Source organism: Osmerus eperlanus, chromosome 7 (genome assembly GCF_963692335.1).
Source record: "Osmerus eperlanus chromosome 7, fOsmEpe2.1, whole genome shotgun sequence".
NCBI classification, from domain to species: domain Eukaryota; kingdom Metazoa; phylum Chordata; class Actinopteri; order Osmeriformes; family Osmeridae; genus Osmerus; species Osmerus eperlanus.
The window spans coordinates 4,760,229-4,866,843 of NC_085024.1; the positions used below are offsets into that span (position 1 = coordinate 4,760,229).

At 44.9% G+C, this 106,615-nt stretch overlaps 13 protein-coding genes and 1 pseudogene across 22 annotated transcripts; 7 read left to right on the top strand and 7 right to left on the bottom strand.

Annotated features, from left to right (window-relative positions):
• Nucleotides 1-2,937: 2,937 nt before the first annotated feature.
• On the bottom strand, nt 2,938-7,552 carry LOC134023880 (uncharacterized). Its single transcript, XM_062466236.1, has 10 exons — nt 7,440-7,552; nt 7,133-7,184; nt 6,654-7,034; nt 6,520-6,552; nt 6,402-6,431; nt 6,086-6,206; nt 4,209-4,277; nt 3,957-4,065; nt 3,545-3,826; nt 2,938-3,192 (listed from the first exon to the last, which is right to left on the bottom strand). The coding sequence occupies exons 1-9, from the start codon at nt 7,503-7,505 to the stop codon at nt 3,749-3,751; spliced, it is 939 nt and encodes a 312-aa protein (XP_062322220.1). The 5' UTR covers nt 7,506-7,552; the 3' UTR covers nt 2,938-3,192; nt 3,545-3,748.
• Nucleotides 7,553-10,198: 2,646 nt separating this feature from the next.
• Nucleotides 10,199-18,484, top strand: si:dkey-238d18.4 (TBC1 domain family member 15). The gene is made up of 10 exons (XM_062466649.1): nt 10,199-10,685; nt 12,144-12,329; nt 12,468-12,580; nt 12,896-12,999; nt 13,505-13,572; nt 14,658-14,804; nt 14,999-15,089; nt 15,306-15,454; nt 15,969-16,116; nt 16,391-18,484. The coding sequence occupies exons 1-10, from the start codon at nt 10,505-10,507 to the stop codon at nt 16,551-16,553; spliced, it is 1,350 nt and encodes a 449-aa protein (XP_062322633.1). The 5' UTR covers nt 10,199-10,504; the 3' UTR covers nt 16,554-18,484.
• Nucleotides 18,385-24,726, top strand: hsc70 (heat shock cognate 70). The gene is made up of 9 exons (XM_062466648.1): nt 18,385-18,520; nt 19,684-19,889; nt 21,023-21,228; nt 21,314-21,466; nt 21,924-22,479; nt 22,670-22,872; nt 23,538-23,736; nt 24,009-24,241; nt 24,381-24,726. Exons 2-9 carry the CDS (start codon nt 19,685-19,687, stop codon nt 24,579-24,581), a joined length of 1,956 nt encoding a protein of 651 aa, XP_062322632.1. The 5' UTR covers nt 18,385-18,520; nt 19,684; the 3' UTR covers nt 24,582-24,726.
• A 927-nt stretch (nt 24,727-25,653) lies between these two features.
• LOC134024177 (chymotrypsin-like protease CTRL-1) lies at nt 25,654-27,889 on the top strand. Its single transcript, XM_062466667.1, has 7 exons — nt 25,654-25,813; nt 26,039-26,142; nt 26,242-26,321; nt 26,681-26,762; nt 26,964-27,138; nt 27,354-27,484; nt 27,637-27,889. The coding sequence occupies exons 1-7, from the start codon at nt 25,768-25,770 to the stop codon at nt 27,796-27,798; spliced, it is 780 nt and encodes a 259-aa protein (XP_062322651.1). The 5' UTR covers nt 25,654-25,767; the 3' UTR covers nt 27,799-27,889.
• A 580-nt stretch (nt 27,890-28,469) lies between these two features.
• LOC134023799 (chemerin-like receptor 1) lies at nt 28,470-30,149 on the top strand. Its single transcript, XM_062466161.1, has 2 exons — nt 28,470-28,563; nt 29,074-30,149. The coding sequence occupies exons 1-2, from the start codon at nt 28,470-28,472 to the stop codon at nt 30,138-30,140; spliced, it is 1,161 nt and encodes a 386-aa protein (XP_062322145.1). The 3' UTR covers nt 30,141-30,149.
• Nucleotides 30,150-31,109: 960 nt separating this feature from the next.
• lin37 (lin-37 DREAM MuvB core complex component) lies at nt 31,110-40,012 on the bottom strand. 5 transcript variants are annotated; one of them, XM_062466670.1, is made up of 11 exons: nt 35,184-35,282; nt 34,263-34,357; nt 33,656-33,696; nt 33,494-33,569; nt 33,012-33,062; nt 32,897-32,926; nt 32,725-32,819; nt 32,454-32,608; nt 32,182-32,319; nt 32,002-32,075; nt 31,110-31,836 (listed from the first exon to the last, which is right to left on the bottom strand). In XM_062466670.1, exons 3-11 carry the CDS (start codon nt 33,687-33,689, stop codon nt 31,749-31,751), a joined length of 741 nt encoding a protein of 246 aa, XP_062322654.1. In that variant the 5' UTR covers nt 33,690-33,696; nt 34,263-34,357; nt 35,184-35,282; the 3' UTR covers nt 31,110-31,748. The 5 variants fall into 5 exon arrangements, with proteins under 5 accessions (XP_062322654.1, XP_062322655.1, XP_062322656.1 ...); XM_062466671.1 differs by lacking the exons at nt 34,263-34,357; nt 35,184-35,282 and adding an exon at nt 39,872-40,012; XM_062466672.1 differs by lacking the exon at nt 34,263-34,357 and having other exon boundaries at nt 35,184-35,319.
• On the top strand, nt 34,446-40,023 carry proser3 (proline and serine rich 3). Of its 2 annotated transcripts, none has more exons than XM_062466659.1 (13): nt 34,446-34,806; nt 34,937-35,048; nt 35,161-35,456; nt 35,554-35,705; nt 35,828-35,943; nt 36,639-36,724; nt 37,109-37,242; nt 37,643-37,830; nt 37,942-38,465; nt 38,547-38,757; nt 38,931-39,090; nt 39,573-39,662; nt 39,858-39,979. In XM_062466659.1, exons 1-13 carry the CDS (start codon nt 34,796-34,798, stop codon nt 39,863-39,865), a joined length of 2,088 nt encoding a protein of 695 aa, XP_062322643.1. In that variant the 5' UTR covers nt 34,446-34,795; the 3' UTR covers nt 39,866-39,979. The 2 variants fall into 2 exon arrangements, with proteins under 2 accessions (XP_062322643.1, XP_062322642.1); XM_062466658.1 differs by having other exon boundaries at nt 34,447-34,806; nt 39,573-39,658; nt 39,862-40,023.
• Nucleotides 39,935-41,594, bottom strand: hspb6 (heat shock protein, alpha-crystallin-related, b6). The gene is made up of 3 exons (XM_062466674.1): nt 41,195-41,594; nt 40,748-40,870; nt 39,935-40,571 (listed from the first exon to the last, which is right to left on the bottom strand). The coding sequence occupies exons 1-3, from the start codon at nt 41,393-41,395 to the stop codon at nt 40,404-40,406; spliced, it is 492 nt and encodes a 163-aa protein (XP_062322658.1). The 5' UTR covers nt 41,396-41,594; the 3' UTR covers nt 39,935-40,403.
• A 1,326-nt stretch (nt 41,595-42,920) lies between these two features.
• On the bottom strand, nt 42,921-44,683 carry psenen (presenilin enhancer, gamma-secretase subunit). Its single transcript, XM_062466675.1, has 4 exons — nt 44,526-44,683; nt 43,924-44,044; nt 43,602-43,706; nt 42,921-43,421 (listed from the first exon to the last, which is right to left on the bottom strand). The coding sequence occupies exons 2-4, from the start codon at nt 43,982-43,984 to the stop codon at nt 43,282-43,284; spliced, it is 306 nt and encodes a 101-aa protein (XP_062322659.1). The 5' UTR covers nt 43,985-44,044; nt 44,526-44,683; the 3' UTR covers nt 42,921-43,281.
• Nucleotides 44,684-45,358: 675 nt separating this feature from the next.
• Nucleotides 45,359-68,518, top strand: kmt2bb (lysine (K)-specific methyltransferase 2Bb). Its single transcript, XM_062466676.1, has 35 exons — nt 45,359-45,712; nt 47,122-47,200; nt 47,428-50,955; nt 51,057-51,226; nt 51,414-51,533; nt 51,782-51,965; nt 52,134-52,365; nt 52,460-52,524; nt 52,611-52,865; nt 53,007-53,113; nt 53,320-53,430; nt 53,781-53,894; nt 54,005-54,151; nt 54,329-54,421; nt 54,656-54,773; nt 54,917-55,030; nt 56,074-56,258; nt 56,427-56,528; nt 57,017-57,127; nt 57,481-57,557; nt 57,949-58,285; nt 58,527-58,664; nt 58,771-58,929; nt 59,046-59,163; nt 59,282-59,360; nt 59,454-59,614; nt 59,728-59,892; nt 60,021-63,168; nt 63,844-63,956; nt 64,103-64,243; nt 64,466-64,718; nt 64,881-64,988; nt 65,187-65,270; nt 65,578-65,707; nt 65,889-68,518. The coding sequence occupies exons 1-35, from the start codon at nt 45,383-45,385 to the stop codon at nt 66,162-66,164; spliced, it is 11,652 nt and encodes a 3,883-aa protein (XP_062322660.1). The 5' UTR covers nt 45,359-45,382; the 3' UTR covers nt 66,165-68,518.
• A 177-nt stretch (nt 68,519-68,695) lies between these two features.
• Nucleotides 68,696-71,565, bottom strand: igflr1 (IGF-like family receptor 1). Of its 5 annotated transcripts, none has more exons than XM_062466664.1 (7): nt 71,418-71,565; nt 71,038-71,221; nt 70,708-70,747; nt 69,989-70,070; nt 69,712-69,804; nt 69,515-69,631; nt 68,696-69,256 (listed from the first exon to the last, which is right to left on the bottom strand). In XM_062466664.1, the coding sequence occupies exons 1-7, from the start codon at nt 71,515-71,517 to the stop codon at nt 68,934-68,936; spliced, it is 939 nt and encodes a 312-aa protein (XP_062322648.1). In that variant the 5' UTR covers nt 71,518-71,565; the 3' UTR covers nt 68,696-68,933. The 5 variants fall into 5 exon arrangements, with proteins under 5 accessions (XP_062322648.1, XP_062322646.1, XP_062322645.1 ...); XM_062466662.1 differs by having other exon boundaries at nt 69,956-70,070; XM_062466661.1 differs by having other exon boundaries at nt 69,953-70,070.
• Nucleotides 71,566-76,204: 4,639 nt separating this feature from the next.
• On the top strand, nt 76,205-79,030 carry LOC134023800 (G protein-activated inward rectifier potassium channel 4-like; annotated as a pseudogene).
• Nucleotides 79,031-79,167: 137 nt separating this feature from the next.
• Nucleotides 79,168-86,147, bottom strand: zbtb32 (zinc finger and BTB domain containing 32). The gene is made up of 4 exons (XM_062466660.1): nt 84,780-86,147; nt 82,907-83,016; nt 80,735-80,899; nt 79,168-80,196 (listed from the first exon to the last, which is right to left on the bottom strand). The coding sequence occupies exons 1-4, from the start codon at nt 85,796-85,798 to the stop codon at nt 79,967-79,969; spliced, it is 1,524 nt and encodes a 507-aa protein (XP_062322644.1). The 5' UTR covers nt 85,799-86,147; the 3' UTR covers nt 79,168-79,966.
• A 7,780-nt stretch (nt 86,148-93,927) lies between these two features.
• On the bottom strand, nt 93,928-105,586 carry aplp1 (amyloid beta (A4) precursor-like protein 1). The gene is given in 17 exon segments (XM_062466677.1): nt 93,928-97,149; nt 97,318-97,461; nt 97,644-97,709; nt 97,898-97,965; nt 98,087-98,110; nt 98,376-98,543; nt 98,864-98,963; nt 99,359-99,487; nt 99,760-99,918; nt 100,083-100,157; nt 100,533-100,660; nt 101,512-101,861; nt 102,205-102,389; nt 103,276-103,388; nt 104,107-104,239; nt 105,415-105,485; nt 105,488-105,586. Coding segments are annotated over 17 exon segments (2,106 nt in total). The 5' UTR covers nt 105,582-105,586; the 3' UTR covers nt 93,928-97,050.
• Between the last annotated feature and the right edge of the window lie 1,029 nt (nt 105,587-106,615).

The following is a 106,615-nucleotide window of genomic DNA, read 5'->3' on the forward strand; positions in this document are numbered from 1 at the left end:
AAAAAAACTACAACTCTCAATTATGAGGCCTGGCATTAACTGGGTCTGTTTTTGACAAACATGGTTTAAGCAGCATATACAGTGAAACCCTTGTTGGCAATCACAGAGGTCAGACGTTTCTTGTAGTTGGCCACCAGGTTTGCACACATCTTAGGAGGGATTTTGTCCCACTCCTCTTTACAGATCTTCTCCAAGTCATTCAGGTTTCGAGGCTGACGTTTGGTAACACGAACCTTCATCTCCCTCCACAGATTCTCTATGGGATTAAGGTCTGGAGACTGGCAGGCCACTCCAGGACCTTAATGTGCTTCTTCTTGAGCCACTCCTTTGTTGCCTTGGCCGTGTGTTTTGGGTCATTGTCATGCTGGAATACCCATCCTTTGGTCTTGGCCATGGTGGAGAGTTTGGAATCTGAAAAGATTAATTGCTTCTGTGGACAGGTGTCTTTTATACAGGTAACAAACTGAGATTAGGAGCCCAAATCAGCAGGGGACCAAATATGTTTTCCCCTCACTGTGCAGACAATGCTAATTAGGTCACTGTTCAAATAAACCTACCATTAAAATTATAGACCATGATCATTTCTTTGTCAGTGGGCAAACGTACAAAATCAGCAGGGGACCAAATATTTTTTCCCCTCACTGTTCAGACAATGCTAATTAGGGCGACTGTGGCATTGGTTTATCAAAATGTATTTGGATATTGTGGTGGTCTCAATCACTTTACACTTTACATCATGGTTACATTAACTACCGTTTAACTACATGGCAATCATTGTGGCCCCACCATTGTAGTTTCACAGAAATTCCCTATGTTACCCTATGTGACACTGGATGATTTGGGATGAGACACTGCTTTGCTTCTCAGAAATTGTTAAAGAAAAATTCAGCTTTCAACAGACCTTCCTCTATTACAGAGATCCACAGGAAGGAATCTTACATCATCAGAAAAGGTCCTGGTATTTAAGCAAGAGGCATGAAGTAAAATTTTTGTCCAAAGTAAAAGAACATTTGAAAGTGCACTGAATAATATGTGTTCCTGTAACTGAAGTGATAATTAAGTGATAATAATGCAACAAAACAATTTTTGAAATTGTATTGAGACAGCTAAATGTTACCGTGGCTGTATTTAAAGTGAATATGTTCATATAATAGGTGGTAGAGTTACATACAGATCACGTTGCGCTTCACTTGACTGGAGCGTCCTTGTCCCTCTGTGTTGATGGCGGTGCAGTAGAGGGCACCAGTGTGTCTGGACACCCTCTCCAGCCTGTAGGTCTGTCCCTGGGACAGCAGAGCCCCACTGGGGCTATGCCACTGGTAGCTGTGGGCCGCTGGGTTACCATCACTGGAACACCTCAGCTCAACAGAGTCTCCCTCCTGCAATGTGGACTCCCTCTCCACCCTCACATCCAGTGGGGCGTCTGCAGAGACAGAGGAATTTTCAACAGCAACACATAAAGCTACTCGCATTCTCTATAGGTGAAAACTGCTCAAAAAGCATTCTCTATAGGGTCAACTGAGTTTTGTAAGAGTTTAAGCACAACACACAGGATGTAGTTAGCCCTGAATTTCAAACAGCAACTTTTGCCTTTTTATATGCTGTGTACTTATGAGAGTTTATTAATTCTACTGTAAGATTAAACTCTTCAGCTGTACAAAAACAAAACTGTAATCAACTTCAGTTGAGTCTTTGTGCTCTCCACTGTTTCTCTCCTGTAGGCTGCTGTGCAGCTAAGAGGCTTGTTGTGGTCATCCACCATGGGGGCAAAGGTCAAGGATGATGTCACTTCCCACTGGCCATGGGCTAGTTGATGGGGGACTTCTCTGAAGCTGAAAGGTACACTGCATCACCTGCGCCGGAACGTCTTGCGTCCAGACCCGGGAGAACACTGGACTGAGGACAGGATGGGTGAGGAAAGGACGGGCCATGAGAAAACAGATCTTTTTCATTGTCACACTGTATCTGAGTTTAAATGACGTCGTTTTATTTTTATATATATTTTATTTTATATTTCAATTGTTTTATTCTTAGATTGTTTAGTTCTTAGGAATAGTTAAACTTCTGTACCTTTACTTAATTTAAGATTCGTATATGTTTAGTGTTTGCACCTCCCTGCCACAGTAAATTCCGTGTTTGTATAACATACATGGCGAATAAACCTCATTCTGATTCTGATTCTGAAAAAAGCTATCAGAGTCAGTTATCTGATGTTTGTGAAATACCTCAAGTGGCTGATGTAATATTGACAGGATATGAAGAACATATCGTACATACCAGACCATGGGATGGTAAAATACAGATTTGGATCCATTACACACAACTAGAAGATAAAGAGAACTAAGACTAACCACAGATGTGTGACTCAATGCAGTTTACACAAAACTGTACAAACTCAAGGCTTAGCACCTCAATACAGTGGTCATAACATATGAGTTTGTGGAAATGCCCTGTGATGTCCCCGGGACATTACCACATTCCTATTGTGCTGGAGAGTATGGAAGACTCAAGATACAGTATATAGTCACGGTCCTTGAGTCAAAAACAACAAAACGCAAGTACTAGTAGTGGCAGGATCCGAACAGTTCCTGACAAGTTCTTTTCAAGCACTCTCTGTTGACATTTTGCAACAAAGAAAGACAGCATATAACCCCAAACGTGACAAATTTGACATGCATTTCACAGTATATGTTTTATTCAATGGCTCTGAACATATAGTAGACATAGAATTTAAACAGGTAGACATTGGCCTCTTCCAAACCTTAAACGACTTCCTCCAAAGGAAAGAACCTTTTCGAAATTCAAATGTTTGTGTGCATATTGAGGTGTTGAGTCAAGGTATGAAAAAGTAAAATAATTGGTTTATTATAAAATTGTGTAATATGAACTAAACATAGTATCAGATGGTGCAACATGGCAATTATGGTTTGTAAAATGTTGCATTTTATTTAAGGCATTATTTAATTGGTAGAACTGGTATACAACGGGTGATACAAGACTAGGTTAGGTTTAGTAGGAGTTACACACTTGCACACATGTCAACACACTTACACACACACTCATTAGAGATGTCCCTATCACCCTGTTGTACTGTAACTCTATTTGACATTTTGAGCATTGAATGGCAAAAACTAATAAAAAAGGTTTGGTGGTGCTGTGGTCATTCCTTGATGTAGTCTTTCTATTACTTGTCTTCCCAAGAAAACCACTGAAAGACTACAGCTCATTCAAAATTCTGCAGCTAGATTATTAACCAAAACTAAAAGGAGAGAACACATTAGTCCTGTCCTAGCTACTTTACACTGGCTCCCTGTTACCTTCAGAATTGACTTTAAGGTCCTTTTAAAGTTGTTTTCTCTCTTGAACAGAGATCTTATTGGGATTTTTATTTTTGTTTGAATTGTTTATCACTTGTATTATTGTTTTTATTGATTTTATGTAAAGCACCTTGAGCTACAATTCTTGTATGAAATGTGCTATATAAATAAAGTCTTACTTACTTACTTACTTACTTACTTACTTACTTACTTACTTACTTACTTACAATGCAAGAAACATTATGGTAAAAATACAAGGAATTATAAACTAACCTTGCCAACGGAACCATTACACCAGAAGCAAATCACAGCTGGAAACAAATGTACACTTACAAACATAACTATGAAAAGATAAAATGAACACCTTAAATCATTAATAGTGTAATACTAGAAATGTAAATGTATTTTTTTTAATGTAAATCTTTGCCTTGTCATGGTTTTGAACAGTCCACATTTGCATAAACATTGTCTGTTTCATCCACAGAGAGATCCATGAATTCAATATGATGCTGCAAAAAGAAAAAAGAAAGTCAATTGCATATTTTATCAGGAAAAAAAATATACCTAACTAAACATTAACTGAGCTGAAATCTCAACTGCATTTCTTTTCAAGATGCTGATCTGTTCATGGTGTTTTACCAGAACATTGCCATAGACAGGCTCGTCAATGGTTGTTTTTGGTGGTCCAGACTGTGTGGTCTTCAGGGGAGGAAGTGGAATGGGTTCCTTTTTCTGTGATATTTCAGTTCTGTAAAAACCAGAAGAAGATAATCGTTGAAAGTACAGGATATTTTAGAGACATGATGAATTCATCAAGGATGCATACAGTAGGTAACATACAGCAGGTAACATACAGTAGGTAGCATACAGTAGGTAAAGTTTAAAACTTACTTTTCAACGTTGGCCCGACTAAAATTGACATAATGACCGGATGGCTCCCTGGTGATTGTTGTAACATGTCTGCAACATAATATTTTTGTTTTTTTAATGAATAGTAATAACATCTTCAGACACATCATGAAATTTGACCCTTTTTACAAAGAAAAATACAGTCTTCTTAAACACTTCTTTTTGTTTGATGAAAGTCTTGATTCCCTTGATTACCTCTAAACAGAGATGTACTGTAGGAAGATTTATGCTACTAACAGCAGGCAGAGCCCTATTGAGGGCCGTTTGTAAAATGTTGCACGTTCTATAATCATGTTCAGTTTTTGCACATTTCGAAAAAACTGAATATTACAGAACGCAGTCTGTAAGTGTATAACGTCAGTCTTTCGCATGGAGAATGGTGGCAGGAGCCTTCTCAGCCACATTAACCAATAAAAATACACTTTTTATTATATAAATTGAACATCCCAACAGTATGTATAAGTAAATAGTTCAAATTATTTGATAATCATTGTTCCTTTTTCTGTTTTTTAAGATAGAACCTTATCATTCCAAGGCGGCTGTTAGTTTTTAGAACTTTAAGGTTCTATCTACAATTGACCTGTTTCAAAATCGCTAATTTACAATTCATGTAGAATTTTGGTATCTCAGATGTAGAATACATTTAACCCTTGTGTTATCTTCGGGTCATTCTGACCCATCAGTCATTGTGACCCACTGTCGTATTGCGACAACTTTACCGCATACAAAAACAAAGTGCAGCATTTTCTTTTAACCGTCGGGCTGTCTCAGACCCCCCACATCATGAAGGTTATAAGAAAATGCTTTTTATTTACATTTAGCAGACGCTCTTATCCAGAGCGACTAACAGTAAGTATAGGGACATTCCCCCCGAGGCAAGTAGGGTGAAGTGCAACCTTTGACACAATGTCAATTGGCATGACCAGGAATCGAACTGGCAACCTTCGGATTACTAGCCCCCTTCCCTCACCGCTCAGCCACCTGACTCCTATTTGTTTTTGTATTGGGTAAAGTTGTCGCAACACAACGATGGTTCGTTGTGAACCTTCGGGTCATGTGACCCGAAGGCAGCACAAGGGGGTATGTAACTCTGGTGCTATAAGAAATGTGCTCCATTTGTCAGCTTTGCTATTTGTAATGCTAAAACTTTAAACCTCATAACCTAATTCGTCTTGCCATTTTGTCCACTTGGCAACTAGTATCGTGTAGTTACCCGCTAACTGGTAATTAGTAGTTGCCAACTAGTATCGTGGTCGGTTTTAGCTGCTATTGGCTAGCTAATGTTCAAGACACAACATAGTAGTTAGCATAGTTTGTAAAAGGGTTGGAGATCTTGATCATAATGTAAGACTCCTCAATCTTTTTATACTCAACATTTCAGAACTTGCTGCCTTGTAGCTGAGAAGGCCCCTGCTGCCCTTCTCTATGGGAAATACTGACGCAACTAGTACACAGGGTTAGGGTTAGAGGGGGGGGGGAGCGTCCAAGGACCGTATTTTCCTGTCCAACATTTAGAATAAATATTTAACTTTTAGCTAAAAAAAAAATAGATTTGTATTCAGCATTAATATTTAACATTAATATGTTACATTAATATGTTACATTAATATTTTACATTAATATGTTACATTATTATTATTATTAACATATACATTATAAAATATATGTATTACTGCATAAATTTATAAAACGTTCTCTCTAAATGTTGAAAATGTCACCGTTTTATTTTACATTTGTTAATGCTAAATGTGCAAAAACTGAGCAGGACAGAACATGTAACATTTTACAAACGGCACCCCATAGGGGCAATCCTATCAGATTCTTACATCATTTAATTTACATTTTAAATCATACAAAACCTTTTATGATTCTTGAAGAAAATATAGCCAAGTGTGACCGCAATCAGAACTACCACAAAAGGAATAATGGAGGCCACGTATACGACTGTTGATTGGCCAGTGTCTTCAGTTGTCATCATCGCTGTATGTAAAGAATCCTCAATTAAGGTCAACATCTTTATGTTCTAATCTATACTCTCTCAAATACTGTACTCTGTATCACTTGTAATCCATAAAGTCCATGATTAATGACGTCCACCACATGATAGATGTGTGAATAGAGCTACAATAGAAAATATTTGATGTTTTGGCTATAATTGGTGATGTAATTATTTACCAGTCGTGGATGTAAACTGAAGTGTGCTATCTGTGAAGGAAAAAACTATTATTTTTGCATTTCTTTTTCTAAATAGTTTCACCATGACATTTGAAATTGGAACATGTGAAAAGTTCACCTGTAAATGGGAGTTCACGAGTTAAATTGACCCCTGGAACCAAAAAGGGGAGATTAGTGTCCTTCAAACTAATTCTGAATTCAAATGCTTGAAATTACAGTTCAGTTTTACTGAGACAGTCCTACCATTCTTACCTTTTATCTTGATTGTGACCAGGTCCTTATTGAAACTATAGCTGTCGATTCCGGTTGCAAGTCTCATATACAAGAAAGAGTTTGCGTCACTCTCTTGGATATTTTGTATCTTGAGGGAACAGTCTTTTTTACGGACATTTCCAGTAAATGTGGTCCTATTTTGGAAGCTTTTTTTTACCCAGTTGTTATTGGGGTGATAGATAAATTCATGTTGATCCTTTTCATTGATTTCTGGGTTTATTTTTCCCCGTATTTTCCAAAAAACCTTGACAGAGTCTTCACTTTTTGCAGGGGGGTGGGTGAAATGGCATTGTATAGTAACATCAGAGAACAACGCAGCATTTAATTCTTTAGGAACAGTGATGTTCCATTCCTTCTCACCTGTCCAAATAAACCATGGTCAACATTAAACTTTAAACACATCATTAGTTACAGTACTTAGTAACTTGTTCAAAAAGGTTTGATGGAAAGCCACATACCATCAGCCTCAGTTGCCAAAGTCAAGATGATAATCAACGTCAATGTTTTCATCTAGTCCAATGAAGAGACAATAGGAAGGGTTTAAACTACTGATGGGATACATGTCCAACTTTAAACCACATCAGAAACATCTACACCAGAGCCTATGGCAAACACAAGTCTAATAAATATTCCTATTAGATATGTCTAGTATAACACATATGCACTATTTGTTTGTCACTTTTGAGAAAAATGGAAATAACACAATTCAACTCACAAACACACACACAGATGTGATTCTGGGCAAAGCTCTGGAATGGTACCTACTGAGTGGTGAAGAGAAAGGACCCTATAGAATGACATGATTCCAAGGACGGTGTCAGCAGTGTCCATTGTGCCTCATATCCTGGTCAATGGCCATAGCACAAACTGTCAAACTGTTTAAAAGACTTGTCAGATGCTTTGGGTGTATATTTCCTGTTACTTAAGAATGGTGTTTTAAGGAAGTTCCAGCTTGGTCATGGTATCAGTTGAAAGTGTTTCAACTCATAATATGGCTAAATCTGGACCATATCTATGATAGACTATCATTGGTTTTTCATTGTAAAAAAAATAAAAAACTATTCTGGAAAATTCTACAATGTAAGATTTAAGTTATACTTGACACCAATATCTGAGAACCTGTAAACACTGATGTGCACATTCACACTGTGAGACCAAGGCGGAAGAGCCCCCCGGTAGAAGAGAGATGTTACCACTAACCATAGGATGTGTGTACAAGTAAAATGATGACAAGTGCAGGAAGTGTGTTACGGAACAAAACCAAATTGTTCTACACATCACATTTAAATGGTAAGATTGATTACATGTTTTCTGTCATTCTTATCTGATGTAGACTCATTTAGTCAAAAAGAAAAGCACCAGAAGTATTTTTTTTTAAATTAGAAATAATATATTGAAATATTGTAATACGTTTACTGAGACATAGGGTAATATGCTTATATGTGATACCGAATGACAACAGGATCAACAATGGCTCTGTTTATTTTAGAGAGATGCTTCAACACTGTCTTCTAATCCATGCCATTATCCATACACAGGGTATGTAAATGGTCTTTTTTAGTTTTTAAATAACTTTTTAACAACTGGGGCGTCAGGTGGCTGAGCGGTGAGGGAAGCGGGCTAGTAATCTGAAGGTTGCCAGTTCGATTCCCGGCCGTGCAAAATGACGTTGTGTCCTTGGGAAAGGCACTTCACCCTACTTACACTTCTATTCTAGTTTAAAATAAAAAGTTAAATCAAGTGAAATGTGTGCTTAAGCTATTAAGTGTGCCAGGATATGCCATGTAAGAAAAATGACTTGTGGTGACACTGGTGTTGTGGAGGTTGAACAAGTAGTACTGTGCCTGTTCTGCAGCTGCAGGCACAACAATTATGAGCACTGCACTATTTGTATTTCCAGGAATTTGTTTGTGTGTCATTGATCTTCATCATTGACTGCATCACGGGCACTGTGCACTAGTTGCCCTTTTTGTAGATACAGACATTTTCAAGTGAATAGAATTTTTATTGTCATTCCTTGACCTGAATTAATCTAAACACACTATTCCCTCATTTAATTTGTATGTTCTCTTATCATTCCCATGTTGATGTATGAATAATGGAATGTTGCCTCTGTGTCACCTCATATTTATACCCCCTGTGAAACAGGAAGTCGTGTATTATTAGTTCCTAAACACTGATAAATAAGTAAAACATTATGGGAAAATACTTCTGTTAAATTGTATTTATTGAAATTTCTTGGGGTGGCAATAATTGAGGCACAAGGTTTTGTAAAAAAAGAAAAGAAAAGTGTGATAAGCTAATTCACCATAAGGTGTCTTTTTTGTTCATAACTCATCTTTACTAGGGGCACCAATGATTATTGAGGGCACTGTACAAGTCAGACACAGCACAGTGTTTTTGTCTTATTGTTCTGTCCAGTCTATGGAAACATATGGGTGGAGCATAACCCTCCGGAAGTGACCAGCGTTTTGGGCCAGAACATCTCCATCAGCTGTCGTACGCTCTCCGACCAGGGAGACAAGATCTTAAACTGTGTGACCAGCTGGTTCATCAAGAGGAACGGCTGGAAGGAAGTAAGCAAATGGGTCCCGTTTCAGGAGAGGTTTCTGAAGACAAAAAGTACCTTAGTGCTAAACCATCTCGAGCTAAACGACACTGACACCTACTACTGCAGCATGCAGTGTCACATCAATGACAGGCGCCGGCAGTACCATGGAAACGGAACAAGAGTGAATGTGTTTGCTCTGAGGCCCACACTTAAACCAGCCACAGGTAGGCTATTCTATTTTAAAAAGCTTTTATATTAAAACTTCTATCCTCTTTGTATATGCATTGCAAAATCCGAGTTGCTATTGCAATCCTTGCTAGCATAAATATTGAGTAAAAGGACATATAAATAATCCCTGACTGACCAGTTTCACTCTCATTAATCATTTATATTGTTCGGGGAAAACTATGTTGAGGTTTGGCTGTGGCTTAAATATAATTTTGGCTGTATTTTCTTTCAGATCTGGAGGACACACCCATTCCTTTGTATGCAGCACTGTCAGTAAAGTGTCTAGTCACCCTAATGATAGGGATAATACATTGTTGTTTGTTTACAATGGCAAAATAGAATTCACAAATAAAATAACAGACCTACTGTTTCAATAAAAAAGAAATAGCCTGCCAGTTGCACATTTTTTTATTACAAATACTGTCTACTGTATGGGGCAACGGCATTACTCGCTGTAGCCTATACGATATCGAGTGTCATGAATGACGGGACCAGACCATAGACCACCAGACACATATTAGGCTTACTGCAATTTTACTCTTTCCATGGCATGTGCATTTGAGTGTGCAACAATCTTGTAACCTTTTTCAGAATAATTCAGTGAACCACTAGGTGGAGTTCAATACTCTGAACTCCTTTGCTGCAAATTGAAGCTTTGAACCCGGTAGCCTATGCTAAATGTAGGCCGCACAAAAAAAGTTTCAGTCATATGACCCGCAGGAAAGAGAAGTGGGCGGTTCACACAGATAAATATCACAAAACGAATTTCTGAGCTGGAGTATCCTTGGATCACCAGTGGATTCTATAGAAAGTTTCATACGAGTAAGATAGGCTGCTCGTCCTTTTGGTTCTTTATAACATAATGATCTAGGCTGGTCCGACTTCATTGTAAAAGGATGCGCTGTCCAAGTCGGTGTCTCCACTAAATAGATGTCTCCATATGTGTGACATGAATACACTACTGTCGTCACCTGTGTAAGCAGTAGAAGTACACACAAAAGCTTCGGGTAATGTAACAGCAATCCCGCAACTAAAATAAACATTTAGCCTAATGAACGGAACGATGCCCAGGAGTTCGTTAGCGACGACCGCGGACGTAGCTGTCCGGCGGACAGTTGGATCGGTAACAACTCCTCCTGCACCAACCACAACACCGCTCCGGTTACCTGGGGTGATGGACGCAGAAGGGAGAGTGGACGAATCAAGGTTGCGAATGCACATTTTCAAAAACGGTAAATGAAAAATCATGTTATTTCTTTGATAATGAAGCTCTTGAATGTCCATCGACCGTATAAATCCCTAATGACAATTTCATTCTCTCAAACCACTGAGGAATTTCCGGATTAAGTTTATTCTTCATGGTGCAGTAAACACTTTGGGAGCAATTTTAACTACATTGAATATGCTTTTATTTATTTTTGTTTATTAGGTTTCAAAAGCTCATTCAAAATGATGTCCTGATTTGTTTATTAGCTAGCCTACTCGACCGCAGCAGTCAAGAGTCAAGTGACGCTTTGCCTGAGGAGCAAGCTCTGTGGAATAGGCAAACTATTCACAAGGAGTCCGAAGTCTAACATTCAGAAAACCCTAAAGCAAAGGGTTCCCAGCATGACTATTTTAGTCTCTCAATGACTTTACAGTTATAGGACAGGCAGTTGATGTTCTCTGCCAGAAGGTTTGCATGTCCCCATGCAGTGAACATCAACTGCCTGTCTCATAACTGTAAAGCCATTGTCAGATACAAATAGTCATGTGTGAGTGAGACCTTCTTATCCAACCAGAAAGTCTTATGTGTAGAGAATCAATAAATCATGAAATTCCTGTCAAAATCTTGATGCTGTCCACATTGCACACACACAGTGGCCGTGAGGTCCCAAACAGATTGTGTGAGGGTGGGCAGTAGGTACTGTACAAAACAGGAATGTAGGAATGCTCATTGGCAACCAGTCTGTCAGCAGGATGGAGGAGATGTTTGTGTAAAAACAGCTGCATCTTTCTCATCCATTGTGGTCCATAGAGGAGAGACAACAAGCCTCATAAACTGTAACTTTGGTCTTCCAGTAACCCGACATGTCTGAGTAGGTCGCTTTTGTCATGCTGAAAGGCTGTGGCAGAGTCATGAAGCTTTCTTCGCACGCAGGGTACAAGACAGACACTCCAAGGGACCATAGGGGCTACTCCCGCCTCCTTTCAGAAGTCCCTAATCAGGGGACACATCACAGTGAATCTATCACGAGCATGATCCGGATTCAGGAATGTGGAAAATCTTTCTCTCTCTCACTCAGGCTCTCTTTCTCCCTCCACTTGTTCCTCCCCTCTCTCTCTCCTTCTATGTCTTCCTCTTTGTAAACCTCCCTCCAGCTTTACTAGCGGGTTATGTTGCAGAGCATAGCCTAATGTTCCCTTTGAATGATAGAATGACAGAATGAAAGAAAAGAAGGTTGAGGTTTACCTTGGATCAAGGGTTGTTTTTCTCTCAGATTCCTAAAGGTTATTTAAGCCTATAGGTTGGTTAAAAGTAATATACCAAGATACCATTGATCCAGTCCATTACAGTACAGTAGCCTGTCAATTGCCTTAGTGATGGAAGAAGCAACAACATTTCTCTGTGCCAGCACAGTGGGCATGATAATAACAGTACTGTTTTTGGTACCAGAGGCCATTTTACGTTGTTGGCTCTGTCTGTCCAGGTGGTGTGTCTCCCACAGAGCGTGGCCTGGTGTGGCGTTTCCTGTTTGGGATGTACCCCTGCAGCTCCACCGCTCTAGAGCGCCCCCTGCTGCAGGAGCAGCTAGCCGTCCGCTACCAGGTCATGAAGAGGAAGTGGAAGCAGATGCTTCCTGATTCCATCCGGCTGAGACTCAACGGCACTGATGGTATCGTTCTCAATCTTGGACGTTTCGCTTTCCCTGAAAAGCGGTGTTTTTGGATCTGTGCTCTCTCTCTCACGCTCTCCTCTCTCTATTTTCGACTTCTGACTCCCTTTCTCCTTTGTTCCCTGTTCTACGTTTCAGCTGAGTTGGTGGAAGCGGTGCGCTACTTCGACCAGAGGCAGGCCCACGCCCAGCAGCAGGACCAGCAGGAGGAAGTCAGAGACAAGCTAGCCTTCCTGGAGCTCCAGGCACAGGTCCAGACAGGATGTCTTTACCTTGGCCCAATTTGCTGCTTGTGGTTAGGGTTCTTCAACTGTTGGCTGAACTTACACATGAGCTTTAACTAGCTCTAACTGAACCAGGACATAGACGGTTCAGTAAGTCAATAAAGGTTGTTTGTCATTCCCACGCCTGTTGTGTGTAAGACTATGTCACATAATTTTTCTGACAGGTAACACTACTTTTATTGCCCCTCTATAAACACCAGCATCGATGGTGTTGAAGTGTGTTTGGTGAGTGTGTGTCCTTGATGGCTGACGCCTGTCTCTCTTTCTGCTTTCTGTCCTCAGGTGTTGTTTGAGCGGGTAACCTTTGACCTTGAGGAGCTCCAAGAGGCTATTCGGATCATTGACAAGGATGTGCCTCGAACTGACAGAGACCTGGACTACTACTTGTGAGTAGCAGTTAAGTTATCGTCCTCTTGTTTCAGAACTGACCAGCTTCACGTGACCCCCTCTCTTCAGCTGTGTCAGGAATGCTTCTGTTCTCGGTCAGAGATCTTTAGCAGAATCTGCTGTGTCAGGCTTTGGTCACTTGCTACAAACAACCAGAAATACTTCCAAAGCTTATTGTGTAACACAGTATGTTTCTGTTGTTTACTACTGAACTGAGCTCCAACTTCTTCCCGCTCCAGATAAAGTAGTCCAGCAGCCTGTTTAGAGCGGATTAATCTGTGCATCTTTTTTAACAGTCTATGCAAACAGTTTAAGATTCTGTTCAAACTGTCTCATACAGCCAGGAATGAACTCAGTGAGGGATTTCAGAGCAGAAACAGGGCCCTCTGTTTACTCTGGGATAAGGAGGCCCTGTTGGTAGAGATTAGCCTTTTCAGGCATTTGGTGTGACATGCCTTCTTAACATACAGTTAAGTGTGTTGACGGTGTGCATTTTCCATTTAGGGGTGAAGGATCAGGAAATCTCTTGGTGTTGAGGAACATTCTCATCACCTATGCTGCTTTTCACCCAGGTAGGAGGCAGGACACGGCTGTCACATTTGATCAAGAGTAACCTGTGGTAAAGCCTATCTTCCCTTCTGCCTCCACCCACACAAACACCTACCAACACACAAACACTATCTCTCTCTATCCTCTCTCTGTTTTCACACTTTGACCACTTGTTCTAACAATTTCTTCTCTCTTTTTTGTCTTGATCACACTTTTTTCACTTTGTGTCTCGTTTGTGTCTCACTTTCACACCTCTTTGTGTCTTTCTCTAGTTTCAGTTTTGATGCGGATTGTAATGATGCATGTAGTTAGCGACATTGTTCGAGTGTTAGAGAGCCCTCTAGTGGCGTAATGTCTAAAAGCAAGTTTCAAGAATTTTATTTGTCAGGTGCACAGAACAACACAAGGTCAGACTGGGCACTGAAATTCTTGGGACAAGACAACGCAAAGCAAAGCACTGTGGTAAAGCAGTGTTTCTCAACTGGTCTAACTTCGGGATCCATATTGCTCCTTGGTCATTAAGTCACGACCGGGGGGGCAAGGGGGTTGGGGGGTTCCTGGTGGTGTTTATGATTGGCTGGTAGTTGGCATGTAACTCGGTATAACACGGCTATCAAAATAAAAGCGCACAATCGGAAGTTCAGCAACTTCCGAAAAGTACACATCTTTTTTGACGGAGCTGAAACACATGTCTACGATCCTCTCCACACCAGCTCGCGACCCACCAGTTGAGAAACACTGGTTTAACCCTTGTGTTATCTTCGGGTCATTCTGACCCATCAGTCATTGTGACCCACCGTCGTATTGCGACAAATTTACCTCATACAAAAACAAAGTGAAGCATTTTCTTTTAACTGTCGGGCTGTCTCAGACCCCCGACATTGGAATGGTTAAAAGAAAATTATTTGTATTTGTTTTTGTATTGGGTAAAATTGGGTAAACACAACGATGGTTCGTTATGAACCTTTGGGTCATGTGACCCGAAGGCAGCACGAGGGTTAAAGCCACACAATACCAGAGATGTATCCATCTATGTGGACGAGACCCAAAAGAGAATCCTGAACTGATTTGCATGTCACGTGATCACATGCTTGTATTCTGGACTCAGAGGTCAGCTACGCCCAGGGGATGAACGACTTGTGCAGCCGGTTCCTGGAGGTCATGGACTCTGAGGTGGACACGTTCTGGAGCTTCTCCTGCTACATGGAGAAGTTCTCTAAGGACTTCACGGCGGATGGACTACACAGGAAGATCGGTTTGTTTACTATCTAGTTCTTTACAGAAAAGCGACTTATTGGTGATTAAGTTTGATTGAACTGCGTGCAGTTAATAGGTGGAGTTTGCTCTGTATGACTGTGATTTGTGTGTCTGTCTTCTGATGTAATCTCCTGTGTTCTGGTGATGATGCCGGAATGACTGTGTTGATTGGCTCTCTGTGCTGTCTCTCAGAGCTGGAGGCGGCGCTGCTTAAGGAACTAGACCCCCAGCTCTACGCCCACTTGGTCACAGACAACATGGAGAGTTTCACATTCTGTCATAGGTGTGGAACACACACGCATGCACAAACATACACACACACCACACTCATAAACACATACATTAACTCAACAACCCTTTTTAGACATTATGCACAGTTCTCTTAGTAACTGTTATTTACTTTTGTATAAGTATTTTGCATGTGTGTGTCTGTAAGTAGGCCTGCATCTGACCTATGCTGTGTGTGCGTGTGTGTGTGTGTGTGCGTGTGTGTGTGCAGGTGGCTGCTGCTGGGCTTCCAGAGGGAGTTTGAACACAGTGATGCTCTGCGTTTGTTTGAGATCCTGAGTTGTGACCACCTGGAACTCATCTCACAGCAGGTGGAGCGTGCCCGCTACCAGGAGAGGCTGGCAAGCAAACACAGCATAGGTGAGGTGCAGGCCCACACGCACGCACGTACACACAAGCTCACACACCCACACACACAGCATAGGTAAGGTGCAGCCCCACGCACACACACACGCGCATGTACACACACGCTCACACAAACACAGCATGGGTGAGGTACAGGCCCACATACACACATGCACGTACACACACGCTGACACACACAACGTAGGTGGGGTGCAGGCCATACACACACGCTCACACACACACACAGCATGGGTGAGGTACAGGCCCACATACACACATGCACGTACACACACGCTGACACACACAACGTAGGTGGGGTGCAGGCCACACACACATACACATACACACACCCTCACACACACACAGCATAGGTGGGGTGCAGGCCACACACACATACACATACGCTCACACACAGCATAGGTGGGGTGCAGGCCCACACACACACAGAGCACTGAAGATGTGGTGTCATACCTAGTGAAGGCTGTATATGCGGGTGCCTCATTTCTATGTTGTCGGTCTCCTGGTCTAGTTCCAGAGGATAATCTGCTGACGGAGCCCCAGGCCATTAACACAGACTTCACCTTTGAACTCTTCATCTGCGCCACCATCCTGTTGGAGAACAGAGAATCTTTGCTAAGATGCAGGAACGATGTACAGCTCATCCAGTTCACAAGCAGGTTTGTGCATGAAGCATCTCAGCATCTTGCAAGCAAGCTAGATATAGATTGACACACACACACACACACACACACTCACAGGTTTGTCTCATTCACAGTATAACATGTATGCATCATTTACACCAGCAGTTTTTTATAAAAGGAAGCATGGGCAAACTAGATATATATATTTATACAGACATACTAAAACACATTATGTGTCTGTCTCATCGAAAGTATACAATATACTGTGTACTACTTTGTTTGATGGGTGTCATGCTGTTTTTCCTTGCAGCCTTCAGGGGACTCTCGATCTGAACTTCACCCTGAAGAAGGCCGAGGAACATTTCTACAACTACTGCAAGCGCTCCGCCTGGGACTACATGAACATACACTGCCGGACTCGCAAGAACAAAGATGAACACTTCTTGTACCAGCTCCGTAGCTTCTTCTCCTGAGTCGAGGCGGGTCCAGCAGAACCCAGAAGTTTCAGCTTGAACCTGGAGAAACTGTGGTCTGGACTCACAACAAGAGAGACAGAACGAGAGACTTATCGCATATAAGACTAGAACCCTCTTAATAGGATTTTAGGTGCACATACCCTGCCAAAAAGTGTTGGCATTTGTAATCCTTGGAAGTCTATGCTCAGGGAATTATGCTGCTTAACCCCCAATTCCTTCTACATTTTTTTCATATATATTTTGAGACATATTTGATTGAAAGTGTTCTATGGATGAGTAAGTATCAGACACGAAAATGGTTACGTTGAATGCTAACTTGAATACTCACGTAGTGGGTGCAGGGTTTGAGTTTGATGTTAAATCCATCCTAGAGAATTTACTTCATCATCTGGGTGGCATATTGGCAAGGATGGATGAATGTTTTGACCCTAATCTGGGATTAAAAACCCTGGAAGAAAACAAATCTCCCAGAAAAACGTGGACCAGAGTATGACCTGTACGACTGCAACAGGTGTAATGTGTAATGTACTATAAATGACTTGAGGTGTGCTATCTCATGTCTTAGTGGGCCTGTGTAACAGGAGGAGCCGTCCACTGGTGCAGTTCTGTGAAAGAGCAGAGGGGGGGGGGGGGGGGTGTACAGGAGGAGGAAGAGGAGAAGGTGCCGTGAGAGTGGTTGAAGAGCACCCAGTACTCTGTATATTAGAGAGTGTCACAGCTTCCAGGAATAGCTTGAGGCATGGACATCTCTTTGGAGCCATGGAAACGCTGACAGGATCTTGCTTCTTTAAGTATGCACCAGCTGTGTTGCAGGGTATACGTTTGGTGGTTTGTCTGAGGGATCAGTTGGATCACTGTAAATTGATGGAATGGTTTTCCCAGACATGGAAAGCTTATTTTTTCAAAACCGGCATCGACTTTTGATGGAATGTGTGTGAGAATCAGAGGTTTTGTCAGTGAATGCAGAATCGGTTTTCGATGACCTCAAAAATATCTATCCTATTGTTATTACAGTACTGCACATGAATGAATAGCGTCAGAAATGTTATGTGTGAGACATTCCTATCCAAGCAGAGACTTTTGTGTAGAAGCCAGTGGGGCCAGGGAAGTGAGAGAATACTGAAAGAGGTTTTAGGTCAGACAGAAAGAAGGGGTGTATTTTAAGTTAGTAACTTGACATTTTATCTTAAGTTTGACAGTGTAGAATTTGCCTAGTCACATTGATATCCCAAAAGGGTTTTTATTGTAGGGATTGTTTATGGTGGTCAAAAGTAAACCGTTTTTAATGTAAAAAAATTAAGTTGTGTAAATGTGTTAACTTTATAGGAACACTGTGTCTTTGTGCACTTCATGTACACAGCTTTCCTGCTTTGTCATGCTTCACACAGACCAATGGATTGATTTCATGTTGTCTCCACAGTGTGAAATGTACCATGTGAGTCGGTATAATACGTTTGCTCTGCATTTCTGGTGGATTTCCTGCTGTGAAAAGCCAGTGGTGTTCCTAACTGCATATCTCACAAACCAGCCCAGAGATCATGTGAATCCCATTAAGCGTGCCCCAAACTCACCCCTCATTCATTCTCAGATAGAAGGTATGGTTCAAGTTAGTTCAATAAAAGTATAAAATAATAGGAAGTGTTCAAGGTGAATTCAAAGTGCCTCATTGTTGTTTTTTATCATTCCCTTGCCCAAGGGAGTTAACAGTATTACTTAACGGGTACAGAGTGACACAAGCCTGGAACTTTCTCTGGGAGAGTCACCTGACCTTTGAAGGAATCTCTCCCGACTGTGTTCAGTGGCTATATATGCTGAAGATTCGAGACACTCATCCTCTTGGTCTGCCTGTCTACGAGAGGGAGAGGAGCGTTGCAGTGGAACATAGCTGCCGGGGTAGTGTTGAGGGTGAAAATAAAGTTGTAAACTCAGTAATCTCTCAAGTCTTTTCCATCTGACAGAGCAAGGTAAATCCGTTTCTAATAAGCCATGCACTCGGTCTGCTTTGCTTGCTGGTTGAGGAACTAGACAGGTCAAGCTGGAGGTTTGGCTCCACAGGTCTAGACAGAAAGAGAAAAGCTTGCACGCTTCATGTCAAACAGCTGTTTGATTTTGACCGAGGGGTGGAACGTGTTGTATCAGCCTAACCCGAGGAAGCCCGTGTCTGTATCAAAAGCTACTTAATGTTCGTCCTGTCGCTCCGCATGATCCTGTGTTTCTGGTCACACGGGTGGCTCAGTGCCAGGCAGAACCGAAAAAGGCTGTGCTTGTGTCTGCTTGTGTCATTTCTGGTTAGATATGTGGAAGAACACACGGTCTGCCGAACACTGCGACACATCCATTTCCTCCATTCTTGATCGTAAAGTGATTCGTCAGAAAAGATACATTTTTGCAAATACACACATTGTATAAGTGTAGATTCTGTAAATGTAATTGTCCTAATCGTTTGAGAGTTTGAATATGTCAAAAAGGGAAAGGTGACCACTTGCAACACACTTGGCAACTTTGTTAATCACGCTCCAAATCAAAGAATCTGGGCCTCACTAAAACCACATGATTTGGTTCTTCTATGCTGACACATGAGGCAAGCTTGTATGATTTGGGTTGGTTTTACACAACAGTCCATGGAAATCCTGCTATCTTAAAACAATGTTGCCAAGAAGGTCACAGTCAAGTGTCAGAGAAATTAAATGATTAAATAATGCTGGATTCCCATAGGTTCAATGTTTCCTATTAATAGGATGGGTTTCTGTGACTCACAGAATCCAGCTGTCGTAAAATAATACTGGTGACTCTTGTGAGATCAATGTGTCACTTTTCATTGGTCCAGTTCTAACACCGGGTTGTAATGGGGGAAGTGCTGCATGGTGGCACCTTGGTGGTGTTGCTGTGTTGAGTGTCATGATTTGGTATCGTTGGCATGGATGGCAGTGCGCCATGATGCACCCTTCTAGAACAGCTGATCCCTGAGGATCACTGCTAGCGTGACATAGGACTGTGACACTCTGTAAATGGCGGAGACAAACATGCACACACACCACACACACAAGAATTGTTTTCAATGCAGTTATAGAACGTTTACTGGCTCATTCTGTCGTCGTCATTGATTGCTACTGTATTCTTGATGCAGGATGTCGAAAGGACCCGCAGTAGGCATTGACCTGGGCACCACATACTCCTGTGTGGGCATCTTCCAGCATGGCAAAGTGGAAATCATTGCCAACGACCAGGGCAACAGGACCACTCCCAGCTATGTGGCCTTCACTGACTCAGAAAGGCTGATTGGAGATGCTGCCAAGAACCAAGTGGCCATGAACCCCACCAACACTGTGTTTGGTAAGGCCATCCTCAACAAACATTGTGTATTTCTCAGAAGCTTAACACCACCCCTAAAACTGGAAGGGAGCCATCTTGATAAGGGGAATGACCAGTGTGGTCTGAGAACGGCCGTTCCCACGAAGCCTCTAGAGGTCGAGTGGGGAACTTGACAGGAGAGGTTAAGAGGAAAGCGAGATGGGGGAGCCTGCGGACTTGCTTTAGCACTGACAGTTTTTCAGTCCTGACAGTTTTTTGGTCCTGACAGTTTTATGGCCCTGACAGTTTTATGGCCCTGACAGTTTTATGGCCCTGCTGTTCCTGATACGTCCTATAGTGGGAAGCTGTACAGTTACAGGTATGAGCCAGTATAGCAGGCTGAGCAGAGTTCAGGAGGGACACGAGAAACAGTAACTACAGTAGCAGATCATGTAATTGCATTGTCCATCTGATCCAACTATGTGTGTAATGTTTCAATTCACCTAAACACTTAATTGTCTCCTCTAGGCTATGTATGAAGACAAACAGCGAACATCTACAGATGTTTTAATCCGTAGTGATTAAAACACTACACTGTTTTATATCTTAATGTAATGTTTTTATTTGAATTCACAAAACCACTCAATTAGTTCCCGTTTATGGAAAGGGCGGTTATAAATGTCGATTTCGAGAATCGATTTAAGCGGAAACCAGGTAAATAGGCAAACAACAGTCCTGTCATATCAGAATGAAAGATTACTAGAATCAAATATATGATTTTTTCACGTTGTTAATTTTAGTTTCCCCCGATTAATAACTATATAAAGGTAAGTAGATAATATGCATTAAGTTGTTATACTTTATTAACTAATCGGTTCTCCGAATAACCCAACTTGTGTCCCTCATAAACTGTCCTATAGGTCTGCTAAGTGTACAGCCTCGCCCTATAGGACGCATCAGGAACGGCAGGGCCGTAAAACTGTCAGCGCTCCAGGGGTGCAGGCTTCCCATATAGGGTAAAGCTGCCTCTTTTCTGCAGTTACCGGTTTCATCCACTTGAGGGTGTACTAGATCAGAATAATCTCATTCTGAGGGTTGTCATCATGCCAGGTTATCTAGAAATGTATATCTATCCTGTCCATACAATGCTTTTCCCACTCTTCTCACTGCCCCAGATGCCAAGCGTTTGATTGGTCGTAAGTTTGACGACGCTGTGGTGCAGTCGGACATGAAGCACTGGCCCTTCAATGTGGTGAACGACGGCGGCAAGCCCAAGATGGAAGTGGAGTACAAGGGTGAGGTGAAGACCTTCTTCCCAGAGGAGGTGTCCTCCATGGTCCTCACAAAGATGAAGGAAATCTCTGAGGCCTACCTGGGCAAGGTAGGTCACAACCGTCAGCTCTGTTGCAACAATCATCTATAACTGTAAAAACAGAGCCATCTAACGGATACAATTGTCTCCTCAGCCAGTAACAAATGCCGTCATCACAGTTCCTGCTTACTTCAATGATTCCCAACGCCAAGCCACCAAAGATTCAGGGCTCATCGCCGGACTCAACGTGCTGCGTATTATCAATGAGCCCACTGCAGCCGCCATCGCCTATGGTCTGGACAAAAAAGTAATATCCAGAAAAAGTCTGAATCCTTGCTCCTGTAAGATAATGAAAAATGTCTATATCTCTGTGAAAGACGGGGGGAAAGTAAACAAACAAAAAAACTGTCTACATAAGTGTTTGGCTCATGGATTTATTTGAAGGAAACACAGTTTGACACAATGTCACACAGTTACAAAACACAGTTTTCGTATTTGTTATAGTTATGTATCTACAACTTCATTAACTAATTCTAATTACAGTGCTATTTCTGAGGTTGTTTACATTTGTGACATCATTAGATAGGCCAAGATGTCCTCTCTAACGGACAAAAGAAATAAACATAAAATGGCAGTTTGGAGGCTAAATTACATTCCCAAAACCAATGACCACTACAGTTTTTTGCTACTTTCGTTCTATTCTAGAACGGGTTCTATTCTATTCTATACCTACTATATCTGTGCTGTATTGTTTTTCGTTCCAGGTTGGCAGTGAGCGCAATGTCCTGATCTTCGATCTGGGTGGCGGTACCTTTGATGTGTCCATTCTGACCATCGAGGATGGCATCTTTGAGGTCAAGTCCACAGCCGGTGACACCCACCTGGGGGGTGAGGACTTTGACAACCGCATGGTCAACCACTTCATTGCTGAGTTCAAGCGCAAGTTCAAGAAGGACATTGTCAACAACAAACGCGCCGTCCGTCGTCTGCGCACGGCCTGCGAGCGCGCCAAGCGCACCCTCTCTTCCAGCACCCAGGCCAGCATCGAGATCGACTCCCTGTACGAGGGAGCCGACTTCTACACCTCCATCACCAGGGCCCGCTTTGAGGAGCTGAACGCAGACCTGTTCAGAGGCACCCTGGAGCCAGTGGAGAAGTCCCTGAGGGACGCCAAGATGGACAAGGCCCAGATCCATGACATCGTCCTGGTGGGCGGCTCCACTCGCATCCCCAAGATCCAGAAGCTTTTGCAGGACTTCTTCAACGGGCGTGAACTCAACAAGAGCATCAATCCTGATGAGGCTGTGGCCTACGGTGCTGGTGTGTGACTCAGTCTGCTTCACACACAACACATTAGATGAATATATATGAGAGCTCCACCTCAATAAGTGGGTTTCACCCCAGGAACACTTATATGAAAGCTCCATCTCCATAGCGGGCTTTTGTAATCATACTTACAGCCTGTGTTTTCCATCCAAATGGTTTCAATCCCAGTTCTCATCCTCCACAGCTGTGCAGGCGGCCATCTTGGCTGGGGACAAGTCTGAGAACGTGCAGGACCTGCTGCTGCTGGACGTCACGCCGCTGTCCCTGGGCATCGAGACGGCCGGAGGGGTCATGACCGTCCTCATCAAGAGGAACACCACCATCCCCACCAAGCAGACCCAGACCTTTACCACCTACTCTGACAATCAGCCTGGTGTGCTCATCCAGGTGAGGGCTGGAGATATCCGAGAGGGCCAGCTGTACGGTGGTACCCTGTTGCTGGTGGAGCCTAACCATTGTTACATGCGTGTGTAAATAAAGCAGCCAGTCATATCTAAGATGGGAAATAAATCAAATTTCAGTTATGCTGGGTCAAAAGTCCTACAAAATGGCATACAACTACTAAAACATGAAATCCAAAACCAGAAAATTTGCCTCAAACCAATTAAATGTCTTTTGGACAAGTATTTATTAAACATAACCATCATTAAACAAAACGATGTTGCTTAGGATCATCTGGGAACAGGAATCATGTGCACTTAGAGGCAGCACGTCTTTCAGTTTCGGATAACTTTCAGTACCTTCAACATTATACCACAAATAAGTCAAGTCACTAGTTATCCAGCTGTCCATTCTATCTGTCCATTCCATAGAATACCCTAATGTATGGTGGATTTGTAAGAACAGGACACCTCTTTCTGTCTCAGCCATTAAGTATAAAAATCCTCAATTTATGATACCAGTCCTTTCTTTTCTCTCAATCTACCAGTCAATAAGCTTAGTTCCTGACTCAAATCAGGATATACTGAACAGAATAATCAAACAAATAATGTTACAAACAGAATTTGCCATTACAAGCTAAAACTCACCCCATCCGCCTGGTTGTCTCTAAGGTTTTTGAGGGTGAGAGAGCCATGACCAAGGACAACAATATCCTGGGAAAGTTTGAGCTGACGGGCATCCCCCCCGCGCCCAGAGGGGCCCCCCAGATCGAGGTGACTTTTGACATTGACGCCAACGGCATCCTCAATGTGTCTGCGGTGGACAAGAGCACTGGGAAGGAGAACAAGATCACCATTACCAACGACAAAGGTATACCCCTGGAGACTCTTCAGCTTTCCAAGGCTAAAGTAGTTTGAAGCAGCTTAATCCGTTAAACCTGGATGGGAATTTGTGCATGTTATGGGGGAGAGGTTTCCAAGAATGATTTAGAGGAAGATAAAGAGAGGAAGCAGCAGGCTAAAGGAGACACATACCACACACACACATGCACACACACTACATACACACACACACACACTACACAGACAAACAAACACACGGCACACAACCACACCAGTTTTAGAGTACTGTTCCTTTCCCAGGTCGTCTGACCAAGGAGGATATTGAGCGCATGGTGCAGGAGGCCGACCAGTACAAGGCCGAGGACGACGCCCAGAAGGAGAAGGTCACAGCTAAGAACTCTCTGGAGTCTCTGGCCTTCAACATGAAGAGCACCGTGGAGGATGAGAAGCTCCAGGACAAGATCAGCCCTGAGGACAAGAAGACCATCACGGACAAGTGCAACGAAGTGATCGCCTGGCTGGACAGGAACCAGGTAAAGGAAACAATCTCTACTGCGTCATTGTTTAGAAGTGAGGACGTTTCAGGAATACTGAACAAGTTCTCTGCTCGTCAACCCTTCTGCCTCTTCTCTCTCTTGTTTCCCATCGTCCATTTGTCCTTCCCCCATCTAGACTGCAGAGAAGGAGGAATACGAACACCAGCAGAAGGAGCTGGAGAAAGTGTGCAACCCCATCATCAGCAAACTGTACCAGGGTGCTGGGGGCATGCCAGGGGGGATGCCAGGGGGGATGCCAGGGGGGATGCCAGGGGGCTTCCCTGGTGGTGCTGGTGGTGGTTCCTCCTCTGGTCCTACCATCGAGGAGGTGGACTGAACCCTCCAAGTCCACATCAAATCATCTCAGATCCCAGCATGACCTCAAACACATCCCCAACACATGGGCCAACAGATGTTGCTAATCACCCCATAGAAACAGCTTTCTTTGTTATGTAATAATAAATACAACTGTGGGATTCTAAGATGTGTTTTTGTGTTTTTGTTTCTTTTGGACTAGAATTGAATCATATTTATGAGGATTCCTGTTAAAGATGCAATGGAACAATTATAACAAAAAACAGCATTATACGCAAATAAATACAAATAACATGAAAAGACCAGAGACTGTGACTAAAAGCTAAAGCTATAGGATTCTTCTTATATTCTGGACTGTCTTTTATATTCAGAAAAATATAGTATGTTCCTTTAATCACTTCTTCTTTGGTTTTTCTATTACAATCATAATATACAATTATTATAGTATTTATAATATAAAATTATAGCAACAAACTCAAACAACAAACAAAAAACAAGTAAGGACACTTACAATGAGTAAGTGTCAGAGTTACAAAATGGCTTTATGAAAGATACCATCAATATGGTTTGACTCCGCCTTAGCACACAAATGCTTGCATTTGCAAGATCCACATGTGATAAAGATTTTTACAGTAAACTTCCTGTTTTCAGTACCTTAAAAGTTTCAGTACTATTCTTACAAGAATTCATGACATTTTGAACATAATAATGTGCCAAGATTTTAGCAGTCATCCTTTTGGCATGTATTTTCCATCCCTGGGGATACTTTGGGGAACTTAAGGCCTAGAAGTAGACATATGGTTCCCGATGATTGGTAGCAGGGCTCACCTGAACTGAGAAGAAAATAAGTCAAGGTCTTGGCAGAGATCCAGTCGCATTTGTCCTGAAACATTTGTCCACTTTCCCCAGATGATAAGGTGTTATCCTACCTCTGAAAACATTGCGCAAAGACTTGTTTTGCTGACTGCTCCATTTGTGCTGGTCAAACACATGAGTATGCTTCTGAGAGATGTGGATAGGTCCAATATGACTGATGAGAGATCTCCACATGTCCAACAGCAGCCTGAAACATTCCTGTTTCCCAGGCCTATCAGCCATGGGAGGTACCTATGACTGGTACGGACAGGGAGTGCTCAGGGTCTGACAAGGGAACACTATAAGAGCAGAGTGCCAGAGAGACGGGTAGGTAAAGCCAAGAGACTATCGCCATGCTTTGGATTGTCAGCTGTCTTGCTCTAGTGGCCTCTGCACTGGGTGAGTGTCATGCTCATATTGTGGCAGTCGGTGGTGGAACACCTAGTCCTCAAACCGTCAGGGGAAACAGGTTATGACGGACACAAGCACACGTGAACATGTACAAATGTTGTGTGATGTGATGATGGAGTGGTGGACAAGATGCCATGAGCTGGTTTGACTTTCATGACGTTGGTTAAAGTCGTGGTCAACCTGTCTTCTGATGGTGTCGGTTTTGGGCCCTAGGGTGCGGAGTGCCCTCCATCAAGCCCCAGGTGAGCGACTACAACAAGATTGTGAATGGAGAGAATGCAGTGTCCGGGTCCTGGCCGTGGCAGGTGTCCCTACAGGTAATCTACATTCACCTTTTTTTTTAAACACACACTTTTCAGAAATTCCTTCAGAGTGACTTGCTCAGTGACATGAATCCCAAATCCCTCTCCCTCCAGCAAACCAATGGCTTCCACTTCTGTGGAGGATCTCTGCTCAGCCCATACTGGGTGGTCACAGCTGCTCATTGCCGTGTCACGTAAGTGGTTTTGCCCTCAAGTGCTTCACCTCTGCCCTTCTGGCAGATACTGTCAGTGGGAGCATTGTGTCAGACTGCAAAAATGCCCTGTGAAATATAAGTGCATGATGTAAGTAAAGTGCTTGCTTATGCTTAAAACAAGTACATCTGGGGGGCCATTACAGTAAAAAAAAAAAGTGTCACCTCACATGATTTCTCAAAATAATGTGTAATTTACTTCAATTAAGTCTCTAGATTAATACCAAAAACAAGTCCAATTATATTTTAAAATCTAAAAACAGGATTATCACTCTCAGATCTACATATTTTGCAGTGCATGTGTCTCTCTCTCTCCACCCCCCCCACCCCTTCACCCACAGTCCTGGCCGTCACCGTGTCATCTTAGGAGAGCACAATCGCAATTCCAACGCTGAGCAGATTCAGGTCAAAAGCATTGCCAGGGTAAGATTCTACGCCCGATGAAGGGATAATTCACACATCAAAGCAGCTGGGAAATTTTCAAAATATTTAAAATGGTCAAGCTCAAAAAAATGCTTAGCAGCCATAATGACTATAAGCGTCTGCTAAATGAATGAAACGTAATGGAATGACTGAGTTAATGTCAACTTCTCTGCATTGGCATCCGTGCAATGTTCCCTGTAGGCTATCACCCACCCCTACTACAACAGCCAGAACTTCAACAACGACGTCACCCTGCTGAAGCTGTCCTCCCCAGTCCAGATGACAAACCGTGTGTCCCCTGTGTGCCTGGCCTCCTCCAACTTCAACTCTGGCACCCGCTGTGTCACCACTGGCTGGGGAAAAACCGGCACTACTTGTGAGTGGAAGTGGAACCCCAGTACAAAGTTCAAGTTTGTTTGCCACTTATGACAAGTACAAGTAGTGGTTCATTGGAATTCTTAGTCATGCTCTTCTCAACTGTACTCCTGAACAGTCAGTGGAAAAGGGACACACACACATTTGTATGCATACACACATACACAGACAGCCTCGCGCTCACCCATTCCTCTGTTTTCCTCCTGTGGTTCCCAGCAAGCCCATCCATCCTCCAGCAGGTGGCCCTGCCCCTGCTCACCCCTGCTCAGTGCAAGCAGTACTGGGGTCAGAACAGGATCTCTGATGCCATGATCTGTGCTGGAGCTTCTGGTGTATCATCTTGTCAGGTAACTCAGTTCTCCTGGAACCAGTTCAAAAATATTTCAGGGATAACTATCGGTTTTATTCCCATTACTTTTCTCCCTGTCTGCCTTTCTAGACTTCCTGTATTCTACACACTTTATTTTCTTGAAAGCAAGCTCTTCTCTGTGTCCACTAGGGTGATTCTGGTGGCCCCCTGGTTTGCCAGAATGGAGGTGCTTGGTACCAAGTGGGAATTGTGTCCTGGGGTACCAGCAACTGCGATGTGCGCACCCCTGCTGTGTACGCCCGCGTCTCCTATCTTCGTGGCTGGATTGAGCAGACCATGGCCTCTAACTAGGTTTAGAGCCTGATGCATGTAATAAAAAAAAACAGTTGCTGTAGAGGATGAGTCAGAAATAAAAGAAAAGCTATGAAACAAAACTGTTCAACCTGTTGTCCCTGTTACTTCGGATTACATACAAGATTACATGTTGTGGAGGGAGAGAGAGAGAGAGAGAGAGAGAGAGAGAGAGAGAGAGAGAGAGAGAGAGAGAGAGAGAGAGAGAGAGAGAGAGAGCGAGAGAGAGAGAGATAAAGGGAGGGGTTTGAGAGAGAAGTAGAAGGAAGAGTGCAGCAACAGCTTGTTTGCCCTTGTCATCTGTGGTGAGAGTAGCCAGGTTGTATTCACTACAATGGCGACAACGATGAGTAAGTTGCTCTAAAACTTTTCCTTTTATGATAATGCAACGTTAACAGTAAGTAGGCCTACTTAATAAAATCTTTTCTTTCCATAATTATACAAGTCATGTTTAGGAAACTCATGTTTTGGGGGGATTTCAAAACATTTTGTTGTACCACAAACAATGGATAGTCAGAAATATACATTTACAGACCACACCAGCAATGTATATCTTTTTTAGTTTTAATTGAAGGTAGAACAAGCATGAACGAATTAAGGAATGAAGGAGTCGAGTGAGAGTCATCCAGGCAGAACACTCTGAAAGAGGCGGATGAGTCGTAAGGTCTTGAATGGGCTTCTTGGAGTTTGGCCGATCCCCTTGGGATCGGCCAAGGCTCCCCAAGGCTCCCCAAGGCTGCTGGATAGCAGAAGGGGAGATGCAGAGTAGAGGATATGGGAGAGGAGTTGGGGAGGGGGTGGGATGCAAAACTAGAGATGCATGATATACTAGAGATACATGCAATATACCAATACTGGTATTTTGTATGTATTGCAGAGAACTATCCAGCATGTCGTTTACACAGTAACTCGGTGCCCAAGGATATACTTCTTCCCATCTGTTTTCCCCAGCTCTCTTATGGACTTCTTCTGTAGTTCAAGTTGTATTTATATCAGGCTACTAACTAGCCTGAGTTATATGTTGGATTATCTGATGAGTATCAGGTGTGTAAATTTTATGGTAATCTGGTGCGTAGGCATGGGTGTTGTGGTATGGTCATCTCCTACTGAACCTCAGTCAATTCCAAGTCCAAGTCCAAAAATCTCAATTTGTCGATGTATTATAATTTTTTAACTTATTTTTTTATTCATATATTTACAAATGTACATGACGATGACACCAATGGTTTCCGCTAAAGTTGCAACTGATGTAAAACTGTTTCCCTCTGATTTTAGGCTTACAGAACATCACTCTGAATGTCACCCTGGGGGCATCTGAAGGGGCAAGACCAAACCTAAGCTGGCCGTCGACAATATCTCTGGTGATCCACTATGTGACATTTGTGACCGGCACCATTGGTAATGGTCTGGTCATCTATGTGACAGGGTACAGGATGACAAAAACAGTCAACTCAGTGTGGTTCCTCAACTTGGCCATTACTGACTTCCTCTTCACCGCCTTTCGAATCATTAGCATCATTCACACAACTCACAATTTTGAGTGGATCTTTGGACCCTTTATGTGTAAGCTGAACAGCATGGTGAACGTGCTAAACATGTTCACCAGCATCTTCATCCTGGCGGCCATCAGTGTAGACCGCTGCCTGTGCACATGTGTGGTAGTATGGGCCCAGAATAAACGCACAACACGCAAGGCTGAGTTCACATGTGTTGGGATCTGGCTGGTCTCTTTGGTTTGCAGCATCCCTTACATTGTCAACCGAGAAACAATATTTCAAAACGGCAAAACATACTGCTATTCAAACATTACTCTTAAAGGACACAAGGACCTCATAGTGTTACGTTTTGTACTGGGATTCCTCATCCCTTTCGTAGTCATCATTGGGTCTTATGTCGCCATAGGAATGCGCGCCAGACGCCTCCATAGGAAGAGACTAGGGCAAAGGTCTCTCCGCATCATCTTTGCAATCATCCTGGCTTTCTTTATATGCTGGCTGCCATTCCACGTGTTCCAGTTCACAGACTATTATTGTCGCGTGGTAGCAGTCAACCAAACTTTCGAATCTTTAGTGTATGGGGGTCTTACACTGTCCACTAGCCTGACAGTTTTAAACAGCTGCCTGAACCCCTTTCTTTATGTCTTCATGCGTGATGAGTTCCAGAGGAAGCTTCGTCAGTCTGTGTGCCTGGTCTTTGAGAGTACTTTTGCAGAGGACCTGGTCATATCATCTCGCTCCCTGACATACTATCTGTCCCGGATCTCACGCAAGTCAGACTCTACTGCCCCCGAGCCAGAGACACAAGCATCTCCCCAATGGCCAACTCAGAGAAACTGTGACTGACTTCATCATAGAGGGGGGGGGGAGCAGGGTTTCAAATGCATTGTAATGTACTATGTCCTATGAGGCAAGCACTCAGGCAAGCTACTTAGAATTTGACCGTTATCCAACGCTGATCTTTTCTATGTCGTTAATTCAATGAGTAAGACTAAACTATAAAGTGCATACAATCTTAGCTTCAATTAGATCTTAGCAACAATATCGGTTAGACAGTATAAAATATATATAGTTGTCATGAAATGTAACAAGGGCTAAAGGTTGTACTTGTACTCTGATAGCCTATAACTTAATAAAGACTTGGGCCTATGTCAAATGTAGCCTGTCAATGTTCTCTTTTATTTGCATAGTAAATGTTTACTCAATTTCCATGTTTCACTAGGCCTATTTCCTTACAGTAGGCTACATGTGGAACTATATGACCTTTTCAAATAAAAATAATATCCATACTTCATTTTCCTTGTTAGTTTGTTTGAGCGTTATACTAAATAACTGTAGCCTACCTTTACAAAGTTGAGGTGACTATAAATATATTGAAGACTGAACTGTTTATCTGATTTGCATCACTACAGTCATTTCCAGGAATGAATGTTCCCCGGTCTACACTGAGAAAGAATAAGTAGATTTACATGAGATGACATTAATATGATTACATTAATATTATTGTGTATGTAGGTTGAATCAGTATCGTATGAAAATAAAAGCCTTGGCTTGAGTATGAACCACCAAAACAAAGGTATGTTATAGGCCCACATGTAAAGCTTTTGCTCTGCAGAAGTTAAACGGTTAAGTTGCATATAAATCAAAAACATGACATAATATATATACTGCACATTGACATAACTTGTTCAGTCAAATTCACAGAAGATTTAAAAAAAACATTTTAATAGTTTTTTGGCCTTGACTTTTAACGTGACACACTATGACATTTCAGTACAACACTGAAAGATTCATAATATCAACAGAATGAATTACTGAAATTCAAAAGATTTATTAAAAAATTTGGCCAAGTTATCACTTTGATAAGATTCAGTTTAATCCCATTAAATCCAAATTACAATAGTAAATTCATAGAAATTGATTACATGTATGATTAATGAAATTAGCTACAATTTAAATATTCACATATATAAATGTATCATTTACATATTTAGGTAATCCTTGTCATAGACAAGAGTGACAAAATACTTTTTTACATTCAAGTTCTACATTTGTAGCAAAGAAACTGCATTTAGCTATCAAAAATAACAATGCACCACAACACTGCAATGCACCAAAATACCATCATATACTGGATTCATCATACCAGATACAGCTAGAAAACGATTGGCCAATTTGATTTATCTCAAATACATCCTCCCTTGTTTGAATACGCATGTATTGCAGAGAACTAAAAGTGGGTGAATGTCTTTGAATCCTTTCTTGAGGTGACACAGTAAGAACAAGGGCACCCTACAGCTCTGGCATGTTGCGAAATCTCAAGTCCAGCATGTGTTTACACAGTAACTCTATTGTGCCCAAGGATGATAGGATAGATTATCATTACATGGCTCCTCCCCGTCTTATTTTCCAGCTCTCTTATGGGCTTCTTCTGTAGGCTGGTTCAAGATGCCCTCAACGGTCATACATCTCCTTCATCTCCTTAAGGATCCGGATGCTTTCACTGTATCTCAACTGGTTTTTATTGGAGGATTCTTTCCATCTAAAAACACAATTGGATTCAAAAGGTTAGAAGGTAAAGGTTAAATACTAGAAGCTATTTATTGTGGGTTAGATAGTGCTTTGCCTTCATCAAAACAACATTACAGAGTATCAAGATTTGATCACAATAGTAATGTTACAACAAATGAAGTTGTCAAGAGCGTACTTTTGCCTGATTCTTTTCCAGCGCTCCATGTGGTTATATATGAGAGGACCAGACACAGGGGCTGCATCTATTGGCTGTACATATAAAAAAATAAAATAAAACAATTAGAGAAAAAACTATGAACATTTGAATTTGATTGATACAAATGTATCTTGTACATGCTGCACAATTAAACAGTACCTTGGTGGTGGTGGTGGTGGGCTTTTCTGTGGGCGGAATCCGCAGATTCACAGGGTCTCCAGAGGGGCTGATTGGACAGGAGGTAGGAGGAGGGAGGCGGTAAACATTCTGACCCTTACCATTCAGCATGTCTGTAACCTGGATATTTTGGAAATTCAGAAGAAAAACCTTAGTTGAATGCATGGACTTGAATATACTTCCGTAACATATAATTGCTAATGATACATTAATGTCTCCATTTGTTGTCAGCGTACTGCTGGATGCAACATGACCTCGTCCTCTCCCATGCTGTGGGGGGGAGAAGCAGCTCTCTCTCTCACGGCAGGGTTGTTTCTCATCCAGGCACGGCATATAGGATATAGGGGGCTACTGGTGCTGAACTGGGCCAAGTCCACGCTGCGATCGAACAGCTTGATAATGTACGCATCTGGCAGACATAGGGGTAATCGAATGGGAATAATGCAATGAGTAATATAAGGGAAACGTGACAAACCTCAAGTTATTGTCTCTGCAGGATTTGCAGAGAGATTCTATAAGAAAAACCTGGTTTACTTTGCTTGTGTTGGTTAGTCTCTGATAAACCATCATCCATCTCCTTCCGTTTCTTCCTTCTGTGTTGTGGGAACTTGGATGCCTGCCTGTAAAAACCATCGAAGAAGTTAGGGGCTTTCATTATCCAGTTATAGTCAAAAGGGGTTTCTGGAAACAGTCTTACCGCTTTCCAGCAGAGGATGGAGACAAATCCCTGGGGGGGGAAAAACATGGAATCAGGATTGTAGGAGCCAAAATTGAATTATAAGGCAAAAAATATTTAAAAATTAAATTAATACTTGTTTAATGAGTCTGACGCTATCTTTCCGGAATCATCTTCATTTTGTTCCCTGAAAAAGAATGTCCAATGAGATGTATTTAGCAGTTACTAAACATACACTATATAGACAAAAGTATTGGGACACCTACAGGAGATTTTATGACATCCCGTCCTAAATCCAGCTATAACAGGTTCCACTCTTCTGGGAAGGCTTTCTACAATATTTAGGAGTGCGTCTGTGGGAATTTGTGCCTATTCAGCCACAGGAGCATTAGGGAGTTAGGGCACTGCTGTTGGGTGATTAGACCTGGCTTGCAGATGACGTTATACAGCGAGGGTCTGTACGGAAACGTTTTGTTGATTTTGGTGTGAAAAAACTTGACCGGCCTGCACAGACCACTGACCTAAACGCCATCAAACACATTTGGGATCAATTCTAACGGCATCTGCAAGCAAACAAAGCTGACACAGCAGGATCTATCAACTGGTTCGGTGTCTTACTTTTCACTGTCACTCTTCTCTACCAGTCCCTGTAGAACTGCATCCAGTCTGCCGCGAGCACCAGTCCCCTCTACATCTGCACATAGGGAGAAATCATATATGATTTGACGACTACAGTAGCTAGAACTGAGTCACATTTTAAGGAAGAGAGGGCATCCATACCTGGCTTTTCGGTCTTGACCTTTACGTGATGCATGATGATTCTGAAAATTACAAGCAGACCATCAATAACTACAATAGCATGTGAAAGACAGAAAAAAATTGCCCTTAAACTAACCTCAAAATGACGTTTACTAACATTTGTCTTTTATCGAGGAGGATGTTGCATAATTCTGGGTGCGAAAATGTATCACAGACACACAGTAATAGCTTGTCAACGAGTGTCACAACAATGGGACAGGACTACACAACTGTCCTAACTAGTAGAATACACACTTTTGAGCAGGTAAATCTACTGAAAGTATATGACCCATATCAACACAAACAACATTGATATGTTCGGAGACATATTTGTTTTCTGAAACCACCTACCTAGAATGAAGTAAAAAAGTACTGTACAGTTCTGTTTGTGCTAACGATGTTAGAGCTAGCTAGTTAAGCTAGCTGTTGATTGTCTAGCTAACAGTCCCAGACTAGGACTCCTACTAGTGCTAGCTCGGTTATGTGTTAGTTTAATAACTCCATTCGTCGGATACATTTTACATGAGCAATATGTCTAGCTGAGTATTTTAAATAATTTCAAACATTGTCAACAAGCGAGGTTGTGTACCTTATGTGGTCACTGGTGGCTAACGTGGTAACGTTCGCTGAATTAGCTCGACTTTGCACTTCTGCGCGCTACCTTGTAGACGTCTCTGCTAATTGCTGATTGGACGTAAAAAAAACGAACTTTACGTTTGTCATTGGTTAATATTGACGTCGCTCTTTTGAAATTACTTTCGGATTGGCCGAAATGTGTTGTAGTAAATGACGTTTTACGTAAACAAACAAAACAATTCCACAATCTGTTAAAATATAGAATTATGGATTCTCACCAGTAAGATTGGTGGTTGCGTTGCCTTTTCTATGTATTTGTCAATTCGTGTTAATAGGTACACATTTACTGCCTTACGTATAATCTTTCTTTTGTCGTTTGGTACCTTGGTTACTGACAACGTAACTCAGCCAACGCGGAAGGCGGGCAATGTGACTGAGTACAGTAGCTTGCTGAGTTGTTTGTTAGAATAGTTTTATTCTTAAATCAGGAATCACAACAAACCCCTCTGCACAGAGGTTGCAAATTCAGTACACAGCTTCGGTAATATGAAGTCCAGGTGAGTTGATGGTAAAATCATTACTAGTTACTACTAGCTAGCAAATCACTTTAAGAAACCAGAAAAAATATTGCACCAGCAGGAATATATGTTTGTTGATTTCAAAGCTTCAGCATTCTATTTTTCTTAGTGGTGGTGCCTTATTTACAAGGCAGAACCCATTCGTGCAAGATCCTCCTTTGGGAAAGGCACACTACAACCCCACCCGTACCCAGAAGCTTCCAAAGCAACAAAGGAAAACAGTAAGTTAACAAACATGACGTGCTGTAGTCTGTAGACTCTAGTGTAGAGAATCCTCAACTGTTTCTTTAGAGCTTCCATGTACAGCATCTTGATTTCATTGTCCCACATCAGACTCTGAGTCCTGTTAGACTCACCAAGCCTTCCGGGTCACCGCCTGTCCAGACACTGTCTCTCAGCCCAGAGGACCAGCGCTTCCTAAGTGGAGCAAACCACTTAGTCCTCTGCCCCCCTCCTGCCACAGACACCCAGCCTAGTTTCTCAGAATCCTGGCCTTCAACCGATCTTGGGTCCTCCCCAGCCAACACAACTCCCTCACCCAATGCGGATGCTGTGACACAGGCTAAACAAGCAGGAAAGTCCATGGATCCTGATGGACGAGGAGATCAAGAAGATTCAGTGTTGGCAAAGTACAGGGCACTACATGAGAATGCACAATGGGACAGTTGAATACCTGTTTTTGTGTGTTCGAAATCTTTAACTTCCCATTATGGCTCCCCGTCCTAGGTATGTTGAGCGCTTCCGTCATGGCCGACCTCAGAGCCGAGAGGAACGTCAACAGATGGGCACTGGAACGAGCGAGGGGCAGGAGCCTTTCTGGTGGCTGTCACCCTCGCCGTTACCCTCCAGTTCTACGCCCACCCAAACCTCAGACAAAAGTACCTTGTTTTGATCATAGATATATATCTATGGTTTTGATGACCCGTTCAGAAGTTGCCTAAACGGTGTGTTTAGCAGGCACAATCCAGCTTACTTCCCGTTCTGATTTTCTTGTGAACAGAGTTCTCGTTTCGTTTGAAAAACGACCCCACGGGCTCCACTCTGAGCCCAGTCGGCAATCCTCAGCATGACTCCACCCTGTCCAACTGCACAAATCTCCTAGATCTCAGTGCTATGGTGAGTCAGAAAAACATGTATGTGGACAGTTTGTGGCTGGTCTTACTGTTCTTTCAGAATAAATGCATCCAATAAGGACATACTTTGTCTTTCACTACTCTTCCTATCACATATAGGATACTGTTCTGCCAATAGAAAGTCTGCATACATTTACATTTAGCAGACACTCTTATCCAGAGTGACTTACAGTAAGTACAGGGACATTCCCCCCGAGGCAAGTAGGGTGAAGTGCCTTGCCCAAGGACACAACGTCATTCGCACGGGCAGGAATCGAACCGGCAACCTTCTGATTAATAGCCCGATTCCCTAACCACTCGACCATCTGACCCTGCATAGCACACTGGTGGCTAAAAGCAACATCAACAAATGTGCTTGACAGTGTCAGCTTACCTTAAAATACAAGAGAATGGCAGAAAGGCACTTCATGCAAACTCTGCTCTGTGACGGATAAATATTTAAAGACCAGAACTATACACAACATGTCCTAGCCAACGTCTGTGTTTATTTGAATCCTTGAGAAGTCATTTCCATGGACGTCGCCTGATAAATTTGTTTACATAGACACCACATCAGCAGAAGACAGGCCTATCCCAAATGCCCCCAACCATTAGAGGTACATTTAAAACATTTTTGTGATGCTGTGTCTAATGCAATGAACCCCTCCCCTCCACACAAACACACATCCCGATTCCCAGGGCCTGTCTGACTCTTCCCATGGTTACCTTGGTGACTCGGATATACTGCAGCTGCAAGAGAGAGCCAACAGACTGCTACACAGAAGGTACAAATGACTTGGGATTGGGACACTAACCAATTGTTTTGATACACAATTTTATTGGTGGGACAATTTTTCTTGGTTTCCCCGTCCCTAACATAGACTGATAAATGTCCTAATAAGGCATTTGTTGAATAATGTGACCATTCTATTTAGCAAATATATTCCTGGCAGTTCCAGTCTTTGTCCCATAAGTAGCATTGATGGTATACCATTGATTCCTCACAATCAATTAAATGCTTTGGTTTTACTACCAAAACCATCTGTGCAGTTTATTACTCAATTAAATCATTTATTTCAGAATCAAACTGAAATCAAAATCATGCCTAATGATTGTAAATTGTTTTGTGTTTGGTCTGCACTCAAACGTTCTTGAATTTTCGATTCCAGCGAGCACTCTGTCAGCAGTGGGTCTGTGCCCATCAGCTCTGAAGGCCTGGCCTGTTCAGACTTCTCCTCCCCTGTCAGTGTAGATGAGCCAGTCCGCAGGCCTACCATTCCCAGTCTCATCGACTCCACCACTGGTAGGCCATATCCAGTGCAGTGACACGCTGCATGTATTCCTAGATGTCTCATTGATGAGTTTCCTCTTAACCCTTGTGTCATCTTCGGGTCATTCTGACCCATCAGTCATTGTGACCCACCGTCGTATTGCGACAACTTTACTGCATACAAAAACAAAGTGAAGCTTTTTCTTTTAACCGTTGGGCTGTCTCAGACCCCCCACATTGCAAAGGTTAAAAGAAAATTATTTGTATTTGTTTTCGTATTGGGTAAACACAACGATGGTTCGTTATGAACCATTGGGTCGTGTGACCCGAAGGCAGCACAAGGGTTACGATATAGGTCTTCACCAAGAAACATATATCCTAGACCAGGCACGGCCCTAACTGCCTTGCTGCGCAATCTTAATCAAACCTACAGTGAATCCAAGGACGGCTTCCTTTCATGCTAACCCCGTCCTTAAACCTCTTGGTCGTTCTGCGAATCGCACACGCCCTGAGGAGGATATCCTGTTCCAGTGGCGTCTAAGGAGAAAGATGGAAAATGCCAGACTGTGGCCACAGTCACTTTCACAACAGCCACAGTCAGCCATCTGGCAGGATCATAAGGTATTTAGAGCTATACCTGCCACTAACACGCCTGCCCACAAGTTTTCAAAATCTCTTCACAAATTGAAATGTGGAAACATTCATCTTTTTGAGCTTTGATTTTACCCCCAGATCGTCTTTCCTGCTGATCGCATGCGTAGAGGCACACCTAACTTCACCCCTGCCCCTCAGGACACAGAGTCTGCCCCCCATGGACCATGCGGCCCAGAACCGGCACCTTCTCTCGTGCCTTCTTTTCCCATCTCCAGCCCCACTGTGTCCAAACTGCTGTCTGATGCCCCCGTCCCAGCCCACATGCACCTCCTCTGCGATGTCCTGCCCTGCCCCGACCGGCCTTCACCGCAGCCTGTGCACCGGAAAAGCCCCCAGAGATGGCAGGTTTCTGGGAGTAACATAGCCCCAAGGCAGCCCTCGGGTCCAGCCAACTCAGCAGACACCTCCACGGAGGAGCCCGCCAGTAAACACGAGTCCTCCCCCCCACCTGCTTCATCTGAGACGACGGGGGAGGAGTGGGTGGATGAGCAGAGGAGGGCTGAGGGGCAAAAGACCAAGGAGGCTCCTCCGAGGAAGCATGTGGAGCAGTCCGAGAAGCAGCCAGGGACATCCAGCAGAAAGAAAAAGAAGAAAACGGCAAGGTGAGACTCGTTTGTTTTATCAACCGAAACCCATTTCAGATCCATTCGTTGATGTGTTTTAGTGAAGTTGAATATCTGCAGGGTTCGTGGGGACCATGCTGAGAGGCCCGTCTATACAGACAAAAGCCTAGCAGCAGTCCACCAGCGCAGGAGTCCAGACAGGGCCCACACATGGAGGGAGGACAACAGCAGGGATCCTGGCCGGCAGGAGAGAGCTCAGGGGTTGACCAGAGAAGGCCGCCCAGGAGACTGTGCGCCACCCCCCTCCCCCATCCACAGCGCCCTGGGACAGGTCAGTACTTTCTGAGAAGTACGAGCATGACTTGGACTATTCTCGGACGGCAACACATTTTGTCAGCTGACCCCTTCCGAGTCACCCCTCTAGGTATTTCATTGATATAAAAGCCTGTCAGTGCAGCACCGGTACATTTCAGCTGAGGGAAGGATCTAATGTCGCCCTGGCAGGTCATATCAGGGGTTCTGTTTCCTACCCCGGATTCACCCCCGGGCCCCAGGACCCCCATGTCCGTGGACACCCCTCCCGCACCTCCACAATCCCCTGCTGCCCTGGCCAGCGTGCAGCCACCCACGGAGGTCATCTCCCAGCTGCTGCAAGAGGCTGAAGGTGAGCAGGAAGGGATCTAAGACTTTTGACCCCGTTCTTTAAATAGATGCCAGTCACTGTGTGGTCCACTAGGCTTAAACCTCCTCTTCCTCAGCTCTAAAAAAAAAATATATATTCATATTTCTTTTGCCATTAATATCCACCTTTGGGGGCCAGTGTGTCTTGTGTCAGACACGTGAAGGCATGAGGACAATTTTGGAGGCTACAAATGTAATAAAACACTGCCCTCTATTGTAGACTTGCAATTATATCATGGACCAGTGCCAATGAGCTCCAGCAAGCTGTAGTCACTAACTGTTATAGCCTGGTAATGCCCTGTACATATTTGACTATTTATACCTGTGTACACTGAACATGTGTCCATACAAATGCATTGGTGGAAATGAAAATATTTGATTTAAAGTGTATTCCCCATCAGTGTATTCAACTGTATTATATTTTATGATAAAATGTTACATTGTCATTATTGCTTATTTTTTAAGATTCAGATGAGAAGGAGTTTGAAGATGACCCCTTACTTCAAGTCCTTCGGAAACAGAGAAGATGGGTGAAGGAACAATTGAGGCAAGTTGGTATGTCTTAGCCTCACCTTCATGAGCAATAAGCATCTACTGCAGAGTGTAGACATACTACAGTCAACAACATCTATTGGTGCGCCTCCCTTTTCATATAGCACTGATATTGCCTTCGTGAATCAAGACTGTTGGCTTAGGATTTAAGCAACCATGACTAAGCTCTAAAATTTGAATAATTTCTCTCTGTTTCAGGGAGGTAGACTCACTGTTGGAAGACCTCCAAGAGGAATGATAGCCGCTGGTGAGAATAAAGGAAAACAGCGCAGAAGCGTTTTTAACATAATTTGTAAATAAATATATTGTGCATTTATTTATGTGACAGCAAATATTCCAACAATAAATATTTGGTAAATATACATCAACATTTGTGGTGTCTTATAGTGCATCAATACTTAAACATGTCCACTGTTTAAATTGTATTACATAATATTTACAACGAATAGCTGTTTTCATAAAACATTAAGATTGATGAGTAACTATTGCTTTAACGATAGATGTATTAGGAGTTGGAATCAGTTCTGTATGTACAAAGCTTAGAGAACAGGGTGTTTTTGTGATGATGCCAGGATGCTAATGTGTGTTCTGGCACGTGCAGAAGCTTCTCCGAGAGTGTTTGCTTATGTAAGTGGTGGAGGATGGAGGCTTTGTGCCTGCATGTCCATATCAGTTCATTTTGAAGGCTTTTGTCATCATGTGTTTTGGCTTTTTAGAAGTGGTAGGTGTGTGGATGTGTGTGTGTTATGGTTGCGAATTGGCCAGGGTTCTCGACTCCTCGCCCTGCAGCAGTGGTGCTGATATGATGAGAACGCCGTCAGGAGAGACGGCAGACTCCAAGGCCATGGTGTCCACTCCGTCTGGGATCCTGTACCGCCGGTTAAACTGCCTCGTCACCATCCCAGCCCCATCCTTGAAAACACAGACCATAGAACACTTACAGGAATGCACGCTTTGGGACTTGTGTAAAAAAAAAAAAAAAAACAGTTTTGACAACCCCAGCTGATTCACTGGGCTGTTGATGTGTCAGCCAGTTAGCGTATGGATTATGCAAAGAGGACAGCTCTTGTGCAAGCGAGCACACATACCTTTTTTTCCTCATGCTTTCCCTGCACCTCCACAAAGTGACCGGTTACCCTGACCATGAGCTCCTCTGGGTTAAAGAGCTTCACATCAACCTGAACCACAAATCCATTGTGATCACAGTTCACCTGCCAACATGAGAAATACATGGTCATCTATTAGTACTAAAGTGAAATTGGGAGTCCTTGCTGTCGCAGCTTCTTGCTCCATCTTTCCACGACCACTCATGTTAATCCAACAGTTTTTTGTTTTGCAAGTTACATTGGTCAGAAAGAATGACATTATCAAGTTGCTTGTGTTAATCTACTTACACGTTTCTTTTTTTTTTATATTTAAAGACTTAAAGAATAAAATTCCCCTTCAGAAATAGCTATAAATATTTGAGGATATTTGCATTGGACTAGCTTCACCATCTAACTGAAAGGAATCGTTTCTGGAATGTATTTCATTACCTGCGCAGTCCCAGTCTTTTCAGCTGCTGGAAGTAATAACTCGGAGGGATAGGTTCCAAACGTGCGTGGAATCAGCGGAGGTATGACCCGCTCCCATGGGATACCGCTTGCAGGAAATGTAGGCGGCAAATAGAAATCCATTGCACGTCTGAGAAACAAAACGTTGTCGGGTTGTGTCTCAAATTCACCCTCGCACAGCATTGTTGAAGGAATGGACTGAAGAGTCTGAGAGTGATGACTTTTACGATGCTGTTCAAGTGAGCTTTGAAAACCTTGTGTGGGTGAAATATTTAGACTTCAAATGAGTTGTTACTTACCAGTATGAGATGCCTGCAAGTCCCTGTTAGTCCTGACTGCCAAGAGAAGACTTTACACCCGTGCGTCTGTGCTTGACCCCTTTCTGGCAATTGGTGGAGCCGGTGTGGTTACAGTGTGTATTTATGGTGGAGGAGTTACATAAGTTGGGAACTATTCGCTGGGGGCACCTTGACGTTCTTTACTGGATTGGTTACACATCAACTGGGAATTAAGCCATTCTTTTGTGGTGTGATGCTTTTTTCATTCAACACCACACTTACAGTGCCTGTTGTTTTTGCTTATTAGGCTCCTACTTACCAGTATGGTCTGTCTGTTTTGACTGGCCCAAAAATAAGTTCAAAGACTGCCTGCCGTCTGTGCAGGTCATCAGATTCACATGGTAGAGCATGTGCAATAATATAAGCTCCCTCATATTTCTTATAATTAGATACTCTTGATGCACATATTTTAAAGCATAATAAGCACCGAATGTTCACAATCTTTACAACAGTTCTCTCCATTAATTATTCATGAATTCTCTGACTGTAAAGAAACTAAGCAATAAATACATTTGGATTGGCAGCAATATGTGAGAATTGTTAGCATATCAAATATACACCTGGGATTAAATAAAGCTAAAAAGTCTATTTCATTCAGCATTTAATTTGATTTGTTTGTTCAAATAAAATTAAGAGATAACTGGAGACAACACTTTATTCCTTTTCATAAGTCAATTTAAATCATTCTGTCCCACAGGAATGTCAGTGACCTTAACAGTGGATTATGTTCCTAATCAGGATGTCCTTCCAGACCGTGGACAAATGTCCACACGTTGCTTACGTGTGCCGTTCCCCATGACGCATCATCACACCTGATTCTTATTTTATTTATTGCACCATGACCCCTAGTACTGACAGACGTGACTTCGAAATGCTCTGAGACTAAACAACCAAGTGTTAGGTGTTGATGGGAACATGCCCTTCCTGTTTGTGGCGTCTGTCAGTATTATAGAGCCTGTCATTTTAAGCTGAGTGACTAAAAATGGCACCAACCATGATCCAGAACAGGGAGGGAGTAGAGCAGGGGAGCTTTCTCTCCAGACCTATTGAGTTTCACAATAGGCGCCTAAGAGATCAACTCAAGGCACTTAAAAGACTAATGCTGCAAACCCACTCTGGTGGTGTGATCACATGAACTGAAACAACTGTGTAAAAACAGCCGGTTATACTGAGTTCTAACTATTGAGGCGTGAGGACTATTTTTACAGTTATGAGAGCTCAAAGCTCAAATTGAATCATAAACTAAACACTCATTAAAAACCACTGTGGCTCTGTTGTTCTGGAAAGCTATTCACCTGCCACAAATTACTCAAATCAATCTACGTACTAGGAGAGGTATCCTGTTGTAAGAACACAAAAAGGCACATATAATTTAGAAAGTTAATGGACGTACGATTTATTTGTCATACATACACTCGTAAAAAAGGTTCTAAAGTGTACAACCTTCCACACACTAAAATGTTAACCTTTTGAATCAACTAGAACATTTTGAGAAAGGTGCAGTCGTATTTCCCCATTCATTAAAGTCAAGGAAATAACAATGATTAGCCTATGCATGGTTCCTATGCTACTTATGCCAATCAATTCTGCTGTTGTCTATATTAGTACAGTAGCCCGATACACCCATAACTATTTCAGTCAAAGGAGAATTTTTTTACAGATCTACATGGGACATGCTTTGGTTGTTATGTGGATCATCAGTGACTTTCAGTTTTCTCCATGTCGTGCTTCTCATGGTATGCCCAGTGGAATTGTGAAGGAGAGATAATCTGCCACCTCTCCCCACTGTGCTCTGAAGTGTTGGAATATGGTTATCCATGTAGTGAGTACCGCTACCCATAATAGCAACCCTAACGCTGATCGCTTTACATCTGGAAAATAAGAATTCAAATAGATCCCGTTGTTAGTCACTACTTGCTAGTGTGCAGTTACGAGACATTGAAAGCCTATAATGAACACATCTTGGTTCTAAGCTAAAAGTATTTTTGTACAACGTTCTCACAGATTGTGTCGTTTTAAACCTTGTCCACTAACTGATATAGAACACTTACATGTTTTGATCTGGAGTTGTTCGGTGTATGCCGGCTTCACAAAAGCTTCTCTGAAAAACCACACTACATTCACCAACCACAAGAACGGAAGGAAGGCAAACCCACCTGAGAAAAACAGACACAACGCTACTAAAGAACAGGCATATTATAGACAGTCATTTGAACATCACCCATTTACACTACAAACGTGTGATAAGATCAAGAATACCACCACCAGAAACAGACTACTTTGACTCTAGACTTTGGGGGGGGGACACACAAGTATCAGCCACACTTTGTTATTAAGTATGGGAGAGAGCTAGGCTGCTCTGCCCAGTCTTACCGAGGTAATATTTCCTGCATAAGCCGAGTTTCTCCTCATTGGGTAGGCGTTCTAAATTCATGCTGCTTTCCTGTAATTTGACTCACAGTAGCAGACAGTTGGGATATACTTTCTTGGACACCTGGAAATGAAACACTTATTGTTAATAGGTTTTTAGATTGAGTCATAGATACTGAAAACATAATTGAATAATTAAATTGCCATTCACCCATTATGACCGCAGAGAACAATGGTGTAACTGTTCTCTTTACAATGCACTACCAAGTACAATCTCAGTTCACATAAAGGCCTTGTGTCAATCCGTCATTAATAACACACTGCCCCCTATAGGAAATTGCGTGCAAAGTCGAAACATCACTTCTCGAAAAGTAGCATATTAATATGTCAGTCGACATTTCATCAAAATTCCTTAATATATGGTAAAATCAAATATCTCAGTATACAACACAATTATTGGCCAAATTGACATTCACTAACTGTGCTATTCAGGTTAGCTTGCTAGCTAGGCTACGCCTTTTCACGTAACCTACAATGGCTGTCTACCTGCTTTATGGCGTTCACTGTGTAACACAAAGACATTAGTGATTTTCTGTGTATTTTACCTGAGTGGTTACTGTATACAGCACTCAATTTTCTGTTCGATTCTCTGCTTAAAATTCTTACCGACGTTCAAACTCGCATTTAACAGCTCAAAACAAAAGAAAATTCCTTTCCACTTGTTCCGCTTCCTGCACGACGTACACGTGACGTATTTTCAGAGTATACAAAGTCATTTGATTTGGACTCCCGGGCCATCCCCCGGTACCTTAACATTTCACGTCCAATCCAATTGGTTAATGTCTCTACAATTAAACTTTAAAACACATGTTTCTTATATAAGAGGGAGTAGTCATTCGAAAATGATTTATTTTTCATTTACAATAATATATAGCTTAACTATTACATACATTTAATAATAAGTAACACTGTAAAAAAAAATCTATATATATATAATAATAATATTTATATTTAATTTCACAAAGTCAGTGTATGATGTAATGACAATGTAGTAACGCAAAAATTTTAGGCACGCATAGGTAAAACACGCATACGGGGGCGACAACCAAAAGGTATAGAAGCGAGAGCGCCATGACCATTCACAAAATAGTAAAATTTCTACTTGGGAATCTGGGTTTTGTAGTTGATCGTCAAGTACAGTTTTGTTTTATTCTGAATGTGGAGTAGCCAGTTGACCGTCTACACGAGATTAGGTGTCCCATTATTTGCATTTGATTTAATACTACTATTTTCAAATATAAATTAGGCTATACATGCAGATTATATATCCCTTTGCACGTAACGTTGTCAAATCCGTATCTAAAAGACTCACTTTCCCAGCAGTATTGCGGTGCCCCCCTCCCTAACTCGCGCCTTCCCTCTTGTCTATCCCCAAGTTGCTATCGGTTGTTGTTGTGAAGCTATGATGGCGGCAGCGGGATGCGGATCAGCAACCGCGGCTGCCACAGGAGGCCAAGGTGGTACTGCTGCGCCCCGTGGTCGCTTCCCCGGTCGGCCATGGTCGTCTCGTAGCCGTTTGCGCTCTGAGAAGCGCTGGCAGCTGGGACGCTCAGGGGCAGATGCTGATGATGCGACCAACGAAGGCCCACGGCCCACTAGCCTGGTACTGTCGTTAAACGAGGACCAGTCTCATTTGCGCTTACTTGGGATAGAGGCGAACCACAAGAGCCTTGGTCAGGCTGGATACAGCTCAAGTGGGAGTGAAGAGGTGAGATCCCAAATCTCTCCCGGAGTTAGTATTTTTTTTCTTTTTTTCACAACCTTTTAAGTAACCATATGTGAATGAGTGTTACGAGAACGTTTAGCTAGCTAGAAGTAGAAACGTTAGTAGCTAACATTAGCAAGCATCGGAAGAAGTGTCAACATTGCTTACAGAGAGGTCAGGATACGTCTAATTGCTGGGAAGAGACAGGTCTCTGTACCGCTGCAGTACACATGCATAATAACTTTTAACGATTACAATATATATACTTTATCTTTATGGACACTATTTCTCAGTTGCAGACTACTTTAAACATGCATGCTTTGCATCCAGATAACTATTCGGACGACGTCCGCCTCCTAAACATAATTGTCAACATTCAAAGTGTTCTTTTTATTTCCAGTGAATAGCCAGAGTCGTTCGATACTCGCTAGCTAACTAACAAAGGGGAAAGCAAGCTAGTCAGCTAGCCAGCTACCTAACGTGAACTACTTGTGTGTGAGCTCCAGTAACGGTGGTTAGGGTAGCTTTTGCTTTACACCATCCTTTCCACGATTTGATTTGCTATCAGATGATCATCTTCATACACAGTTGACTGATATATTTACTTGCCATCAGTTATTCTGCTCTGGAGCTAATTGTAAGATTTTAGCAGTCGCTAGCTACCAACTACTAGCCTTGTGGTAGTCCAGCTAACGGGGGAGGGGCTACTGTACCTTGCTGAACGTTAGAAAGCTAGCTAGCTAGTCTAGCTAGCTGTCTAGGTTAGCTACTACAGTTTCATGACTGATGGAAGTGCAACTAGTTTAATACCTATCGACCACGATCTTTTTGTGTTTTAGACAAGTAAACTAAAGTACGCAGACAGGTGTTAGAGTAAATAATGTGATTTTCGTTGATTGCTTTCTGCGGTCGCTTTTGGCGCAGTCACACTGAGTGGCAGTACGGTAGCAGAACATATATTCCTTACTACCACCAGTTCCCACCACGACTAAATATTTATAGATTCTGCTGAAGGAATCGAGTTATAGAGCACACTGCTTGTTGTTTCATAGTAAAACTATCCAGAAAATGATGAATAGCAGGGTTTTACCTTAAGGAAGAGATCATGTTAAAGATGGGTTTGAGCCCATATGTTGGCCAACAATCCAATGGTTAGTAATGCACCTTGAGGTATCCCACGTTTACTGCTCGCGAGTTGATAAGATGATCACATTTTAAAATATATTGATCTGCTCTGAATATAATTATTACACCCTGAGTATGGTCAGCTGTTTAGTGATTTAATCTATCCTAGCATAAACACCTAACATGAATAACCAGGCACCCACCGTTCCATGTAAAATTATGTAATCTATGAAATATATTATTTTAATTTTCTATTGCATTATTTATCAACCTGTATGTAGTATGTTCTTATTTGAATATATGTATTTCAGGGGGATGACTTCAAAGGATTTGAAACTGAGAGAACAGGCTATAAAGGACCTCTACGCTCAAGGCACAATCCTGCTAAAGGTAAGTTTGATCAGCATCACACACTCCCATTCATTCCCTTATCATTGATTTTCTAAAGCACACATGTTCTGCAAATTTGTTGTAATGGCTTTATTATTACTAATTAATCGAAAGATTTCCCATGTTTACTGCTTATCATGTTCCTTTAAGTTCAGTGCATGTGAACAAGTTCCATTGTTATTGTAATTTATTTCTGTATTTCATGCCTTTTATATTTGCCTTCATAGGTGATCTTGTAAGTGGGAAAGCAAAACAAACTTGTGAGAAGCCTCTTATTGCAGCTCCCTCTGAAGATAGAGGCGATGCATCAGCAGCTCCTCAAGAAGATGATTTAGAATCCTCAAAGGACATCCACAGTTTACCTTCTCTTGATGCAGAACTAGCTAAAGATGGTAAAAAGTATTCGAAAACCAAGCTCTCAACTGCAGCCAAGGTGAAGCGTTCTTCAAAAAATGGGCCATGCTCAACAACTCCAAGGATTACTATAAAATTGGTGGCCAAAAAGACAGTCAAGAAAGAAAAGGTTGCGCATCAGAAGCTGAAAATTAAAGGATTTCAATTTCAGTCAAAAGAAAAAGATATCATGGGGGACCAGATAGCCACTGCAAATGTCAAATTAAAGACAGAAATGCAGGCAGATGAAGGACAACATCTGAATGGTACTGAAGACGAGGGAGGAGGAGCTACACCAGCAAGGCGACGTGGACGATCTGCCTCCAAGATGGCAGAACCCAGTGTTCAAAACAGAACCAAAGTTGAGGTCGACGACCAAAACACTGAGGGTAAAAGATCATCACGCAGAAGTGATATTGCACTGGACAGTGGAAATACAGAGCCAAAAACAAACGTCAAGAAATCCAAGCAGAAAGTAAGTATCACAGATGAAAGCACTGAAGTCAATAAACTGGTTATCAGACGGAGAAGACGGACTAGTCATACCCTTTCTGAAGCGGAGAGAGACACGGCAATGAAACCAGATAAACAGAGTAGTAACAAAGTACGTCTGGCTGAGTCACTGCTAGAAGTGTCAAGAATAGAAGAGGCTAACCCAACGCTCAGAAAGGGCAAGCAGAAAGAAAGTAAGAGGCTGCGTAAAAATCTGAGTGTGGCAGACGTCCATGTTCAGTTAACCACGGAGCCTGAAAAGTCAGCTCTCGATTGCAGCGATGGCCTGCCTTTTAAAGATAAAGATATGAGAATCCCAGGTTTGAAACTGATACGAGTCAAAAACCCAAAATTGAATGATTCTCTGAAAAAGAGCTCTTCCCGAAAGAAACGGAGCAAGTTTGTGTGGACGCTTACGTTAGTGAAGGGAAAAAGCACTAAAGTGCAGGATTCTGGAACTACTGTCACAGTAACAGAAGGCCAGGAGCGTACCACTGAAGGTGTGAAAGCCTCTCTATCCGACTCCAGTGTCAAGTACCCAAAGGACAAGGAAAAGATAGAAGCCACTACCATCGCTATTTCTGAAAAGATTGACCCAACACATAGTGATGCAAAGTCTTCCAAAAAACAGGAGGAGATGTCGTCACTTGAAAATAAGTCGTCTCCTCAGAGAGAAGTGGAACAATTAACCCTGCCACATCCACCGGAGGCCATGCAAACTGATTCCGGGGAAGCCATTGTGAAAGTTGTGCCACCTCTTCAGATAAAAAAGGTCTCCTCTCCTGGTAAACGTAAAAGCTCAAAGCCATCATTCTTGATTCAGAAAGCTAGTTCTCTGCCTGATGACAAAGAAGAAGTCACAAAAGAAATAAGTGAAATTCTGGAAGAGACGGTACCTTCTCCGGACCCCAAAGTCATGGCCAATTCCCCAGAGGAGAAAGCAGGGAAGAGAAAATCAAACTTGGCTACCCCACGGAAGAAGCGTGGTAGTCATAAACCATGGACAACACATAAACGCAAAATAAAATCAAGTCCAAATTCTGAAGATCCTTCGCACATACCTGTTGATGATTCCCCTCAGGAGGACTCGCCACAGGTGGCTAAAGGTGACCTTCCACAGGTGGCTAAAGATGACTCCCCACAGGTGGCTAAAGATGACTCCCCACAGGTGGCTAAAGAGGATTCTCCAGAGGAGGCTAAAGAAGATTCTCCAGAGGAGGCTAAAGAAGATTCTCCACAGGAAGCAACAGACGATTCTGCCCAGGTGGCTCCTGAACACCCTTCACAGATGCCTGCTGAGGATGCTTCACACAGCCTTGCCAATGAAGCAGAATGGCAGACAGAAGAACCCACCCAATTGCCTGTGGCCTCCAAACCCAGAAGGAGACGAACAAGCCTTTCAACAAGGAAGAGGCCTGTTCCAAGGAAGAAGGGAGCAGTTTCACCTGAACCCACTAAAACACTGGAGCCCGAATTGGCGCCATCTGAAGCATTGACTTCTAACGACAGTCAGCCAGTGGTCAAAGTAGAGTCTGACACCCAGCAAAGAGAGATTGGAAATGTGTCAGAGCACCCTACAATAGAACAGACTAAATCACACCTTCACAAACGACCATTCCAACATGGCAAAAAGCGGAGGAGAAGCCTAATTGGACAGAGGCAACAGAGGCAGAAGCCTAGAGAAAGAAAGAGTGATCAAACTGACTTGACTAGTGATGTGTCTAAAAGCGTTGAAAAGATGGATGATATCCCCACTCCAGTGACTGCTTCCACACCTACTCCTAACTCCAAACTGATTGGAATCCTTAAAACGAAGTATAAAAGGAAGCAGATTTCTGCTTCAAGTCTTCAATTCCTTGGATCAAAAAAGCAACGAAAGAGGGCTAGCAAAGCCCTTGAAATTGACCTTGCCCAGCAAGCTTTGAAACAGGAAGCAGAAGACACATCAATTGATGAACAGCAGTGTGATATCCTGGATTCCCAGCCTGGGAAATCAAAGTTCCTCAAGAACATCAAACACTTCATCATGCCGGTTGTGAGTGCCCGGTCATCACGGGTGATCAAGACTCCACAGAGGTTTATGGATGATGCTGGTATGTCTGTTTTGCCTCGTCGAAACTCTCCTAAGAAAGGTCACCTGTTTGGCCTGCACCCACGGCCAGGAAGGAGAAGAGATGATGCCACAGGGAGTGAGCTGACTCCTGACCTCCCCGTTGATGAGGAAGACTTTCTGACTGAGGCTCAGTTAGACCTGGATTTGTTCTCAACTCAGGAACTAGAGGAAACCACTGATCTGACTGACAGCTTGTCCTTAGAAAAGCAATCTGGAAAGAGGAAATCACTTTTGCGGAATCCCAGTTTCAAGTGGCATGTGCCGGGTGAGTCTGGTGAAGAGGTATATACACTGGACAAAACTATCGAGAACGAGTACGAAAATATCCTTTTATCCAAAGAATTCCAAGTACCCTCCGACTCAGCAACAGATCCTCCAACTGTTCAGAAAAAGAAACGTCCCTACAAGTTCAGCAAGCAAACTGCACATCTCAAGATTTACAAGAAGCTGAAAAAGTTACATCCGGGACTTCCCAAAAGGAAAGGGAAGAAGGGGGATGGCGTCTGCAATACTCTGTCATCTTCCATTGACATAGCAGAAGGCCTGGATGATGAAGTCAAGAGCATCAGTCTCAGACAACGACACACGAGCACAGTCAAGGGCAAATCCAAACTGAAGATAGAAGACCTCGATTCCCCCGGAGTCGTGCGAAAAGTGTCGGTGTGCGTCAGGACATTAAACTCCAAGTTTTTGACGTTTCAGTACGGAGAACAGGAGGATGTGACGAGGGGCGAGGGGATAAAAACAGGTAAGCGGAGTACCCCGTGTTTTCACCGTAAGTTAGCATGGATGCACTTGGTGGTTTCAGCGTTGCAAGTGTCCTCCTAAACGGTGACATGTCTGTCTCTCGCGTGTCAGAAGTAGGGGAGCTGTATGGGGCTGCTGACAGTGACCTTGTGTCCGAGGAGAAAGGAGCCTCACAAAGAGTTCGGCTCACGGGTGCCAACAAGAGGATGTTCAACCTCCTCAAGAAAGCCAAGGTTCAGCTCATCAAAATCGACCAGCAGAAGCAGCTCAAATCTTCCGGGGTAATTTATTAAAGAATGTCAATCAGAATGTTATGTTATAAAGTAAGATGCATAAGAATATGCAATATTTATGTACATTTCTATAGGATTTTAACTTGTAAAACCTATGTAAACCTTTAAGATGTATCTCATGAGAAGAGTCAGGTTTTAAATAAGGTAAATACTTGGACCTGTTTTTCCCCCTCAGCTATTGTCAGGCCCTGCTGGTGCTGCATCCAGAGATGCCACAGCAAAGAGATGCAGGAGGAAACAGAAAGGGCAGCATGAGCCTGCAGGCCCAGACAAGAACGAGCCCCCCCTTTCACAGGTAAAGGAACATTCATGTTAATCTCAGACGTATCTTCATTCCTTGGTGATATCACTCTTTGTTACGTCGCTTTGGATACATGCATCTGCTCAAGAATAAAATGCGAGGTTTAAAATGTTGTATTTGTAATCCCGTCTCGCTTTCTAATATGTTTCTGTTGTGCAGTCAGTATTTGATCAGTGTGGATTCACCTACTCTACTCATCCATGTATGTTGTTTTTGTGTGTGTTTTTGAATATTTGTTACAGCCCCAGCATGTCTCTCCTCTCTGTCAGGAGTTCCGCAGAGCGGGAGGGCCGCGTATTAAGCACGTGTGTCGAGCAGCAGCGGTAGTGCTGGGCCAACCCAGGGCTGTGGTGTCTGACGACATCCCCAGACTCAGTGCTCTACCCCTGCATGAGAGAACCGGCATATCCCCCTCTCCCACCCAAGGTAGATTCAGTGACAGCTGATTACCTGTACAAATCCTTATACTGTCTTTAAAAAAATCTGCATATACAAAATGAATTTGAACAGCAGTATATTCAGTACATGACAATGCAAAGATAATTGAATCTGTTCCTTATACATTCTAATAACTGCTTTCCTTTTCATTGTTAGGAGTTGGGTCTCCTTCTGGGCGAGATAGCCCTCTCCTCTCAGACCAGAAGGTCACCAAGGTCAGAAAATCTTCTGGTTTTGCCAAACGGAAGGGCCTTGGTCCATTTGGCTATCGCTCTCGGAGATGTGGAGTGTGCAAGGGCTGTAACCATGAGGACGACTGTGGCAAGTGCATGAACTGCCTCGACAAACCTAAATTTGGTGGTCCAAATACCAAACGGCAGTGTTGTGTGTAAGTTTTTGACTTGTTTGTCTGATCCACTTTTTCAGGAAACAGTGATTGATGTTCCTTAAAACAAACCTAAATAATTTTTCTCTCGCCTAAGCTTCAAACGATGCGATCAGATTGAGGAGAGAAAGGCTCGCCGTCTGAGTGGAAAGTTTCCCAAAGGTAGGACACCCATTCCTTCCTGTTTATCCTTGTCATCAACTAAAGCGCACGAACAAGACAAAAAACAGCTGCCCCTCTCCTCTCAGGCCCTTCTAAGCGCAGACGACTGTCTGCCAGTGGGGGTCACTCCAGTAACGAGGAAGGGGACGGGATTGAGGGGTCCCTGTCGGGTCTCCATGGAGACGGCCAGAGTTCGTCCGTTAGGAAGCAGCCCAAGCGCTGTGTGAAGCCGCGCTCGTACTTCGACCTGCTCGACTACGACTCGGACCTGGAAGTCAGGGCCGTGTCTAACTCCACCTCTCCTGGCAGAAGGAGGGGCCTCGGCCCACGGTTCAGTCAAGGTAGGTTTAAAGAGCTCCTTCTCAAAACCATAGTTCAAATATAGCTAAGGAGAGAATGAAATTGATATTTTCTTTTTGACATTGACAAAATTGGCATTAACAAATCAATGTTCTACCCCCCTCTCCTCAAAAAATTAAAAGACTTTGTCTCCCTGGATGGATTCTTGGGCGACATTTCAGACGAGGGAGTGAGGCACCGCAGGTCTGGGTCCCACAGAGTCCCGCCAGGACGACGCAAAGCTGAGAAGGTGAGTGATCCCATCGACGGCTCACTGTCCCTCTCCTCTCCATCCTCTCCTGTTTGATCCTCTTATTGACACTGTTCAGTCAAACTGGCACCTCAGGTGGGCACAGTGACGTTGCCACAGCCAATGCAGAAGGAGTCGGGATGGTGTGTGTGTGTGTGTGGCTGGTCGATAGTCAGGCTGTTTTTGATACCATGTGTATTTCCCAGAATCCTTTGGAGCAGACTCCTCCCAGCGTCCTGGCTGCCCTTGCCAATGGATTTGATCAGAGGGACCGAGAACCGTCTGAACCGTCGCACAAGATCCGAGTCGATTTCAAGGTGGGGTTACCTCTCTTGCTAATCACAGTTGTAGTCATAGACTTAATTCTGGGAATAACTCTATGCTTATAACTATCAGAATGATCTACACTCAAACTCATTAAATGATTGTTGGTTCAGTCAAATCAGTCTTTTGCACTGCCTGGTTTTGTTCAGATTCCGTGTTTCTGAGAGTGACCACTTGAGGTCAGTGTTGCCTAGTTTCATTTGTCGACTCCCCGCAGATATTTGCCCTTTATCCTTTACTCATTGTCAACAAAGGCTGCTTGTGTGCTGTCTGTGTCCTCAAGCCAGAGGAAGCCAAGTACGATTACAAAGCTGATGTATGTTTGTGTTGTTTCCTTTTGCAGGAGGATTGTACACTGGAAAATGTGTGGACAATGGGAGGCCTGAGTATCCTGACATCTGTGCCCCTCATGCCTCCCCATGTCTGCCTGCTGTGTGCCAGCAAGGGGCAACACGAGGTAAAGCGCCTCCTGCGTGCCCATTCGGAGACATGCAATTAGATGCAGCTGTTTTCACTGTGGAGTGGTAGGTGTGCGGTGGCAATTCAAAGTGCTTTTCTTCTTTGCAGATGCTGTATTGCCAAGTGTGCTGTGAACCCTTCCACCGGTTTTGCCTGGAGCCGGCCGACCGCCCCTCCGAGGAGCACAAGGAGAACTGGTGCTGTCGCCGCTGCAGGTTTTGCCACGTGTGCGGCAAGAAAAACAAGCAGTCGAAGGTAGGACGCTGCTCGGCCATGTAGCCGTTTGCTTGTTTTGCTTGTTTTTGAACACGGCCTGCTTGGGATGGGTATTTGGCAACCAGCCAGGGAGAAGATAGTTTGGTGAAACGGATGTGAACTCTGTTGTTGGAGACTTGTGATTGCCCACTGCCTTATCACTCTGGTTCCCATCAGCCTCTGTTGGAGTGTGAAAGATGTCAGAATTCCTATCACCCTGCGTGTCTGGGGCCGAACTACCCTAAAGTGAACAAAAAGCGCAAGGCCTGGGTAAGTCCGTCCTCCGCAGAAAGACTCACTTAACCCAATTTGCTCTCTCTCCCCCCTCCCTCTCTCTCCCACTCCTGCCTTTCCTGTTTATCTCACACTGTCAGAGCAGAGAAATTTAAAAAAAAAACACACAAAAACAAACAAACGTCTCCTGCTCGTTTTGTAGCATGGTGGCCATGCTCTGTATGACTTGGTTGGCTGATGTTTCTGTGTTCCTCTTGGTCATGTTTACAGGTGTGCATGACGTGCATCAGATGCAAAAGCTGTGGGGTGACTCCAGGGAAGACTTGGGACACAGAATGGGACCACGATAAAGGACTGTGTTCAGACTGCACACGGCTCCATGAACAGGGTAAGAGGAAACCCCACTCTCTTCTCTGATCCAGACTGCCTGTTCCCCTACTCGTGATGACAAACAAGTTTAGCTCAGACTCTAACGCCTACGTTGTCTGTCTCTCTCTCTCTTCCTGTCTCCAACTTGCTTCCTCTGTCAAGGAAACTACTGTCCGATCTGCTTCAAATGCTATGAAGACAATGACTACGACAGCCAGATGATGCAATGTGGCTCGTGTAACCACTGGGTCCATGCTAAGTGCGAGGACCTCACAGGTAATGACGGTGTTTGGGTAGGAGTTAGCCACTAACCGTGGTAGTTTCCGCACCAACCCTGTTGACAAAGAAAGGAAGTGACTGACAGATTGATGAATATTTCTTTGAGGGGCCTTCAAAACAAAAAAGCAAGTGAAACAAAAATGTTCTACAGATGCATCATATCGGTGTATGGTCAGACTTTAAACAGGGCTTTAATAAGTCTTATAAGGTAATGAATAAGTGACAGCAATTGCCAAACTCACTTGACAAAGTGAGTTTGTAGCCTTCACGGAAAGAGATGACCTTTGCTGAGTCATGGGGGTTTCTAAACAGTGAAACATTTCTGTCTGCAGTGAATCAGAAGGTGTGTTCGACTTCATGCAGCGCCGCAGGTGGCTGACTTGAAGCAGTGAATTCTGGTTAGACTTTTTGTCCGACTTGAGACGGCGCGGAGGCTAGGTCACTGTGACGTAGCCATCAAAGTACCGATTCGAGATCTTCCGGCTGTGTAGTCAAGCGCATTTTGTCAAGAGCAACTGCACAGGTTCTAATGACGACACAGATATTTCATGATTGGCCAGACTCACACACGACAACTTTGACGCGTGTTTTGTATTTAATCTGACACCTTTAGTTTCGCCAATGCTCAAATCCGGACCAAACAGTACAATTTCATTCAATATTTGCCTTTATTGACAGACTGCGATAGCCTACTATTGTTGAAGAAAGGGTTTAGGCCGCCTCTTTACTAACGGAAGTTTCATTTGAGTTCTGGTTGTATTATCAATCTGCATATTGGAAAAAGAGTTTAACATAGCCCAATACAAACCATGCAGTTCGTCAACGATAAAGTAAGCAAACAGCGCTTGATCGGCCATGACTGACGTCAACGCAGCAAACCACGAGAAGCTGGAATGTCCGACTTCACAGAGCCGTTTTTAACTCCTCCCCGACTGCAAGCGGCAACTCTTGCCGGTCGTTTCATGCGGCCGCAGTCGAACGCACCTAGAGATGCGCGCATTCCTCCTCTGAAGCATTTCTCCACTTCTCTTTTACATCAGATGACCTGTACGAGATCCTGTCCAGCCTACCAGAGAGTGTGGTGTACTCCTGTCGGCCGTGCAGCCAATCCCAGCCCAGCGCCTGGAGAGAGCTTCTCTACATTGAGCTCAGGGCTGGGGTGGAGAAGGTCCTGGCCTGCCTCCTCTCCTCCACCCTCACTCAGCACCTGGTCACCTGCTCTCAGGTAGAACACGCTGTTTTGTGGGACCTCAACCTCCCGTTTGGATTGGAATGTTCTGCAGAGACATTGTTTGTAGTTTCTGGGAAGCCTTGAAGGCTGGCCTCTTTAGTACTTTGTGCTGTGCTGTTGAGATGTGCTTCTCCCTCCTCACTGTGTTTACCTGACCCTCAGTGTGAGACCCTTATGGACCCTGACTGTAGAGTGGAGGGACAGCCAGCTTGTGACCTCCGGGCTGTGGGCAAGAAGTTTGACCGAGGCCTCTACACCACCCTGGTTAGTGTCCACAAAACCTGCGTGACTAATAGTCGAGACAGTGTCCACAGAACTGTAGAATACTGTTTACCATCTTCTTAACAACACAACGCACTTAGGATAAACAATTCCGAAAATCCTTATACCACCGCAGTAACACAACCAGCTACATTAGCATGCTGACTCATTATATATAAACCCTGCTTCAAAACAAAGTAGTTTAAAATAGGCACCACATTCTGATTCTACCAAAACAAGCAAGGTTCATGCCTTGTAAATAAGTTTATTGCTTACAAACTGTAGCTATGCTAGTCTACTGTACTACTTCAAATGTAGTGTCTGTTAGCAAATGTATTGGTTTAGTTGAGAGTGGTGGTGGAATTTCTTTTTAATTTTAAAGCATTTTTTTTTTTTTACAAACCCATACTCACCACATTGCTTTGAAACAGAAGACACTCATCTTGTTCCTGTTTATGTTTATCTTCTGTCCTCTTCTGGTTATCTTTTAGAAATCTTTTCACGAGGATGTGGTCCAGGTGGTGAGGAAGAGGCTGGAGCTGGAGGAGGGGATGCCAGAGGAGGAGAGGCCCACAGCCCTGGCCCGCTCATACTACTTAAAAGTAAACCACCTACTACCAACGGCTAATGGGCCTTTCTGATACATTACACAGCTTTAGCTGTTAGCACCACTACAGCCACGCCACCACACATGTTCCTAATGAAGTCCAGAACACCCCAGAGGATAATTCCGACACATTAACCAAATATCTTCACTCCTACAATTATATTATAGTATGTCATCATGTCGGATCTGTATTGTTTGTCTGGTTCCAAATGGTGTGTGGTTGTTTTGCGTTGTGGGAGAGAACAATTGTTTTTGTGCTTCTGACTTTAAGCATGGACAAAAACACAATGAAATCTGTGGGAATTTGGGAACGTTTTACTCCATCTCTCCCTTGATCTCTACTTTCAGCTACTGGAAGAGGTGTTCAACTGGTTTAACAGTCAGGATCCCAAAGTGTGGGACCCACGTACCAAAGACCTTCCCAGGTGAGTAATAACTTTATTTCACATGGTTAAATGTGTGTGTCAGGCTTAGATTCAGTGGAAGTTGTTTAGTCAAATTTCCTGAATTTGATGTACCAGTGCCAGTCAAAACAGAAACAAGAAAGGACATTCTGTCCTTGCCAGCAGCTCTATAGCTCAGTTGGCTCACAATTTTGCGTATGTGGTCACAGCCATTGCAAATTTGTGCTTGTTTTTTTCCCCTCTCTTCTCTCTTTTTAAGGTCATTGAGTTGAAAACGTTTTTTCCTCCTTTTCTGTGTGTTGCTGGCAATTGACTACGAATGCAATTAACCATCTTTTAACATGCAGAATGTTTGAAAACATTTCCCGTTTCCCCCCTATTCCTTCATTCTCTCTGTGCCTGACTTTCCCAGTGGGATGCTTCCCCATGCTGTTGAGCCCCCCGCCAAAGAGCATGTCTATGCTCAGTGCTGCAAGAAGGAGGAGCAGAGATCCCGGCCCCCCTTGGGGACCCTCCAAGGGGACAACGCGTGCCCCTTGGAGGTCAAGCAGGAAGTCGATCCTCTTCTCACCAGCCCTCTGACCAGCGACTCAGCCAGCAGAAGCCACTACAGAACCAGCAAGGCTTTCAGGCTCAAATTCAAAGGGAAAAGGGGACGGCTATCCAAGGCTGACCTTGACACTGGTTGGTCCAAGGACGACGAAAGACAATGCTCCCTGTGTCAAAAGTATGGAGACGCTAAGCCCAATGTAAGTATTAAGTCAACATAGAAAAGCACAGCTTGCCAGTAACTGGTGCTCAGTTCTGGAACAGCTTGTTTGAACAGATTTACTCATCGATGACTAAATCAATAGTTGAGTCATCCCTTCTTCATCCCAAACTTTTCCCAGACACCTGAGTAATCGGTGTCATGGTGAACAAGATAGTTGCTGTTTGACTAACTTGGAACCTCAGATATGACTTGGCTTCTCCCCTATCTCTGTTACTCAGGAGGCAGGCAGGCTGCTGTACTTGGGCCAGAACGAGTGGGCCCACGTCAACTGCTCCATGTGGTCAGCTGAGGTGTTTGAGGAGGACAACGGCTCTCTTCTGCACGTTCACAGTGCCGTGGCGAGGGGACGATTCATGGTCAGTCACAGTAACTTGTTCCTTTGGTCTGGTCAGCCGTGCAGTCGGGTTCCAGCCCGTTGGATTTCCACTGACTCCCCCTGTGGTGTGTGTGGTTCCCTTTCAGCGATGTGAGCGCTGTAATCAGACGGGTGCCACCGTGGGCTGCTGCCTCACATCTTGTCAGAGCAACTACCACTTCATGTGCGCTCGCTCCCGTCACTGTGTGTTCCAGGATGACAAGAAAGTCTACTGCTACAAACACAGAAACCTCATCAGTGGCAAGGTACACACCGAGATAATTTTAGCTTTTAAAGTGTGTTTTTTAATTTATTTTTTTATTATGATTTATTATAATGTTTGTAAGCTGATGGGTGCCAATGTTTTTGTCACTCCCACTAGATGATCTCTGGTCAAGCCTTTGAAGTGAACCGCAGGGTGTATGTGGACTTTGAGGGAATCAGTCTCCGCAGGAAGTTCCTGACTGGACTTGAGCCAGATTCCATCAACTTGATGATTGGTTAGTGTCTTACCTACCTACTCGTCTTGAGATAATAACTTGCTGTGTTACTGAAACATAAATTGTTGCAGATTTCGTTTAGTTTCTTCTTCAAAATGCATTTTTTTCCTGCTTCCAGGCTCTCTACAGATTGAAAACCTGGGTTTGTTGACAGAGCTGTCTGCTAGCCATGGAAAACTTTTCCCTGTTGGCTACCAGTAAGTGTCAGAAGTAATGTTTCCATAAGGTGTATACCTTATCACTGGAGGTGTAAATTGACCAGTTCCGTTTGATAACATCTTCTCTCCCAGGTGTTCACGCTGGTACTGGAGCACAGTTAACCCACAGCGGCGCTGCAAGTACACTTGCACTGTTAGGGAGGTCCGACCGCCGGTCCCTGAGAAACCTGTGGAGGAAATGCCTGACCAGGGAGAAAATCGTACCATTGCCCACAGCCCCTGTCCTCAGTCAGGTCTGTTTTCTGCTGTAAAATGTGTAATGGCACTTTCTCCATGCTTTTAAGCCTTACAAAAACATTATGATGGCTGATGTTTCATACACCAATTTTCTAAATACATTTTTCAGAATATGACACCCAGGAGATTAACATTTCCCAGTCCCAACAAGACTCAACGCCCAGCAACTCAGCACTCTTCTCTAAACCAGAACAAGGGGCAAGGCCAAAGATCCCCAGCCATCCCCAGCCAAGAAGGCCAGCTGGGGGAATGTTCCGGCCTTTACCCTCCCCAGGTTTTTGCTTTAACAGCCTTGACTTCTTGTAATCTGTAATAATGATAACGTTTTTGCAGAAACCTGATTTACGTCAATCTAAGTTAACAATTTTAATATCCTGCTTTTTTTTTTTTCTTCTTCTTTAGCTGCCAAGTCCAAACCCCACCACATACTAACTATCAGTGATTTGGAGGAAACTCGCAGACCGCGGCGCCACAGCCCCCACTCCCACACCCAATCCATCGGCCCCCGCAGCCATGTCCCCCCCCTTCCCCTGGGCTCACCCGCCGGACCAATCCCCCACCGCGCTGGGAAGTCCCAGCCCACCTCCCCACTGTTCCCCCTTGGTGCTACTGACAACCTGCTGACCTCTCCTTCACCCCGCCCTGTCCGAGGTCGTGTTTCTTCCTCTGGCCGATGCCCAGGGAATATGATGAGCCACTCTACCTCAGGACTGTTTCCCCAGTCCCCATGGCAAGAAGGTGTGGGCAACTTCCCTTCCTCCAGCCTGTCCCTCTCCCCAACCCCTCAGCACTCCCCGCGGCCCCGGCTGACCTTTGACCTGAGTCAAGCAGACTCGGTGGAGGTACCTCACAACTTCCTTGCTTCCCCAGAACCTGAGGATGTTTCTGCAGCAAATGGTACTTCTCCTCTTAGAGACTCAGCAGGACAGCAGAAAGGAGAATTCTCCTACCCTCCGTTCCATGAGCACTCAGAAATTGCCATGGGGTCTGAGATGAAGACAGAGCTGGAGATAGAGGAGACGTTATTAAACGAGGGAGTGGCCATGAACTGTGGAGGCCAGATAGTGGTTGAGGGAGATGAAAACCAGGAGGAGTTCTGGGGCCGGGCGCTAGATGTACGCAGGAGGAAGACGCGTGTCGCGTCCCTTCCACGGGCAGCAGCTGCGGCCAGGCAGGGCTGGGATAACAGTTCCTCTGACGAAGACATGGAGCACTACTTTGACTTCTCCCGCACGGTAGTCTCTCGTCCTGTCCCCAGGGACCAAGCCCAGGCCCCCACTTCCCCCTCTTCCAGGCACATCCCCCAGTTGGACGGTGTAGACGATGGGACAGAGAGCGATGCCAGCCTGACCACCACTGATGGGGCTAAGAAGTTGAAGAATGCTAGTCAAGCTCCGAATCCTGCCCAAAGTCGAGACTTGCCACCTGGATTAGAAACGACAAGGAATGGGTTGAGTGCAGACTCTGGAAGTCCTGCCTCGGATGCTCCATCCCTTGACACGTTGTCCTCATCCGGAGCTGCCGTCTCCTCCGCTCAACCTACCCCTCACAGTTTGTCCCGGGATCCTTCTGAAGCCACTGATGGAGTGTCTCCAATTTCCCTGCAGTTGAACGATCCCACAGCTCCACAAGAACGGCAGAAATATGGCCCCCCTGTGAAAGCACAGATGTGTCCACTGGAAACAGTGCTAACTGTGCCCCTTCATGGAGCTCTGTCCGAGTTTGTCAGCACCAAACGGCCTCTGACTACCTACCCAGAGGATTTATTCCAGGATGCCAGTTTAGACTTGCCGTCCGGAGCACCTCTTGTCTTGGAAAAGTGTGATCCTCCTTCCCCCAGTGCCTGTTTTACTGAGTTGGTCCCCGTTCAGGAGGGCACTCCAGTGGATACCCAGCAGGAGGCTCATCAAGTCCCCAAACACCCCTTTTTAGATTCGGACAGTGGCCATTTTGTCTCGCCCACTGATGGATCTGCCATCTTCATGAACCACTTAGCAGACCCCTCATTGACGGAACCAGAGAACAGTAGTCAGGGATCTCTGTTGGATCTCCTTCAGCCTTCGTCTTTGATGTCCACAGATTTCCCTAACCCCAGTCAAGCCCCTGCCGATCACTTGCAGATGAGTTCCTCGGTGTCCTCTTTGTCTGGCTTCACCCATGCACCTCTCGCTAACCTTTCCCTGCAGACTGTGACACCCATCCAAGGCTCCAGAGTCCTGCCGTCCATGGACAGCTTTTGCACCAAATTGTCAGATGCAACGAAACCCATTCAAGGTGGAGGCATTATACCGATGCCCTTGAATGCTCCTCAGTCCGATCCACTGTTGTCTGCGACTTCCAGCACCAATCTCCCCATGGGATCTTACGGATCCGTCTCAGTGCCTATGTTCTCTGCTCAATCCCAGCCCCTCGCATCCACAGGGATCACCATTGTAACAACCTCTCCCTCCATATCCTCCTTCTCTGACGGCTTGTCCACCTTGTGTCAGCCCATGATCTCTTCGCTTCAGACCCCATTGGCCCCAGTCATGATCAATGGCTACAGTTCCTCGTCTTTGCAAAAGGAACCCTCCACAGGACACACTATCTCCATCAACTTTTCCACCCCCAGACCAGCTATGGAGCCCCAACAGCCCATGCTCCCCCAGGCTCTTCCTGGCCATGCCATCCTGACTGTGAAGGAGGTAGGGGGTCCCAATGTTGACCCCACACCTCACGTTTTGCTGGTGAACCGCCTTGGTCAGATCTTTGTGAAGAACCCGGAAAGCAACACTTTCCAGCTGCCCACTACTAGCTCACCCTCCTACAACTGTGTCACGCAGATAGCCAGTCTCCTCCAAAGCAATGCCCTTTCAGCCACACTGGCAGCAGCTGGTACCATGACCACCCCATCTCCAGGGGCACCCTTGACCACCAATCTCTCTCGGATGGTAACCCCAGTGGTTCAGAGTCCAGCCACCATCACTCAGCTTCTCAGCCACAACAGCAATGGAGCGGGGGCACCAACGAAGGTCAAGAAGGCGAGGAAAAGCGCAAAACCGTCCGCAGATGGCTCTGTACCCGGGATTAAGAAACCAAGGAAAAAGAAGGAACAGTCGACTTTCAAGAGATCGAAGTTGACCAAGGCCCCAGAGCTGGATTCTCCCATGACTCCGGCTGAGAGCGCCCAAGCCATCATCAACCAGGCCATGGCCAGCAACTACACCCCCAAACGCAGTGGGCCTCGAATACTGAGCCCTTCCTCCATCCTCCCCACTGGCCTTTTTGTTGAACCTGAGCCCTCAGCCTCATCACCAGCTCCAAAACCACGCCCTCGCTCCCATGTTCGCATGAAGAGGGTGTCCTGCCTCTCAGACCGCATCGTCACTAAAAAGTCGAAGACTGACTTTCTTGAGCCAGAGCCCTCCAGTGGACAGGAGGAGCTCCAGAAGGCAAGCTTTGCCATGTCTAGCCGAGCGGGAGGGGTTCGCATCAAAGCCCCAACAGTGAAAGGAATATTGGATTTGGATAAGCTGAAAGAAGAGCACCTCAGCGACTCTGAAAGCTCTAGGTGAGCTATTGAAATATAATATTACCTGACGGAGGTGACTTGCCTCACCACATTACAAGTAAAGCAGTGTTTCCCACACATAGACTAATTTGTGGCGGTGCGCCACAGAATCAACACCGGCCGCCACATATTGAGTTTTGTAAAAAAATAAAATAAATGTGTACACTATTTAGGCTAAAACACGTAACCGTATTTGTTCAGCTGCATTTCCTTTCCCTGCTCTCCCTCCGTCTCTCAGTCACAACGTCAGCACACGTTAGCAACGATGCATACATACGCCGTCTAGTAAGACAGACAGCTATATCAGCGAGCCTTCAGCATTAGTACCGTAACTAAAGGTCTAGGAAAATTGAGGCTTATTTTGCATCCGCCCACCGCCACAAATGTATTTCTAATTTGTGGGAAACACTGTAAGGCACAAGGTGTCATGTTTCTTTGCAGTTGCGTCATAACTCATCTTTGCAGTTGCAATCGAGTGTTCTATAGAATTTCATGAATATAACGTCAAGTTTCCTGTGTAGGCCAACCAGATTGTGATGGATAACAGTGTACAAACCACAGTATTAACTTCCTCCTCATCGTCATGTCACATACTTGATAGATCTTGCCAGTCTGTCAGTCATTTTAATGATTAAAATAATAATTGGATTAATGGCTTTTTGCTACATCTTACAGGCCTGGGCTTTGGGACCGCCTCTCCCTATCTCGAGGTGGGAGTGAACCTGGAAAACCACAGACATGGGATGCAGTGGGTCGGAATGCCCTGACCGATTGGAACAAATACTCAGGTATTTTGACACCACTTTTTAATTATTTGGAATCTGAATGGTAATACCAGTTATTCAGGAAGGAAACACTACTTCACTCCCACACACCAGTTGTGTGTGGGAGTGAAGTAGAGAGTTCCATCTGTCATCTGTGTGCTTCCTGTCAGGTGCTGTTTCATGCTCAGATGATGACTTGCCGCCCTCGGACGAGGAAGATTGCCCTAACCCTAACTCCAGGGACCAGCCCCACCTGCTCTTCCAGATCACCAGTGATGATGGCTTCAATGTGGAAGCGGACAGCATAGAGGGTGAGGGTTAGGGAAGGAATAGATAAGCAAATGAGTGGGAACTGTGAAACACTGTTTAAGGAATCCTTTGAATTTCACACGAAAGATGACTTGATTGCTTGTCATGTTTTAGTCCCTTCCCACTCTTCCCCGCCCTGAAACTCACACTTTGTTATTGTTTGGAAATTCTCCCATCCCCATCCTCCTCCTGTATCCACCCCCTCCCTACACACACACACACAGTGGCATGGAAGGCGGTGATGGATGGGGTCCAGGAGGCGCGGGCACAGGCCAAGCTGAGACAGCTGTCTTTCTCCGGGATGAGCGGGGGCCGTATGCTGGGCCTGGTCCACGATGCTGTGGTCTTCCTGGTGGAACAGCTCCAGGGGGCCCGGCGCTGCCTGCGCCACACCTTCCGCTTCCACAAGCAGATCACCCAGGAGGAGGACCTGCCTGTCAACCCCAGCGGCTGTGCCCGCTCCGAGCTCTACCTCAGGTCAGTGGGGCTCACCAACCATGTCTACGATTTCAGTTCAACTCTGGTGTTTTCCCTACCTAGCTTGGGGTTTTACCCCAGCGGAAAAAATATTATTTCTACCTCCCAGTAATTAATGACCGTCTATAAATAACCGTTACATCTGGTCGTTTCTTTTTGCAGAAAATCCACCTTTGACATGTTCAACTTCCTGGCGTCTCAGCACAGACAGCTGCCAGACATCGGACCGTACGACGAAGAGGAGGATGAAGTTCCTCTCAAGTCCACCAGGTCCCACCTCTTTCTCCCTGTTCCACAGACATCGCACCTTATTTTATGCATTTTATACTGTTACAATCACGGTCACAAGTAACACAATGTCTCATTTTAAACTGGGACTAGCTTGGACCACTGCTCTGTGCATCATACTGGGACTGGGTGTCACTTGCTCACACGGCCCCGTCACACTCTGTCCTTGTTGTCCTGCAGACGTGCCACCAGTCTGGAGCTACCGATGGCCATGCGCTTCAGACATTTGGAGAGGACTTCTAAAGAGGCTGTGGGCGTGTACAGGTCCGAACTCTCGCCAGTGTCGCTGGATAAAATCCCATTGTTAGAGAGGATATTCATAATGACCAGAAACAAGAAAAGCCTTCCCCCATCTGTCATAAAAAATAACATCCTGACTTCCATGTTATTCCAGTCACACTGAGAATAACATGAATGCGACAGCTGAATTGCCTTGTGATTATTCTATGATCTCCCCACAAGAAAATGAGTCCAGCATGAAGTTTCCACATGTGTTTTGTATAACTGCAAACGTGGATGTTTAGTCCATTGCAGATACCAGATGACCTCACCTCTTCCGTCTTCCCCTTAGGTCGGCTATCCACGGCAGAGGTCTGTTCTGCAAGAGGAACATCGATGCAGGGGAGATGGTTATCGAGTATGCTGGCATCGTCATTCGCTCCGTTCTCACTGACAAGAGAGAGAAGTACTACGACGGCAAGGTGAGGTGTCCAGCGAGAGGCAGGGAACTTGCACGTTGCACATTTGACGTCCCTAACTACGTCGCCTGGTCGATTTTCATCCATATGATAAGTGTGACCTTATTCAAAGCTCGTATTTCAATCGCGGGAGACCTTTTTTGAGTTTTTAATGAAGTCAAACAATTTAATTATTTTTTATCAGGGCATCGGCTGCTACATGTTCCGTATCGATGACTTCGATGTGGTGGACGCCACCATGCACGGCAACGCGGCGCGGTTCATCAACCACTCGTGCGAGCCCAACTGCTACTCCCGCGTCATCAACGTGGAGGGCCAGAAGCACATCGTCATCTTCGCGCTGAGGAAGATCTACCGGGGCGAGGAGCTCACGTACGACTACAAGTTCCCCATCGAGGACGCCAGCAGCAAGCTGAACTGTAACTGCGGAGCTCGGAGATGTCGCCGATTCCTTAACTAGGGGAAGAGAGGAGAACAGGGGGGACCCAGATTACTGGCGGAGCCTTAAATTAAGGCTTTGCTGGATTGGGAGGTGGGAGAGGATGGGCTCCTGATGGGTTGGACTGGGCAGGGGATGTAGGTTGAGCCACTATTGATGAATCCGGGGGAGACAAAGTCAAGAACAGATGGGGAAAGATGAGGAAGACCAGTTAAATAAGTCCTGTTTGTTCTCGGTTCATGTGGGCTTTGAGTCCACTGCAGCAAGTCAGCAAGATTAGCTTGCTTGCTACCTATATAGTGGGAGTGTTTCCTCAAACAGGATGCATCTGCTTGTGGTCGTGCTGATTGTCATATACCACCAACTAAGTTTTTTTTATTTTTTTTTACGTCAAAGGAATAACCTGCTAGGCTTGGAGATCGTTATGTAATGTATATTATTTCTGGGATGTCTGTTGGTTTCACCACAATAATGTTGGCTCCATTTTCCTTTACTAGATTATTCAATACCTCTGCCATATTTCACTTTCTCAACTATATCAGAGTTATTCATTATTTATTTGGGATAATACATCACACTTCCCATTGTAGATATGTTCTTTCTTTGGTTATATATTGTTTTTGTAATCAGCAAACCATGGTGCTAAGATGTGACAGTTGAGTCTCTAAGGCCCTGAACGCTTGGCCTGTGAATCACAAATCATGTTTCTGCAGCAGTGGTTTCCCTATCTCACTAAAAGAGAAATGTATATCCAGGTTGACGGTTAAAACCAGCCATGTCATATTTGAAGACAAATCATGTCTTTATTCCACATCATAATTACACCTTCATTGTACAGTGTATGTAGCAAACACTAACCAAGCCAAGAGTTCAGAGTTTAGCTGTAAATCTGTCTTTTTTTATTTTGAAATATATATATATATGCGTGTATATAAATATATATATTTTTATTACCATCATGGCAAATGCTGATTATCTTTTGCAATAATATTACGTCTTGGCTATGCTACACTTGCACATCTTTAGTGTTCTAACAAAATCCAAATTCAATACTCTGCATTCTCTCAAATGACCCCTGCAGTCTTTAGGGGTAGAGCACTGTAAAGCATCATCACTGAGAGTGTGTGCATTTAACTCCATTGACCAGAATCCACAAACAACAGACTGAGAGCTATTTAGTGCACCTGAGACTAAAGCCCAACGGTAGCCCAGTGCTGTACATTGCTCTGTAGGATGGCTAGACAGACGACTGCCTCTAGTACTCAGATGGAGAGAATGCTCTTGGCACCTTTTATATAACGTTTTAGATTGCTGTTGTACAACGTGCTGCCAGTCAGTCAGGAAAATATAATCAACACACTGTTGTACACATCGACTATAAGAGATTGCTTGAGCTCTAGAATAGTTGTATTTATTCGTGTTTCTGAGTTTGGACTGGTGAACTAAACATTTTTTTGTGCTTTGTAAAACGTGGTGGTGGTCTTGTCAAATCTTTCTCTTTTCATGTTCCGTTTACACCCATTTTGCATGGTCTTGTCGACCTGCAACTCTGCTGGTTGGTAGTTTCCAACACATAGCTACCGTGGTGGTTGTGGTTCAGGCCGCCTAAGCATAGTCTAGCCAAGATCAGAATGCTCTGTGGCGTGTTTTTGTTGGTTTTTTTTACATTTGACCTTATTTTCCCATTTTTTCTTTGCTCTTTTACTTGAACGTTCGTTTGGGGACAGTTATATATTGCATTTCAGCCTTTACAAGAGACGTTCTAAAGCAGGTCTTTTTAAATTTTATTTCAATTTTATGTTTTACGTTCTGGTAATGTTTTCATTGAGAGAATACCTTTGTATCACTCACAGGGGAAATCTGTGTGGCCTGCCCATCCAAGCCTATGCTCTTCTATCCGTAGATGCTCCAAGAACCGTCTAATACAGAGCAAATGTCCTCAAGGAATCCTCTGGAAAGGAGTTGGGAGGTCAAGGACAGCCTTGACATCCTGCCTTCCTGCATGACCAATAACAGGGATGGAGCTCACATTATTGCGTGTCAATCATCTAACTGAAAATACCAGAGCAGTCACTCCAAACTTCTTGCAAGGATTCTACCTCAGTTGCTTAGACAGATGTTAAGGAATACTAATGCAAAAAAGAGGATGATGATGATCTAGAGTATGCGTGGCTTGGTTTTAAATGCCCTGCAGAGCTGTCCTGTGTGTGCAATGAAGGAGGCAAAGCACTAGTCAAAGTCAAGTTACCACAACCATCTCTCCCAGAACTTGTTCAGAAAGCTGTATGTTCTATATGGTAGGGTTATTTTAAAGTATAAAAACTGTAAAAGACATAAAAATGAGAAAATATGTGTGAACTTGTCTTTGTTACCTTGTACAAATAAACCCTGAGTTTGTAAATAATTGTATACATATTTCTAAACCTGTTTAATTTTCTATGCACTTTTTTTATTTATAATGTTATTTGCTTAATAAAGATGTTATGATGTTTGAACAAATCAAACATGGTCTTACAAAGCTTTTTAATGAACATAAAATGGGAGAATTAATGTGTTGTGTTAAAACAGATTTTACATTTAAGTATACAATATAATACACGTTGAAGTAATAAAAAAAGTAACAGCAGATTTTTTAAAGTTACACACGTTTCATATAAAATTATTCAATGAAGTTATACTGTGGCAGGAAGGATCTGTAGGATGAGTCAACACATTTTTCATAAAAAAACATGCTGTACCGGCAGGGAAATTATTTGAAAGCTTAGGATAAAAGTGTTGGCTAAATGAATCCTACATTTCCTGAGCCAGGGAGAGTTTGGTGAGCACTGCCACTGCGTCATTGCGGTCCATCTCCTTCAGCAGCCGGGCCAGGTGTCCTACGGTCCAGTCAGGATTTCTGGTGGTGACCCCCTCCAGCACTGCTTTCAGGGGGCTCCGGGTCGCCCTCAGGGAGTAGGTGTAGGTGATCCAGGTGGATGGGAAGGAGCACCTGGAGGCCAGGTGGGTGGTGTTCTTCACCCCTGCCCTCTCTGGGTCCAGCAGGATCACCAGCTCCTCCAGAACATCCAGGTTCTCCAGGACTATCTGTAACGGTGCAGACTGGATCTCCAGACCTGCAGTGGACCGCGAGAATTCAGGTGTCAGCCAAACACCGTTAAATGATCCTGTAGCCTACATACTTGGTATACTGAGCATGTTCTAGTGTTGTTTTCCTTAAAATGTGGGAAAATTCTAACTCAAAATGTGACTGAGTCACTCTTCAGCATAAACACTGCCTGTCCAGTGCCCCTGAAACACAAACATTTTGTCTGTGCAGCTGGCTCAAACGGTGTTTCTGTGAGATGTGTGACTAGATTGTCAGTGGAACATACTCAACGGATCTTGTTTTTCCACCTGTGATTGGGTTGCATGGTGGTTTGTATAGTGGCCATTGTATAAGGGGACCTCCTCAATAGTGATTGGAGTACAGTTTGGCTGCTCTTCACTATCTGTACAGAAAAGACAAAAAATAAAGTAAGAAAACATGGTTTCATTTCAGCCTGTACTACATTATTTTGTATGGAATTACCTTTGCAACATGGGTATATGTATTTTTGCTTTCTCTTCCAGAAGACGACTAATAATAGGAGAATAATTACAAAGACAGTTGTACATGTAATCCCTGCAGAAACACAGCATAGTATTACACATCAGCATAACCCAGAGAAGAGTTTTATGGGTGAACTTGAGTCTACAACCATATCACGTGAAATCTTTCCATTTTTCCATATCATGTGAAATCTTAAAATGGGTGTTATGTTGTGACTTACAACCAAGAAAATGTTCAGATTTAAGTACATCAATACCAATACTGGTGGATCGTGGGAGTTTTGTCGTTGAACCCAAGGTTGAACCCAAGGTTGAAGCCAAGGTTGAAGCCAAGGTTGTCTGTGTGTGAAACAAAGTGAATTAACAAGTGTACTTCTTGTCAAAGTGAACATAACTTCTTATGTCAACGATACTTTTTTATAACACATAAACTGGCCAATTTGAGCCTTTTCAGGAAATGGAACTTTACTCATCCCCGAAGAGAAATTCTGATATCCCGTGCCTTCTATAAATAAATAAAAGGTGTTTAGATGAAAAGGGGGATTTTTGATAAACATTTATGCGGAGCTTCCTCAAATCCTCCTTGTGACACTTCAGAGTCCATCGAGAAGGCGATTTATTTCTTCTAAAGTTCGACTGCTGGCCTCTACAACAAGGCAAAAGACTCCCACTGCCATTAACACTTTTATTTCTAACTTTTATTAAGTCCATCCATCCCTTATTGCACATTGCACAAGTCATCTACCAGTCATTGTGCACTTTCTACCAGTCATTTGCATCTTATTGGTGGCCAAGCCGCAAAGCGGCGAAGCCACCTCAAGTGTTTCTACCTTTTTGGTGGCTTGGCCGTGTACTCAAGCCCCAGAAGCCAACCCCACCGCTCCACCCATACGTTTGAGTAGCCAACTAAAAAAAGAGATTTTATTTATTTCAATTGAATACTATTCTCTTCTCTTCGGATTAGTGCTCCCCTTACCCTTTTTGTTGTAAATCCGAGACCGCGTCCATCCTCCTTCCTAAGAGATGTTGAAACAATTCACATAAAGTCCTACACAGCCGCCATAAATAATCAGTGTAGGACAATGCCAAATATATAACCACCCACCATTCAGATTAGTTTCTGTGAGGTAAGATTAATAACAGACTTTAAAAATGGTTAAGTTTGCAGAGCAACCGTAGGCTATATGTTAGGCTATTCTTTAAATCCGACAGACGCTATGGTTCTCAGATCAAATAGCTTAACCAAAGAAGACAAATCATAGCCCAGCCTACTCGCGGCCGAAGATGCGCTCGAAACGCATCTCACCCTTCACAGCATTGCGCGTCCACTGTAGTGTTGCATTCGTGGATAGTCTTCCCAGAACAAATGGTGCATGACTGGCATTCAACGAAACTCCCGTTGTTGAATGTTTTGGGGTTACACGGACGGTGGGCTATTTCATGCCTGCCACCCTCATCATCATAGCCGCAGTTGGGAGAAAACTCATACCCTTGACAGAAAGTTTGTTAGGTTAGCCTACATAAGAAATGTGACCATACAAAATATAATTTTTAACAACAAAATAGCTCTCTGGCAAGTTTTAAATCGTCCCTTGTAAAAACAGTTATTTTCGAGGTTACAGTTTCCTGTAAAAGTGGCTTTATTCCGTATATCACATAGGCCAATACATTTCAAGACATTCTTACCTGCTTTTATTGGAAACTTTAATTTGCATTGTATACACTGTCCATTATGTCCATTATCCCAATAAGAATTTCGGTCGGATGTGCACCTCCTCGAGTACATCGTGAATGATGTAGCCTTTAGTCTTGACTAAAGAACAATTAGAAAAGTATAGCGAAGGGGAGCGGAAGAGGAGGAGAAAAGGAGGAAGGGCGCATTCGTCTACTTGTGCTTATTCCACAATCTCAAAGATAACTTTTTAATTATTTTAAATTAATCCGCAATTTCAAATTAGCGCTGAAGGGACCTGTGAAAAAAATAGAACGCCATCACGTCCGAACGTGAAACATTTCTCGTCCGAACGAGATAGTTTCACGTTCGGACTAGATTTCTCGTCCGGACGAGAAAGTGTTATTTTTACTGCACGCATTGTCCGATGTTTCGTTGGGAGAATATGGCTACTTTCAACCCAGAAACACTCGCTCAAAAAGTTATCAGACAATAAATGCAGAGCTTCCCAAAACCGTCTGCACCGGTGCATCCCATGTGACGCACCTTAGTAGGCTATCTGCGGACTGTGACGATTTCAGATCTTGCTGATTGAGCGAGGTTGGACGTTACCGTGAGTACGTTAACTGTTGATTGTCATGGACCAGGATAAACTGGCGAAAACATAAGTATAAGTGTATGTGTTTAGGAGCCAACTTCCTGTGGTTGGAATCCAAATTATAACTTCATATTCCTGACAAGTCAGATTCCCGACAAGGTGGGGGATTAAATCAGGATTAAATCCTTATTTACGTCAGTTAATATGTGTACAAAATATAATTCTGTATATCCTTCAAAATGTATATAATTATGACATGATCATAAAACTAACTAAATTGCATTTAAATTGTAAACAGCAACCTGCTAAAAGTCTGTGTTCAGACAGGGCTTGCGAGGACACAGTTTTGCCGTGTCAGCGGATGAAGAGGCTTAGATTGAGGGGGGGGGGGGAGCTGAGAGAGAGAGACAGAGAGGGAGAGGGGGGACTGAGAGAGAGAGCGAGAGGGGGGACTGAGAGAGAGACAGAGAGGGAGAGGGGGGACTGAGAGAGAGACAGAGAGGGAGAGGGGGGACTGAGAGAGAGACAGAGAGGGAGAGGGGGGACTGAGAGAGAGAGAGCGAGAGGGGGGACTGAGAGAGAGACAGAGAGGGAGAGGGGGGACTGAGAGAGAGAGCGAGAGGGGGGACTGAGAGAGAGAGAGCGAGAGGGGGGACTGAGAGAGAGACAGAGAGGGAGAGGGGGGATTGAGAGAGAGAGCGACAGGGGGGACTGAGAGAGAGACAGAGAGGGAGAGGGGGGACTGAGAGAGAGACAGAGAGGGAGAGGAGGGACTGAGAGAGAGACAGAGAGGGAGAGGGGGGACTGAGAGAGAGAGAGCGAGAGGGGGGACTGAGAGAGAGACAGAGAGGGAGAGGGGGGACTGAGAGAGAGAGGGAGAGGGGGGACTGAGAGAGACGGAGAGAGAGAGGGGGGACAGAGAGAGAGGGAGAGGGGGAGAGGGGGGACTGAGAGAGAGACAGAGAGGGAGAGGGGGGACTGAGAGAGAGAGAGCGAGAAAACTTCCTAAAACTTCATAAACTTTTCCAATTACTAGAAAATAACCTAGTCATACAACACTAACTATGAAGCATTGCTTTTGGCCTTATAGTTTAGCTTTGTGTCATTCAAACTTTGTATTACTGACAGATGCCATGAGGTGGCCATTTCTGAGAACCCACCATTGGTTTCATGTAACATGAAGTTGCACCTTAGTGGATTTACACACTGTTGCTAAACCTTATAGAGCAGTTCACTGCCACGTCTTACACAATCATCTAGAAGCTGTTTAGCAGGCTCAGGCTGCATGTCTAGAGATGCTGTTATGAGTCTCAATGGTGCCTGGATGGTTGGCCCAAATTCAACTAATCTATTAATAATGGTAACAATATAATATTTATTTTTCAAAAATGGTTTATTGTTTGGTTTGATTGTGTGTGTGTGTGTGTGTGTGTACCCACACATATACTATCTAAACGTTCCCCGGTTCAGGATCATCTAATGTTGTTTCCCCATCTGGCGACTGTGCGCCACTGCTCCCCAGCTCTGGAGCCCCGGCTTCAATGATGCACCTCGGGCTCAACAGGGGCTCCAACCCTGAGAACAGCATGCCCACAGGGACCACGGGACCCGCTCCGGAAGGGCCCCCACGCGCCCGCCGCCTGTCTGTCTCCAGCCGGCCTCAGTCCATCATGGTGGTCCAGTCCAGGTCCCCAGGGGAGGGCCATCAGAGCAATCTGCTAAATGTGAGGGAATCCGATCATGAGATTGTTACCCACAAGTCCTCCCTATGCAGGGATATGGTGTAAAATGTTGCAAAAAAAGCCAAGAAAAAAAGAAACAAAAGTAAAGTTAATATAGCAAGTACTTGTTATGTCACCAGGGGCAGGGGAGTGCATGTGTAAGAGATAATATGCTTCACAAAAGGAAAGAGGCCCAGATACTTTTATTGGGAAACCAGCTGGCGAGGAATGACAAATAAAAGGAATGATGGAAGTGTTTCCTGTAAAATCTAGTGTTTGTGGTGCCCATTTGAATTGGACATACTGGATAGTTGGGTGTGCTCAAGCCTTCGGCGAGAGCACAACCTTTGTTCTCTCACATATATATTTATTTATTTATTATTATTTATTTTCGCCCCCCTAAAACTCAGTCAATATTTGGCCTACCTAGACAACCTAGGTGTCAAAAGGTTCGTCTTGGTAGCGATTGCGTTGCTTCTATTGGAATTTATGTTTTAAAGCTAACTATAGCTTTACTGCAAGGCAGCTGCAGGAACGCCACAAGCACAGAAATTGTACCCTCTCTAGTTTGTATTGTAATTTCAAAACTTGATTGCTGCAATCAAAATAATGATTACAATTCCCAAATTCAAATTTTCTTTGACATAAGACAGAAGTTGGGAAAAGTTTTCCAGGTGTTTTGTGTGCATTTATCTCTTTACTTTGTGGAATGCACTGCAAAGAGAAGTTCAGGTTCACCTCAGGACACACTCTGTTTTCTTCATTCCCTCCCTCCCTCCCTCCAGACAGACACTGAAGCCCCTCTCAGTCCTCTCCCCCTGCCTGACATCATGTTTGGTGAGCCCTTCCTGCTTCCAACCCTGACACGTAGACACAAAAGCACCACAGACATCGCCTACAGCCCACAACGGGGTTACTTTCGCTCGCATCGTCCCTCCATCCACGCCCCGACTGAGGCAGAGAATCAGAATCAGAATCAGAATGGGATTTATTCGCCATGAAAGTTTGCACAGACAAGGAATTTGCTTTGGCAGGAAGGTGCATACAATAAACATATACCTAAAATTTAAATATGTGGACTATCTATACTAAGGGTACATAAACTAGCAGTACTAAGTGGGATTAGAATAGAATTAAATATACAATAAAATAAAATATAAGTTGCCGTAAATTACAATATAAAAATACAAAAATACAAATATTACAAAAAATACAAATGTACAAGATACCATTTTGTAATGCAGTGCAAAAAGCAATGTGTTTTAAGAAAGAAGTCATTAGAGTCAGTGTGGTCCCTTGGCCTTGTTGAAGAGGCCAACAGCGGAAGGGAAGAAACTGTTTTTGTGGCGTGAGGTATTGGTCCTGATGGACCGCAGCCTTCTGCCGGAGGGGAGTGACTGAAACAGGGAGTGTCCAGGGTGGGAGGAGTCGGCCACAATCTTCCTCGCTCGCCTCAGGGTCCTCGAGGTGTGCAGGTCCTCGAGGGTAGGCAGATTGCAGCCAATCACCTTCTCAGCAGTGCGGATGATACGCTGCAGTCTGCTCTTGTCCTTGGCAGTGGCAGCAGCGTACCAGACGGTGATGGAGGAGGTGAGGATGGACTCAATGATGGCTGAGTAGAAGTGCACCATCATTGTCTTTGGCAGGTTGAACTTCTTCAGCTGCCGAAGGAAGTACATCCTCTGTTGTGCTTTCTTGATGAGGGAGCTGATGTTCAGTTCCCACTTGAGGTCCTGGGAGAGGATAGTGCCCAGGAAGCGGAAGGACTCCACAGTGTTGACTGGGGAGTCACACAGGGTGATGGGGGTGAGTGGGGCTGTGTTCCTCCTGAAGTCCACAACCATCTCCACTGTCTTAAGAGCATTGAGCTCTAAGTTGTTCTGGCTGCACCAGGTCACCAGGTTGGCCGCTTCCCACCTATAATCAGACTCGTCTCCACCAGAGATGAGCCCAATAAGGGTGGTGTCGTCCGCAAACTTCAGGAGTTTGACGGACGGGTGACTGGAGGTGCAACTGTTGGTGTACAGGGAGAAGAGCAGAGGAGAAAGGACGCAGCCCTGAGGTGATCCGGTGCTGATGGACCGGGAGTCAGAGACTTGTGTTCCCAGCTTAACGCACTGCTTCCTGTCAGACAGGAAGTCTGTGATCCACCTGCAGGTGGAATCAGGCACGTTCAGCTGGGAGAGCTTGTCCTGAAGCAGGGCGGGGATGATGGTATTGGAGGCAGAGCTGAAGTCCACAAACAGGATCCTGGCATAGGATGCTGGGGAGTCCAGGTGCTGTAGGGTGAAGTGGAGGGCCATGTTAACTGCATCGTCCACAGACCTGTTGGCTCTGTAGGCAAACTGCAGGGGGTCCAGTAGAGGGTCAGTGATGGATTTAAGGTGTTTAAGGTGAGCTAGCCTTGTTCCGACGCTGTTCCCTGAGAGAGACCAACGGCTTGCCGCGGTGCTGCCCCGGCCATGCCCTCAGCGTGCCCAACATGACCAGCATCGGCCCCCTGCGTAGCCCCGGGCCTAGCCCCCTGCGGGGCTACCTGCCCGCCCCCTCCCGCAGCGGACGACTTCGTCCCCGCCCTGCTCTTCTCCGTGGAGACCCAGCGCACCATCGGCTACGGCTCACGCAGAGTCTCCCCCGCCTGCATCGTGCATCGTGGGATCCATGATCGACGCCCTCATGGTGGGATGCATGTTTGTCAAGATCTCCCGGCCCAAGAAGCGAGCGGAGACCCTGCTCTTCAGTCGCACCTGCGTCATCTCGAACCGGGACGACCAGCTGTGCCTGATGTTCCGCCTGGGCGACCTGAGGGAGAGCCACATGGTGGACGCCAAGGTGCGCGCCAAGCTCATCAAGTCGCGCCAGACGGCGGAGGGAGAGTTCCTGCCCCTGGAGCAGTCGGAGATCGACCTGGGCTACGACAGCGGTTCTGACCGCCTCTTCCTGGTGGAACCGCAGGTCATCCAGCACACTATTGACAGCAGCAGCCCCTTCTGGGAGCTGGACACCCAGGCAGCTGAGGAAGCAGCAGTTTGAGATCATCGTCATCCTGGAGGGCATTGTGGAGGCCACAGGTTGGTTGTCACAGCAACACCACGCTTTATAAAGTAAAACCTCATTAGAGCAGATGTTGTATAAAGTAGAGCTGGAGTGAGCTGCAAGTCATTAGGTGAGTAAGTTCAAGGGTAAGTTGAAGAGTTTGTTCCAGGAATGCGGACACAAACTGTTTAATTAGATCAATGTGTACAAAAGACCGCCATCTGGTGGAGGAAAATAATAGCTTCAACTAATCCTGGTGACTGAAACGGAGAAAGTGTTCACTGTCAAAGGCAATCTCGACAACCTGTCTTTCGTTTTTCCGCCAGGAATGATGTGCCAGGCCAAGACGTCCTACATCGAGACAGAGATCGAGTGGGGGGCCCGCTTTGAGCCGTGCATGACTCTGGAGAAGGGATCCTTCAGGGTGGACCTGCGGCGCTTCCACTCCACGTACAAGGTCCCTCTGCCCCAGTGCAGCGCCAGCGAGGCCCAGCAAGTGCAGACCCTGGGGGACTGTGAGCTCCGCAATGCCTCCCGGACCAGCGGAGACTGGGAGCCCTGGGGGGAAGCGGAAGGGGAGGCCAAGGGGGAGAGGGAGCGGGAGCGGGAGGGCCAGGCAGCGTCGCTGAGGCACGGGGGATTCACCATCGACAACATCCAGGAGGAGAGGTTTTCGGAGCTGAACGAGGGCGAGGGGAGCTCCATCCCATGTGACCTCGGGGGTTACACAGCCACGGCAACCACAGTTTAACATTGTGACTGTTGAAATGTATGTACTGAGTAATGACTCATTACGACATATTATTATGTTAAACGTTATATTTATGTAGACTGTGTGTCTGCCCCTCCTCTTGCTGCTTTCATAGTGATTTTACACACTACTCAGCAATGATGATAATAACATAAGGTACTGTATCTGTAATTACCCTAATTACTTAGGACCATGTGATGCATGGTCTAACTAATACATGCATTTGTTACGTCCCGATTGGACTATTGCAATGTGTTGTTCTCTGGCCTCCCAATTACCCACCAAAAAAATTTACAGCGGGTGCAAAATGCTGCTGCTAGACTATTGACCAGAACAAGAAAGTTTGAGCACATAACATCTACTATTGTCTCTTTACACTGGCTCCCTATCCAAGCCAGATCTGACTTCACAGTTCTACTACTAACCTACAAATCTCTGCATGGATTGGCACCACTGTACCTCTCCGGTCTCCTTGCACCCTATTTCCCCGCAAGGACACTTAGATCTCAAGAGGCCGGCTATCTGGTGGTTCCCAAAATTAAGAAAAAAACAGCTGGAGGTAGGGCGTTCTCATATAGAGCGCCTCTTCTCTGGAATAAACTACCCGTCTCAATTAGGGAGTCTGATACTGTTTCGACGTTTAAAATTAGGTTAAAAACGTTATTGTTTAGTCAATTCTACGACTGTTAAAGGTAAGTATGTTACTAGTTGGAGGCAACGGGGGACGGGTTGTTTCCATACTTATTCTTTTAGTATAACTTATTTTAGAGTTCTCTTCCCCTGGAACAGATTTCATGTTCCAAATGAGGGGGGCTGTCGCTGTCTTGGTGTGTGGGGTTGCATCAAATTCCCCTTTTTTGCTCTGTTAAATTGCTGCACCAGTCCACACTTGACCGGTGGGGATCTCATTCTATTATGACTGTAACTGTTAGCTGCTCCTGGAATTCTCTAATCCCTGCTCTCCTCTCTCTGTCCCCCCCCCACACACATCCCTTGTGGTGTGGGGGGATTGAGTTGTCAGCACCTGCCTGGTCGTCGGTCAGCCAACGCTGGACCTGGTCGCGAGTCTCCCGGTCCTGTCCTACATCTATAAAGTTGAATAATGGATTTTGGTGTTTTAAAAACCCATCGACACTGTATGACTATGTTTAGCCTGTGTTCTGCTCCTCTCTCTCACCAACCGTCTCTGGAGGAGGGGATCCCTCTCTGAATTGCTCCTCCCAAAGTTTCTTCCATTTTTTTTCATTTTTTTTTTGAGAGTTTTTGGGGAGTTTTTCCTTGTCTTCCTTGAGGGTTTAGGTTGGTTGAGGGGCAGTTCTATGGGCATATGTGAAGCCCTCTGTGACATGCTTGCGTGTAAAAAGGGCTATACAAATACATTTGATTTGATACATGATAACAGCATGCACAGCAAATTGCCTGTTAATTGCTTTGAGATATTAGGGTTTCAAATTGAATGTACAGTTTATTGAACATTTGATCCAAAATGGGAAACAGGCTAACCCTGATATGTTGGTATAGACATGTTCTTCTATGTCTGTGAAATTATAGCCATAAAATGTAAAAATGGGAGAAATATTTTAAAATAAAATTGATTGTTTAGTTGTTGACAATCTTTATTCTTTATTCCAAAGAAATACCAGAGATAAATGTGTCTGGTCCAAACCACTTTCATTCAATATGAAACTACAATTAACTTGCATAAACAAAAACATACAACTACAAAAAACATAACAATTGTAAAATAACACTTTTTAAATGGCAGAATTAACAAACAGAAATGCAAAATTCAAATATACATCAAACAGGTTCTTTGTGGGGAGCATGAAAGTGTGTTATAAATTAGTTTATGCTGCCAGACAAGCTAATGCTGCTAGGGAACGCTGTGTTCCGAGGGATAGCAAGACACTGTTGCCCTCTAGTGGAAGTCTGTGCAGAGACACTCACTGTGGATTTGAAGACCCTTGAGATGAACTACACTGTATGGACAAAAATATTGGGACACCCGACCATCACAACTATATGAGTTTTTTGTATGTCTCATTCCAAAACTACAGGCAATAATATGGAGTTGTCACCCCACCCACATGTGTCTATAACATCTTCCACTCTTCTGGAAGGCTGTCCACAAGAATGTTGAATGGGTTGTCATAAAATCTCCTGTAAGTGTAATGAGTAGCTGTCCCAATACTTTTGTCTATATGGTGTATTATGACCGGTTATGTACATTACATTCTACATGTGTCAGACTCCTCCGATATGAACCTTAAAATCTAAATAAATAAAAAATACAAATGTTTTTCTTACATTTTGACAAATAAACACACCCAACAAAGTCATTTCACGGCAATGGATTGGACTCATACTTTGGGACATATTGACGTCTGCCTGAGCTACGACTGTCACAGCTGGTGGCTCAAGAGTCAGTCCGGTGGAGGCCAGGGGCTCATGTGGAGGTCAGGTGTGGCTGGTGTACAGGTAGGTGCTGTTGATGGTCCAGTCTGAGGGGAAGTCCTGGAGAGGGTGTTCCTTCAGGTGTTTCTGCATGATGGCCAGGCTGCTGCAGTACTCCAGGCAGGCCGTGCACTGGTAGGGCGTGGCCCCACCGTGAGTGCGCAGGTGCTTGATCATGGCCGAGTAGTCACGTGACCGCTGACCGCACAGACGACACTCAAAGGGCTTCTCTCCTGTGTGTGTGTGTGGGGGGGGTGGGTGGGGGGGGAGGGGGGAGTCAGATGAGGAGATGAAGTCAGAGGGGAACCAGGTGAGGCCATGGATTCAAACATGAGAAGGTCATGTATGGGTAAGATTATAACTTATCAGTAGAATAATTAGTGTATTATCGTATTTATCAAGGTTGCACCTTAACCACATACAACAAAGATAATACTAACCTAATAATCTACTGATTTGGATCAACATACGCGAATCCTTCAATTTTGGAAAAACATTGAAACTGACACATTAGGTTTCAAGCCGCTAGGAAAGTGTCAAGATGAGCAGGATCAAAGATTTGCGTTGTCCCTGTACTTGTTCCAAATGGCAACTAACTTGAAACTCGAACAAGAAATGTAAGGCACAACCACAAGTTAAATCCCATTGGTGAATTTGTCAAGGCAACACTTGATCTACGGATTAATATCAACATGTTCTTCAGCATCTCCCACAGGAAGCGCCTGTTCACTCAGAGACGAGCGCACACAGGGATACACAGCGGCGGTGTACCTGTGTGTACGCGGTGGTGTGTGTCCAGCTGGTGTTTTAGGCTGAACTTCTTAGGGCAACTCTTGCACTGGTAGGGCTTCTCCAAGCCGTGTCCTCGCCGCTGGGGACGCAGGGAGCGCTCCAACTTGTAGCCCTGCCCACAAAACCCACAACCTAGAGAGGCCTCTTTGAGAGGAAAGAGAGGGAGGAGGAGGAGGAGGAGGAGGAGGAGGAGGAGGAGGAGGAGGAGGAGGAGGAGGAGGAGGAGGAGGAGGAAGAGGGGAGATGTCATGAAGCTCTGGAAGACGTTTCTAGTTTGGAAACTCTTTCAGTTCGATCGTTTCTGACAGAAGTGTCACGGCCTCTGCTCAACCCATTTTCACATTGACATGTTCGCAAATGAGTTAGTCTAACGAATGCCACCACGAAACATTCAACACCTTGTCTTTTGCTCGACAACGTCTATGGGCCGTTCTCTTTCTCCCACTCTCTCTTTAGCCTCTCTTTATCCTCTGCGTACACTGTGTACGTGTGTGTCTCCAGCCCAGCTTTTTTTTACATAGTTGCTCTAATACGGTGGGTGTCCATTCCAATCAGGCCTGTGACAGAGTAGTACTAGAAGAAGCGCACAGTGCCAAGCCGCATGATAACAGACACAAAGTGACCTGTGGTTGGCTACGACCTCATTCTGTGTTCCTGTGCCTCATTGTGACACGCACAGGAGCACCGTGCGGTCGGCGCACTCTCTCTACCCTCGCTCTACATCAAGGGAGAAATCAACTGCTGCGTAGCTTTGTGAGGGCCGCAGTGTCAGTGTGGGCTGGGGTACAGTCGTAAGAATAACCTTTATGACACACATTCGCTCGACCACAGCGAGGACTGAGCAGGCCCTGTGGCATCGAAGTCCAGATCTTCTGGTCGGCCTTGTTCTCGCTGCCCTGCCCTGCCACTGACACGAAGCACTGCCACCGCATCCTCTCAGCCCCCAGAAAACACCCCCACCCGCTCCCCCACTTTGCAGTGTTCTTTAACGAAAGGTGTGAAATTCGATAAGGAGCTGAATCGAGTCAAGTTTCAGCGTGTCTTATTAAGGCACAGTAGTATTCGTACAGGATGTTGAAGTTAGGTGAGGGAGGGTGGGTGGAAGGGAGAGAGAGAGAGAAGGAGGGAGGTGAAACCGCAGCATAGCTCCTTTCACAGTGCTCGACTCATCCTCTATCGGCCCATTAGGTAGAGGTTTCCTGTCCTCTCCTACTGCCTCACTTTAATAATAGACGCAGCACACAGCACCTACCTGACCATGCAAGTGCCTTTCTGCTGGGGACGGGTTTTGAGGTCAAGTCAATGGCAGGCTTGTAGTGTTCTGGAAGAACTACGGTTCTATGTGGTTCTCGAACGTACCTTACGGTTCTATGTGGTTCTCTAACATAACTTACGGTTCTATGTGGTTCTCTAACATAACTTACGGTTCTATGTGGTTCTCTAACATAACTTACGGTTCTATATGGTTCTCGAACGTACCTTACGGTTCTATGTGGTTCTCTAACATAACTTACGGTTCTATGTGGTTCTCTAACATAACTTACGGTTCTATGTGGTTCTCTAACATAACTTACGGTTCTATGTGGTTCTCTAACATACCTTACGGTTCTATGTGGTTCTCTAACCTAACTTACGGTTCTATGTGGTTCTCTAACATAACTTACGGTTCTATGTGGTTCTCTAACATAACTTACAGTTCTATGTGGTTCTCTAACATAACTTACGGTTCTATGTGGTTCTCTAACATACCTTACGGTTCACAAGAGGCTACATTCCTGCATCTGAGCATACAGGTTATGTCAGTCGGTGTAACGCCTGCTTGGTTAACTCTGTGACACGTGTGCTGTTGCAGGCACACAATCACGCACGCACACACACATACATACATACACACGTACCCACACACATATATACAATTGCGCGCACACACACACGTACACACCGACAACACTGCTCGGCTGCACCATAACTCTTCCTCTCTCTCTCAGTTCAGGTCAGAAAAGGCTATATTGGCATAAAATACATTTGTAAACATTGCCAAAGCAACAATAAGACTGTAATGGAGAGAGGGAAGAATGTTTAGCAAACGTTGAGTTTGAAACATCTCTCTCTTTTTTATCTCCATTATAAACCCCTTGGTTCTGGTGTTACCTGAGCGGCTGGTGGGTGATGCATGCAACCATGGTCTCTCCTGGAGGGATCTGCTGCAGAGCTGGCAGCCCTGGCTCCTCAGCGCTCGGTCAACAAGTTCCTCATGGAACCTGGAGAGAACACACACCAAATTAGCCAAATTTAGAAGAGCGAGGACAAGTTTGATTCGGTTGCAGGGAAGAAATCAAATGGACACCAAATTGTATTTTTCCCTGAGCAACTCCACACTAATCCATATGTGGCGGATATGTCATCTATACAGTAAACACGTTTGTGTGAAATAGGGACTTCCCATTGCGTGACTCATTACATGCTCCACAGTCTAACATAATTTCAGTCTCATGCCACCTTGGTTTCACCTGAATATATAGATATATGCAGTCCCTTTCACAGAGAAAAAGTAAAAAAAGAAAAACGGTTTTCTGTGAGCAACAGGAAACGAATTGAGCGACAACTTCCTACGCCCCCAAATTGATATGGATAGAGATCTGCAGGAGTGGGCAGGAAGTCAGACTATCGCCGAGGAGCTGCTATTTTACACACAGACACAGCAGTGCCTTGGCCCAAACATTCACTCTGTCTCTCTGACCTTGGCTAGCAGAGGACCTGGCGGGTGGTTGAGTTCTGGGAGGTATCAAGTGGTAGAAGTAAGCTTTTATGGCTGAATATTGCAGGAGCAGGTTATGGGAAAGCAGAGATGGACAGGGGAATTCAATATTCAATCTGCTGTGTGTATGTGTTCTACCTGAGTCTGTATATGTCAAAGGGCAAGACTGAAATAGTTCTGTTTTGTCTGAAATGTCTGTAGGTTGGGTAGATCTGAATGTCTTTGAAGTCTTTCGTTTGCAAGGGAGGGGACAGGCTAAGGGGGCTCCCCGTAGATACTATTCTCTGGAAACACATGTTACTGTACACTGTACACATTGTGAGGAAAATCATTTGAAAAGAGGAGTTATTTATACACACAGAAGAATCACATCTAATTGCTGTACTACTTCCACAATCCCCCAAATTACAATGAGAAAGTTTACAATGAGAAAGTTTGCATTTGGATTTAAAATTATTGATACCCAACAGCAGATTTTGTATGTAGACATGTCCAACAGCATATATACTGCATGAATAAATGTATAATGCGATATATTGTATGTATAAATGTATGACAGAATTTATGTTATGTATGAATGTCAAACAGAATATATTGTATGTATAAATGTATGACAGAATTAACTTTACTTCAATATTTGAGTTTTAGACTTGAGCTCTCAATAATGTCTGATGTGTGTTGTAAACAAACACAGCAATCTCAAAAATTATTTTTTTCTTTCTTTTTTTAACTAAATCATTAAAATCCTAAGACAGAGAAAACAAATATTTATAAATATGTATCAATACCATTTGTAACATGATAAAGGGGCTAGATATAAAGACAGTTAAACTGATTAAACAGAAACTGACTAATTTTATTGAAGTAGTAACGCATTATCTGTTATAGCACAGAATGTACTCAGGACGTGCCTGATGGGCTTTGTATTTCTCCATTGTCTCGTTCTTCTGCCCCGATTTCCATGGGCACTATTAATACGTCACTTTGGATAAAAACATCTGCTAAATGACTAAAATGTGTATAATTTAAATGCAACGGATTGTCTGAATTGGACAAGTGGGAAGGGTTACTGACAGGGGAAACTCTGTGCAAAAGTGGTCCACTTATCACTGACATCCACCCCGACACTAGTGAGTCAGGTTGCTCTTGTCATTCGGAAAATCAAGCAGCGTTAAGCAAATTAGGGGGATTCTGAATAACTGAACATCAAACTAGAAAGAAAACAGGGAAAAGATGGAAAAAGATGTAGAGTAAAGGTATTTTTACCTCGGTCTTTCTCCCTGTTCTTCACCCATCAAGACTTTTTCAGAGGTGTCCCGTTTCCTCTCCAGTTCCTGTTTGAGTATGTCCCCCAGCTCTGGCGAGCCGGCCAGGAGGGAGTGCGTGTCGGGGTGAATGATGCCCGGGTAGCCCACAAAAGGGTTGTGGACCTGGGCTGGGAAGGGGGAGGCGAGCAGGGGGTACATGTGCTGTGCGGAAAGAGGAAAAGAGTACGGCCCCAACTGCTGCGATCGGTGGAAGGGGTGAGAAGCCACGAGGTCGGAGTAGTTGAGGGACATTCTTCTCAGGGTGTTGACCGAGTGCCACCTGTACCTGGATGGCGAGCGGGCGCCATTGCAGGTGGCAGTGCTGGCGATGACGCTGTCCCTGGAGGGGGTACTCACGGGCGTGGGTAGAACTACCAGGGGCCTCTTCTTCAGAGGGGGGGGGCCAGATCCCTCGGTCTGAGCAGCTGGAGGCGTCTCTTTGACTGCCCCTACCTCGTGCTCCTCCCCGGGGGGAGACGGAGCTCCGTCTTGGGGCTCCCCTTTCGGAACGAACCCTCCTCTGGAGGCCTGGCCCTCGCTTCTCTCCTCGGATCCTCCCGTCTCCGCCTCTTCTCCCGCTTCCTTGGTGTCGTCCGCCTCGCCGGCCCGGCGCTCAAGGGCGTCCAGCTGGCTCCGGCACTGCTCCTCCAACGGCCGCATCTCCAGGAGCTGGGCGGCCCTCAGCAGCTGCTGCAAGTCGGACGGCGGGACCTCCAGGGCCTGGGAGTAGCTGAAGTCCAGGAGCTGCTGGAAGGTGTCGGGGGAGAGGTCCAGGGTGCAGCTGACGGGCTGGTCGGCGGCTTCCCCCTGGCCGAGCAGCTGAGCCAGCCGCCGGCTTGCACACGCCAGCACCAGGCGGTGGGCCCGGAACGCCCGGCCGTCCACCGAGATGATGGCGTCGCAGAGAGAGCCCGAGCCACGGAGGGCATCCGCCTGCCGCAGGAAGCTGGAGTACTGAACGTTGTGGAGGCGGACCATGATGGATGAGGAGGGGCCGCGGAGAAGAGGTGAGCAGCGGAGAAGAGGAGGTGAGGCAGGTGAACGAAGCCTCAGCTGCAGCAGGCTGAGACCATCCTACAGAGTTTGGATCCTACACTTCCTGCGAACAGAGACATGAAAGAGACATGTGAGAGTGTAAAGTGGAAAATGGTTCCTCGAGTGAAGGGATTGTTGACGAGCAGATAAGCCCCACTTCTCTAGATTTTTCCATCGCTGATAGGTCGTTAGGATGTTTCCAAAGTGTCGGTGAGGTGTGAGAGGAGGGGGTGAAAGTGAACGAGGTAGGAGATCAGGGTGAAAACATCAACGCAGTGACGTACCTGTTGGTTAGGCTGTCGACTAAAAAATAACGCTTCATAGAAACCAACAATTGTAACCCAGATCTTATCTTTTTAACCCAGATTATTTTTATGTTGTTTGGTCTTTTCAAACCTAATACTGTGGTAGACTGACTACAGTATGAATCACATAGTTATTATAGAAAGACTGTCTAGCCTCCATAGTAAAACGTAACGTGGGTTGTGTCTGGTTGATGTGCGAAAAGGTCGATTTGTTTTAAGTTAACTTTGAAACGACGCTCCAAGCTTTGTGAGGAAGCCACAAAACCTGACAGAATACGAAAGCATGACTAATGCCAGTACACATTGTCTTCACAGACAAACAGAGAATTTGTTTGATCAACAACAACAACAACCGTAAAAACACAGTCATTTGGGTTAGATACGCATCTTCATTCATAAAAGTGTGCACTTGCGAAAAACACTCCCTGCAGTTCTTCAGAAACAGGAAACATATCAATTCTAACCCTGATAAAGTTACATGAACTATATATACATACAGTAAATGTATACTGAAGAAGTACACAGTCGTATTACCAAATATAGATTTCTCTCATGTGTATAAATGGCGCACCTTGCAAATGAAACAGCATTGTAGTCACTAAAAGCGAGTATTGAGGATCTACAGTAAGAGGTCAGTTACAGTTTGTGGTTGAGGAACAGTGGACATGTCTACTAGGTCTACTCCGTTCGGCCTCGCTCTGCAGCGCCATTTCTGTTCATGTCACGGAGAAGGCGACTCCTCTTCAGTCTGCTGATGAAATGGAAAGTACTAAAGTGATAACACTGTCTTTGTTACTGGAACTGATGCATAACCCCTTTCTAACAGACTGAGGCCGACTCTCTCATTCCCCTGACAAACACACACACACACACAACCACACACACACATACACACACACGCACTCACATACATTACAAGCACATGCGCACACAGATACACAAGCACACACACACACCCACACACATGAACCAACAAGCAGTAGAGTCTTCAAGGAGAATGCAGAGAAGGTCAACACATTTCAACTCCAGAAGTACTCAGTACTCAGATGTACTCAGTACCAGAGCTGTCTGGGAACATGTCCTGGCATGCTCCTTCCAAGATGGTGCCATTCTTGTGGCCAGTGATAACTTCTCTGTGTGTTTGACTTCTCATGCTGTAAGAGTGCAATTTCGCCCACCCAAGAAGTGACTAAGCGCGACTCCACAATGATGCTGTCCACATCCAAAGCGACACATCCAACCTCCCTTCTGCCACACTGAGAATAAAGGTAGTTGTAAGTGTTGATTTGTATGTTCCATTTGTGTTTATTTTGACACCTGCAAACTATTAACCCTGCAAACTGTTACTAGGATTCGGAGAACACAACATTCACTAAGGATTTATTAATATCACAATTTTGACTGTGTCATGATCTATGATTTAAAATGTTTCTTTAAAATTGTATTCTAGATTAGTTTTAGTTTTATTAATGACCAGTATGATATTGTAAAAATGTATCTGGATAGATAAACCATGTGGGTGTGCTTCACCACGCACCATTGGAATAATAATCAGTTTTGAGTATTTCCGTATTTTGGCAGACTACACATTGCAGTTTAGACATCAATGAGTCAGTAATGGCAGAAGCGCTTCAAAGTTTTAAAACCTGCAGTCTGGCCTGTAGTCTGGTACTTATGAGATGCTAATCAGATACTAATGAGATGTTTGATTATTATTCACTGAACTCTATTTGTAAACGACTACCATTATTGTTTTGATAATGCCAGACAGAAATACCTTATTAAGACATTATGTTACCATAATAGAGCTATTTGTCTGGTGTTTAATCCTGCTGACATCATGTTTAGCAGTATCACACTGGTTCAGATAATCCCTGTTGAGATGCTGGTCTTGTGCTCTCTGTTCTAATCACAATGACTGTTACATTGGTTATGTTGTCTTTTTCTACTTTTAAAAGGGTTTTACTTGGATCAAAAGCGTGTTCAAAAAAAGCGGGATCAAAAAAACAGTGAAAGCACTAACTTATGGAGACCACCTACAAGTTTGCATGTCATCAAATACACACCTAGTGACAGAGACGCTCTTATTTGTGGACTCGTTCTCTTTTTGATACAATTTCCTAAACGAATCTGTTCTCCTTTGGAAGCTTAGTCACAACTGAAATAATTAGCACATAACTGATAATTACCACATTCCGTGCGTAGACATTAACGATGCAAACTGTGTCTGTATCATTTTTTACATCTAAAAAACAGCGGTGGCACCATTTGAATAGGTTTGCTCTGAGGCCTCAAAGACAGCAGCCTAAGAGCAGATAAACCCGTGTCAACGATTGGCAGAGTGTTCACAAGAAACAGCTCAATCATAAAAAAAGGGACCAGACGTTTGCAAGCAGGACACACAGAAAACATCATCACAGCACGTACCTAAACATCGACTCACACTGTCCTTTGCGGCGCACTTTCAGAGCTGCGAAACCTTAAATGTAGCTTTGATAGAGATGTGATAACAATGTTTCTCAAAGATGGCGCAACAACAACACACAAATACATGACACTGATCTACACGTCGTACTGTGGCTCGCGCACTCTAGGGGGAAAACCATGCAAGCGGAGGCACCTCCTCAACATCCTCTGCCGGTGCGTGAGCTCAGAGAGGGCCGTGGGCCTCTACTTGCCTCGCGCGTTAAAACGGCGGGCGCTGCTCGTGAAGAAGCGCCTGGGAGCTCTGGCCTGAAAACCACAGGAGCAACTTCTACCCTGAAAGAGCAACAGAGAGAAGAGAGGAGCGCGTAGGCATGGAGATGAAGGATAAAAGAGAGGAGGAGAGGAAAGAGACACGGCCGAGGGAGAAGGAGAGAAAGGATGCGCGAGAGAGAGGGAGAGGGAGAGAGAGAGAGAGAGAGAGAGAGAGAGAGGGAGAGAGAGAGATGGAGAGAGAGAGAGAGAGAGAGAGAGAGAGAGAGAGAGAGAGAGAGAGAGAGAGAGAGAGAGAGAGAGAGAGAGAGAGAGAGAGAGAGAGAGAGAGAGAGAGAGAGAGAGAGAGAGAAAGCAAACAGTAGTTAGTGAAACTACTCAGGGTGGCAGACAGCACAGAGAAGCATTGGTGTTGAATACAATGAAGAAACTCACCAAGTGACTCAACTGTCTCCTCTGCAGAGTGACAACTTGACAAGCATGGAGGCCTTACTGTAAAATGACATCTCTGACTGACTGTAGGCTTACAGGTTCAGAATTTCTCACCTCCTCAATCTTCAGCCCCGCCTCCTCAATTTATCTGCTGCTGATTGGTCCATCAGGGTAACATCAAGCATATGATTAGTTTATGGTGCATGGATTTGACCTTTGAATTGACTGTAGGGTTATATCTACAGGCTTAGTAAAACATGTTACAATAATGCATTTAACTTTAACAATAGTGTTTTGTTTTGATAGTGTATGATTGTGGGCATTTGTTGATGATGTGTTGGAATTGTGGTTAGCTCAGGTACAGCATGTACCTCCCGACCACATCAGAATTGCACCTACATGCTTTGAATATAATAAAAGCAGTAAAAAAAGTCAGTACAGGTCTAGTTTTTTTTTGTGTCTGTGTGTCTCTATGCATGTGTGTGTGTGTGTGTGTGTGTGTGTGTGTGTGTGGGGGGGGGGTTGTGCAACAAAACAATCTACTTCTCCCCACAGCCACAAAGGTAGGTCAGTGTGTATTATCATGGCCCCCAATACGTGTTCAGGGAAGCCAGCTTGAGCTCACACAGGAAATCCCAGGCGTGAGAGACCAGAGATGCCAAAGTCAGGCCCAGGGCCAGGCTCGTGGGTGAAACCTGCAGACCTATTATAGCTCACGTGTACCAGCAGCCCATGGCGAGCAGCTCATGTATTCGTGAGAGAGGAGCCATGCAGAGACGATGTTCACTGGAGACATCTGGGTTGCTGCTCGTACAGCTTGGTTTGGTGGCATGGACCAGTGGTGCCTGAGCTATTTTGTATGGAACATGCTTCAAGTGAATAGTTTGAAATCAGTTTTCTGTATTCTGATGTCAGTGTGACTGAAGTGTTTCTCTAGTAGCCTTCTCTACCAGCCCGGTCAGTGCAGAATTGAGAAATGCTGTGTGTTTCTTGACTAAAGTACAGTACAGTACGCTCTCAAGGCAGGTACTCAATCAAAGCTTCCAGATTTGAACAGTTAATTATAAAAAAGCAAAAGTTGCGACAGTGCTTAAAATCTAACTTTGTAATCTTCGAAAAGGGCTACAGGAACATTCAGTTATTCCATAATGACTGAGACAGTGTCTTCATTACTAAGACTGTGGTGAGACACTAAACCGTTTGTATGGTCCAGTACTTTCCAACAGGCCTCCCCACACCTCTGTCTTTCCATTCGGTTAGACGGACGGTTTGGTGATGGCTTGGATGAGGGTAGAGAACTTGTTTTTGTCTCCACCTGGAATGTTTCTGCTATTCATACTGTGATACTGTGAAAAAACAGTAGATCAGACTCATTTATTGTAGTATTTCTTTATTTGTATTTCATTATCTCTTTATTTGGAACCTCATTAGCTCAACGACAATGACAACGAACATTAATCAAAATCATGTAATGATCAAATAAATCATATCAATAGAACAACAAGGCAAATCAAGACAAAAAATAGGCCCTTTTAATGGTTCAACATTTGAAAAGATTAACCATCCGACTATTAAATATTGTTTTTCTGGTGACTGGTGGGATCAGTGGGCGCACTTGCAGTGTTAACCACAGGCCTAGCTTTACTAGGGCCAGATGAAGGGTGTTACATTTGGCCTGCAGCCACCTCCTTTCACACAGGAAAGCGGCTGAGACTTCCAAAAGTGATGTCAGTCACATATGATCTGTCAGTGACATTTTAAAGTGTCAGGCAATATAGAAAAAAAAAACTAGCATCTAATGCTGACCAAAACCCCAGCCTTTGAGGAGCCTGTTACTAAGCAAAGAGGTTCAAGTACATTTACACTTACATTTAGTCATTTAGCAGACACTCTTATCCAGAGCGACTTACAGTAAGTACAGGGACATTTCCCCTGAGGCAAGTAGGGTGAAGTGCCTTGCCCAAGGACACAACGTCAATTGGCACAGCTGAGAATCGAACCGATATGCATGCGTACATAATTATGTCTTAAAGTGAAAGTAGGTGCTGAGATAATATTTGTGTCAAACTATTGCATTTGCATTGCTATAAAAGAAAATGTTGACATGTTCAATAATCAATAATTACTCCCATTTTCTTGTTAGCGTGATCTTTTATGCAAATTCCAATCCTTTTGTTTTAATTGTACACCTCAGTAGATGGAATACATTCTTTAAAAAATTGTTCAGCTGTTGTCTTTTTCTCCCACTTTAAAATGTACAGAAACATAATGTATTCTTTAGAAGGAACTCAAAATGTTCTGCATGTGTACACTGCAATATCAATGCAAATAAGTAGAGAAGCATTTCCCCGAAACATTTCTTAAAATGTTTAACAATGAGGTGTACTGTGTGAGCACCGACCACACGGTCATCAAACCTCTCGTTTGGTCGATGGGTTAGGAGCACACCCGTATGACAGCAGAATCCTTAAATGTCATCCTCTGTACTGCGGGCAGAGTCAGCTACAGATTCTTCACAAGGCTACGCTGTACAGTAATATCATCACCAACCCCCAACGACCCCTAAACACCCGCAATTGCCCTTCTTCAGTCAGTTTAACGCTGCATGCAGACTCCCGCATCTATGCTGACTCACTGATGTGTGTGTGTGTGTGGTGGAAAAGTTAAAAGGGTTGTTTGTATAAACAGGATTCCCTTAGAGAGCTGAATGAGAACTATTCTTCTCATTCCACCATACAAATTTACGTTTTCTTATTTCAGAACACATTTTTTAATTTGTCAAATAAAAAATCTAACCCTAACCCTAACCCTAACCCAAAAACAATGTGGGAATACAAAGTTTACAACTGAGCCCACAAGACTGACACCACTATTGTAATAATGAGATCTTTTAACAGATTGTTGCGGATTTATTCATATTTATTCAAGTTTAACTACCCGACGTGCTCGAATTTAAACTAGCCAAATTCCTGCAACATTATTGATAAGATACCTTACCTTATTTTGTAAATGAATGATGATTAACTTGATGAGACAAACAGTAAGTGTGCGTTGACATGTACAGGTTGCTTCTGTTTGAAACATCGGCAATTTAAAGGCACACAGGATGATCGTAATGAAAATATTATTTGGATGAGAATAAAGCCCCGTGTGGTCCTAATTTCATTTTCAGAGCGTCTTAGTGCGAACCATAATGCTGTCGGGGGTTTTAAGGATGGGGGTAACAAATGACATGGTCGTGCACCCTTTCTTTAATAGAACTTATGGTATATCGTTTAATTTTTATTATTTTACTTTGCAGAATTACTTTGATCTCGCTCTCCGGACGCTAGAAATGTTGTGTTGATTATAGTGGTTAGTTTCATATTCATATTCACCTTGAATGAATCAAAGAGGCAGTGAATCAAGAAGGGCAAGTCAGCGATACTGTGTAAAGAAAGCAGCACTTCTGAGAACCTTTAACCTTTACCACTATGACTGTTTCCCTCACACGAGCGAGGCTAGAGCTGCGGCCGAGGTGCTCACAACACAGACTGTGAGAGAACTTCATGTCACTGACATGATGTCAGTAGAGAACATTTCTGGGTTAATGCGGTTAGGAAGACGTGAGCTGTGGAGGAATGGACATGGCTGCAGTTCTCTGTAATTTGTAAATGTCGAGACTGGAAGAGGGGAGCCACGGTGTGTTTGGGGATGAATCATACTGGGGGAGGTTTAAGTAAGATTAAATGTACTGTTCTGGGTTGCACTGTCAATTCTGTTACAATGCGACTCCAATAACGGTTAATAAAGTGAATTTAATTTATTCAATTGAATGAATGACTTGTTTTTAGTATCAAGTATCCTAGTATCAAGGTTGTGATGCTGAACGAATAAAAATCGCTAGACTGGCGTGTTTTGTAAATATTGTCGGGGTCTTGACATATATAGGTTAGAAGGCAACCTCTAGGTTTAGACACGGTCAAACAATCTGAAAATGGAATCAGAAGTAAAATGTACTTGAGCTGAGGCTTACTTGGAACAATATTTTAGGTACTGAGAGACCACAGACCAGTGTGCTTTGTGAGAAAACGGTACCATTGTGGGTATTGTAACAGACTGTAAAGATGCCTTACTTGTTTGCCAACCACAATGACATTTCTGACTCTCTTACTCTGAAGCTTTGAGTAAATGTCAACAGTGACACCTTTCTGATGTGATAGGAGTTTGAAGGTAAATAGTTATGTCACGTCACATGCCTTACTTGATGGGTCATTCAAGACACCAAGTTTACTTTTATACCTGTGCTTTTATTCTGCAAAAAAATGGCATTCAATAAAAAGAAAAATATATAGCCTATGTAGTATACAAAATATACAGTTACAAATAACTTATTTATATTAATTATTACTTCTGTATTTGTCATTTCATGGATTTCACATGGCAGGGGTTGAACACCCACGAGACTCTGCAGGAGCTTAAAGTTTCTATTTCCAAAGAAGTGCTTCCTTGTTGCTATGGAAATATACTCTCCATGAGCAGTGTGGAACTGAATCAGAGGGGCTCCCCCCAACCCAACCCATCCCAGCACCCCTCCAAACCACAAGGTGTGTACCACAGCCCTACTACAACTGTGATTCAACAAAGCACAAACAAGAGTTTATGGGTCATTTTTCATTTTATTACACTATTAATTAGCTTGATCAGACGTCTGTTTCTCAGATTGCTTGCACATAGTACAGTAATTACACAACAACTCGAGACAATTTGTCAAATTAGTAAAACGGCGAATGTCTTTCTAGAGCATGTCTTTGGTCAAGATCTGAATGAAACTGATCAGCTCTCTCAAAGATGCTACCAAAACCTTCCAATCAGCATAGTCACACTAATGGTCGTTTAAATCAGTTTTCTTTTAATATTTTTTTGTTCCATCTGGTTGTAGTTGTGCTTGGTGCTACGTTAGGGATCAATTCGTACAGTATAGGTCAATTCCTTTTGACTGATCACATCACTGGATTCTATGTGTTCTTATACAAGCTAGAATTCCTAAATTTTCTTACAGTGAATAAGCAAGACCCTCTCTATCCAATCAATTATTACTTATAAAAAAAAAATACATATAATTACATCCAAAACACAGCATTGTAAAAGGCAATAATGCAGCAATTAAAATCTCCATGATCATCGTTTACATTATCATTGGGAGAGAAGGGAATGGAGGCCAACATAGAAGTTTTCTTTTCTCCAAGAGAAGACATACAAATGTGAGGTGAGTAACTACAGTACACACTAGTCTAATTCTGCTAAATGCTGGTAGGACACCTTGAGAGGTTGGGGAAACATAGGCAAGCGTAATCTCGTCTATGACCTCGGTATCAATACAAGGTCAACAGATTTCAACTGTGAATATACCACATTTTCATTTACTAACAGAACTGTACAAATTATACAAGGACTATCCTCACTCTTTACCTATCATGATGCAACCGCAATCTAGGATTCCTACAGTCAAAAGCAACACAGGAAATGGAATATGAACTTCCCATTTCTACTCAACGCAGTGTTCAGGATATAACGTGGTTATGAGTTTGAGTGGTGCACTTCATCCCTCCCCTGATGTTATCACTACAGAGTTTCTACAGCAAGTACACAACAGCAGAAATACAGCCATTGGTCAAAATAAAAGATGAAGATTCCAGGATTTGTTCGTATTTATGTATCTTTTAAAAAAAGAGCTATTTCCAGGATTCTGTGAGAGAAGGGGGATTTTGGTTTGTGTCGTCGGAACAGCAGATTCACAGCGCTCGCAGTGAGGAGGGACAATAAGGGAAGGCTCCTCTTGGCCGTACTGTACGACGTGAACATTAGCCTCTCAGTTAGCTCAGCTGCTAGCATGGGGGTTGACTCAAACCCACCCAACAGGTCAACAATCTAGAAGAGGGAGATCCCTCCTGTCTGCAATATAAACATACACAGTGAACAATATTGATCGTAGTCTGACTAATGTGATTACGGCGGTGAGATGTGATCTATCGGTGACAGAGTTTAACTGAAAATGTCATCATCAGAAGGTTAACATTCAACATTGTTGGGGCTAAGATGTCAGGTTGGCATGACCACAGATGAGTCGGATATACCGGAGAAACGCAAACAGGGTGTTCACATTCGAACTCAAACCGACACTGTACATATCCCCGCTCAAAGAAAAACGACGACCAATCATCTGAACATCACCATCAACGCCTATTGGTTCCTGTTAACGCTCTGAAACAATGAAGTCAACTATGAACCCACGACAACACCTAAACTCAGCCTGATGGGAAGGAGAGCAGGACCAGGGAGCTACATGGACCTGAAGAGGAGGGGAACAGGCGAGAAGCTCGTCTACAACACATGGGTGGACTTCCTCAGGGTCCCACTAGGGGTGGCAGATGCACTACCAAGAGTCAAAATGGAGCTTCAGCTTCTACCTAAAATACATTCAGTCAGAAGTTACTGTGTCGTTGACTTGTGCTGGTTTTTACAACAGTCCGTTTTCAATCAGCCATGTTAGGAAAATGTTCTCTCTCTCTGAACAGCACAAAGTTCTCTATTTTATATAACTCCATGACACCAATGCAAATTAATCTTAGAAATGTCGGTTTTTAAGTAAGGTTCTTTTCTTCTAGACCTAAAGTATGTACACTGACTCCGTTGCGACATTTCCATCTTATCAAAAGCAAAACAGTAACAAATACAGTAGCATCATACACCAAATTTGCATGCTTTCAATAAAGTAATGGACTTCCGATTACGTTGTTACAATTCTTTAGGTAGCAGTACAAGAACAAATTAAAATCTATCATTCACTTTACTCACTAAATTAAATCAATGGCACATTTGATACACTGATCAAATGAGTAGCTTCCGTCACATGAAGTAGGCTCTTAGGGTCGATTGTGTACAATTCTTTAGATTGAAGGGGGATGGATTTGAGTTGAGAAAGCAGACCATCTCAACAAGGGTTTAGGATGGATAGATTTATGTTTTTGTTTTGGGTGTGAAGTACCTATGGTCAATCAAGCTAAAAAGACATCACATGCTCACCAAGCCTCCACAACAGCCCTGACAGACAGGTTTGTGATGATGATGATAATGATGATGGTGATGATTACTGGCTCTAAGTGATGGCAAGTCCACCATTGGCTTGTGGAGGTGTGGTTAGTGAGGGAACAGGAAGTGTCCACAAAAACATGGATTGGACTGGTAGTTGCCGAAGCATAACTGAAAAGGTTCCTCATGAAGAGTTTTTACTTTAATGTCCTTATGTTAATCAATTGCAATGACCCTACAATTAGCTTAAATTAACTCATATCATACTGATCAAAACTTGTTTCAGTCACAACACTGGCGAACAATGGGGCTGGCTCTGACAGATGACCACTTCTGGAAGAATAAGGGGGCCAACTCAGACCAGTGGAAAGCTGTGGGTCTGTTGAATGAAGGTGGAAATACTGTGGCCAGAACACCTTTTTACCCTGAACCAAACAACTAGGAGGATGGGTGAGTTGGTAATATGTGTCTTTGATACTGGGTCTCAACATGGAATTGTTCTCCTCCTAGAAGGATGCAGGGACATGGTTGGTCATATACAGTATGAAAGGGGCATATCTCCTGCTATCTTGTCAATTACTTTTAGGTTGTAATACATCTTAATTACGTCATTGGAGGAGTGAGTGGGACCGCCCCTAGAGGGAAACAAAGAATGTGATTGGACATGACCGGCAGGCCACACCCACCGCCTCAGTTCATTTGCTCGAAGAATTTGTAGGTGGGGTTTTCGTAGCCGTGGTTCTGCATCTTGTTGAGCTGCCTCTCCTCGGGGGTCAGCATGGGGTCAACCTGCTGCAGACAGGCACAGGTCAAACCACGCTGCTCACTAAACTACCCTTCACATTTTCCTCTCCCAGTGGATTTTTTGTTGTTGTAAATAGTCAAAAAGTTGTATTTACATGTATTTACTCGACCGAGGCTAAATACAAAGATGTGTGTCCGTGGGCTGGCTCTCACCTCTACGATGCCATGGCTAATGGTCCCATACGGTCTCCTGCGCACCAGCAACAGGCTGATCACCATCACCATGGCGATCGCCACGGCCACCACCAGCAACCCCACCATGGCCCCGCGGTTGAATGTCTCCAGGGCGTCGGGTTGCTAAGGAGGGAGCAAGGAAAATGGAAGGAAGAGAGAGAGAGAAAGAGAGAGAGAGAGAGAGAGAAGAGAGAGAAGAGAGGGAAAGGAGGAGAATGTGAACTTCGAAGAGACAGACTTACGAACGGAGAAAAAGAAAAGAGGGCCGGTCTAGCAAGCTGTGTGATGTGTGGAAATATCCTTACCAACTCATCTCGCTCGATCCCCGGGGACTTGTAGACCACCTGCTTGAGCTCCACAGAGGTGTTTATCTAGAGAAAGCGTGACAGAGAGAGAGAGAGGGAGAGATGGAGTGAGGGAGAGAGAAAGAACATTTAATAGGCCATTACAGAAGAGCGTCTTTGCCTCCAGCTGAGTGGAAATTGCAGCACACAAGGGAGCAAACACACCTCGATTCATCAGACCCTAAACATGCTCCAGAGTGGAGAGAATCCCTCACCTTCTCCTCGTATTCATCCGCAGGGCCTTTCTCGGACGTGCCATAGTCGTACTCATCCGCCGTGGAGGCTGGGAGCACAGACAGAAACGCCACGTTAAGATACAGTGCGGAACACTCTGGAACATTTGAACTGTGAAGCATAGATATTTATCTATGCCCCCCCCCCCCCCCCCCCAGGCTCTCATTCACCTTTCTTACTGCTGGGCTGAGGATCTGTGGATAAAAAGACAAACAGGAGAGAGTTAACACGTCGGCCATCTTGTGTTCTAAGGGTCAACATGTTCAATCTTTCTGTAATTAAATGGTTTTACTCAAATAATCTGCACGTGAGTGTGTAACTCCCTGTGAGTTGTGTAAGTGTGTTATTTAATAAAAAGCATGCATCTGTTGAGTGGCTGTGTATTTTTGCGGATGTAATATTATATTTTGAGGATGAAATGTTGAAACTGTTTTCCGTGGTGGCAAACATCTCCAGTACCGATGTGGGGTGGGTAGGGCCTGTTCTGGAAGTTTCTCTCCTCCTCCTCCTCATCGTCCTTCTCTTCCTGGCTCTCGGCCGGCAGAAGCTCCTCGGTTGTGCGCGTCTCGGAGAAGGAGGTGGTCATCAGCTCGCTGATGTCACCGCGTTCCGCCTTCACCAGCTCCTCTGCACGGACACGGAGAGAAGAAATGGGAAATGTAAACGCAAAGAGGGACAGTTTCAAGTTTGTTTGCCATTTTGTACTAAGTACTAGGTAATGTAGGTAATGTACTAGGTACATTGAAATTCTTGGTACTGCTTCTCTTAATTGTTTTGACTGCAACACTCAAGGCACATCAATCACAAAGCATCCACACAGGCTGAAACTAGATTTAGAAATTGAAGTGTGATAAAAAAAAAAAGCTGTTGTTTTTATAAATACTTTTTTAACGATGTCAATGACTGGCCCTGAAACCTAACAGCTCTGACAGGAGCGACTAGCTTACGGATATCATCGTGCAGCTCCTCGGCTAAGACTGGGTTTTTGTAGAGAAGAGCCAAGCTCTGATTCATCCTCTCCTCAATGACATGGAGGTGGGTGTACACCTGCGAAGCAACACATCATCCTGCTTTAGGCTTCTCCTCTGATTATGAGGCACAGCCTCACCAAGACGGAATAGTACAAACATGTAATTGAAAAGGCTTTAAAGACCAACACCTCCCCACACCCACACACCCACACTAGTGAGGAACTACAGCAACAGCAGCCTTATGTTGTTTCTAAATGGTGTTATGCCTAACACTAACGTTAATGTCATTCTAATCCTAATACTTATTCTAAGCATAACACCCCTAACACCCTCTAGCAATAACACTTGCAGTTGTGAGGACCAGAAATATGTATTCACTACTTCCATTTTTCCTTCGTCTACTTGGGGAGACCTCTGGTTCTCACAAGAATAATAAAACCTGTACACACGCACACACACACACGCACACACCTGGAATTTCATCTGCTCAGCCTTCTGGGGGTCGACTGCCTCGATGTGCTGGTAGTGTCTGAGGGTGTGTCTGCGGTCCTTCTGCTCTGCTGCCATGTAGCGCTTTAGCGCCTGCAGCACCCGCTCAGGCTAGGGGGAGGGGGGGGGGGGGAGGAGGAGAGAGGAGAGAGGAGAGGAGGAGAGAAAGGCAACGAGGAAAGGGGAAGAAAGGGAGTCAGGCAACGATCCTTGCCAAACGAACATCCCAACGGAGCCCGGCAAGCAGAAGAGGTTCTAATCGTGGCGTACGATTGAACCCTCTCTCACCATAACCCCACAGAAGGGGTCTCTCCCCTCAAACATGCCCTTTGAGACCTCTGGCCCTCACCCAAGAACCCTCCTCCCCCTCCTCGGCTGCTCACCTGGGGGGGCTCGCTCTGCACGGCTGTCAGGTAGCTCTCCAGGGCCAGCCGGCGGTTGTTGTTGAGGGTGGCCACCACCCGGCCCAGGTGGGTCTCCACCAGCCTCTGCCTGGCCTCGGTCACCTGCTCCTCCAGAGTCTGCAGCACTCCCTGGAAGTGCTGCCAGGAGAGAGGGGAGGACCGTGGTCAGGGTTCAGGGTTTGGATATCTGTGCTTATCTTTGGGATCGATCAGCCTTTGGATATCTTTGGGGCCGACTGTACTTTCTTTGTACGTCTTTGGATTGTCTGGATATATTTGGGACTGCTTCCTCTGGTGTTTACCTCGTTAAGGGCCTGGCGGTCAGACTTGGGCAGGTTCTTGGACTGGTTGTCTGCCTCCGCCCATTCCTTCATGATCTGAGAGCGAGAGAAGGAGGTCAGCTTAGGCACACACAGACGACACCACACGGTACTCTGCACACACGGTAGTCTGCACACACGGTACTCGGCACACACGGTACTCGGCACACACAGGAATCCCTAGAGGCTGAGGTTGTAATTATCTGTCTCACTTTAGCAACCTCTGTGAAACGCTGTCTGGATAACAGGAGCATTGGATGTGTCTGATCGTTGTCTCGTCGTTACATTAAGACATCACTTTGCGATCCCTGAGCAATCTACCCAAATCTGCCTGCAGAGTGGGCGGGGGTGCACCGGGATAGCTTCATCCGATTGGCTGCCTGAAAATCTCATCACAATTTTGATTTCCCGGGTCTCCGCCCCTCCATTTACCCCGTTGATGCGTTTCATCCTCTGCTCCTCCAGGTCCATCTTGGCTCGCAGGAAGTTGGCGTGCTCGCTGTCGTCCCCTGGCATCTCGAAGTAAACATCCACTCCGTCCGTGGGGCGGGGTGTGGGCACTGGAGGGGGGGACAGGGGGGGAGACGAGAGAGGGAGGCCGCGGAGGGCGATGGACAGAAAGAGAAGGACGAGAGAGGGAGAGAGAGAAAAAGAGGGAGAAAGAGAGAATGAGAGAATGAGAGAATGAGAAAGAGAGAATGAGAAAGAGAGAATGAGAAAGAGAGAATGAGAAAGAGAGAATGAGAAAGAGAGAATGAGAAAGAGAGAATGAGAGAGAGAGAGAGAGAGAGAGAGAGAGAGAGAGAGAGAGAGAGAGAGAGAGAGAGAGAGAGAGAGAGAGAGAGAGAGAGAGAGAAAAGGAGAAAGGGAGAGAAAAGGAGAAAGGGAGAGAAAGCGCGAGGCAGAAAAAGGAAGAGGTGGGTGTTTAGTCAGACAGAAAGAGATAACAATCATTACCCAGTCCGAGGCCGAGAGTGCCAGGGAGACATTGATCCACATAGTGGGAGAGCGGTCAGCATTATTGAGTTGGAGTGCAGCAAATACATCAGCTATAGACAGGCCTATCTACGTCCTACATCCAGCCACAGAGACAGACGTGTGTGTATGTATGCGTGCATGTGTGTGTGTGTATGTGTGTATGTGCTTGAGAAAGGTAGACCCATTAATGTACAGAGAGATAGAGTGTATGGCGGTGGAGGAGATGCTAACTGGGCAGTGCACTTCATTCCCCAGTAAAGGAAGAGTAAGTGACAGCTGAGGGTTTAGTGGTGTTGTCAGCATTTACCCAGCCTTCTTACTGCACTGTTAACCACTGTACAGAATGAACCAGGAGCTGAGAAAGCTCTCTGTAGACTGCGAGCAGTTGAGGGGGACTGAGATGGAGGGCCAGGGGGAGGGAGGGGGTACTCACAGCTGTCTCCCCTGGCCTGCGGTGGGGCCGGGGTGGGCTTGCGAGCCCCCTGGCCTCCCTTGGCGTAGTAGTAAGAGTCCAGGTAGTCTCGGGCCTGGTAGGGACCCGAGTCGACGGAGTACTCGTACACCTCTGGCTCTTTGACCGCCGCCTTCTCCTCCTCCTCCCCCCCCTCGTCCACCTCCTCTTCCTCGTCCACCTCCTCTTCCTCCTCCTCCTCCTCCTCCTCCTCCTCCTCCACCTCCTCCTCCTCCTCTTCCTCCTCCTCCACCACCTCGTCATCCTCCTCCTCCATGTCGGCCTCATCGACGTCCGGGGAGGGGCTTGGGGTGGGGGGGGTCACTTTGGTGCTGCATGGGGGGGAGAGAAATCATCATCATCATCATCATCATCGTCATCGTCATCATTTTCTTCATCATGACGCCTAACTCTGTGCGTTGACCTCAGTAGAGTGACAGCACAGGCACGGAGTCGAAATGCGCGTCACATCACGCGTCTGCCAAATTAATCAAATGTAACGCCCTGTCGCGCGAGCGTCTCTCTCTACGCGCTGGCGTCGTGCTCCGCAGGCTCCGGAGGAGATCTGCCTTGACACGCTACCCGGCGCAGCCCGGCGACAAACAAAGACGACGTCTCCCTCAAGGGAACCAAAAACGGCGGCTCCTATCTGCCTCCGTTCGGTGAGACACGTACGCTGTGTTGACTCTGCCAGTGGTCTGAGGGGTGAGGTTGGGGGTGAGGGCGTCCGCCGCCTCGGCCTCCATCCTGCCGCCTGCGCCCCTCCCCGGGCAGCACACGTACTCCACCCCCCGGAAACGGGTACCGCACGGCAACAGCATCCCGTAGCTATGAAGCTCCAGACCGTCGGCGGTGCAGGCCTGAAATGGGGAGGAGGAGAGGACGAGAGGGGAGGTGGAGAAGGACAGGGGGGGGGAAGAGATATGGTTCGTCAGGAAATTACGAATCTAAAGATAACCAATTGTCCCGATCGTGTTCAAATGAACTATCTTGAAAACTGCAAAGGAGAGAGAGGGAGAGGGAGAGAGAGAAGACCGAACGAGGGAGACAGAAGAGAGATAAAGAGGAAAAAGGAGGACACGGGAGTTGGCAGGCAGGAGGGACGTATCAGGCTAACAGCTGCCATGCTGTTCAGGACAAAATCTAATCCAAAACAGTTTCAATTCACAGCGTCTCATTCCGGTGATCACAACCTCTGCATGAATCCATTAAAGCCACAGTCATACAATAACATAAAAAGGGCAAATGTTGAGGATGCGTTTGCTTGTGTACTGCTATCGATCACTAGAGACACACTACGGAAGTGTGTTCATACTTTGCTTCAACACTGCCCCACTATTACATTCCACCCTTCTCTCTTCGCTGTCAGAGCCTGTCGTCAGTCAGTCATGAATGTAATCTGACAGCGCCATCTACAGACCTTCCCTTGCGCTCAAATTCGAATTTAAAAAAAGGAACACAACCCTCTACCAGGTCATATTTCCCTTCGACAGCGGATCTCGTCTGCATCTGGGTCTAAAACACCACTCCAATTTGTGTCGAGTCTCTAAAAAAGGACGTTTGCCAACGGCCAGCAGCTCACCGGTTAATTGAGAGTACCCTACAGGCTGAGGCCTTGGCTGCAAGTCTTCCCCCCTCTCTCTCTCTCTCTCCCCCCCCCACCCTGCCTTTCCACACTTTACTTGCAAACTGTCCAATGAAGCCCAATAAATACCCCCAAAAAGATGTCTTTAAAAAGCCCCTCACCTCCTTGGCAACGTTGTGCCAGTAGACGTAGCTCTCGCAGGCGTCCATCTGCTCCTGGTGCAGGAAACGGCAGCGATCAGGCACCAGCAGGGCCTCGCTCACATACTCCCCCACTGGCGCCAGGAAGGGAGGGGGGGAGGGAGAGAGAGAGAGAGGGAGACAGGCAGGATCGTAGACAGGGATACCGTGAGGGACGGAAGAGAGGGGAGAGAGGAAAGGGGGAGGGGAGGGAGACATGGAGGAAGACATGGAGGATTGTAGACAAGGTGAAAGAGAAAGATAGACAGGAGGAAGGGAGGGAAGGAGAGAGACAGGAAGGGAGGGAAGGAGAGAGAGAGACAGGAAGGGAGAGAGGGAAGGAACAAGGGAGAGAGCAAGGGGTCGGTGGGTGGGAAGAACGGATGAGTACAGCGCGCCATCGAAAGTGAATGAGCCCTGTCGGAGGCAGTCTTAACCCCGAGCTCCATGCTAATGACAGAAAACGGCATGGTAACGAGCAGGTGTTTCTTAGCGCTGACTGTGGTGCTGTGGGGAGGTGAGGCTGGGAGGAGAGCGTGTCTCTGTGCTGCTGCAGCACTACTACAAGCGCACCAGCTGGGGCAGCAGCCCATATATCAAGGACACAGCAAAGTTAAAAAGGTGCTTCGTCGAGCAATACCCGTCCAATACTCATCCCGTCAGGAATGTGGCTGCACGTTCACTGAATTGGCTCCCCACATCAAAAGACAGGCGAACACAGTCTGGTTTTCGAATGACAAACTGACGGTTCCCAACTATAGTGAAGGGAAGGATATCTATGGGCGGTGACAATAACAATGACTCTTCCCGTACCTAGGCAACGGTAGGGCAGCACGATGAAGGGGCGCGTCTTGCAGTGGTCCCAGCCCTTCTTGCACCAGGCTGGGATGGTGGCCGGGTTGGAGGACTCCTCCACGTGGGAAATCTGCAGGTCTGGGTACATCTGGACGCGAGCGGCACACACACACACACACACACACACACACACACACACACACACACAAGACAGACGGACGGATAGACATGGTGTGGGACAAAGACAGACAGAGAGACAGGGAGAGAACAAGAAACAAGAGGATGACAGGGTGGAGATGAAAAGGGGAATATCGAAAAAAGGGAAAGGAAGGGATGGGGAAGAGGGAGATCACAGTCAGTTGGGATAGAGGGGTAACAAAGGACAGATTCATGCAACACATCTTTGAGGCTCTGAGGGCAGGCTGTATGCAAGGCTCTCAGCTGGACGCTATTACAGCCCTGTCCGCTCAAATTCAACTGATCGTTCTCCTTTTTTTCAGTAATCCTAATTTTATTACCGACTACTTTCAATTACAAGAATACGCCGATAAGTAACCGGCATCCTAGAATGAGGTTTAATAGGTCAGGAGACATATTTGGCACGGCTCTAAAAGCTTGCTCCACAAACGTTGAGAAAAACAAAACAAAAAAAAAGGATGGCTTCCATGGGAAAGCAATCACAGATGCATAATGCGTCGTCTTAATCACATTACGGCCGCTCGAGCAGTGTGACTGTGCTCTTTCAGGAGGGGTGCCGCGTGCCGCCTCCAGGTGGCGCACAATCCCACCCGACCACCTTCGTCTGAGTGTTGTTAAGGGCCCTCATGGCATTCGACACAAGCTACTGTGTATATGTGTCATGTGTTCATTTAGCAGACACTTTTAAACCAAAGTGGCGTACAGGGCGGGATTTGAACCCGCGACCTCCTGATCTATCTTAGCCCATATATTTCTCATCCATTTCGACGATGGTCCAGGATGGTCTGAGAGAGAACAGGGGACACGCCAGGGAACAGGAGGGGGACAGATGCACGGCACCAGGAACATTTAAAGAAATATTCCCAAATATTTCCCCACCATCGCTCCACTATATATGCAGAAATATATAGATCAGAGAGGACAAGACAAACCCAGTTGGAGAGACAGAATGAACATTTTCAGACTGATCTTACTGTATCAATAGTCGCCTTACATAGAGTACAGATCTATATAGCACACAGTGAAGAGCACTAGTAGTATTATGTGTTTCTCCAGGACAGTTGCTCTATGTGTTTCTCCAGGAGGGTGCGTTGGGTTCAGCAGTGGTGGTGTGCCTGTGGCCTACCTCCTGCAGTAGGACAGGATCTGGCTGGGTTCGGTGAAGCAGCCCTGGCGTCCCTGGGGGTCTGGCTCCCACTGCCCGTCTGGGGGTTCATATGCAGGAGCTGGCGGCCGCAGTACATGGCAATCTGAGGCTCCGCCCCCTGGGGGCCTGGTCCGTCCACCTCTGCCATGGGCAGGGCCTGGTGGGAGAGAGGGGGGGGAAGAGAGGAGAGAGAGAGAGAGAGAGAGAGAGAGAGAGAGAGAGAGAGAGAGAGAGAGAGAGAGAGAGAGAGAGATGAGAGAGAGAGAGAGAGAGAGAGAGAGAGAGAGAGAGAGAGAGAGAGAGAGAGAGAGAGAGAGAGAGAGAGAGAGAGAGAGAGAGAGAGAGATGGAGGGAGGGAGAGAGCGAAGGATGTAGGGAAGGAGGGGAAAGAGAGAGATGGGGAAGAGGGAGAGACAAAGAGAGACAGAATATTTAGTTGTTGTTGACCTGAGAGAGGTGATAACAAGCAGTCGATGCAAACACAGTGGTGGACGTTATTGAGTTGGAGAGAAAGTGTGTGTGTGTGTGTGGGTGTGCGGCGGAGCGGAGACAGAGATATCAAGAGACGTGTGCGTAGAAATGAAGGGCTTTCAAGCTAATGCATGGAGCGATTGAGCTCTCATTGTCCATTGAGAGAGAATATCGGCAGACAGGAAGTTCAGGAGAGGAGAGCTGCACATCCGAGCCAGGTCGTCACGGTAACCCTGAGGTGAGTGACAGCCAGAGCCGATAAAAAATTATTGACTGGCTGCCTCCGCCCCCAGGTTTGTTCACACCGACGAGAAAAGAACTAAAAGGGGGCAAGAAGAGGAGGTGTGGTACAAAGATATGCGACGGCACATCAAGTAGGTAGAAGCCTACTCGCTCTCTTTTTATCCATCCCCCTCCCTCTCTCTCCCTCTCTCCTCGCATTCCCTCCCTCCCTCCCTCCCTCCCTCCCTCCTCTCTCTCTCCCTCTCCTCGCATTCCCTCCCTCCCTCTCTCTCTCCCTCTCCTCGCATTCCCTCCCTCCCTCTCGAGGCGAGCAGCCTTCTAGGATGTTGTTATTGATGTTGGGATCGGTTCCCTGTGCTGGGTGGGGGGGGTGGGTGGGGGGGGGGGGGGCCCTGGGGGCCCCACATGGAGGAACAAACAGTAGCCAGGCCTTGGAGTCAGGTGTTAATACAAGCTCATTGACCGCTG

Bases quoted from the DNA above. Each gene is read 5' to 3' on its own strand.
- hspb6 (XM_062466674.1), bottom strand. From the start codon at position 41,395: ATGCTGTGCGAGGGTGAATTTGAGACACAACCCGACAACGTTTTGTTT. The intron at 40,871-41,194 runs GTAATGAAATAC...TCATGTTGGCAG, and splicing joins AAAAGACTGGGACTGCGCAG to GTGAACTGTGATCACAATGG. The intron at 40,572-40,747 runs GTATGTGTGCTC...TGTGTTTTCAAG, and splicing joins GAAAGCATGAGGAAAAAAAG to GATGGGGCTGGGATGGTGAC.
- lin37 (XM_062466668.1), bottom strand. From the start codon at position 33,793: ATGTTAGTAAACGTCATTTTGAG. The intron at 33,570-33,655 runs GTATGGATGCCC...CCCTATGTGCAG, and splicing joins GGTCAAGACCGAAAAGCCAG to ATGTAGAGGGGACTGGTGCT. The intron at 32,076-32,181 runs GTACTGTTTAAT...TTATATGTACAG, and splicing joins CCACCACCACCACCACCAAG to CCAATAGATGCAGCCCCTGT.
- igflr1 (XM_062466661.1), bottom strand. From the start codon at position 71,517: ATGTACTCGAGGAGGTGCACATCCGACCGAAATTCTTATTGGGATAAT. The intron at 71,222-71,417 runs GTAAGAATGTCT...CTTTCTGTCAAG, and splicing joins AAAGTTTCCAATAAAAGCAG to GGTATGAGTTTTCTCCCAAC. The intron at 69,805-69,952 runs GTAAGTCACAAC...GTGTTTCTGCAG, and splicing joins ATCTGAACATTTTCTTGGTT to GGATTACATGTACAACTGTC.
- si:dkey-238d18.4 (XM_062466649.1), top strand. From the start codon at position 10,505: ATGAACGGAACGATGCCCAGGAGTTCGTTAGCGACGACCGCGGACGTA. The intron at 13,000-13,504 runs GTGAGTAGCAGT...TTTTCCATTTAG, and splicing joins AGAGACCTGGACTACTACTT to GGGTGAAGGATCAGGAAATC. The intron at 14,805-14,998 runs GTTTGTTTACTA...GCTGTCTCTCAG, and splicing joins TGGACTACACAGGAAGATCG to AGCTGGAGGCGGCGCTGCTT.
- zbtb32 (XM_062466660.1), bottom strand. From the start codon at position 85,798: ATGGTCCGCCTCCACAACGTTCAGTACTCCAGCTTCCTGCGGCAGGCG. The intron at 83,017-84,779 runs GTAAAAATACCT...TGTTCTCTCCAG, and splicing joins GAACAGGGAGAAAGACCGAG to GTTCCATGAGGAACTTGTTG. The intron at 80,900-82,906 runs GTAACACCAGAA...TTCCTCTCAAAG, and splicing joins ATCACCCACCAGCCGCTCAG to AGGCCTCTCTAGGTTGTGGG.
- LOC134023799 (XM_062466161.1), top strand. From the start codon at position 28,470: ATGGGCTTCTTGGAGTTTGGCCGATCCCCTTGGGATCGGCCAAGGCTC. The intron at 28,564-29,073 runs GTAGAGGATATG...CTCTGATTTTAG, and splicing joins AGCAGAAGGGGAGATGCAGA to GCTTACAGAACATCACTCTG.
- hsc70 (XM_062466648.1), top strand. From the start codon at position 19,685: ATGTCGAAAGGACCCGCAGTAGGCATTGACCTGGGCACCACATACTCC. The intron at 21,229-21,313 runs GTAGGTCACAAC...TTGTCTCCTCAG, and splicing joins CTGAGGCCTACCTGGGCAAG to CCAGTAACAAATGCCGTCAT. The intron at 22,873-23,537 runs GTGAGGGCTGGA...GTTGTCTCTAAG, and splicing joins AGCCTGGTGTGCTCATCCAG to GTTTTTGAGGGTGAGAGAGC.
- proser3 (XM_062466658.1), top strand. The intron at 35,457-35,553 runs GTACAGGGCACT...TCCCCGTCCTAG, and splicing joins GAAGATTCAGTGTTGGCAAA to GTATGTTGAGCGCTTCCGTC. The intron at 35,706-35,827 runs GTACCTTGTTTT...TCTTGTGAACAG, and splicing joins CACCCAAACCTCAGACAAAA to AGTTCTCGTTTCGTTTGAAA.
- kmt2bb (XM_062466676.1), top strand. From the start codon at position 45,383: ATGATGGCGGCAGCGGGATGCGGATCAGCAACCGCGGCTGCCACAGGA. The intron at 55,031-56,073 runs GTAATGACGGTG...CTTTTACATCAG, and splicing joins TAAGTGCGAGGACCTCACAG to ATGACCTGTACGAGATCCTG. The intron at 64,244-64,465 runs GTGAGGGTTAGG...ACACACACACAG, and splicing joins GGAAGCGGACAGCATAGAGG to TGGCATGGAAGGCGGTGATG.
- LOC134023880 (XM_062466236.1), bottom strand. From the start codon at position 7,505: ATGGACACTGCTGACACCGTCCTTGGAATCATGTCATTCTATAGGGTC. The intron at 6,553-6,653 runs GTAAGAATGGTA...TTTTGGTTCCAG, and splicing joins GGTCACAATCAAGATAAAAG to GGGTCAATTTAACTCGTGAA. The intron at 6,207-6,401 runs GTAAATAATTAC...CTTTACATACAG, and splicing joins TCAGTTTACATCCACGACTG to CGATGATGACAACTGAAGAC.
- psenen (XM_062466675.1), bottom strand. From the start codon at position 43,984: ATGAATTTAGAACGCCTACCCAATGAGGAGAAACTCGGCTTATGCAGG. The intron at 43,707-43,923 runs GTAAGACTGGGC...TGTTTTTCTCAG, and splicing joins ATGCAGGAAATATTACCTCG to GTGGGTTTGCCTTCCTTCCG. The intron at 43,422-43,601 runs GTAAGTGTTCTA...CTTATTTTCCAG, and splicing joins ACAACTCCAGATCAAAACAT to ATGTAAAGCGATCAGCGTTA.
- LOC134024177 (XM_062466667.1), top strand. From the start codon at position 25,768: ATGCTTTGGATTGTCAGCTGTCTTGCTCTAGTGGCCTCTGCACTGG. The intron at 26,763-26,963 runs GTAAGATTCTAC...TGTTCCCTGTAG, and splicing joins AGGTCAAAAGCATTGCCAGG to GCTATCACCCACCCCTACTA. The intron at 27,139-27,353 runs GTGAGTGGAAGT...TGTGGTTCCCAG, and splicing joins GGGAAAAACCGGCACTACTT to CAAGCCCATCCATCCTCCAG.